This window comes from Sarcophilus harrisii, chromosome 2, assembly GCF_902635505.1.
Source record: "Sarcophilus harrisii chromosome 2, mSarHar1.11, whole genome shotgun sequence".
NCBI lineage: Eukaryota > Metazoa > Chordata > Mammalia > Dasyuromorphia > Dasyuridae > Sarcophilus > Sarcophilus harrisii.
This window is the reverse complement of record NC_045427.1, coordinates 265994246-266103477: the sequence shown is the minus strand read 5'-3', so window position 1 is coordinate 266103477 and position 109232 is coordinate 265994246. Positions and strand designations below refer to the sequence as shown.

General features: G+C 33.1%; 1 protein-coding gene across 5 annotated transcripts; it reads right to left on the bottom strand.

Moving 5' to 3' along the window:
• Window positions 1–7891: 7891 nt before the first annotated feature.
• CTDSPL2 (CTD small phosphatase like 2) lies at window positions 7892–109005 on the bottom strand. 5 transcript variants are annotated; one of them, XM_031952214.1, is made up of 14 exons: window positions 108827–108949; window positions 64518–64637; window positions 60461–60670; window positions 46540–46678; window positions 42974–43123; window positions 36569–36784; window positions 31308–31386; window positions 31026–31137; window positions 28690–28776; window positions 18472–18534; window positions 18289–18368; window positions 13659–13785; window positions 12142–12237; window positions 7892–11410 (listed from the first exon to the last, which is right to left on the bottom strand). In XM_031952214.1, the coding sequence occupies exons 3-14, from the start codon at window positions 60644–60646 to the stop codon at window positions 11345–11347; spliced, it is 1401 nt and encodes a 466-aa protein (XP_031808074.1). In that variant the 5' UTR covers window positions 60647–60670; window positions 64518–64637; window positions 108827–108949; the 3' UTR covers window positions 7892–11344. The 5 variants fall into 5 exon arrangements, with proteins under 5 accessions (XP_031808074.1, XP_031808078.1, XP_031808076.1 ...); XM_031952218.1 differs by having other exon boundaries at window positions 42974–43120; XM_031952216.1 differs by lacking the exon at window positions 108827–108949 and adding an exon at window positions 108623–108810.
• Between the last annotated feature and the right edge of the window lie 227 nt (window positions 109006–109232).

The following is a 109232-nucleotide window of genomic DNA, read 5'->3' as shown; positions in this document are numbered from 1 at the left end:
CACTCTTAATTCATCCTCCATTCAGACTCCAAAGTAATGTTTTCTAAAATGCAGATGTAATACACTCCAGTGGCTTTCTACTATGACCAGGAAGAAATGCAAACTGCTCTGACATTTAAAACCTTTCATAACCTAGCTCCTTCCTACCTCCCAGTCTTCTCATGCCTTATTTCTCACTATGTACTCTTTGGTTCAGTGATACTGACCCTTCTTCTTACGGATATTCCGTGAACCAGATATTCCACCTCTCAGTATTTCCTCTGTTTCCCACAATTAGAATGCTCTTCTCCTGTTCTCAAGTAATGGCCTGCCTAGTTTCCTTTAAGTCCCAACCTTTTATAAGAAGCCTTCCCTCTGTTAAGCATTTCCTCTTTGTTTATATAGTTTGTTTTTTTATATTTGTTTGCCCACAATGCCTGATAAATAGTAGGTGCTTTAACAAAGTTTTATTATTTAACTTATTCAGTACCATACCAATCTACAAAAGACCAGAGAACCAGAAAAAAAATAATAAAATGCATTTGTAGGAACAAAGTCAAGAATTTCAAAGGAATAGAAATGTGGGTCTAACAGGACCAGATCTTGAACTATTCCACAAAACAGTAATTCATCAAAATCATTTGGTGCAGGTTAAAGAAAATAGGAAAGATTACATACTGAAACCAACAGACATAGCATAGTGTCTGATAAATCAAAAGATTGCAATTCTTGGAGGAAAAGACAATTTTACAGGAATTGCTAAGAAAACTGTTAAGTGGCCTGTAGAAATTAGGTACTGATCACCATTTCACACTATATACCAATGTTAATACCCCATACCATGATCGGTCTGACCATGTCACTTGTTGAATAGGTTCAATAAACATTCCAGTGACTCCTTATCACTTCCAGGATCAAATATAAAAATAAACATAAGAAAATATCACTTGTTTGATGCTCCTATCCCATAACTCCCTTTCTCATCTCTATCCCTCCATCTTTCCAATTTTCTGCAATTTTGTGCCTTGGCCATCTTGCTATTTGTCACAAAATAATCCACCTTCCAACTCTGCATCTTCACTGGTTATCCCTCAAGCCCCTATATATTTTTCTTTCTCATTCCTACCACTTCTATTCCTTCAAATCCTATCCACTACCTTACCTTCTTTTAGATTTTTCCTGATCTCTTTTAATGCTAGTACCTACCTTCTGTTGATTCTCTCCAACTTATCCTGTGTATATCTTGGTTTTGTACTTTTCAGCTTCAATTAAAATGAATGTGAGATCAACTTATACAGGGATGGTGGTGATTATGCATTTCATATGCTTAGCAATGTGCCTGGCACTTAGTAATAGGTTCTTAATAAATGCTTGTTGACTTTATGAAAAGCAAATTAAGAAACTCATACCATCAGATTGGCAGAAATTAAAAAAAAAAAGGAAATGTTGAGCTGTAAGAGGCATATTAATACACTGTTGCTACAGCTATGAATTTATCCAGCCATTCTGAAAAGCGATTTGAAATCATGACTAAAAAATCATACATACCCATTCTGACACAGAGGTAACACATCTAGGTTTACACCTCAAAGAAATCAAAGAAAAGGACCTCTATGTACAAAAAATACTTATATAAATTCTTTGTTATGGCAAAGTACTAGAAACTAAGGTGGTATTCTTCACTTGAGGAATGGCTAAAACAATTATGGTACATATAATATAATGAATTATTGCGCTAAAGACAAAAAAGATGGTTTTGGAGAAACCTTGGAATGGTGTTAAAAACTGATCTGGGTTGAGCAGGGCCAAAAGAATTTATATAACCACTATAAAGACAAAACAACTTTAATGATCAGTTTCAGTTAACCGGTGATGACAGGTTGATTGACTTAAAATGAAATTTTTTAGATATAATCAATGTGGGAACTTATTATGCTTGCTCAGTTGCGAATTTCTGACAAAAAGGCTTTTATTTTTCTCTTAATTTTAAGAAGGGGCAGAATGGTAAGGGAGAGAAGTAGGAGACAGAACTGCCATTAAAAAAAAATCAACAATTAAATCACTTTACTGAGTTCCTGGCATGTTCTCTATAACATATAACATAGGACCCAATCCTTTTTTTGCTAGCTCTGGTTCTAAGATATTTCCAAACTCCAGAGCTCCCTTTTTGTGGTATCTTCAGCTCCTTTCCAATTTGTTTTTCATACATATCTTCCTGTTCATCAGGACTCCACTGCACTGTCTTTTCCCTGCTGCATACTTTTCCCTTATTTCCTGAAATTTTGTGATTACCTTATTTCTTCCACATCACAGAAGTGACTTTGGATTCTTGAAAGCTATGCCAGCAGAATACAAGCTCTTGAAAGATAGGCCAAAGAAGGAAGGCTCACGTACTGACCAGTGACTTGACTCTTGCTCAAAAAATCCCAGGTAACATGGGGAAGTTCACCATCTTGGATACAGAACGATGAATTTTTTTTAGCTATAACTCTTAAAAGCTTCTTACTTACCCTAGAGAATCAACTAAAAAACTATTCAAGTAATCCACAACTTTAACAAAGTTGCAGGATACAAAATAAATCCACATAAATCATCAGCATTGTTATACATCACTAACAAAATCCAGCAGCAAGAGATAAAGAAAAATTCCATTTAAAATAAGTTGATAAGTATAAAATATTTGGGAATCTATCTGCCAAGGGAGGGTCAGGAACTATATGAGCAAAATTACAAAAAGCTTTCTACACAAATAAAGTCAGATCTAAACAACTGGAGAAATATCAAGTGCTCTTGGATAGATCTGGCAAATATAATAAAGGTGACAATACTACCTAAACTAATCTATTTATTTAGTGCTATACCAATCACACTTCCAAAAAAACTATTTTACTGACCTAGAAAAAATAACAAAATTCATCAGGAAGAACAAAAAGTCAATAATTTCAAGGGAATTAATGAAAAAAGCAAATGAAGGTGGCCTAGCTGTACCTGATCTAAAAGTATATTATAAAGCAGCAGTCATTTGGTACTGGCTAAGAAATAGAACAGTTGATCAGTGGAATAGGTTATAGATTCACAGAATAAAATAGCCAATGATTATAACAATCTAGAATAGCCAATGATTATAACAATCTAGACCCCAGCTTTTGGGATAAGAATTCACTATTTGACAAAAACTGCTGGGAAAATTGGAAACTAATATAGTAGTAACTAGTCATAGACCCACATTTAACACCATACACCAAGATAAAGTCGAAATGGGTTCATGATCTAGACATAAAGAATGATAATATTATAAACAAATTAGAACAATATAGGATAGTTTACCTCTCAGACCTGTGGAGGAAGGAATTTGCGATCAAAGAAGAACTAGAGATCATTATTGATCATAAAATAGATAATTTTGCTATTAAAAAGTTTTTGTACAAAACTAATGCAGACAAGATTAGAAAGGAAGCAATAAACTGGGAAAACATTTTTACATCCAAAGGATCTGATAAAGGCCTTTTTTCTAAAATACATAGAGAACTGACTCAAATTTGTAATAGTTCAAGCCATTCTCCAATTGATAAATGTTTGATCAAAGGAAATGAATAATTTTCAGATGAAGAAATTGAAATTATTTGTAGTCACGTGAAAAGGTGCTCCAAATCATTACTGATCAGAAAAATGCAAATTAAGATAATTCTGAGATACCACTACATACTTCTCAGATTGGCTAAGATGACAGGAAAAGATAATGATGAATGTTGGAGGGGATGTGTGAAAACTGGGACACTGATATATTGTTGGTGGAACTGTGAATGGATCCATCCATTCTGGAGAACAATTTGGAACTATGCTCAAAAAGTTATCAAACTGCAGTAACTTTTTGACCAAGCAGTGCTACTGGGCTTATATCCCAAAGAGATCTTAAAGAAGGGAAAGGAAATCTGTATGTGCCAGAATGTTTGTGGCAGCCCTGTTTGTAGTGGCAAGGAATGGGAAACTGAATGAATGCCCATCAATTGAAGAATGGCCGAGTAAGTTATGGTATATAAATGTTATGGAATATTATTATTCTACAAGGAAGGATCAGTAGGATGATTTCAGAGAGGCCTGGAGAGACTTATATGAACTGATGCTAAATGAAATGAGAACCAGGAGATCATTATACATGGCAACAAGAAGACTATCCGATGATCAATTCTGATGGACATGGCTCTCTTCAACAACCAGAGCATTCAAACTAGTTCCAATTGTTTAGTGATGAAGAGAGCCATCTACACCCAGAGAGAGGACTGTGGGAATTGAGTGTGGACTGCACAACACAGCATTCTCACTGTTATTTGCTTGCATTGTTTTCTTTCTCAGTTTTTTCCTTTTTGATCTGATTTTTCTTGTGTAGCAAGATGTGTATAAATATGTATACATGTTGGATTTAACATATATTTTAATATATTTAACATTTATTGGACTACCTGCCCAACTAGGGGAAGGAGGGGAAAATTTGGAACAAATGGTTTTGCAAGGGTCAATGCTGAAAAATTATCCATGCGTATGTTTCGTAAAGTTTTAATAAAAAATAAAAGATTATTATTTATTATCACAAAAGATCATGATATATGTCAGTTGAAGAAATAACCTCTTTTGATGAAATCATAGACCCTTTAAGTACTGTCCTAGGCAATTCCAATGTACTTGTGATGAAAAGAACCATCTCATCTAGAGAGATTATGGAGACTGAGAATGGATCAATCATAGCATGGTATTTTCACTTTGTTGTTTTTCTCATTTTCCTCTTTTGATCTGATTTTTCTTGTGCAGCATAACAAATGTGAAAACATATTTAGAAGAATTGCACTTGTTTAACCTATACTGGATTGCTTGATGCCTAGGGGAGAGGATCAGGGAATAGGGAGAAAAATTTGGAATGCAAGGTTTTGCAAGGGTGAATGCTGAAAACGGTTTGCATCATGTCTGTTGGAAAATAAAAAGCTTTTAAGTACTGTTCTAAATAACCGGCATCTCTTTATGTACATATTTATAATGTATTTATAATACACATCTTACATTTTGTGGTACATGACAGCATAGACATTTCATTTATGGTTGATGGAATGTTGGATTATTTATAGAAAACACTGGGAATCAAATTCTTAGGGTCATAATATCACTTCTATTAATTGCTGTCTAGTTTAGAATGGTTGTGTCTTGATCAGAAATCCAACTGCCATTATTTCACATTCATGGTCTCAGTGCTGTAGATACCATATTCCTTTCAACAATGCAGGCCACAACCTATTTGTGACTTGTGTCAACATCCTGTGTAATTTGTTTAAATTGTCCCATAAAACAACTTTCCTCTATCTTTGACACTGTACAGGTATTGATGGAGCATTGAGGTCATCCATCCATCTGAGTAACTCATAAAATAATTTTTATGGATTAAGATCAGCTTTATGTAAAATCTATCATGGCTAAATGATAAGCCTTTTCTTGCTTCATGGGGAAAAATGGCTAAATCATCTAACTATGTTAAATATAAACTGATACAAGAAGTAATTTTGCTACTATTTATCTCCACAGAGAAAAGCAAGTTATTTCAACTTTAGTACACTAACAGTCCCATGAAATAACTCAAATTTATTCTCATTTTATGACAGCATGAGCTAGCTCCTCAGATTTAGTCTATAAAGCTATATCCCAATTTATTTTTGTACTAAATGTATGTCAGTTTCTTATAAACCATTAAAAAAATTCCAAGCTATTTCTGAATTTCCTTTTGCAAATGGGCCAGAATTCAGGGTTTTACTGTTATAGATTCCATCTAAAAAGTAAAATCTTTGATGAGAAAGTAGTTTTAATGTCCCTTTTCTCAAAGTACTAACCAACCTATCTTTTATTACTTCTACTCAAAGTAGCCATTTCAATTATTTAATATTTATATACCTTCATAGGTTTATAAATGCTTGGGATAAGTTAATGTAAATATTCCCCAAAATATCCTTTCTAAGTAGATTGAAAGTTTTATTTTACAGCTAAATAGAGGCATTGAAATAAGTTGCTAAGATGTAACATCTTTAGCAAAAAATACAGACCAACTATATCTAGTATAGTACCTTCAATCTCAAGATTCACAAATGCTTCTGTAGTTCCATAATGTAATGCTTTCTTTTGCCTATCAGTCATCAAAGAACTCAAAATGTTTACATAAAAATCTTATTTATCTGAACACATCATTAGTGTGAAGCAGTGACTTGAGGCCTTTGTTAATAGAACAACCAATAAACAGCATGCTGTTTGCACAATGCAGAGTGTTGGTTCTGGATTCAGAGGACTTAGTGTTCAAATCCTACTGTTAACACAACTGCTGATGTGACTTTGGGAAGATCATTTAATTTCCTTGGGCCTGAATTTCTTCATCTGCAAAACAAGAGGGTCAGAGAAGTAGAAGATTGTACTAAATGACTTCTAAGGTAGCTTTTTGATTCTAGACCTAGGACAACAAATAAATTACCATTATCTCTTACACATTAAACAGAAATCTTAAAGTACTAATATTTCTATGATTTTGCAATGAGTGATTTGAAAATCAACAGTTGATGCGCTGGTTAGTTTTACTGAACTGTTCTCCCAACCCCCTTTTATTATTCTGTCAGAAGGGATGGTCCAATAGGTATGAGGAACAAGGATATATCCAGGTGTTATAAAAACGAAAAACTCTTAACATTTTTTAAAAAGAATCTGCCTTTTCAAATAATACTGTCTTGCAAGTCAATAAAGATTTGTGTGCGCCCATGCGCATGGCATGTCTCTTCAATCAAGCAAACATTTAAATTTTCAGAGTAAATAATAAATGAAGACATAATCTAGAGCAGAAGTTCGTAAATTATGGTACATGAGTCAAATCCAGCCTTTCATCTGCTTTTTATATAGCCCAGATTTGGCCGTTGAGCTGTGGCTGACACTCCCAATTAGAACCTGGTGTCTCAAATATAACTGAAGCAGAAAGCTGAAGTTGCTATGATTCAAGTTCACTTTTTAAAAACAAAGAGGCAGCAAAACAAAATGATATAGATCACTTTAGACAATTGAAAAGATAAAGTAATTTCATTGGTGTATGTTACCACCTTTCCACATTTCAAGTGGAAACTTGAAACTTTATTCCCAAAGACGTGTCTGCCTTTAGACTACTACTTAGACAATTTCTAGAACTAGGCCTAAAATCAGAGCCTTCCCAGTTATCTATCTGAGCTTTCAATTGGCTTAGACTTTAAGAACTTAGGGTTGCCTCCCCCAACCCCAGAAAACGAGGCACTGGGTTAGATTTCAAGAGAATAGTCACAGTTTATAAAAATACACTCATGAGTTTCAATCTATTGCATGAAATGAAGTAGCAAATAAATTTATGCACTTGACTTTTGTAGTTATTGAGATTAGCTCATATTTTGAACATATTTCTATTAGTTTTCAAATAACAGAATAATTGTGAAAATTAATGACATTTAAGGACACATTTAAAAAAATATTTCACTAGAATGCCTTCCCACACACTTTTTGTCATTCTCTCCTATTTGAATCAAAGTCACTGAGTACTAAGTAAACATTGATTACATTTGGATGGTACTGAGTTCTTCATGGAATTTCCACTTCCATAACTTCTATAGCTGTTGGTTCTTAAGCAGCAGGTGGTCAATGGAGCTAGATCAATAACTGAACACTAAAGAAGAGTGAGCTGAAATGACACTGGGGAATTATAAAGTTAGATTTAATGACTTGAAGTTTCTTCCAAGCAAAGGTCCATCTGGGGAAGGAAACTTTGTGACATCAATATTCTTCTGGTGATGCAAGTCATGAAATACCACAGACCAATTCCAAGAAATTTGTGTTGAGGGTCATCCAAAGAATAATGGAGAAGTAGAGAAGTGCATGGTGTAGTAGTAGGTTGCAATTTATTACCACTGAAGAACTGCGCAGGAAGAGCAGTGTGAAGAATGTCTTCAGACAGATTTATTATCAAAATGGAAGGTGAAGTAACTGAGTACCAAGAGCAAAGGATAAGTGATGGAAAGCCCATGAAGTTCCACATGTAGTTCTCCACAAAACACCAGAGATCCAGAAGGTTCCTCCTATTGTTCTTTATATTCTCTTTGAATCTACTTAGATGAGATATGGTTCTTATTAGGAATTCTCTGCTTACTGGAAAGTGTTTCATTATTCCAACAAATCTTAGGTCACAGATTGGTATTTGCTGAATAGCTTGAATATAAAAATCATTGAACTTGATAGATACATGTGTACAAAAAAGTCTTATTTGAAAAAAATCTCTAGATTTTAAACATAATGGTTTTCAGCACTCTATAGGAACTGATATAAGTTTTGAAGAATAAAACAATTATCAAATCAGAAATAGAAGGAACATAAAAGGAATACATATGTAATCTGTCAATAACAAATTAATCTTCCTGTGAAAGTTGGCACTATATGATAAATTCTCAAATTTAGGAAAAGATTTACCATTTCACTAAATAAAACATATTCCAGATAATAAAATATCTGGTAGTTGAGATTTGTCATCACTTAAAATATCTTCTAGGTTTATGCAAATTACATGCACAAAAATTAAAAATGCAACTTTGGAGAAAAAACATTTTCTAATAAAATTACAAAATTTAAAAAGAATGTACCGAAAGTCTTTAAGTACATGAAAAAATGTGTTAATACATATTTTAGAACATTACATTGCTAGGCATTAATGAAATATCTTTTCCTGAATTTACAGTAGCTCAGGATATAAAATCTCAGATATTCTGCTAGTGTAAGACAAATTTAAATCTATAAAACATCTCCTTTGGCTTTGTTAAAAATCAACTAGTTATTGCTTTTTGAAAATGCTACAAAGCAAAAACAAAGGGAAATTATATTAAACAGGCCATAGAATTTTTCAAAGGCCCTTAAAATTTCCCTTGAGTCATTTATTCATGGTAACTCACTGTGCTTGATTTATTGGTTAATAATTTTTAAAGTATTTCCTACTGTATTACTAGACAACATATAGTTTTACCATGAATAGAGGGTGGTTAAAAATTCCTATTTTAAGTGCTCAATGTTCACAAGGTTTAAGTTATTTTTTTCCCTTTTGTTATTGGAAAGCCCTTACAGAAATCCTTCATTTAAAAATTACAAACGTTTCAGCAACGACATCAATGTATGCTAGTCAGTTTGAAGTTTTTTTTTTTTTTTTCCAACAGGGCTTTCTTTGATTGTGCTGCTTAAAAATAAAAAGAACAGGGAATAATATCACCAGGTTCACAATCTTGCAAGAGCATATATAAAGGTAATGTTATGTACATTTTATTTCAATAAAGACAGAAGACAAACAGCGTAAAGATGCCCAGATGCCCTAAGATAAATACATTTCAAAGATTCTCATTAAAATGAATCTGTAGTATCTTTTCCTGCAAGCAAAATACCTTTCTTTAAATACAAAAAAAATCAGTATTCTGAATTGCAAATGCTTTTGCTTTTTTTGCAGAAAATCTGCCATGATTTTTTTTAATGAATAAAGATTTTCCACAAAACAGGCTTTTTCTACATGCTAAATTTTTAAACAGTTCAGTGACACAATGTGCTAACTACATACACAACAGATAATATAGTAAGAAAACACTCAACCTGATGAAAAGTTAAAATCTTCATTAATACACTGAAAATTGACATAACTCATGCCTTTAAAATCAAAAAATACAAAAATTAAATGTTTTCCTAAAAAGATTTCCTTATTTTAAGGACTCATTTGAAAATGAAGCTGCATGTAATTTGTACAATAAAGTTGTACAAGTAAACAGGTAATATACATAAAAAATTAATTGACATACTTCTCAATTATCAGTTGTCCACCTTTAATTTCCAATACTGTACTTTCTTAACAAGCATACAAAATATCAAACTTCTCTTTAGAAAAAGTGCCGTTCTTTGACATCCTTTACACAAAAACAGTCTGAGCCCATGGCATGTTAATGCAGTCGAGAGGCCAAGCATACTAACTTTTACAAATTCTACCTTCCATAAAAAGCCTCCTGAAAAGGAGATTACACACCATTATAAAAATATCAACCTCTTATGGTAGCTGCATTAGAGAACCAAGGCCTGAAGACTCTTTCCATATAACATAGAAAACCACTATGATAGCATATGCACAGCACTGGCAGCATGGGGGTGGCTCTGCACCAAAGGAGTGTGCAGAGCTCCTGTGAGGTACCGAGACTGTTACACAGGGTTTGAACTGATTGTTACCAATAGTATAACAGAGGTACTACCAGTCCATGCAAAACAACTGAAAATACTGAGCAACTGTGCAGAATACTTCATTCCTGGAGAAAACCAAAGGCAGCAGTAACCAAATTGCATCAAGCCCAATAGTTGACCAAACATATTCTCCTCAAAGATTTGTGTGCACAGCATAGTTTGAGGTATGACTTATCCTAAGTCACATTATGTGCCACTGCAAGGTATTTTCATCTGGAATACATGCCATCACAATGGTTTAAATCTTTTGAATATTAGTCATTCATATATTCTTATCTACCAGTCTCTTGATTTTTGAAAAGATTTCAACTACAGTAGAATATTACAGAAACAAAATATAAATGCAGGTATTTCTAAATGAAACTTACATGGACTAAAACTAGAGAATATTTTTAAACAAATATACAGTATGCAGGCAGACAAAGCAGGAAAACGGCCATTCAATTGTATAATAAAAAACTAAAATTTGGCTATTTCCAGAAAACTATGAAGCGCCTCAACTAAAAGGAATGCATAATGAAATTCTATTCTAATACAGGTCAAAAATGTAAAAAGGTTATAAACCTTAACAGGAAAAATAAAACAACTTTTACTGGCCATTCCTGTTGAAATGAGAATCTTAAAGTAACAGAAAAGTGGCTACAAACCCACTTAGAGCACCAAACAGAGAGAAAATAAAAGTCCATTTTCATCTCTGTTATTATCATAAAATCCTGTGTTTCTACAGGTCAAACTGCTGGTGGCAGAAACAGAATTCTTTATAAACTGCAGATGTCCTGGACATAAAAAAAATTTCACTGGAGTTGCACTAGTTCTAAAGACTTTTCTGTTCTAGCCTACCTACTGTATGTATTCAATCTGAGATAGATATATATATAGATATATATGTATATATATGTATATATATATAAAGTCTCTTTCTGTAACCCTTGATTATTGTTGGGCACCAAAGATAAGAAAAGCAAGACGGGGTACAAAAATGCAAAATTTCAACAGTAATGGCAATGTTTTTGTTTTAGTCCATAAGGGTCCTGCATTTTCTCCCCCTTCAGTGATTTGAAAAAAATCTTCTTGTTTAATCTGGGGGTAGCAAGTCATGCAAGCGAAATCTGTCTCTGATGTGAGGTCGAACATCCTCATTCTGCAAAAGAAAACGGAGTGTGTTTAGAAGTCAGAGAGCTAAACAAAACTTTGAAGGTAAAGTTTTCACAACTTCTATTTTATTATGTAAAATGAAAATGACAAATGGCCTTCCCTCATCTAATCATTTGTGCTTTAATATTTATAAGCAGCACTGTTAGTTTTCCAATTATAAATGCCAAAGGTGCCTGAGAAATATAGAAGTCGGGGGAATTCTATTTTTCATTAAAGTTAAGTTTTCAAATGAATAACTCTGTAAAATGGCAGAAGAAACCTCAGTTTCAGAAATGTATTTCTGAATTATGTAAAGCAACAATATGATTTTTGGTTTCTATGCAAATAACTAAATTGCACACATTTTTTCCCTCATGTATTTGAGCATGTTTTGCAATAAAAAATATTCCATACTCTTTTAAAACTAAATTTTCTATTGAATGCAGAAACTATACAATAATATTTAATATGACAAATCAATCTACAATTTAATTTATCTTGAAGATAAATAAGCACAATTTTCTTATTTACAAGCTTTGAAAACAGCAATAAGGATAAAGATTTTCCGCTAGCCACCATACAGTAAAATGATGTTTTTCCTAATATAGAAATGGCCAGTTTAATAAAAAAGTTGAGTAGTAACTTTAAAAAGTACTTATTTGTTAACAAAGCCTTGTTCTAGTAATATTCAAATACTAGATAAAGAAGAAAAAATGATGTATGATAGGATATACTTACCAGTTCTACAAGTTTTTCCAGAAAAGGAATCAATTTTAAGAGTTCATTGTCATTTTTATCCATGAACCAGCTCTCTATAGGGATTCCATTAGAAAGCTAAAATGATAAATACAGTTCTATTATGTTCTATTAATATATTACTTTACTTGGAAAAAAGCTCAAAGCAAACTAAATTTTTAAAGAACTATTCATAGATTCACAGGAACCGTTTAAATGGAAAGAAAACATGAATTATATGTTATTTGACATTGCTAAATGCCCCACATGATTAAATATTTATGCCTAATTTACTTTTAGTACATCTTCTACTCTGTGTATTTTATGACTCAAACAAATGTGGTTCATCAAATCTGTTAAATTATTTATAATGTAATAATGATAAATAATAAGATCATAGCTACAGAGATTGAAGAATCGATGGAGGTTTTCTAATCCAATTCACTTATGTAACAGGTGAACAAAAAGCCCTAGGAATCCTAGAATGTGATTGATCAATCACAAAAGCATGATCTAAATCCAGGTCCTACTCCAAACCCAGTTGCTGCTTCTACTGTATCATGCTACCTTTTGAATTTCCCCCCAAATAAAAATGTACTCATTAAACAAATATTTATATGCATGTGTTATAGGAAATTTATTATTCTAGATCTTAGAATATGAAGAAAAACTAACCATTTGATAAGTATTAAATCTCTGAGCTACTGAGAATCCAAAGATTATCCAAAAGGCACTTCACATAAGATACATAAAAAATAATGAAGAATCAGTGATTTTCATATTAATTAAATTGAGTCTAATAAATATTTCAGTGCTAGTTGAAAGAAGCTAAGAAAATATAAAGGGCATCATAATTTAAAAAGCATGTAAATTGTTAGCCATCTAGGCTCTTCAAGTCATGTAATTGTGAACTATGTGAAAAATGAATGTTAAAAACATTGGGTTAGGAGTTGGGGAAATTTTATATATATAATATTTAAGAGTCAAAATAAATTTATAATTTTAACAATGAATAAAGGCATACATATGAATGGCATAGGTATTTACGAATTACAAAGAAGGAAGTTTCAAAATATTCATTTTAAGGGATTTATCTCTATTAAAATAGCTATGCTTCCAGGTAATATTAACAAAATTAAAACAGTTGTTTAGGAAAATGATTCCAAATGTCAAAATAAATAGTCCAGATAATGTTAATGTTTTCATCTTTTTTTAAAGTTGATCAAGTCAGCCAAAATAATTAGCTATTACATAATTACATAATTAATTCCTTCATCTTCAAATCCTTGGGTCTTTATGAAAACTAATTTTCTATATTCTCAATATCAACTTAGCTCTTTTAAATTTACATTACAACCCTTCTAAATTGAACTAAAGTGACAATTTCCAAGTCAAAAAACTCATAAAATTTATGTTTTCTTGCACAACTGTCTTCTACTCTAGATAAATATTTCCCAATTTGTCAAGTATCCTTCCAAAGAGATTTTCCCCAATCTCAGTCTAGCAAATTTTAGACCTACCTGGTAGGCAAAGGCTTGTGGTGAATTGTCAATTATGATAGTTTTTGAAAGATCTCTTCCAAGGATGTTTAAGTCTTTTATGTAGTTTCCTTGTACACATACACAATGTTCACGGAAAAGTCGGTGCCTAGGTAGGAAAAAATATAGATATGTCAGAGAATCTAAAAAAGAATACAGACTGAAACACATACATTTAAAAACCTTAATTCTTCTATCCCATCTTAGGAAATAACGAAATATAAATAAGGGCTTTTTCCTGTGGGCCATCTTTTTTAGCATCAAAATGCTAAGCAATTGGTTAAACCTTATATCTAAATATTACCATGCTTTTGTCCCAAACTGCTTTAAAGTTTAAATTAAAAAAAGGGATTAAAAAAACTTGGTAAATTGTTTTTGTAATTTATTTACCCAGGAAAGCTCAGCTCAGATGCAGCATCTGGTTGTCAGCGAGGTCCTGCTTTTTAATCAATTTTCCAGTTGGGATGACTGAGGCACAAGGAGGTCAAGTGACTTGCCCAAGGTCCCACAGTAAGTCAGTGGTTAGCCCCGCATTGGAACCCAGAATCCTCCTGGCTCCCAGTCCTTTGATCTAACCAGTAGGACACACTCCCTATCCCTGTACATGCCAGAATAGAAAATATAAGAAGGAATGTTTCTGTGTTGGCATTTAAAAAAAGGTTTTGTTCTGTTTTTTAAAAGTTTCTCTTACAATTTAAGAAAAAGCGTTGAGGCCAAAACATTCCATGATTTCAACTTTTCTGCCCAATTCCCCTACTTCCTTTATTTGAGTGTGAGTGTGGGATTATTTGAAAAACAGGGATAGAACAAAAGATGACTTTTGATCAAAGTATTAAAATTCAACTCTTTTTTAAACTAATATGCTAGATACTAATTAACAATGAAAATACCCTGTAAGCATAATAAAGGATTACAAATATACCAGGATTTTGGTATTACTATGTGTTTTTTTCTTATGTCATTTCTCTCTAATTCTCAAAGTTTTGCTTTTTTTTTTTTTGACATAAGATATTTTTATGACATTTCTGTCAAATTTTTAAACCTTTTTAGTCTTCCATTCTATGCCTTAAGAGATGCTATTTGGCTTCCTTGTGTCTTAATCCCATCAAAGAATTTTTCAAGAGGAGCCAGGACCTATTTCTAGTTTGAAACTCACAACTTGAGAAAAGGGACATTTTCTATATCCCACATCTCTTCTGTTTTATAGAGAAAATGCTAATCACAATAGACTGATGGTCAAAACCAATCCCTTTGCTTATAGATGTCTCTCCTGAGCATGCTCCAAAAGTTCTCCTAACACTTAGTATTTTTTTTTGCCTTATTAATTCAAAAGCCTACCGAGGATATTTTCCCCAACTTGAACAGATAATATTCACTGTTATTACACAGTCAGTTTTTAACAGCACGACAAGCAAAAGGCAAAAACAAAATTCAAATCTTAATCTTTTAGATAAACAGAGATAGAACTGATACCATTAAGAATATTTTTTCTTTCCTTAGTTGAGATACAGACAGAAACAGGGAAATAGGAAAAGATTAAAAGGTAATAGAGAAACTAGAAATACAAACATCCAAGATTGATCTTTAACAAATCTGTTAAATACTATGCTTTGTGTGACTTCTGGTGTTCCTGAAGAAATATGAGTGAAAATCCTCCTTTTGCAGAATCAAAAAAGTAAGCCAATTTCTAAGGTTTTCACAAGTATTTTTCTTTATATGATATAACTAGTATTTTCTTTATATTTGCAATACAATAGCTATATATGGGCAAAGTCAATTTTAAAGCTGGTCAAATTGTAATACAATTTGTGAAATAAATGTTAAATGTAATAACAATTATATACATATACATATCAATAAGGCATTGATTAAGTATTTTACAAGATTTCTGCAGAGATAGTAAGAATATCTAATATTGTATATATTAAATCATTGTAATGTTTAGTCTTCAGAAGATTTAAATATAATTCTGTTTCAAAAGAAGTTAGACAAGATGATCATAGGATCTTTCCTTGTACACAAAGTCTCTGATTTAATTTCCACAAATATATAATTTACAGATATTAGGAGGCACATAGTATATTAATGTAAATGTTATTATACTTCCCTTTTCTAATAGAAGCAAATTCCCTCAAACAAGACAGAAGACAGTATGTGCAAGTGAATATTTATATGCAAGGTACTGTAAAATATGCTCCCCCCCAGTGGATTTGAGTAACAAGTATTATTCTGAATCATTTTACTGGAAATTTAATTTAAAAAAAAAAAACCATTTCCTATTTCTAAACAAGTATATCTTTTTTAATTAAGTTTCATAAATATTGCATTAAAAAAAATAAACTGAAAGTTTGTGGCAAGCATTGAACAAGTTTATCAGCACCATTTTTCTAATAGCACATGCTCATATATATTGTTTCTCTATGTCACATTTTGGTAATTCTTGCTAAATATTTCAAATTTTTTCATTATTAAATAGTCACCTGTGACTAATGACCTTTGATGTTATTATTATACTTGTTTAGGTCAATTAATTAGTCTAAAATGGCTTGTAAGTGTTCAAATGAAAGGAAGAGTCAATCTATGAGGCAAACTTCATTGCTATCTTATTTTAAGAATTTGCCAAAGCCATCCCAATCTTCTGCAACCACCACTCTGATCAGTCAGCAGCCATCAAGCACTGAGCTTGCTGAAAGCTCAGATGATAGTTAACATTTTTAGCAACAAAGTATTTTTTAATTAAGATATGTGTGTACACACACACACACACACACACACACACACACACACACACACTCTTTCTCCCTTCCCCCAAGATCTAATACTAAAGCACACATAAAAGACTATAGTATAGGATAAACATAACTTTCACATGCACTGGGAAACCAAAAAAAAAAAAAAAAAAAGAATTCATGTGACTCGCTTTATTGTAATATTCCCTTTATGACAGTAGTCTGACACAGAAGCTACATACAATATCTCTGGAGTATGCCTGTATACATTTTCAATTAGAGGCTATAAAGGATTCTAGGAGTTTGTCTTGTCACTGACAAAAAATTGACTATCCTCAATAACAATTACTAATTGTAACCAGTCTGTCACTGAAATAAAATAATTTTCCCTACAAAATCTTCCAGAACAAAATTGAATAACTTTAAGCCGATCAATGTAAACAGCAAAATGAATGTGTTAAGAAGAATTTTAATGAAGGTTATAATTTAGGTTACTAATTTAATGGCTAGATATAAGTTACCTACACAAATCAGATCTAAGTTAATGAAAGAATAATGGCTCATGCTTTAAGTAAATTCAGTGTCAATTACTTCAGCTTGATTCATGATATATAATATACTTGCACACTAAGATTATTACTTTCAACAAAAAGCAAAATATTATTAAACTTATTGAAGTTTATTTTTGTGAAGAATAAATGCCAAAGGGGCAAGTTACAAACTATCTTTGCTCCTGTAACTTCAGGTTAAGGAGGTACAATGAAGTTTACTTGTTTCTAAAACAAGTCAAACTACATATATAGGTTCTAAAATCACAGTCATAGGTTTGGAACCAGTACTAGTACTGGTTAGTACTACCCCTTTTATCACAGAGGAGGAAACTGAGATCTATGGAGGTTAAATGACTTATACAAAGTTACAAAAGGAGTTTCAGAAACAGGATTTGAATCTCAGAGTCAATGTTCTTCCCTCTGTCACACTGCCTCCATATATAAAGATGAGCAAAACTAATTCTTTTAGTTAATTTCCAAAGGAAAAAAACAACACAACATAGTCTCCTCAGAAAAACAAAATCCACAGATTTTTAAGTGGGAAACATCTGAAAACTTGGGCAATATCAGAAAGCAGCTGCTTGCACAAAGGCTAAAGCTAAATACCCAAATCTATAAGTAACTTATTTTAATGCCTTTTGAATTCTATCTATTTAAAAGTATAGAATATGCCATAATTAACTTTGAAACTCTTTCTAAATTGTGCCAATACTCGCACCTAACCAGGAATACTTCATACTTGATGGTTCAGGACAGAAGACAAAGGCCTAAGCAGAGTGATTTGTTTGTGATAGAAACTTTGACTGATAAAAACATTTTATGCTGCATTAAGCATTCAGTATAAATAAAATTATTACTGAATCAAACCAAATTCACTTGCTATTTCTTATTAAAGGATAAACTTATTTCTGAAGAAGCAAAAAGATTAATTTGATCTTTTCTGCCAAAGAAAACTTAATTTTACTCTTAGTGTAAAAGATGACAACATGCATTCAATAGCTCAGGGACATGTAGTGAAAACATCATGCACACAAATGAAAATTCTCTCTCCTCCCCAGCTCCCTTCTCCCAAAGAAATGGAATATACAGATGTCACAGTAAATATATACATTTTGTAGCCTGAAAAGAAAGTCTGTCTGGGGTTATTACATTATCAGAATTGCTTAAAGACTTTGAGGAATTAAGTAAATTATTTTCATTCATTCCACAAATACAAATCTATAAACATAGCTGTCTTACAAAGTGGCCATTAAAAATGAAATAGAATCAGACTTTTAAGTAATTTCATAGATCAGTGTGACAGACATTTCCACTATTTTTAATCAAATTTACCTGACCAGCTGCTTTTTAGGGTCTAGTATGTTCAGTAACTTGTCTGCATACACCTTCTTAGAAGCAGTAAAAAGAATGATCTACAAATTCAGGGGAAAAGAAGTAATCATTATACATGATCTAAATATGGGTATTATACTGAATAAAATAAAACAAAAACGTAATCAATTTAAGCATTTTTACCTCATAAATTTGAGACATACGTTCCAGGAATTCCCTGAAGAACGGTCTTAATCGCACATAAACCTAGAGTAACACAAAGAAGGGCTTAAGTAGATGATTACATAAGGCATGAGAGCAGCTCAATAACAAGATTCAAGCAGTTAATGATGTCATAACCAAAATAAACACCCATAAAATAAAAGTTGGAAAGTAACTATATCAAAAATATATATCAAATAAGCGAAGTTACTTTTGAAAGAGTAACAATAGCTATATTTTTACTAACATTTTACTCAATAGTTGAATAGTTAAAACAGTAGCACACACTATAAAGAATTAGAAAATAATTTAATGAAACATTTTAACTAAAAATGGAAGTTTTCCCTCAGATTTTGATCCACCAATTAGCTCCATCTTCCAATCAGGTAGTTTCCATCCAACTATAAGAGAGTCTTTGTGTAGATCTCTAGCTGACCTGTCTCAATGACCATCCTCAATAAATATTTGGTATTTCTTTTTGACAATTACTTAAGAATATTTTACGTTACTGGCTATGTTGAATTACAGGGGATATCTATATTGGTGTATTTAACCAAAAATATTTCAGAAACTTTAATGTTATCTTTCCAATATATAATTCAGAAGTGGTATCTACATTAACATAGTTAGATTATTTTAGGCCCAGAAAAGCAAGTTAGTTACATATACCACAGTACTTATAACCCCATTACTCTTAATATTAAAAAAGGCTATGGGGTACCTTACACAACTTTTCTTTCCTCTTTGCCCACACTAAAAATAGCTTAATATGAATACAAACATCCAAGAGCCATGGAAATTCAACAAGCTTCTCCCTTCCCTGAAATATTTCTTTCTAATGTGGCTTTATGAGGGGCTATCATATAATTTTCCCTAAAATTAGTCCATTCATTGATAATTCTTACAGGCATTATAATTTCTGTGAATCTCCTTCAACAATAGAGAATATAATCCCTTTGAATGATGATTTGGGGGAGTTCTTGTGATCAAAATAATTCATCACTCTATATCCAATCTGGCAATGTGTCTTGAATTTATTGAGTTCATTCTATCACCTATACTTTATACTCCACTGGCATAGTATTTGAACATCTAGGATCATCTCATGACATAGGCAGGATGCAGAGGTTTCTTTGCTAGTGCTGTAAAAAAGGGAACCTATCTATGAAAAGATCCTAAAAGTCAGTTATTAGTAACAATAACCCCTACCCCCAACCCCAAAAACCCAAAAAACTTTACTTAGCATTTACTGTGTTAAATAAGAAAAAGTGATAACTGCAAAGTCAATAAAAAGTAGAAATGCTGAATACAGCATAAATTTCTGTGTCAGATTTTTTATATGTAATAAATTCTTTCACAGGTGAAAGAAATCCTACACCCTTGACCTCAAAAACGGATTATTTTAAATGGAAAGGATCTTTCAATGTTTACAAACTTTGTGTCTTATTACTTTGGCACTTGCAAGGTGACTACAACTATCTTATAGGGTAGGTGGGTCAATAAATAGTTGTTGAATCAACAAATGAAATGGTACCCTAAAAGCTGAGATGACTTCTTAGGACAACTGACTATTTGTACTTTGTAGTTATGCAAAAATGTTTTATCTAGGAACTTTTATGATACCTCATCTAGATTTTATCTCCTTTTCCAACTACTTTTCATCTTCCCTTCAGTCATCTGTCTTAACCACAAAAGTCCTAATATTTAATCACTAGTTTTACATTTGTGGCCTCATTTTCTCTCTCTCATTATCTAAAATAACAGGAAAAGTTGGCTAAAGCTTTCAAGGTAAACACATTTAATCCTATTCTACATCTACTTCCCTCACTATTCTTATCTGTACAAATAGCTAACATTACCACCACCACCCCCCGCCCCACAAAAAAAACCAAAACAAACAAACAAACAAAAAACCTGGAGAGCAGGGTTAGAGTATTTTACATCAACCTTTATACCTCTCCCTCTACTCCCATACCTTAGGCTTAGATATCTACTGTGTAGTCCAAGGACATATTCATCTTAGTTATGTCACATCCCATTCTTTATTTGCCTCTCAACAAATCAGACTGTTTGCTGATAATGCCTTATCACCATTAACTAAAACATCCTGCTCCATTCCCTCAGACCTTAATTGTACAAGGATAGACATAACTGAAGAAATATATTATCTATTTTCAGTCTAAATAATCACCTAGGAAAAAAAGTGCCACTCAAAATGTAGAAAATTGAAATGGTCTCAACTAGAATTTTAGCAAATTCAAATCACTGTTCAATCTGTTCTAAGAAATACACCTCTCCTCTTCTAGTCAATTCAAGTCAACCAGCATTTATTTAATGTTTACTATGGACCAATCATTATGCCAACTCTCTAGTATAGTATGTTCTCTATTCAAGATCAATAATACTAGAGTACACTTTAGTAACAAGAAGATGGTTAAAATAATTTGTTTTTGTTTTCCCCCCTTATATTACAGATTGTACTAACAAAATAATCTCAGGATGAACCAAGAATCTTCTTACTAGTAATAGATCTCTGGTAACACACTGACCACATAGCCAATAATTTCAACTTGCATTCTCAATTACATTCACTCTGACAGTAACATAACAATGTCCTACAAAACCTCTCTGCTGTTACTTGCATTTGGTTAAAAACAAAAAAACCAAAAAACCTTTTCAGCTTTACATTTGAATCAATATATTTTTTCAAATTTTTATGTGTCTGTGCTATGCTGGCAATGGATGAACTGCCTGAAGGGTGATAAGACAGAAATGCTCTTATTTATACTTTTTACATAGTACAGCATTCATTAAACTTAGAAATTATTGAACAAAATTTTGTGCAAAAAATTCTCAAAAGGAATATAAATATCTATTTCACAGATGGATCATTCAATTCTACAGTATCAACTGAGCTTTTTTTTTTTTTTAACCTTAGATATGATTACTTATCATAGCTTCACTATAGTTACTATACGTCCTTAATAGAGGAATCTATGAATAATGTTCAGATAATAAATCAACAAAACTTTATTTCAAGTGCCTACTATTCCAGGCATTGTTCCAGATGCTACAAAAATTAAAACAAACTCAGTCCCTGTTCTTGAGGAGTTGACATGTGATCCATGTAATAGTGACTTTTCAAATTTTTAAAAAATAAAGCCATTTTTTGCAATCTCTGTTAGGAAAGCCGTACAAATGTCTATTGTATATTCTCTTTGACTATTAGAATATAGCAGGATCAACTTTAAATTCGACACACTTTTCAAAATTGTAGATTGTATTTCTTAATTTAGGGATTTTGCATATTACTGAAGGTGGGAAAGAGGTGGAGAAGAGGAAAGGTTGTTAAAGTGTTTCTTATGAAAAAAGGTGGAGTGTTGGCTGGGTTGCGAGTTTAGATGCTTCAAAACTTTAGATCAGGTTAGATGGCAACATGATTTTGTAGAGGATATAGGTTTGAAATAGATGAACAGGAAGTGAGGGGATATAAAAGAAGAATTAAGGGGGGAAAAAGTTGGATTGTTGAATGAGATCATAGAAGATCTTTAAACACAGAAGGATAGAACAGAAATCAGGAAGAGCATGGGAAGAAATAGAGGCTTCAAATAGCAGACTTTGTTTAAAGCATGCACAGATATACCTGGAGACAACAACAGAAAGATACAGAGATAAGGTAAGTATTATTGGTCATCAATGAATAAGAATTAATTAAGGAAGGAATTTGGAAGGAGAGGCATACCTGGATTTGTGAGACAATGTTTGAGACTGTAACCATTTATTAAACTCTAATTCTCATAGGTTAATCACAAAAAGAGAAACAATTCTGTTGTACATATATTAAATGGTCCATGACCTCTAAATGCTTCATACCCCTAGAGTACTAACCTCTATTTGTTTTCTCTCACTTACTTTAACCCTGAGCTTCAGCTGACTGGCTTCTTGTTATTTTCTGACACTCTTTTTCACTCATCAGTTCATATTCTATCCAACCACTTCTAATTTACATCTCTTTGAAACGATGTTATCCTTTCCCAAAAGAAGCTGAGGTCATGTCTCAGGATGGGAATTTAATTACAGTCTTAGCCCACCAATTCCCATAGAAACTACTGCCTTCAAAATACTTTTATTCCCTCCCCAATAAAAGTCAACACATATGGGAAAATGTCACATTTTATTAACAGCTAATACTATTAAGAAACAGTTATTGTACATTTTTTCTCCCAAAAGACATTTTCATTAAATAAGATTTGATTATTAAAAGGACAGGAGTTTCTGAAGGCTCCTGTTAGGATACTTCTGGTTCAATGTCATTTGTTCTGTTTATATCAGTAAAAGAATATTAGTAATAAGGTGTCAACTGAGATATGGATGTAAAAGTTTTGTAGAATTGATTGCTATAATAGTAGTCATTAAACTTGGTTTTAATAGATTTTAAAAAGAATAGGTTGATGTCTGTCCTGTTTACTTTAAACTCAAATTCATTAGTCTACCTGACAATGATTGGATTTCAAACAATATGGTTGCCAATGTCTGCTAAAGAATTAGCCTTCTGTCACAGAGAAACTGTCACAGAAAATATTTCAAACAGAGCTAGCAAGTCTAGCTGACATGCCTAAAAAACTTTAAATGAAAGAAAATAAATAATTCCAATAATTTTTCTACAAAGTTTAACTATAAGTTCTTTGAGATTCAACAAGGTTCAGGGTTTATTAGAAATAAAAACTAGCAAATATTGGCGAGATGAGAGAGAAGGGAACGGGAAGAAGTGACTTTAACAAGAGAAGAGCATAAACAATCTCTAGGTAAATATATACATGGGTTGAGTAAAATAAGCAGGATATTGAAATACTGGAGATATTAATAATTAATATGACTGATCCAATGTTGTCAATTACATAAGCCCTGGTATGAAATAGTCACCTCAGGCAATTAAAAATTAACTCAGATGGACAGATGGGATGCAAAAGAGATCCTATAGAGCTGAAGTAAACAGCCCTAATCACAATAAACAAACAAATAAATAAATAAAAATAAAAAATAAAACTACTACACTAATGAGCAGGTTCTCTAAGAAGCTTAAGGTGATTTTTTTTTTTTAAGTAGGTATAATTTTTTTGGAGCTCAGTAATGTTGGCTAAATGACAGTGCTGTAAAGGTCTGACACCAACCCAAACCACTGCCCTAGAAAACTATTCAGAGGTTTTAATACATTAGTTAGTCTGGAGTGGAGGAACTATCAATATGAGAGAATGACAACAGAAGATCAATCTAGAGTGTATAAATATGCCAGAAGAATAAATGTCAAAACCCAGATAACTGTAAATGAAAATCTTTTCTGCTTATGAAGGTTAAAATGAAATTTATGTTATGAACCTAAATAATTTAGAATTTTGAAAAATAGATTTTAATGAAATTAAGAAAACATTTTTGATAGTATATAGTTAATCACTAAGTTCCAAATATGCAAAACATTAAACTAATTTAATAGTAAAAAAGTCTCATACAAGGTGCTACTACCATAGGTGTCACTAAGTTTAAAAGACAGTTTCTTTCAAAAATAATAATCTTCTACAAAAACATTTTTTAAAGGGAAAAAGCCTAACATTTACAAATACTTTTATCTTTGAGTAGACTGGATATAATTTTGATTTTAAAAAGATGAGCAATGGCTTGATTTGTTTTACTCATGCAACCAAATAATTATTAAAGTTAAAAAACATAGATGAAACAAAAAATTTCAACATCAATAGTTATTAGTAAATATAGGGAAAACTTGTTTTCCCTGAAATTTAGCTATGATTAACTACAGAAAGTTTGTTCCCTTGAAGTGTTCATTTCTTCCTTACTTCCATTTTTCACTGTTTAAATGTCATTTCTGTGACCTGAATATTTGTTTACAAAATTAATTTAAGTTAATAATCCAATATTAGACATTTATATTTCAATTAAAATCTGCAAGCCTTCAACAAAATGCCATTTGGTCAAATTTCACTTTATCATTAATCACAGAATGAAACAGAGGCAAAAAAATCCTTGTAGACTTCTTATAAATCCTCAATCTATAGTATCTTTGGACTATAGTGCATTCTCTTTAAGCAAAAATAAAATAAAACAACCAACCCTAATAGGAGTGACTACAGAGAAGAAACAAAGGCCAATCACTCTTATCTGCTATGCTGTTATCAAAATTATTCCAAATTGTAAGATGCTTATGCTCAAGAGGCAATCACTACATCGAGCAAAGAACAAGAATTTGACTCTGCTGAGTGTGGCTCCCAGTCCCTCCCTTCAGCCCAACTTTAACCCCAAAGTAACTTCTTCTAACAAAATAGATGAATTCAAGAATAAAAGCTTCCTCTTAGCAAGTAGCTCCCTATTGGATCCTATCTGTCCTTGAATGTGCTTACCACAATCTGATTTCTGGACAGCTGACCCAAAGTTTGTTGGTTTTACTGTTCTTCAGAAAGCCATTGGCTAAAGTCTCATTGGAGAACAGAGCCCAAAATTTCTGATGCCCCTGCCACACTTTACAGAATGAGAAGTTGGACAACAACACAGTTAGCTTTGGTTGCACTGTGGTAGAACATATGAGGCATCTTCTTTTTTTCTTCAATCAGCCACATGATTGGACTAAATAGCTGTAATACATCTTCAAAAACAGAGCTCCAGTTCTTGATGGAGAGAGAGGAAGGTCATTGAGGAGGTGGTTCAGCTCAAAAGCTGATTGAAAAATCTGTCTTTATATTCAATCAATCCTGCTTGTGGATAGAAGTCATCTTCTGGATGGAAGAGGGAGTGAGATGACCTAGAGTCTTGAATTGGTGGATCTGCAGGAACAGAAACTAAATACAGTGGAGACCTCTTAACTGAGTAACACCACGAGATGGATTTCCTGATAATGTGCCAATCTAAGTTAATATAAATATGTGCTTTGGAATTGAACATGCATTTCTATTTTCCAGATACTGAATGCATTTATATAATTATGAATAAGCACATTTTTCAATTACTAACTAGGTAGTCTGCTTTTTGAAAAAACAATAAATCCTAAATTTAAGAAAAAAACATGAAGACCCACCCAAACAAAACCCTGTATTACTTTTTTCCTTGGTGTGCTCCACACCCTGACTTTAAAAGGAGAAATACAGGTTTAATTCTGAATGGTTTTTATTCCATATATGTTAATAATAATTCTTCAATTTGATTGACTTAAAGCTGAGCTGGTCCACAGTACTGTCTGTGGCACATGTGTGGTATTTATATTTGAAAAGGACCATAAAGGTCTCTTCCTCTCTGGAAGGAGAATTAAGGACTCTTTAAAGTTAAAGATCTTAGTTGGGCTCTTAATTGCTACTAAACATTACCCTACTAATCAGTTCCAGTTTAAAAAAGAAAAAAAAAAAACAAACAAACAAAAAAAAGAAACAACCTGAAATATATTCTTACTAATCTACCACAAAAGAACAGAACATAGGGCAGAGTAACTTTTAGATGTTAATAGCCATTTTAGATTTTCCTAAGAGTAAAGGGCTGCAAGACTAGTTCTGAAAAGACTAATGAAGTCCACTAGCATGATGGCTATGGAACTATTCCTGTCTCTACTTCTGAATAAAAGCTTTGATGAAAACGTGTATTTTACTTCCTTTTGTTTTAAAGGTGTGTAAACTTATTTTTTTAAATAACATTTTTTAATAATCCCTTTTGGAGAAGAAAAGAAGGAAAGAAAGTGTATGGATAAAGTTAAATACAAGGCAATATATAGAGTTTGGATATAATAAACTTAGAACAAGAATAAAAGGAAACTAATTTCAAATAGCAATCTACAATATTAATACAGCTTTAAAAATCTAAATCAGATGAAGAATTTAGTTGTATTTCAGTACTTTTTAATTTCAAACAAACTTCTGATTTATATGCAAAGGCATATCCCTCCAACATAAAACTTTTAACAAATTTCCATGTTGCTTATTTCTAATGGGCTATGTATTATAGTTGTTAAATATTTAAGTTATATCTTACCTAATAATGTGGTTTCTCCAAATTCTCCTAGATCATCTCACACCCTTGTGTATATTTTCTTCTTTGCCAGCAGATGGAGACAACACCACTGAAAGTTTAAAAGACATCATTCCCTGTTTAAAGGGAGCTTGCTGGTCTGAAAACTGTGGGGAACCCTAGCCCAAAGATTTCTCCAAACTGGTAACTAAAAAACTAGGTGTTTCAAAAGCAGACAGCTTGACTACATCAAAACTATAAAAACCAAGAGAAAGTACAGAATGGTCACTATGAATATCCTGAAAATATTTCCAAAGGGAACTCTACACATGAAGTAGTAACTAAAATAGTTACCATTCAAAGGCTGGCAACCTCTCTAACTTTTTAAAGAATCAAGTCTCCAACTCACAGCTCCTACTTCAGGACAGAATATTTATTTTTTCAAATTTGAAAGCTCCTTACTTAGTACACACTCAATTCGAAGGAAAATCTCTTTAAGAATGTCTAAAAAACCAAATATCCTTAGGGTTACATTGAGATGGGAAAGCAATCTTCAGATTTTTTTTTTTGCAGTCATTACTTTTATGCACTTTCAGAATCACATCCAAAATATGACACAACATCCATATTCACATGGAATAATCTGAACTTTATAAACAAGGTGGAGGAGGAGGGGGGAAAAGACAGTTAAAGCAGAAATGGTAAGAGAGAAAAGAGACTTCAATTCAGATGTATGAAATATAGAAAAGAAATTGGGGGAGGGGGAGGGAGTCAAACTCCTCTACTTTCCACATTCACTATTTCACCACTAAAAAAACACACACACACACATCAAAAATTACAATATTCTAGAAGGTCAAGATATAATGCAAAGCAACATTAACTCAAGTTTTTCAAATCAGGACCTTATTTTACTACAAATCTAATAAAAACCATAGTCAATCACAAAGAGAGAAAAATTAAGCCACTCCTATGACATTCATCTCAACATTTCTTTTCTGGAAACATACTAACCAAAACCAATACCAACTGTTTCAAAATTAGCTTATCTATTTGTAACTTTAAACAAAGTTTCATTTTGCCAGACCTAAGGAACATCAGTTTAAAAAACAAACAAACTCTCAAAGGATCTCAGATAGTTCTCTTTAATTCAGCTTTTACCTCTTTCCCATTTCCAAAAACAGTAGTGGGCAATTCAAATTAAAAAAAGTTGCCATAGTACCTAGGAGTTAATCTAATATCAAGTTCAATAAAGTAGCACTTCAAGCAATTGATAAAATAGATCTTGTGATCACTCCATGCTGTAAAGGTTTAGCAATTTCTGGACCAACTTCTATTTAATGCAACCAATGAAGGATCCACTTGTGACTGAGTAAACAATTAATCAATTTCTGATCGTGTATTATGTGTAAATAGCAATAGCTTCCCCCCCCCCCCCCAACTCCCCTCAGATTAGGTAGCCTTTCTCCTGCTGTTAAGCATTACACCTGAGGTATTTTTTCCCCTTCCTAAGACCATTAATTAGTGCATACTCAGGGAAGGTTAATCTATTCTTAATATTATCACCTTATAGTCCTTCATAGTTTTCAAAATGTATATAAATTTAATTTGAACTCCCAAACCAAATGCAATTTCCCCCCCCACACCATCAATGATCTCTATCAGTAATACAGATGAGGAATATGTATCTATTTACAAAGCCTTAAACAAATCACTGACTACAAAACATACAATACCATAATTAAAATAGCTATTTTAGATAACCACAGATTCTAAAACTATATCACAGCAGTTTAAAAATACTGACCAACAAAAAATTAGTTTTTTTTATATTTAGGGGGATTAACAAAACAAAACAAAAAAACCCAGGTATGTTAACCTGGTGATTTTCTCTCAGGGGATCTATAATTTCAGTTGCTCCTGCCTCCACCTGCTGGCAAACAAGATTATAAAACTGAGCATAGGACACTGGTAAAAAAAGAATGTTAGCATTTTTCTCAACAAATTAATGGTTTTATATTACTATTTAGCAGTATTATTTTATTAGTAAAGTCTTGTAAAATTCTTATGAAATCCAAGTTATACACGCAGTTGTATACAGACCAATATGTATTTCTCTTAGTAAGAATTATAATAAAACATCTCTTAGTTCAATATATTGTCTAAAAGGTCAAAAATAAAATAATAATTTAGAAATATTACCTGATAAATAACATCTTGGAAAAGGACTGGAAAAGTGAGTGCAGCATCTTCTAGTTCATTTAGACTACAGTGCACTAGTGTTTCATCCTAAAAAACAAACACATACATTAAACGAATCAAGAAAGGCCTCAAATTTTTTTAAATGTATTTTTTCATTATCACCAAAAATTAGCATTTATTAAAGTCCTCATAAATATGTAGAATTATTTAATTTATAATTCTTGGTTGCAGAGTTTAAAAAGTATTACTATTTACTAATGTAGTAATTTATGCCTAACATCTCTAAATCTTGCTGTTATAAGATCACTATTGCAAAAGTTTTGCAGAAGTGGAAATCTTTTTCAAATAAGCAAGAACATGTGTGTATTTATATGTGTGTTTAGAAAGTACATATGTACTTTATATATGTGTACTTTACCTTAGTAAACTGCAAACCACAAATATATTCTAGATGTAGGATAAAGAGGAGGAAAGAGCAATGGACTAAAAGTCAGGTGACCTAATTTTTAGTGGTGGCTCTGCCACTAAGTAATTTAACTGTGGAATCACTTTTTGGGTTGCAGTTTTCTCAGAAGGGAAGGAGAAAAGTACAAGGCACTGAACTAAATGTTTCAAAAATATCTTCTAATTCTAAAAAAATATATATATTCTATGGCCATGGAAATTTAATAGTCAAAGTATACTCATAATCTTGACTCTTAATTCCTTTCTGCTCATTGAAAGGAAAAAGGGAAGGTTAAGACCATTAATTTTAAGACACAAAAACGTTCTTCTTTTTCTTAAATGTTCTTCTTTTCAATTCTGAAAGATGAAAATAAGGATCCCCAACCCCCACTCCTAAGTTGCCATACAGCTTTTCCACCCTCTTTTAAATAGAGATAATCATCATAGAAAAAATCCTTTAATAACCTAAAGAATTCCAACACTAATGTTCATCTTTTGACTACATGCAAGATTAGCTGATATATCCTTGTTAATTTAAGACAAATGTTGGGGGAATTTGCTCAGGCTATTAACCTTTCCTATCCCTATAACCTAATCATGACCCAATTTTGTTGCTTCTTCATCCACAACATATTTGAGTTACATCCATTCTGTTCTATCACCTTCTGAATAATTAGTAAATTACCAAGCATAAATATCTTAACAAAATATTTCAAAATACTGTAACAGTCAACTTTGCTTTTATGACCAAATAAGTTCTTACCATAAAATCACCTATAGCTTCTATCTCCCAAGAAGTCTTGTACTATTCATGTCATTTAAAATTTCTCCACACATTCTCAGTCTTATCATTCCTACATTTCTCATCATTCTAGTGAATTAATTATTGGTATATTGTAAAATTTTTCAAGATATTGTACTTCTTCACTCCATTCCTTTAACACAACTGCCTACAACAAATTCTTTTTCACATTCAATAGCTAGCTTCAAAATCTTAATCCACTTGTATGCCTTTAACAAGCCACTTTTGCTTGAGATATGGCAGAAGAAAATAAGATAAAACTATTTGGGCAAATTCTGAAATCTAGACTATTCTCACTTAAAAAAAAAAATGTGTATCCCCTATATATAAAGTTTGTAGAAGGGCTAAGTCATGTCTTTTGAATAATTCTGGGCATCAGACATGCTGTGATTTATTTAAGAGACAAATAAATGAAAACCTTTCTAATATACTGTATTTTGTTTGTTTTCCATATAGAAAAGATGGAAAATGACTGCAATGACTTCATGAAAATAAGATTTGATCAATAATAATAGTTTATTGGGGCTATATTGGTTGTGAACTTTTAAAAACTATCTTCTTATAAAAAAATTAAAATTTTTATTCATACCAAGAGAACATATGAAATATCAGAACATATGAACTGTCAGGGCAATGGGATCATGTTCTGGGCCTCTATTATTAAACTCTTGGTAATACAAATTTCTTGGCATTCAACACTACTTAAAAATAAGTATAGTGAGATGGGTGTAACCTTACATATTGAGTTTTACTAAGATAGGTTCTATATGATTCTTGCAAGGAAAAATGATCTCTAAAAAGAAGAAAATCCATCATCTAAAAATTGTGGTTAAATGAAAAGAACAAAGTTAAAATTTGGATGGAAGGAAAAAAACTGAGTTCTAGGGATAGGATTACTGAGACAAGAGAAGAATTAAGTTTCTGAATGTTAAAAAGCTAAGACCCCTGTATTATGGCATATTTAGATAAAAAAATTCAGTACACTAGTAACATATTTTATATAGATAGCTCTCTTATTTTGGGAAGTATTTTCATTTTAAGGAATATCAAATGAATGACCCTTTCCCTCTTCCAGAAATTATATACTCACCAAGTCTAAGACTAGGGAAAATTCTGGTGTACTTCTTGTTTTCAAAGGAAGAGCTGGCTTCCTATTTAGTTGTTCTTCTGTTAATGGGGGAACATGCTTGATAAAATAATAGCTATCAGAAAAAAAAATTGTAAGAATTATATCAACATTATTTGTACCCATTTTTAAATTTTTAAATAGGTAACTAAAATTTACACTTAAGAAAGAATGTAATTTGAAAGATAATTGATTTAGCAGATACAGTAGGAGCTTTCATGCTTCAGTAAAATCACTTATACTTACGGGTCAAATACTTCCCAATCTTCTTCATAGGTTGCTTCTGCATGGGCTGAGGAATAACCACTATCTGGAGACACAGGTGCTAAAATTCAGTAAAGTAAAAAAAGAAAACCTTTTATACAATGTTTAAAAACTTTAATAAAAGCAAACTTTATTTATTTATTTATTACTACTTTGGAACTTCTATATATGAAGTCCTGAAGCATTTTTCATTTTTAGGAGCTTAACTTTTAAGTACAAGAAACTATTTGTAAACATTTTACAACAAATCAAATAGTATATTCTTATTTCAGATACCATGGTATGATGAGAACAGTATTTAAAAACTAATCTGGCAGTAGTTCTTAGGATAGACTAGAGATCAAGTAGAGACTGGGATCAAAGAGGCCTCCTGAGAGACTGTTCAAATCTGAAGTGATGACAGCCTAGATATAGATAGTAAAAATAGGAAAGGACAATTATAGGCCTTTCAAAGGACTAATTAGTTTGTTTTTTCCCCCCTGCTTCCTTTTTCTCCATGAGGGGCAAGATAGGCATAAAAATGAATATAATTTTGGATAAATTGATAGTTCATTATATTAAATTTAAACTCAGGAGTATAAATAGAAACTATTCTATACTAGTTACATATTGCCTTACTTAACCATGTAAATAAGTCTTTTAATTCAGTTGTGAGGAAAAAAAATCATTAAGTATCAAGTTAGTTTTGTACTTGCATTAAGTCCAAAATCAAATAATCTCAAGCCCAGAAAACTACATTAGTAAGAAAATGTCACCTGGCAGTTTTGTAAACAAGACTGAATGCTTTTGAGGTTTTATATAAGTCACTGGAATCACGGGGCCATCTTACTACATATTAGGTCTTAAGTCTGACTACTTCAGTAATAACTATTCACACTTTTAAGGTATAAAGTTATCTTCACCCAAGGGATACCATTTTCGAAAGCAAATTTCTAGCTGGGACCCAGCTTATTTTCCCCTTTCCTCCCTAATCTTGAACAAACTTCGATAAAAGTGCTGCAGGTTATCACCTAAAACTTTGGGTTTGAGTTACATTTATTTTGTGTACTGTTTCCCTCCTTCCTACAGCTAGATAGGCAAAGTTCTTCAGCTTAATTCTGGATTTCCTGAACTCTTTTATCTAAAATCTTACTGTTTTAGATACAAATTTCTTTTTCTTGATATGTACTCCTAATTTACTTCAATCCCTTATCTCTCCTATGTCCCAATTGTCTATTTTTTGTCCCATCCCTTGACTGGAAACTTGCATTCTATTCCACTATAAGCACTTCATCTTATATTATTACCTCCTGTTTTATTGTTTATTTTTTTTCTTTTAAACTTACTCCTATTTTGAAATACAGCTTTTCTTACACCAAATTCCTTATGACTTTCCACACTGGTCACTGCTTTTCTCAATTCACTTCCAAGTCTAAGAAGTATCTGCATAATTTCCTTACTTTTCACTGCCACACTTCAAAAGCCTTGTTCTACCACTATCATTTGACTACTTTTCTTTTACCTGATAATACTTTCTACTGATCCTTATCACCATCAAATCTACTGACTTCTAGGGCATTCATCTTCATTAATGACTTGAGAACCTGGATAACCACCTTCTGTCATCATTCTTGACAATTAATGTTCATGCTGGTGACCACTGTGATTCCTTGGACTCTTTTTAATCTAAAGATGATGCGCCCATCTTTACTCAATTGCTGTCACCACCAGAGGATCGGTCACATGAGACACCTTATCATCACTTGAAATTACTCAATGTCTAGCTTGTTCAATTCATATTCTTCAAGATCACAACTTCCTGTTGTTCTACATCTCTCAAAATTTGAATCTCCACTCTCAACATGACCTCCAGTCTCCCAGGTTTTTTCTTCTAACTTCTTGCCCTTTCTTTATTGTTCCACTGTAGTAAAACTAGTCAGTTTTCATTGATTACACCCCTTTCCTCTGATCTTCTGATGTTCTTGTCTTGTTAATTCCTTCAACCATCTAGTTCTCCAACAGTCTTTATTCCCAAGCAGAGCAGACCATAACAATTTGTATTAATTGAGTTATTTCCTTTCTTGTGGTTGCAGAGAACACCATTCTCCTTGTTAGAGCTAATCACTGTAACATGCTCTTGATTTCCAGTTCCAATTGCCTCTGGCACTCTATTTCATCAGTTATGCTCTTTGTGGCATCTTCAAATCTCTCTCTCTCTCTTTTTTTGTTGGTTATTTTCATTAGCTTAGAGATAGATATACTAAAGCCAAGCAAGCACTTCCCTGATCTTGCTATCTACTTCAAGTTAATGTCCTCTTTTTGTCCATCTCCATTTTTATGGTTAAATTTCTAGATGGTGTAGTCAACATCTGGTATCTTATATTCTTAGTACTATTTAATCCTCACCCTCTACGAACTGGTTTTCAGTAGTACCATTCTATTTAAAGTGCTTCCACTCAGTCAATAAATGCAGACTCTAATGGCCTTTTCTCATTAAATGCAACTACTAATGAGTTTCTTCTCATTCTGTATTTAGCACTTTAAAAATGCTGATTTGTTTCCTTCTGAATAGTGTCTTCTTTTGGTATTTTTTTTGGATATGGTTCTTTCCTAATTCTCTTGCTAAATCTCTCACTTCCTATCTCATTTGCTTTCACGGATTCTCTGAAACTAGTTCACAAATATGAACATTCCTTAAGTCTCTGTGCTGTTTTTTTCTTTCCAAATACTCTTCTTTGGCTTCAGTTACCGTATTTATAAGGTTGACTTGTAAATCTTTATCTCCAACTAACCTTGAATCCTATGATTCAACTAGAAGAGATTCCTTCTAACCCTAGTGCTGTGATATTTTCTTCTTAAAGTCTTTATTTCTTCCTAGATTATATACATTTATGCTGATTGCATTACCACTCTCCTAGGCTTACAACTTTCAAGACATCCTTGGCATTTTCCAACATTAAATCAATGACCATACCTTGTCAGTTTTACCAATGCATCATTCTTTGTGCTTGGATCCCTCTCCTTACCACTCCTGCCATTACCACTGCTTTTCTTATACTTTATCAATGCAAATTAACTCCTACTGAATATCTGCCTCTAGTCACCCTTTCTCCATATCACTCTTCACACCACCATCAAACCAATTTCCTCTAATGCCCAAATCTGATCACATCACTTGCCCTGTTTAAAAAACAACAATAACAACAACTTTCAGTAGTTCTTCAATGTCTATAAATTAACTTATAGACTAATTAATTTGTATGAGGTTCAAAATCCTCCATGTTCTGGACCTAGTGGATTTTTCTAGCCTTATTTGTACTATTCCCCTTTGTGAACTCTTAAGTTCCAGCCAAACCAGGCTATACCATGTTCCCCAGTTTATTCCAATCTTTTTCTATGCTTTTGTATTCTCTTCATTGGAGAAAATTTAGTTTAATTTCTTCATTTGGAACCTGAGGATTACAGAGGTTAAATGACTATGGTAACACAGTTAATATAATGCACACTCAAAACTTGAACTCTTCTGATGATTTTAAAATCCCATACCTTTTCTATTTTATTTCACTGCCTACTCTTAAATATTTTCCAAAATGAAGTTCATATACAGTCTCATTTCTCTATTAAAGGACTATTGCTTTTCACTTGTATTCCCAGTGTCTACCTTAGTAATGCCTTGAACTAAAAACCAAGAAAAGGAAATGAGGGAAGGACAAATAATTAAATGTCTACACTAACAATGAAGTGGAGCTTGTAGTTACTTCTACAATGATCCTAACTAAGAGTAGGAATACTTTTTATAGGCCTAGTTGAAGAGTTGGGCATGTCCTGATTCCAGTTATGCCACTCCTGAACTGCATTCTTTCCCTACCAGGACCCTTGGCAATCTCCCAAATTCTGTGGTAAACACTTTTTTTCCTTCTATTTTTGAAGCATGTCTGTTCAAACTCCTGTAGCCATACAATATATACTCCTTAATGTCTCCATGCTTCTAAAGCTGCAGGAACCTAACAGAACAGTCAAGGTCCTAGCAAGATTTAGTCTGAGGAAGGCAGTCCTTCCACTCTTTATTAGGAAGCTTTATTTAGCAATTTAAAGTACATTTGAAAATGTGTGTACTCTAATAGGCTTAGCTTGGTACTGAAGTTCATATATGCCAAGTAACTTTAAGAAGTGTTCACACAAGTATACAAAAATATATCTAGAGGCTCAGAAGTATCAAAACAATACTCATAAAAATATAACATTGATTATGAAAATATTTAATCATTAAGGTTGATGTTTATCACCAATTTTTAGCCAAATATTATTTTTCAGTTGATAAAAAGTAGTTTTCTATCTTAGTTAAAATATGACTTCTAAGGTGACAACTTAAAATCTTCCTCTTGAAAAAGTATATGCAACATCCAGCCATTCTGAAGAGCGATTTGGAACTATGCTCAAAAAAACTGTGCATACCCTTTGACCCAGCAGCGTTACTACTGGGCTTATATCCCAAAGAGATCTTACAGAAGGGAAAGGGACCTGTATGTGCAAAAATGTTTGTGGCAGCCTTCTTTGTAGTGACCAGAAACTGGAAACTGAGTAGAAGCCCATCAATTGGAGAATGGCTGAATAAACTGTGGTATATGAATGTTATGGAATATTATTGTTCTGTAAGAAATAACCAACAGGATGATTTCAGAAAGGCCTGGAGAGACTTACATGAACTGATGCTGAGTGAAATGAGCAGGACCAGGAGATCATTATATACTTCAATAACAATACTATATGATGATCAATTCTGATGGACGTGGCCCTCTACAACAATGTGATGAACCAAATCAGTTCCAATAGAGCAGTTATGAATTGAACCAGCTACATCCAGTGAAAGAATTCTGGGAAATGAGTATGAACCACTACATAGAATTCCTAATCCCTCTATTTTTGTCTGCCTGCATTTTTGATTTCCTTCACAGGCTAATTGTACGCTATTTCAAAGTCCGATTCTTTTTGTACAGCAAAATAACTGTGTGGACATGTATACATATATTTTATTTAACATATACAACATGTATTGGTCAACCTGCCATCTGGGGGAGGGAGTGGGGGGAAAGGGGGGAAAAATTGGAACAAATGGTTTTGCAATTGTCAATGCTAAAAAATTATCCATGCATATATCTTGTAAATAAAAAGCTATAAAAAAAAAAGTATATACATTTTCTTGTTTACTTTAAAGTATCATTTGTTCTCTTAGAATTTGTAGTTATTTAAAGGATGGTTTTTACCTGTAAGAGGTGGTATATCACGATTAGTTGCTTCTTCCACTTCTTCTAAACCATTATTTATTGTAGGTCTGACTTGGACTGCTTGATTTGAATAAGCTGTTCCATTTGTTGATGTTGTTGTACTGGTAGTGATTTCATCCACCTGTTCCATATCAAGTTGTTTTACTATTTCTTCAGCTTCCACAGCTTGTCCGGGGGAATCTGATCCTGATGTTCCTGAAATTATGATTCATTAAACTAAAAATCATTATTTTAAAAATTAAATTATCCAAAAAGATTATAATCTACTTTCTGGGGAGAGAAAAGAGATGAGGGAAAACACACTGAAATATTGTAAAATCTCGTTTCTGGTAATAAGTTTGATAAACAAATTCTTTCTTCAAAGAAAGTTCAATATTTCAACTCAACGATAGAGCAATTTTAAAATACCTGTCAAAAAAAATCTCTAAGCACTTAAAAAAATATTTTATTAGTCTTAAAAAAATATTTATATATAGTTATTTCCTAATAAATACTGCCCCTTCTCTGAATACGAATACCCTTGTAATAAAGAAAAATATTAAAACTGGTCAACTGTTCTGAGACCAATAATGGTCACTGTAATTAGTCAAAGTTTACCTACATTTTACTATTTCATATATATTATAATAGTCACTATATATACTTAGAGGTACCCAGCTACCTAGAAGAAACTTAAATACAACAGAAATAAAACCAAAATAATTTATATTGACTTAGTAAAGCAAACATAATATTTTAGTCAGCTCAGTAAGTTAATTAGTTTGGCAAAATGATTTCCTCTTTTGAAAGTTAGCCACATTCTTTAATCATTTATCTGAGAACAAGGATTTATATTTGTGAATTTTTATCATTCCTTATATAATTTAGATTCTGTTATCTATCCCATTAAACTTATTTTGCCAAACTGTTTTTCCTTCTAATTTTATTATACAGAAATTTTAAATTTTAATATAAATAAAATAAAAAATATAATAAAACATAAAATAAAATGTAATATGATAAAATAATACTTCTACCTTGTCTCTAAAAGGTTATTCTATTTAATAAGTTATCTCCCCTACATAACTGAGATATTATTTTACTTTCTTCCATTATTTTAAAGTATATTTGTATTGATAGTTTTTGTTTTTATATCACCTACATTTCCCAATATTCTCTTCTCAGTCTCTTCACAGGAAACTATTCCATAAAATAAAAGACTATTAAAAAAGAGGTGGGGGAAAAGGCCAGAAAAACCAATTAAAATGATCAAAAAAGGCTGGTATGTATGCAATATTCTATACACACAGTCTTCTATGTTTGCAAAGAAGTGGACAGTGGGGTAGGACACTGATATGGGTCTTATGACTGGATCAGACTTGATCATGGCATTCAATGTTAATTATATTTACAGATGTTCATTCCACCCACATTATCAAATTGTGTACACTGTTTTTCTGGTTCTGCTTTATATCATTTTGCATAAGTTCACAGAAGTTGTTTCATGCTTCTTTGTATCATATTCATAGTATCTTGCACAGCAAAGTAACATTTTATTACATTAAAATAACACAATTTAGTTAGCCATTCCTTGGTCAATGGGGATGTAGACTGTTTCCCAATACCAAAATGACTTTCTGTTCCTCACTCCCAATACTCTCTTCCTATTTCTGTGACTGCTGTACTGGCTTATCTCTCATGCCTGGAATTCACTACCTCCTTATCCATGCCCCACAGAGTCCCTTTCTATTACAGTATAGCTAAGGCACTATCTTCTGCACGAAATTTACTCTGATGCCCCCTTCTCAAACTTACTTTGTATTTGCACCAACTTGGTGTATCTCTATTAATCTTATTTTTATAACATATTTTTATATGTACTTTTATGTTAGTTGACACTAAGGACTAAAACTTTTCTCAAGTTTTTGTACTTTATCCATAGAACTAAATGTAGTATCTAAATACAGCAGGTAATTAATAAAAACTTCTTTGATCAAAATGATTTATCATTTTAAAAATGGTGTAACAAATTATTTTATGAATATAAAAGCTTTCTTTCTTTCAACGATCTCTCTAAAGTATACAGAGCAGTGTAATCTTTGGGTCAAAAGAATGGATGAGTAAGTCATTTATTTGCGTAACTCCAAACTTTTCTAGAATAGTTTTCTATATCATCTGACAGAATTCCCTTTGTAAGAAATGTTTCTAAATTTCTAAAGAAAAGTTTCCTACACAACTGTTAACCATATTCTCTACATATTTGCTAAATAATGAATCCCTTTTCAGATTCTTATCTTTCAAAGACTTCAAAAAAACCCCTCTAATCTTTTTAAATGTATTTGATTAATATCTGATATTCCTCTTCTATTTCACTGATATGACTTTTTTAAAACTAAGAATTAGATAATTTTGTTGTGTAATATATTTTAAAATCAGGATTCTGATTTATATATATTTTTAAAAAACTGGATATTTGTAAAAAAATTATAGTAGGGCAAGACAAACCCAGGAACTAAAGGGACATAATCAAACAAATAAAGTCAATATTTAAATAAATGGAAAAAAATTAATTGTTTAGAGATGGAAAAATATAATAAAAATGATAATTCCTACCCAAATTAACCTATTTATTCAATACCAATACAATTAAATCCCCAAAAAAGTATTTCACTGACCTAGAAAAAAAAATAACAATTTATTTGGAAGAACAAAAGCTCTAGAATATAAAATTAATTAATGAAAAATATAAAAAGGAAGAAGGTTTAAGCAGCACTAGATTTTTAAACTATGTTAAAAGGCAGGGATTATCAAAACTATCTAGTATGGGCTGAGAAAGATGAATTACTGGAATAGAACAATAGATAGAATGCACAATAGCAAATGATTACAATAACCTTAGGTTTGATAAATGTAAAGATTTAAGCTTTGGGGACAAGAATTCACTATTTGATAAAAAACTGTTGGGTTAACTGGAAGGCAATCTGGCAGAAATTGGTGATTTATGACATTTACCAAGAAATGGTCAAAATGGATACATGACCCAGATAGTTATTGGAAATTAGAAAACTATACGAACATGGAACACATTACCTATCAGACTTATGGACTGGAGAATTTGTGAATAAATAAGAGATAAAGCACTTGTGAGAAGAAAGTGTATATAACACCAACTCCATACTTTTCCATTCTCCCCCCCCCCCCCCCCCCCCCCCCCCCCCCCCCACTATGAGCCAGAACTTGAAACAAGGTGATAACTCAAGGGGAGATGTTAGAATCCTAGAGTTAACTCAATGGAATTGATACAATGCTTATTGGTTCACACCTTAGAGGGAATCATTACAAAGTGCTAAGTCAGTTGCCTAATTTAGCATGGTACTTAGCAAATCCTCTAGCTCACTAATGTATTTAAGTACTCATTGGAGTTCACACTTTTGGAAGATTCACAAGTCAGTATTCAGTATAAAATTCACAAATCAGAAACCCATAATCCCACTCTTGGAGGAGGAGTCAACCTTTTACACCAAGCATAAAAATAACTTCAGTGAGTCAGTCAGAGTCAGTTCGGAACATTGCCAGGAGTCGGAGAGGAGCACTCTGGGAGGAAGCCTACAAACCCACTCTTGGAGGTGGAGTCAGATTCATTCCATCTTCCACCTTTGTGCTGGCTGGAGGCTGAAGAAAGCAGAGGCAAAAGCAAAGGACAAAGCTGCAAGAGCTCTTAGAACCAAGGAGAGAGAGAGAGGCCTCTAAGAAAGCTAACCGGGCTTAGAAAGAGATAAGAAATAAACGTTTGGCTTTTATCAGCTGGCTGTATTTGAGGTGATTATTACTCTGAACCAAAACTAAGGCTGCCTGCAGAAAACCTCCCCAAGAAACCTGCTCTCAGAGAGAACGATCATATTATATATAAAAGAAGAGAAAACCACACCCCTGATATACCTTTAAAGCCTCAGTTCAAATCTCACATGTGTAGAAGGCCTTCCCTCCTCAAATTATTATTCATCTACTAGATATATGTTCTTTATATATAGTTATTTATATGCTATATTCCACTTTAGAATGTAAGGTCTGTGAGGGGCTACAATAATGTTTTAGTCTTTATTTCCTTAATGTTTATCATAGTGACATTACAAATAAAGATTATGAAATCCTAGATAAGTAACAAATTTCAGTGAATCAGAATTTATTTTCAAAAATTCTTCAAACTGAAAGATATTCAGGATTAAAAGAAAAATTTTGAAGTTAATAGCTGGTTAAGGAGATAATGGTACACAGATTAAATGAGAAAAAAAAATAAAGCAACAAAATTTAATGTTGACAGGTTTGTGGAGAAACAGCAATAGTCATTTATTGCTGGTAGAATTGCAATCTTTTTAACAAATAAAAATTATAATTAATTATGTATCTTAACCCAATAATTTCATTGATGTTTAGGCTGTAAGGAATCCTTTGTGGGATACAAAGGACTGAATTATTTCCACTACAGAGAATCCACTGGTTTTCTACTTGTGTAGTCAATGAGAATACTTTTCATGCAACAAAATGGTAATTAGGAATGTTGGCTGTATTGAAATATAGAAAACAAAATATGTGTCTCGGCAAAACTGTGTATTATATAACTTTATTCTCCTTAGAAGCTATGAAAATGTCCTTCTAATAATTTGTCATTTGAATATTTTTAGCAATTTTTACTACCATGTCCTACCTTCTAGTTGTCTCATAGTTACTAAACTTCTTGCTATGTCCTTTATGATGCCCAACATAATGGTATTCAATTAAAATGTATCCCATGGAAAAATTTTTTACAGCTACCATTTCTGATAAAGGTCTCATTTCTATATACAGAAATCTGACTCAAATTTATAAGAATACAAGTCATTCCTCAATTAATAGTCAAAGGATACGAACAGATAACTGACAGATGAAGAAATTAAAGCCATTTCTAATGATATGAAAAAAATGCTCTAAATCACTATTGATTAGAGAAATGCAAATTAAGACAACTCTGAAGTACCACCATACAACTCTCAAATTAGCTAAAATGATAGGAAATGAAGATGACAAATGTTGAATATGGGAAAACTGGGACAGTAATGCATTGTTGGTAGTTAAGCAATGATCCAACCATTCTGGAGAGCAATTTAGAACTATGCCCAAAGAGCTATAAAACTGTGCATAACCTTTGATCCAGCAGTGTGTGTCTATAGAATCTGTATCCCAAAGAGATCACAAAAGAGGGAAAAGGATTTATCTGTGGAAAAATGTTTGTAGCAGTCCTTTGTGTAGTGGCAAGGGGAACTGGAAACTGAGTGGATGCCCATCAGTTGGGGAAATGGATGAATAAATTATGGTATATGAAAGTTATAGAACATTATTGTTCTATAAGAAAAGATATTCAATAAGAAAGATGAACATGGATGATTTCAGAAAAACCTGGAAAGACCTATGTGAACTGATGCCGACTGAAATGAGGAGAACATTGTACATAGTAAAAATAAGATTATGTGATAATCAACTGTGGTAGAATTGGCTCTTCTTAACAACAAGGTAATTCAACACAATTCTAATAGACTTGGGATGGAAAATGCCAAAGAAAGAACAATGGAGACTGAATGTGGATTGTATTTTCACCTTTTTGTTTATGTATTTCTTTTTTGGGCTTTTTTTGGGTCATTTGATCTGATTTTCCTTGTATTACATAACAAATATAAAAATATGTTGAAAAGGATTGCCCATTTTTGACCTATCCCAGATTGTTTGCTGTTTTGGGGAGCAGAGACATAAGGGATGGAGAAAAATTCGGAAATTCTACAAAAACTGTTTTACAAATTATTACAAAACGTTTACAAAAGTTAATCAAATATATGTTGAAAACTATCTTTACATGTATTTGGAAAAATAAAATACTATTAAAGAAGAAAAAAAGAGTTATCCCATGAATGCACTGGGATCAAATACAGTTATTTATGTAGATAACAAAGTCAATGAAACTAATGTACTCTTACCAGATGTTATCTTAGCAACATGGAAAATACCAACAAGACTGTGACTAAGCATGATTGTCTGTTGTGTGCAACTTTAATCCATGTCCTCTAATAAATTCATTTCAAGAAGTTAAGCTAATATGCTAAAGGACTTGCTCGTTTTCTCCTGATTTTGTGAAGCTACCAGGCAGAGTAGTATGATTGTCAGTCATGCTTTTCCCTCAACATAAGACCAGCCCACCTTTTATTTCTATCATAAAATACTTTGATAACATCTTTTATTGCTGTTCCTATTTAATTTAAGCCATAAGATATGCAATTAAAAAAAAGTCAAACACATATTTAAAAGTAGAAAACTAGAAAAAACATCTGAAAATATATACTTACTTAATCCAAATAATCTTAAATATTTGATACTTACCATTTTTATTTGCTGGTGAGAAAAAGTTGAAGACAGGAGAAAAAATGGTCCCCAACAATGTAGTCCTTGGAGGACTCCCAGGGGCAGGATTATCTTCTAGTTTTCCATTTTGTTTAACGTGTTGATTTGTCATTTCATAATTACCAGCTTCTGAGGAAAAAGAAAAAAATGAAATATGCTGAAAATAAAAATACTGCTTTATACAAAAGTAACTTAAAATTATTCTTCTCTGAAATAATACAGGTAACATTTTAAATAAGGGGTTCTGTGTAAAATAGGTCATTTAAAGTATTTCAGAGCAGCTGCATAAAAAATATTGGGACAAAATCTTAACGTGATTAACAAGGAGAAATTTTTTTGTTTCAATTTATTTTTTTTGAAGTGAGAGTACATCTATATTTAAAATTCTTAAAGCAATAAAGATTTACCAAGCATACAACGTATAAAAATATTCAGCTTCTTAAGTTTCTCTGGATTCCTTCAGAACCAAATTCGATCTAAGCAAAAAGCCTTTCCTGGTTTTCTAGCTACTAATGTCTTTCCTTTTCAAATCACCTTATACCTTGCATGTACTTAGTTATTTACAAGTTGTTTCCCTAATTACAGAAGGCAGGAACTGTGTCTCCCCCCTCCCCCCATCCCCAGAATTTAGCCAGTTCTTGGAACATATTAAGAGCTTAATAAATGTTTGCTGATTATTAACAATTTTAACAAGCAAACAAAACCAAAAACACAATCCAAATAATGAAACAGATTTTTCCATAACATAGAAAGAATAAACCTGATGACCCAAGACTTAGTACGACTAGCCATTCATATACATTTAAGGATTCTATTTCCTAAACATTCCCTGCAGTAATTATTATAAAGAAGAAATAAAGATTTAGCAGGATTTATGGGATTAAATGGACTGGACCATTAAGTTAAAAATGAGGTAAATTGGCAAGAGGCTTAAGACATTTCAGGCCACAAACAAATCTGTGATAGAAAGTCATGAATAAAATGTTTTATTCTAACCATAGATAATGCCAACTTAAATAAATGCTTAAGCCAATAACTAAATTAAATTAGCATAAGTGTACAGATTTAAGTTGGAAAACAAGAATAAAGTAAAATCAAGTTAAAGTAGATTTTTTTTTAAAAGTCATCATTAGTGTCTGCTCCTGTGAAACAGATCTATATTCTTACTTCCTACTTAACTTCACCACCTTAGCTCTTTAAAGATTTCCCCCCCACTTTTCCTTTGCCTATGTTTTTTTCCTTCTTTCCTTTCCTGTCTGTTTTTCCTTTTCCCTTCTCCTTTGATTCCCCACCAGCATGAGAGGTACAAACCTTCATTTATGAACTTTTAAGATACTATGAAAATGTTGCTATGATTGCTGTATTTTTTAAAGCAAACTCTGGGGGCAAATAATTTATATCTCTAAGACAATAGGAGGGGATCACTATGGTCATGTGTTTTGTACTGAATATCATCATCTCCTTCTGTTATACAAATAATTTCATTCTTGATCAAGGACTACAGATATAAATATACATATACCAGTGAACAAATCTTAACCTCTACAAAGGTTTATGGATAATTTTTGGAATCCCCATTCAACAAAAGTCATCATAATTTTGAATAAATGATCTATTTGTCTAAACAATCAAAAAAGAAGCTGCAGTAAATATGATTGACCAACAGCTTTTAAATAGCACCCTATAGGTATCTAGGACCCTTTCTGGAAGTCAAAATTATTTTTTATAATAATGCAAAGATATTTTAATTTCCAATACAGCACATAATTATAAATGCACACAAAAATTCTTATGAGGGAATGTGTAGGAGAGTCCTCTAATAATTTTTAAGAGTGTAGAGTCCTAAGACAAAAAAGTCTGGGAACTGCTAAGACAATGTATAGAGTTAGAAAACAAACCCTAATAAGCTGTGGTTTCCTGCCTACCCCAATAAAGACCAATCAGTGAGTGAATGAAAAACAAACAAAAACCAATAAAAAGCCTAAATAAACATACTTCTCAAATTCAAAATAGCAAATCTATGGAGATAACTAGTAACAACTGACACTCACAGTGCTTTTAAAAGTCTGCATAGTATTTGTAAGTAATCTCAACAGGTGAGAGAGTAGGGGAAGCTAAATGAATTGCCCATGGCCACAGCTTAAATTTCTAATACAAATCCAGTATTCTCTCCTCTACTCCATACTGTCTCTCAGATTATGAAAGATACCTGAAATCTGAAATTAATGAAAACAAACTGGAAGTAGAAAGCACTCAATACTTTTTACAAAACTATGTCTCTCTTCTATATCTTCATTAATGTTATACTGAATGATGCCTTAAACCATGTAGGAGTCCTCAAACTACGGCCCTCGAGCAAGATGAGGCAGCTGAGGACGATTATCCCCCTTAGCCAGGGCTATGAAGTTTCTTAATTTAAAGGCCCACAAAACAAAGTTGTTGTTTTACTATAGTCTGGCCTTCCAACAGTCTGAGGGACAGTGAACTGGCCCCCTATTTAAAAAGTTTGAGGACTCCTGCCTTAAAGGATATACCAAAAATGACCTGGGGGGAATCTTTTTAATAAAACAGGAGAGGGAAAGTAGTTGCACCGTTTCCTTACATTTCTTTCAATACTAAACTTTTGTGATCCTGGCAATAAATTAAAAAAAAATTTTAATATTTGATTTAAGCAGTACTGTTTCAGTAAATTAAAACTTTGTTAGTTTAAAATGTTGGTCTGAATGCATTTTTAAGCCAACTAAAAGAGGTCATAATTAGTTTTTCTAACACTATTTAATTAATTTCAACAAGCATTTAATTAAGTACCTCTTATGTGACAAGCATTAAGGAAACAGTCAAAAATGTAAATAGTCCTTATATCTCAAAGAGGTAACAGTGTATTGGGGGAAAATTAAAGAATTCTAAGAATGTTAGCATGTTAGAGCTGGAAAATATTTTTTTAAAAAACAACTAAATTAGATGTCAATATTTCTCTGTCATTCTCTGTCTGTTTCATTCTATGAAACAAAACAATAAATTCTTAAATGATTTCTCATGTCCCCTTAAAAAAAAGTCAATGATTTCTTCATCCTGACAAATGCAGGGTAGCCTGGAAGCTACTACTCTTATTTGAGACTCACAGAAATTGTGGAGATTCATAGACTAGTAGAGGGATCTTAGAAATAATCTAATCCAAACTTCTCATTTAAGAATGGTACTACATTCTTTCATGTTCACATCTTAGATAAACACTGATATACTGAAGCAATGCATGAATTTTAAAAGGAGCAATTTAGCATCTATATGCAATGAATTAAAACTGGTATACAATGTAGATATACGTTCATGTAGGGTTTCATATTTTTTTCCTTCAAAACAAATGCTCAAAAAAAACAGGGAGAGCTTTCTATAATTCATTATAAGATCCGAATCTCAAACTAGAAAATCATTCATGCTTCCTTTTTTTTGTATAAAAAGATCAAATATTTTAGACAAAGGAATAGAATTTCTTCAATGTGGTAGGTCTTTCCACCCATAAATTAAATATACAAATATAAACAAACCTCCATTTACTTGACTTTTCCGTCTTACTCGAGATATCTGTTTATTGGGTTTTTCTCCTGCCCGAGGTGTTGATGTGATCAAGTTGTTATCTATATCACGTTCTATTCTACTCCTTTTTGAAGGATTTTCTCTCTCTTCCTTAAAAGGTAAAAGGAAAAAAAAATAACTTACATTAATTAGGAAGCTAAATTAAAGTGTGCATGAAACTATAATTCCTTTTCTGGTTTTAATTTACAAAAAAATTAACAATAACAGGCAAAGGTAGAATTTTCTTAATTCCATGTATAAGACAAATGCAAAAAGTAATGAATTGATGAGCCTTTATTAAAATTATTATTAAAGCTATAATTACTATTATTAATAAAGTTCACATCACCATTACCTCTTACTTAATGACATTCACATAGTTACCTCAACAACAATATGACTCTAATGAATGCCTCAGTCTGGCACGGCAGAAACACTTGGTTTTCCAAGACATAGTAAAGGGTCATTTCTGACAGGTTCGACAATATTAAATGTGTTTTCTGTTCTTTTTAACAACGTATTTTCACTAATTCTTTATGGTTTCAAAAGAACTAAACTGGATGGTTATATAAAGGGCTGGGAAAAGCACCTGAGGGTCCTGAGTGAGTTACAAGAATTACAGTACTAATGAAGAAATAAGAAATAGAAACAATGGAAAGGATGTCATGAGAAACATATAGTGGGTTGGAAAATAAAAGAAGTCTACCATAAAAGAAGGTAGACAGCCCTTGGCACCACAATGATAGTTTACATGCTCTACTGGGTAGCCATGCAGTGCTATGAAATCTAATTGAAAGCTCCAATCATGTCATATAGAACCACTGTGGAGAATTTATTGGAGAATATGGACGAGGGATATGATAAAACAGAAGATGTTGAATGACTGCTATCAGCACCACTGGAAATAATGCCTACATTGATATGATCATGGATCTGTTTAAGTGTAGAGTACAAAAAAAAAAAAAAAAAAAAAAAAATAATAATAATCCTGCACATCTTTAGTCTAGCTAAGTAGAAAGGCACTTGTAATCAGATGATGCCTCTGGATGAGATTTTGTTCATAACAATTCATAAAACAAAAGTTTAAAAGTGATGCTTAAGACTGTATGGCTACCTTTTGCTTTTGTAGTGACAAGGAAAGAGTAGCACAAAAAGGAAAAGAGGGTCTTCAAGATCTCACAATTCAATACCATCTTTAAACTTACTAAACAATCTGCTGGTACTTGAAATGAGATCTTTGTTCAAAGAGCAATGTGTTAATACATATTACCAAAGAATTTGGATCATACCAATATTGACATCTTCATTATAAAAAATCCCCAAGATATATTAAGAAGTTGCCATTAAAAGGTAGGTTGGCTCACAGGTTCTTCCAGAAAAGACAAATATGCAGGAAAAAGCATATATTTTCCAAGACATAAAAAAATCAAATATGTGTAAAATGTATCAGTGTGCACAAAAACAACAACAAATATACCATGGAACATTTGACTGTCTTACTAAAAACAAATAAACAAACAAGTGGATAAATCACCATAAATGCAACTCTGGTTTATGTGCCAACCTATTCTACAAAGGAGAAAAGAGAAATCTACAAAGAATTCCATTAAGATTTTACAAATTAAATCAATAATATGTTAATACTTAATGACTTTAATGTAAAGGTAGAAAATATAGAAAAATATGGCTCAGGGTCAAGAAACAAAAGATGACAAAGATTATATACTAAATACAAACATCATACCTTATAAATTTTAAATAATATCTTTAAGATGATTGGAAAGTATCAGAGAGGATGAAATCCCAAAAATACTAAGATAATAGAAATCTATTATCTTTTAATAGACATTAAATAAACTGACTATTGATGTAGAAGCAATTTTGGAATGAATTGTTAAAAATAATATTTAGCATTCATATAGTGCCCTAACATTTATAAAGTACTTAAGATATCATCTCACTTGAGCTTCACAAAAACCGAGATAGGAGCTATTATCATCTCAATTTTAAAAAACATGGTGAAGAATCAGGGCCAATCAAATCATAGGAAACAAATGATTTTTAGCAAAGAACACAGTATATATTATTATTTTTTAATTCTAAGATTCACTGCATATAGCAATAATTATTTTTATCACAAACGCTACAAAACAAAAACTGTAATGATCCATGTGGCAATGGAAAGACCTGTGAAAGACATAAACAGTCTTAGCACATCACCAATGATATCTTACACACAAGAATTATCATTAAAAATATCCAGAAATATATGGTTGAATATGTATACTTGGATCAAGTTGTTATCAGGCTAAGGGATGAGAGTGAGTACAGAACTGATACCTATGTAATATTAGAAGACCTAGAGAAAACTCTTTTAGAACACTAAATTTTTTTGGAAAGACATAAAAAGGAATTGCACTGAATGAGAAAACATGGATGAGTTTCCATTTGCAGCTCAGGATACCTCTCCTATGAACCCAGAGAAGGATGTGTGTGTGTGTGTGTGTGTTTTCACGTGTGCCCGCACACGTAAGTACCCAGGGTCACACAGCTAGTATTAAGTGTCTGAGGCTGAATTTGAACTCAAGTCTTCCTGATAAGATTAAAAAAATATGAATGTATAGTGGACTCGACTCTCAATTGTACTCAGCAGCATTGAGTAAAAGCAACAGAGTAAGACATATATGTGAATGGTCTAAAGTTGAGGTAAGACAAGCCAGTAATAGAAAGGGGAAAGGATAGTATATAGTTAAAGTTGTCAACTACAGATTCATTAGGAAATAAAGTTACAGCAAAGATGACAATATTATATTATAGAAGAAAGGCTAGAAATGAAATGATATAAAGGAGGAGCAAATAACAAAGAAGACAGAGTAATAGTAACAGCCAATGAAAAGTCTGGGAATACTGGTGATAAATATATATATATATATATACACACACATACATATACTGTATTCTGAATTCAAATGGTCTACTGGCTATTTGAAGAGACAAAGGAACATGAAAAAAGCTATTTCTGAGAAGGTAGAAAGGGATACAGTATGAAGAGAAGTTTCTACGAGAGCAGAAGAGCAATCGATCAATAAGCATTATTATTAAGTTTGTATCATGTGTCAGATACTGTAGTAGATACTGGGGATATAAAAACAATGAAAACAGTCTCTACCTGCAGTAACTTGACCTTCTAATCAGGGAAAGAGAAAATAAACATAAAAATATATATAGAATAACTGCAATGAGAATTAATATAAATACATTCAAAGTAGTTAAACCCAACATAGTTTGGGAGGGAAATTACTATTAGTAATTGGGGAAATTAGAAAGGGTTTCATGCACAAGTTGAAGAGATGTAGAATGAAAGGGAGTTTGATAACAATAGGACTAAGGTTCTAGAGGATTCACAAAATGTAAAGGCAGAGGAAGACAAGGTATGGTTGTATATAGAATAGGCAAGACAGTCCAGGAAAGGTAGTAGGAAAAAAAAAAATTATCTTCATATATGGGGGCTCAGTCATAGAGCTTTAACAAGTTTGAAACCTCATCCAAAGAAGGAATCTTAAGAGAAAAGAGCATAGGAGAGAAAGGGATGTACAGGAGGATAGGTGGAGGAGAAAGATGAATTGCCCAATATCCCATGAGTAATGAAAAACAGAATAACAGATTCAAACCCAAATCATCTCCTGTCTCAATTCTGTTGTGGTGGTATTTTTTTCTCCCTAGTCATGTCTGATTCTTTGTGACCTATTTGAGGTATTTCTTAGCAAAGGAGTGGTTTGCCTTTTTTTTCTTCACTCCAGCTCCTTTTACAGATGAGGAAACCAAGGCAAAATTAAGTAAAAGTGCCCATGGTCACAGCTAATAAGGGACTGAAATTAAATCTCAACCAAGAAAAATGAATCTTCCTGATTTCAAGCTCACCACTCTATGCACTATGGTACCATCAAGCTGCTCTAATTCTAATTAATTGTATAACTATGCTTAACTGCATTAATCCTTCTAAACCTCAATATACTTAGCTGTCAAAGAGGGATAATAATACCTGTACTATCTACCTCTCAAAGCTGTTGGAATAAAGCTACTTTATGGATTTCAAAGTGCAATTAAAATGTGAGCTATTATTATTTAGCAGCAAAGGAAAATTAACAGTTATTTTGTTCCTTTAATTAATGAACAGTTATTTGCTTGTCACCAAAACCCACGAACTCCCAAACATCCCCAGCATGAAAGATTAGGAAGGACGCTATAGTAGGCCTAAGAATAATGACTTCTCTCTTATTTCCCAAATTTATAAAAATCAGTTCAAAACAATTCTTTTCCCAACCTCATTGTACTGCCTTGGATAAATTATTTAACTTTGGGTGAGCTTCACTTTCTCTTATCTCTAAAGAAAATGTAGAATAGATGCTCTTTATGTAGCTCTTTACTTCTGATGGGCCATGACTTTTCCAAAAAACGTCTTTTGTCTTTTAGTTCTCTTAGAGAAAAAAAAAAAGCTACTCCTATAATATGAACAGTAAGACATTTAATGATTCTCCATAGGTTTAATGACCTAATCAGATATGATGCAGCTGCATGAAAATGAACCCCACAGAAGATACATTATTGATATTTTATTTGACAGAGAATCTCTGCAAATTATGCAAATAACATTAATTGAAATTTATTGTTTACTCAAAATCTCAATGACTAAGCAATACACTAATGAAATCAAAGATGAAAAGACAAAGACAAACTTTAAAACATTTTTGGTGATGGTAATATCCATGAAATTAGATAATGATAAAATAGATATTTACATTTTTTTGGTAAAGATTAGAAGAATACAAACAGTTTAACATTTTCTGCTAATATTGTTGGTGGAGTTGTGAACGAATCCAACCATTCTGGAGAATAGTTTGGAACTATGCTCAAAAAGTTATCAAACTGTGCATACCCTTTGATCCAGCAGTGTTACTACTGGGCTTATATCCCAAAGAGATTATAAAGAAGGGAAAGGGACCTGTAGGTGCACGAATGTTTGTGGCAGCCCTTTTTGTAGTGGCTAGAAACTGGAAACTGAATGGATGTCCATCAGTTGGAGAATGGCTGAATAAATTGTGGTATATGAATATTATGGAATATTACTGTTCTGTGAGAAATGACCAACAGGATGATTTCAGAAAGGCCTGGAGAGACTTACACGAACCGATGCTGAGTGAAATGAGCAGGACCAGGAGATCATTATATACTTCAACAACAATACTATATGATGACCAGTTCTGATGGAGCAGGCCATCCTCAGCAACGAGATCAACCAAATCATTTCCAATGGAGCAGTAATGAACTGAACCAGCTATGCCCAGAGAAAGAACTCTGGGAGATTACTAAAAACCATTACATTGAATTCCCAATCCCTGTATTTATGCCCACATGCATTTTTGATTTCCTTCACAAGCTAATTGTACAATATTTCAGAGTCTGATTATTTTTGTACAGCAAAATAATGTTTTGGTCATGTATACTTATTGTGTATCTAATTTATATTTTAATGTACTTAACATCTACTGGTCATCCTGCCATCTGGGGGAGGGGGTGGGGGGTAAGAGTTGAAAAATTGGAATAAGAGGTTTGGCAATTGTTAATGCTGTAAAGTTACCCATGCATATATCCTGTAAATAAAAGGCTATTAAAAAAGAACATTTTCTGCTAATGATCAAAGAATAAGTATTTTCAATTATCAATATCAAGTACAAAACAAGTACCAATTGTTAAGAAAAAAGCACCTATATAACATATTCTTACAAGAACTAGTTGTGTATGGAGATATGGGCACCTTGTGGTTTTTAATTAAGTTTTAAGTATTTTTTTATAACCTAACAGAAGTATAATAGTTGAAACACTTAGAAGTTCATGAGAATCAAAATCTAAGAAAACAGTTAGCAATAAAACCCATGGTCCCAGAAAGTCAAATACACATACACAAATCATGACTAATAAGCAAGATGAACTAGAGATCCTATATTGAAAGAAGACGAGTTTGATTTGATGAGTAAAACATGGATTTGGTGAAGTAAGGCTTATAATCCACAAACATATGGAATGGAAAGTTGATCTATTAAAAGAAGGAATGAATAGCACTGAATATTTAAAAATATTTTAAGTGAAGAAATTCTTAGATAAGCAGTTATTTACCTACTATTTTGCTAGGCAATGTCATAAGCACTAAGGATAAAAGAAAATAGGAAAAGGAAAAAAAAGATATCCTGCTTTCAAGGAACTTACAATACAGAGAACCATGGTAGGAGATTTGAAGTAAAAATCAAAGGAGGTAGAAATAGAAATAATTATGTTAAAAGAATATGCCTTAGACAACTAGTAGCAACTAGAATAGGCATGATATAGAAGTGAAGTACAGGAGTTCAATTATCCAGACATCAGTCAGATCTGCTTCTCTCTCTTTCTCTGTAATTTCCTGGCTTGTCAAAATGATAATTTTCCTTCTTTGAAAAATAGACAACATATTTTCTCTACTACAAATCTCATTCTAGAAACAGGTAAGAATTAGGTGCTGAGATAGAAACAATGGGAAGCTGTGAAAGAAGTAACCACTTTTATCTTAGAAACTGTTATAGAGTAAAGCAGATATAATCTGGCATGACCCTAGATTGGGGAGAAGAGATTTCCAAGAGTATAGGGAAAGGAAAAGTAAGAGTATATATACTAAAAATCTTCAAGGGAATTCAGAAAAGATGGCAAGGCTCAAGAATGAAACTGGGAGCACATAAAGAACAGCAGTTCCAACGAAGAGGAAAAGGACAGTTGACTAAAAATAGACCTCCACTCCGTACCTATAATCTAGTCATGCATGTCTAAGAAGAGAGGAAAGGGGGAGGGGTGGGATGGATAAAGGGAACTCATCAACCAACTTAGATTTTAAGTACACATGAAATAGAAATTGGAGCCAAGGGCAGATAATAGTATAAAATATAAAAGTGTGGCACAGTCCTTTAAGAATAGTATCAGGAAATGCACCAATCTAGAAGGGACAAGGTAATACATTGGATCAAAGTTGGGATTTCTAGAACACTGTGTTCAATCAGTATAGGAATATTAAAGTTCTACATTTGTATTCAAAAATCAACTTTATAAATATAAAATGGAAAATGGCTAGGTTCTGAAAAGGAGCTGAATATTTTAGTGGACTGTAAGCCCAATAATTAATTAACAAAATATTTAATTAATTCAATATTAATGTATATGTGATATGGAAGAAAAGGAATCTTATCTTAGGGTTACATGAATGAATATAAATATTCAAAATGCTTAGTTCTTGGCACAACGTTATTTATATGAAGGACAATGATAGCTAGGAGGAAAATCTCTAAACTCATGGTATATGAAAACTAGTAAAAAAATAAAAAATCCCGAAAAACAACAACAACAAAAACAGGTCTATTTAGCCTGGAAAAGAAAAGACTTGGGAAGGGACATGATAGCCTTCTTCAATTATTTGAAGAGCTGCCACATGGAATTGAAGTTTTCCCAACTGGTACCAGGGTATAGAACTTGGCACTATGGGAAGCAGCAAAATTAAATTTAGGTGTGAAATATTCAAAGCAGTGGAACAGATTATATCAGTAGAGGGTTTTCCCATATAGTCTTCCAAGATGAATGACAATTTGTTGGATATATTGTAAAAATATCCCTTTTCTGTTATAGATTGAACAATATTGTCTCTGAAATTTCATTCAACTCTGAAACTTTGTGATTTTGCATAATACCAAAAGAATGATTTTGTAATTACAAATGCTGGGGAAAAAAAAACTAATCAAGCTATCTTTTCAACTTTCAGTGATGCTTTATTCAGAAAACATAAGTCTTAGGATTGTAATATCAGAAAATTTGACAATCCAAAACTGTAGAAGCATAATAACATTTTAAAGTTGAATTTTTATTCAGGGAAAAAGGCAGAGTCTAATACCTAGTGTGTAATAGATACATATTAAATGCACTTTAATGTGAATGAAATAAAATAGATTACAACGAATTAGAAGCAATTTAAAAGGGAATTTCAAACAGACTTTCTGGTAACATCACACTAAAAGAATTCAAATTGATAAAGTTAGAATTCAACACTGAGTGAAAAACACATTTTCTTTACATTCTTCCAAATCTCAGCAACTCATCCTTCATAAATAGGTCAATCTGTACAAATCTACTACCTTAAAAAAACAAACCAACCAACCCCAAAACAATGAATAGTAGAAAACACCTAGGAAATACCAAGGAAATGATGCCATCTACAGGTTTTTAAAAAGGTCAGGTTTTAAATTATGGGCACTACAATTTTGTATTAATATATTCATATATGCCAAGAACATGTATGTGTACACACACACACACACACACACATATGTAGTTACACAAAGAAACACTGAGAAAATGGGGGGGAAAGAGAAGTGAAGTATAGGGGGAAAGGAAAGGTCTATTACACAATATCTAGGCTGCGAAAGAATATTAGGGATTTTGAGGTAAAAGTGATAAGCAATTTCAGACAATGGCGTATCATTTGTACAAAGGTTTGGAATATAGAATATATTGTGTATGAGGGAACAATTGGCAGAGCAATTCATCTTTGAAGAATTAAGACTGATTCTTTAGTAGAAACCTCCATTAGTTTTAATGAACAAATTAGGACATACTGGTCTCTTAATCCTTTTCTGGATATTATGTACTCTAAGTTAGTGAACACCTTAAAATGTGATATATTTTTGAAAGAAACACATTATCTTATATGTGGCCTGAATAATGAGCCCTAACCTAAGTTCCAAAGTTTTTTCCCCTCATTAACTACTATTAAAATTAAAATGCAGTTTTCCTTTATCTTGTATTCTGGTTAACTTTTTTTCATCAGAAATCTCCATTAAATTTCATTTATCTACTTAGAAACCTCCTGATACTGAATCAACTATACAGATAACACTTAAATCTATGACAGCTGGAAGAGATTGCCAGCCAAGGGAGAAAATTCCCAGAGAGAAGAAAGGGCCTAGTATATAATCCTGGGAGCCTAGTATTACATTTAATATATATGAGAAATTAAAGGAGATCAGATAAAGGATGTCCACTGATCTAGTAAGGGAAACTGAGGAGAAGTCAGAGAACTAGGAGAAGAATCAAGAAAGCAAAAAGAGTCATTTCTATACTTTCAAAACAATGTCATCATTTTTACTTTTACAAATATTATTAAATTATTACCCAACACTTCTGTAACACACTTTCAAAGACCTTATAGAGGATACTATTCTTGCTCAGTATATAAAAGCTACTAAATATTATTTTCAAGGCCTTAAAAAGTTCAAGTACACTATCTTCTACATAAAACCCAACTTCTTTCAACCACTTATGTTCTCCCTCCAAAACTACTTTTTATTTACTTTGTATTTTTCTCTTTATCATATACACATATAAAATATAACACACACACACACACACACACACACACACACACACACACGGCCTTCCCTATTATAGTAATTCCTTGTTCTGTATTTGTATCCCAATATCTAGGAACAGTGCCTGAGTGCCTGGTATATTGCTCAACAAATCTTTGTTGATTGTTTGATATGTAAAATGATTGCAAATTTTCAAAATGAATCACTAATTTTTAAAAATACCTTACATGTGATTCATCATAAAAATAACAGTAAAATTATTCAATGTTAAAGTTGCTGGGCTACAAAACTATTTTTCAAGACTTCTGCCAAAGTCGGAATAAGAATGACTTTTAATAATAATGATAAAAAAACTAAATGAAAAAGGTTCTAGAATGGCATTCTAAAAATATGAGAAACAGCAACCATAAACTGAAAATAAAACTATTCCTCTATCACCCATCAAGAAGCAAGAGAAAAGATACAATTAGAACAGGAAAAGAAAATGTCAAAGAAACACATAGAAATTTTGATAATGTAGCCATAGAGTCTTAGAGCTAACTTGTCAAGACATGACCCATTTGACATGGCTGCCCTGCCAGGGTAGACACACCTGAGAAGACTATGCATAGCCTATGCTTCAACTTCTTCCATACCAATCAAGATCTAGGGAATTCCTAGCATGTTTAGTTTTACCTCAAAACAAAAATGGTATAGACTCTCATATTCCAAAGTAACTCAAAAGTTTCTCCATTTCCCCAATGCTTGGTCTTATCCTCAATCAAAGGGTAGAACAAAGATTACAGAAATTCCTTGCAGCTGAGTAACACACTTGTGGCACCAAAAGTTGAGGTTCAACCTGGCTGTAATCCAACTCCTGCCTAACAACAGATAATCAAGAAGCCTGAAAATGGTGCTACTGGGAGATGGCTACTTTGGTCCTTCCCTGCTCCCATTCTCCAGGAAACTTCTCTGTGTTTACCTCCAACATCCAAAGGAACTTTCTACCTTTCTTCCACCAATCATAAAACAGTCCTTCACCTCTGAGATAAAACAAAAGCAACCTGACATACCAATGCCAGCACACACCTAAGAGACTATGATTATTCCAACTCCTGAACAAAAACAAAAAAGAAATTAAAATTCGGTGACTCTAAGAACTTCGGCAATTTAAGAAACTTAAAGGATAACCTATTCTCCTCAAATACAAGCTGAAACATCAATGGGGGAGGGAGAGGAAGAATTTAAATTTAAAATTAATAAAAAGAAATATGCACGGGGAAAGGAAGTACACATACATAAAAATCCTGTGAATAGATTTTAAAAGGGAACACAATTTGGGCTCATTGAGATATTAACATGTTTTCCTTTTTTGATCAGAATTACTAGAAATCAAGTCAGGAGGATATCACAGATAAATGGTATCTTCATTTTACCACTGCATCTAACAGTCTTCAATGTTATCTTTTTTGGACAATATCGAGAAATACCACTGGATGACAGTATAGGTAGACGAGAGATTTTTAGATTAATAATAGTATCCAAAGATCATTTAAGATCAATGTCAACCTGAAGAGAGATTTCTGTTTCATAACTCTCTCCTTGGTCCTATTAAATGATTCTTGTCATTAAAACATAAAAACACAAAATGAAATCTAAATTTACAGATGATGCAATTTAATAGGCTCAACAATGGACTAACAGCCAATAAGATGAAATTTAATAGGGATAAATGTTTGATCAAAAAAATTACCGCAAGTGTGTGACTAAAAAAATTACACTGGAGGAAAATTCCATTTTAATATTGATTTAATAACAATTAATGAGAAATGGTATTGAAATTTTGTTGAACTAATTTGGTTCATCACATTGTTGAAGAGGGCTATGTCCATCAGAGATCATCATATAGTATTGTTGTTGAAATATACAATGATCTCCTGGTCCTGCTCATTTCACTTAGCATCAGTTCATGTAAGTCTCTCCATGCTTTTCTGAAATCCTCCTGCTGGTCATTTCTTTTTTTCTTAATTTAATAGCCTTTTATTGTATGGGTATGGGTAACTTTACCCATATGTATGGGTATGTATATGTATGGGTAACTTTACAGCATTGACAATTGCCAAACCTCTTGTTCCAATTTCTCCCCTCCTTCCCCTCACCCCCTCCCCCAGATGGCAGGATGACCAGTAGATGCTAAATATATTAAAATATAAATTAGATACACAATAAGTATACATGACCAAACCGTTATTTTGGTGCAAAAAGAATCAGACTCTGAAATATTGTACAATGAGCCTGTGAAGGAAATCAAAAATGCAGGTGGGCAAAAATATAGGGATTGGGAATTCAATGTAATGGTTTTTAGTCATCTCCCAGAATTCTTTCGCTGGGCGTAGCTGGTTCAGTTCATTACTGCTCCATTGGAACTGATTTGGTTCATCTCATTGCTGGGGATGGCCAGGGCCATCAGAATTGGTCATCATATAGTATTGTTGTTGAAGTATATAATGATCTCTTGGCCCTGCTCATTTCATTCAACATCAGTTCGTGTAAGTCTCTCCAGGCCTTTCTGAAATCATCTTGTTGGTCATTTCTTACCAAACAATAATATTTCATAACATTCATATACCACATATTCAGCCATTCTCCAATTGATGGGCATCCACTCAGTTTCCAGAATCAACAAAATTTCAAAGTCATTTTCCATCTAATTCTTAAAGAATTGAATGATAAGAATTCCACCAAGTCTCAAATCACTTAAGACAGAAACTACAACCAGATCTCAGTTGGTTAGAATGGGTTGGGGAGAAGATTAATAGACTTCAAGTCAAGAGCTTCTGGGACAAAGGAGGAAGAAAAAGGTCAATAATGGTTGTTTAAGAGGATGCCTAAAAACAGCACATGCAGATCTCACCATTATTACTAGTCAAAAAGTGGGAATGCCTGGAACCTTCCTCATTTCCATACCAAGAAAGTTGTCCTCTCAATAGTGGACTTTTTATTTCAGATGGGTAATTAATCCTAGAGCTCTCTTCACTAAAGATATTTGACTAAGAGCCAAATAAATGTCTAACTTAATAGTAAGTGGGTAAGTTTTCAACAGGCAAATACAAATAATTAAGAGGATTAGTTGCAAAAGAATATAGCTTACAAAGGTAAGTAAAAGAAAAAGTATATCTTACAACTTTAGATTATTCCATCATCATGTTATATATCTGAAAGAGCTGAAATGTTTAACTTAAAAGAGAAAAACCAAGGGAGAATATAACAGCTGCACTTAAAAAAATGAATTGCGGGGCAGTTAGGTGGTGCAATGGATAGAGCACCATCCCTGAAGTCAGAAGGACCTGAGTTCAAATCTGATCTCAGACAGTTATTGCTTTCTAGCTTTTTGACTTTGGGCAAGTCACTTAATCCCAATTGTCTCAGGGAAAAAAACTGCTGTTCTGTAAAATCTTACAATCTTAAATTTCACTAAGTCCAGAAGGCAGAACACCAGAAGACAGTTTTAAGAAATCAGCTTTTGAATCTGGGTAAAGAAAAGCTTCTTAAAACTCACAGATATTCCAGGCTGTTTAATAGAATACTATTTTTGATATAACTGACATTGGCATAGACTGGAAATGTAATGTATATTGGAGGAGGGAATTCCTTTATTAGGTGGAAAATTGAGCGTAACATCCCTTCCAATTCTAAGATTGCACAAGAATACTATAATAATGGACAAGAAGTTATAATAATGGTTATCAATTCCTGTTCGACTTAAGATTATTTTAATAGTTTTTTCTTATCCCTTATTGCTTGAAGAGATCTACTGGTGCCAAATAAATTATACAGAGGGCTCAATATTACAAAAAGTTCTTAAAAAGCACATTTCCAAGTACAAAAATCATGAAACACTGGTACGAGAGTCAAAAGACCCCTCCTAATGTCCAATTCAACCACTAAATAATTGAGTAATCCTGAGCAAATCACTAAACCTCTGTTGGCCTAAGTTTCCTGTTTGTAAAATGAAAGCATTAGATTTCATGCTCTCTTTGTCTCCCTCAGATTCTTCAGTTTATGTATTTGTACATATGCATGCATAAACACATACATGCAATACATGTATGCATCTTCTTACAACAAAATCTGCTTCCACAAATAATTCAGTTCTCTTCTTCATGTTTTATTTCCCCATAAAATAGCTTCTCAGTATAACAGAAAAAACACAATGCACCTGAAATATTTACTTAAAAGACTACTTCACTCAAATGCCTATTAAGTGTTTAAAACTTTGACAGTCATTAAAATAAAATTCCATGACTATGAAGCAAAAATCAAAATTCTTTAATTTGTACTATAAGGAGAACTGATCAGTAATATCATTAACTGTATTCAATACTTTTGTCTAAAGCTATACAAATAGTGTTACCCTGCTCTTATTTTCTGCATTTTTAAACCAAATACCATTTTAAGTTAAGACTTGTAATCATACCTTGGGTGTGCTTCCTTTAATGAATTTTTTAATTGATGATAATAAGCCAGTTTCATTCTTCTGTGTTTTTTCTACTCCTGCAGGTAAACTATCTTCAATTTCTGAATGTTTCCTCTTTGCCTTGACTGTACGTTGTGTATGAATTTGATTTGATTGCTGAGAAGCTTTCCGAGTTCTCAGCCTCATCTTTTATGGGTGCCACATGTAAAACTATAGAGGGGAAAAAAGAGAAAAAGTACACGTTATTAAAATTAAGAACAACCTACTTAAAATTCACAGTACTTAAATGGCATTATGTCTGATTTAGATAAAATTTTGATGCCAAAGAATAACACTGCAATGAAAATCTCTAAATAACATATTTCCTGATCTCTATCACTTATTTCAAACAATAGAGAAGCAGCAAAGAAAATAAATAAATAAATAAATAAAATTATGACCACTCCTTGTGGTTCAGTGTAAAGGTCATTTGGCTTTTTGAATGTTATTGACTATGCTTAAGTCAGGCAACACTACCTCTTAAATGGCATACTGCTAATATTGGAAACATATCAAAACAAAAAATAGAACACTATTAAGTAAAGGATTTTTTTTTGAAAATATATTACTATTAAGGAAGGATGTACTTAAATAGACCATCAGCTTTCCAAAGAATCACAAATTTGCTCTTCTGGCTATATTCTAGAGCCAAATCAACTATGCCTTAAGCACTAAAAATAATTTACAGAACAGAGGTTGTAGGTCTTTTTTGTTATGGATCTCTGGCAATCTGGTGAAAACAATGGACCCCTTCTCAGAATAATGCTTTTAAATGCATAGGATTTACAAAGGTAATGAATTATACTGAAACAATTAGCAAAGTAGTTTTTTTTAAAAGTTCACAGATCATAGGTTAAGAACCTCTAAGCTAGAAACCACTAGGAAAAAAAATGAGCTAAAAACTTTTGCATATCTTTTATGAGGGTAGTTTTTAGAAAGGAGAAGCACATAATAGTTAAGCAGACCAGATAAAATGCCTCATAGGACAAATGTGCATTAATAGCCCATTAGCACACCAGGCCAAGGACTATGTAGCCACAGAATTAGAAATCTAGAACTGGAAGACACTTCAGAAACTCCTCATTTTCATAGATGAGGAAACTGACTCCCTACTTATTGACTACAGGACTCTAGAGCCAATGCTTATTTGACTATACCACACTATGTGAATGCCTTTCTCCAACTCCTTGGCTTGCAGCCTCTAAGGTTGCTTATTATTATGACGATGACTTTTAAAGATAAAACACAAAATACAAAGCTCTGACTTCCACTTCTCCGATCTGCCTTCAGAAACACTCATACAGGTCTTTAGGACTACTGAAGTAAATAGGGAATGGGAAGTTTGACTATTCTTAACTAAGTTCCAAAGGGGGATTTAAGGTGCTCTGTTAACCTCTAAACTAGAAAGAATTTAAAAAGTGTTTTGAAACACAAATATCAAAACAAATTGTGAGGTGAGGTTTTAGTTCCCTTTCAGTTATTTATCTACAAAGAGAAGTCAAAAATGTGTGTCACTCTTATCAGAGTGACAAAGGCCCTGATCATAACAAGTATTCAGAAGGAGTAGAACTGACAACAGGAGAAAATAATTATCAATAAGGGGGCAATTCCTTCGTCTGGCACATCTTTATTAGAGCGTATAGCCAAAAACAACCCTTAGTATTTCCTTATGAGGATAATATAAGGTACTCAGGGAAAGATCTGGGTACCCTGCAAGAATATCACCCTAACAAGACTTTAGCTGAGGACAGGAACAAGGTCCCAAGGATAACAGCAGGAGCTATCCCATCATTTTCTTTTTTAGAATTCTTATATGAAAGAAAGGCAAGCCAAATACCATTTTAAGAAAAGCTCTTGAGAGACTCCCTTGAGAAAATTCTTCATGCTGTAACTGATAACAATGGGAAAAACTCTTGTCAGGGTTACTAAAGTTTGCCTGATAGAGAATACATAATATTACCTTTTCCTTTAACAAAAAAGCTTTTTATCTGATACAATATGGCCAATGACTTCACACAAGTAAGGAATTGATACTAGCCCACAAGATTCTGAAGGGCTAAAAGAGTTTCCACAGGTTTAAAGGGTGGAGATTAGAGCCAAAAAAAAAAAAAAAAAAAAAAGAATATAAGCCCTTAGTGCCAGGAGCATCTGTGCCAACATGGGGTTACACATATTTACAGATTTTGCAGTATAGGGTAAGGAACAATGGATTGGGAATCAAGAACCTTGGCTTAAAATATTTAAGTTCTACTTCTTTTATTAATTATCAGCACTGTCACTTGCCTCAGTTTCCTCACCTGTAAAATGGTGAAAACTATTACTTCTGAGGTAAGCGGAACAAGAAAACAAGAAAGGATGGACTAATATGCTAAAAAGAGCTTTGAAAAGTGCAAAGCCTATGCAAGTAATTAGCACTTCATATTCGGGAAGATTTCAGAGAAAGGGGTAGATCATTGAGAGAGTTCCAAAATAATACACATTTGTACAATGCCAACTCTTCTTAATATGTCTGAGCTCCTGGAGTGAAAAAATCTTAACAAGACTTGGGATTTCAATAAAACAACCAGGAGGTCAGAAAAGTTATAGTTCTGTTAAACAAAATATAACTGCAGAAAATTAAAGGTTTCCATGCATATATTTTCACTTCAACTATAACTCTTATGCACTCCCCCCCGACCTCCTCCCAGGACATCCAAAGATCCTTTCTAGATTACTATTCTTCTCTTTTCTGGATCCCAGCTCAGTCCCAAATAATCTGATTATATAACCATGTTATAGCCTCTCCACACACAAAAGTCATTTTTTCTTTTCATTTGGTTACTATCAGCTCCAAAAGGATTTGTTATTTCAAATCTCTTAATTTTTTATTTTTAAACACTGCATTCTGGTAAATTCTTTATTCAAGAGCTGGGCTTATATGGACAAAACCTTTAAGATAGGGTAGGGTATACTTTTTTGTGTGACCATGGTAAGTTTTTTCTGATTCCCATGCCTCCTACATCTCTAGTTTTTATGACATCATTATTTAATATTTTTTTTGTTAGATAAATACAGTTTTTATTCTCTACTAAAAAAACCCAGACTCTAATACCCCCATGGCATGGAGGTGACATGGTTTTCTTATTTAAAAGATTTTCTTACAATAATGCTTATAAAAGAGAATTTGTATAACAAGGAATTTCATAGCCTTTTGGGAAAACTTATATTGGGTTACATATCAGCCATGCACAATAAGGATCAAATTTTTTGAGCTCCTACTAAACAGCAATAAGTCAATGTTCACTTAACTGTCAAAGAGATGCCTAATTTTAGTTATCAAATATTCTATTTGTATCCACAGAAATAACTAGAAATGATGACCAAACTCTTTTTTGGGTAACATTTTTATAATTCTTTAAGTGGTTGGAATAGATTTAATTTTTCATTTAATGTATTTTTCCAACTACAGGACACACTCCTAAAATGGCCTATATCTTATTAAAAAAATTAAATGTTTAGTTATATAGTATAAAACAAAACTAATCTTAGGCCATGGTTAGATTTTTATAAAAGCTAGATTTGAGGAAAAAGGATAACTTATGTTCATATTAACAAAGTAACTACAGTAATTTAAGTTTTTTATTAATTCTGGTTAAAAACAATTTAGAATTATGATTGTTTTATTGTTGTTGAAGGGTGGGGCATAGACCTGTGATTTCATTGTGAGGAAACTCCTTCCAACAAAGATCTGCCAATGCTCTACAATTTATAATCTTAAGAGATCTGCCTGGAGCACTGATTGTTAAATGACTTGGCCCGTCAGAGAGACCTTATGTGTCAGAAGCAAAGACTTTAATCCAGATTTTCCCAACTTCAAGACTAGCTTTCTATCTACTACACCAGGTTGCCTCTTATAAGGTCTGATTATTGAAGAAAAATATCCTAACAATCAACGTTGTTTTAGATAAATGTGTTTTGGGTGGCTATTATCCACCTAATACATGTGACAAAAATATTCCCCCAAATATCCATGATTAACCTGTTGAATTGGAGATGGTTCACCTCCCAATGACTTCACATGTATCTGCTTCAATCAGCTTTGGTAAATAAAATAACCAAGTCATCCCGCTCAGATTTCTGATGCAGCTGCAAGAGTAATCTGAAAAAATAGCAAAATAAGTCACTGCTTTAAAATATACAGTGTTTACCTCCTAAAATAAAATCCTAAATCTATCAATTGTTTACAGAATACATATTAAAATTACATGAAAAAAGATTCTATTTTCCAATAAAAAAGTTGATAAATTGAATCTGCCCTTATGATTTTATGTCAACATAATTTAAATAAAATCCATGCTGGGTAGCCCATACTTGAACTTTTAGAATAAACAAAACAGCCAAAATATAAACTATAAAGAATATGTACAAGTGTACACAATCTATACATGTGAAAATACTATAAGTAATCCCCACTCTTTCATCTACATAAGTTCTAGAACTTAAAAGGCTTATTTTTACTTCATGTCTTCAACCAATTATTCCATGGTTTCTATAGCAGTGACAGGATATCTTATTTTAAAATTTAATATATGTTTCCAAATAATCAACATTAAACACTGCCGAAAGAAACAGTTTGACTATCTCTTCCTATCCTACAAACCTCAAGGGTGTGTCTTACTATATTAGATTGCCCTTAAGCATTTGGGGATAGCAAAAAAAATGATGACAAGGAAGGTTTAGATTCAAGAAACTCTATGGCTCTCCAAGTCCTTACATTTTGAAGCCTCCAAATTTTTAGTTTATTTTTAAATAACAGGAACATTCAAATAACAATTTATGATTAATCCAATACTATTATAATTTATAAAAGAATGTATGGAATTGGGAATGAAGTTATAAGGACAAGATGATTATTTTGAAAAATCTACAAAGAAAGTTTAACTGGAGGCAAGAGGACTGTAGAGGTCATTATATTTGTTTTCAAATATTTAAAGGGCTTTCATATAAGAAATGGATGAGATTTGTTCTTGCCTTGGGAAACTAAAAATTTCCTAAACATGATAAAAAGTTATTAAAAGAAGAATGGACTGCCCTAGTAGGACAATATGTTCTTTATCAACAAACATTAAATGGAAGTCCTTGTCAGGGAACCTATGACAGTTGGACCAGATGACCTGAAATCTTTTCTACCTCTGTTGCAAACAATTCTCCAGATTCTCTTTGCTTTTTCTTTAAAGAAACTACTGAAAATTTGACAAAATAAATCCTGTTCTAAAATGGACTAAAGTTAAACTTCTGTATTGCTTTGCTCTCAAGAGGAAGCACATATTGTCACTAGCTAGTGTTCAAACTCACAAAAAATCAGAGATAGAAATTAAATTGTGAAGCACTAAACCTTATCAAAATCTTATCAAATTGGCCAAAATAAAGAAAAGCAGTAAGTTTCAGGGTTGAGAAAAAATAGGTATATTCAGCCATTGTTAATGGAATCTCAAACTAAAAGAATTTTTTTAGTAAGCAATCTAATAGTAACAAATTAAAAAAAAAATCCTTTGACCTACTAATCATATAATTATGCTACATACAAGTATCAGTAAAAACAAGAAAAGAGCTCTCTTTAAAGATTTTCACAGCGACATAATGTTTAATAACAAAAAAGTAGAATTAATCTAAATGTCTAAAAGTAAAAAAATGATTTTTAAAAAACTGCATTAATAAAATGGAATACAATAATACAACTAAATATGACGGGAAAATTGTATTTTTATGCATAATGCAAAGTGAGAAAAAGAACCAAATGAACAATACACATGAACATGAAAAAGAAGTCAAGGAAAAGTAAATTGATAAAGATGCTGGAGACTGAAGGAAGTGCTATGACGTTTTGTGCACTGAAATTAATTTAAATGCAAATAACTTCAAAATAGGTTTCATTTATTGATGCTTAATATTTGCTCTAAAATGTAATAGCTAAGCTAGTATGTATATATGTATGTGTGTATAAAATGGCTTCAATTGCATTTAGAGAGACAACAATGGAAACTGAATGTGGATCAAAACATAGCATTTTCATCTCTTTGGTTTTTTCACCCCTTTTGGTATAATTTCTCTTGCACAACATGACAAATCCTCTCAGAAGCCTCCATTCCCCTAGCCTACTATTTATCATTTGTTGGTATCCTCTTATCCTTCAATTTCCCTTGTACTACACACTTGCAGACATATATCACTTCAGGAGAAAGCAAGATCCTTGAGAGCAAGAAATCATCCCAATGGGTCTATATATCAATGCCAAGCACATTGTTTTATACACAATGGACATATCTCTGTTCATTAAACTGAATCCTTTGGAATTTAAACAGTAATTACCATAAGATAATATGCAAAAATAATACTAAATTTTATTGGCCCTCGTACATAGTTGTGGGTCAAATTTATGACAAAGTGAGATCTGTGATTCTCATGTTTTGTATAACATTATGTATGGTAAATAAGGAACCTTTGTAGTGTGTCATGCATTTATGCTCACATTACAAAATTTGAAGTAGTTTTAGTATTTTTATTAATTTTAGATACATACAGTTTTTATTTTCCACTAAACTCCTAAACACATAATGACATAAAAGTAACCTTGGGATCTCAAAGATCATGCTAACAGAATACAAACTTTTGTAGTATTACTCCAGCCAAAAAGAAGTATGGGCTCAATAATGGACCAACCTTGCAAACTACAGATTAGCTTATTATATTATTAGGTCTGAGATGAAGTGATGAATTATTTCAGCCAGGGCAACTCATAAAGGCTATCTTATGATACAAAAAAATTAATTTTCTATATTATTTGAAGAATAACCTTCATTTTGTGATTAAATTACTGTTTTCATATCACTGCTTTTTGTGACATTACTAACATCCATATCCATTCTTTATATGATATCAATTTCTTGGTCAGGAACCACACAATCATAACAGTTATTATAGGAAAATATCTGCTATAAAACATGGTTTATTGCAACATAATGCCACAAACAGTATGAAGTGCCTACATATGGATGACTTTTTTTTAGGGTACCAGATTTATACAAGTATGATCTAGACTGGTATTAGTTTGCATTCACTTAGCACATATCAACTGTTAGTCCAAAATGGTATTGGATATCAGGAAGGAACTAGGCTAAGAATATCACTCGACATATGTATTTGACAAAGCAGAAAATGCATGGATAAATGAGTTAGTTATATCCTTCAAAATTCACATAGTCATTCAATTAAAGTACATTTGGGGGCAAAGATTTAAAAGCCCTAAAAGGAAGAACAGAGACAAGGTCCAAGTAATTAGACTTAGTTGGATGCAATGGGCAAAAAATTCATTATGTCTGTACAACATAGAACAAAGTGCAGTTTAAAGCCATTTGAAGATATAAGGAGGAATAAAATGAGGCCACAGTTTAGCTATGGCATGGAGAACAAACTGAAGAGAAAAGGGATAAGGAAGTGTGAAGTCTTTAAAAGATAAAATTATTTACCCCTCACTCAAAGTTTTGAAGTCAATACCTGGCTTACCACTTGTTAAAGTTGGACTAGGGCATCTTAAAGTTCATTCTATTAAGTCAAGCATTTATTAAATACTGTATTAAGTGTACAAAAAGAAGCAAAAGACAGTCCCTGTTCTCCAAAAACACACAATCCAATGGGAAAGACAACAAGAAAACAAAAATGCACTAATATGCTATATAGGAGACAAATAAAGAGGGAAGGCTCTGGAATTAAAAGTGATTAGAAAGGGATCTGAAAAATAAAAGAAAAAAAAGAAGAGAGAAGAGGGAGCTTACAACCAAAAACCTCATTTTTTTTTTCTGTAAAAAAAAAAGTTCTCTATTAGGACAGTGGGAGTATGAGAATGGAGGAGGGGAATAAGCTGCTATGGAGAATGGCACAGAGTGCTAAGGAAGATAAAGACTGCTAAGCATCAGTGAGGGCCCAGTTGAAGTTGTAGGACAAGAACTGTACTGAATCCAGAATAGTTTTGTGATTTTTCTCACCTTCATTCAGAAGCATGTGTTTTGGAAAAGCAAAGTTGGTGGGGGTGGGAGGGACCCAAGGCTGAAGTTTGGTTAGCATAATTGGTAATATAAGAGTGAGGGATCTGAGAAATGACAATGTAGAAGTGAACTGGCTTGCCATGAAGTCAGGAAGAGAAAAGGATAGGTATGGCTAATGCATGGGTAGAACTGAGGGATCATGGGACTGGAGGTCATAGTGTAGACAAAGAATAAGATTTGGTGAAGGAAAGGAAAAATGTTTTTTCCTACCAACATGACTCATAAATAAATGTGTATTTTTAAAAAAATTAATGTACATGGATAACCAGAAAAAAGAAAGGAATAAAAAGAGGGGAAAGATATTAAATATATATGCAAAACTTACTTTCATATCAACCATGATGCAAAACAAATAAATAAAAAATAGCAAGAAATATGGAGAAAATGAAAAAAGCATAATTCAATCTATACTCAAGAGTTTATCAGTTCTCTTTTTGGAAGAAGAACTTTTCATCAAGGGACCTTTAGAATTGTCTTGGATCATCATATTAATTAAACGTTTTTCACAACTGGTCATCTCAAGTGGGGTTGGTTTTTTGGCAAGTGACTAATATGAAAATTTTTCCATGACTTCAGATGTATAATAAGCATGTTGCCTGCTTTCTCAATGGGTGGGAAGGAGCAAGAGGGAAAGAATTTGAAACTCAAAATAAAAAAAATGAATTTTAAGAAAAAAAATGATGAGAAAATCAAGACAAAACAGAAAAGAAAACTTAGAAGAGTGGTCAATATGACAAAATGTGAAGTGGAAGACTGGATATTTTAAGAAGTATTGAGAAACAAATTGGGCATTGTAATCTCGATTATCAATTACTTAATCTTACATTTTCCAGCTCAAAGTAGTTTTTGTTCCAGGTTTTATAGCCTGAGCTAATGGACAAAATAAAATCAATATTATTTCTTTTGCTTCAAAGAAATAAGTGAATGGCTTCTTACAGGCTCTTAAATATTTAAATTGTATGGCAACAGACCCAGGTTTTGCTTTACCCTAGAAGTTTTTAAAAGTCAATCATAAAATGTTTAACAAGAGCTTTTTTATAACCAAGAGAGCACCATGCTAGGTAAAGATGATCCCCCAAACAAAGACTGAAGACACCAAGTATAAATTCCAGGGATTCATCCTTTCCACCAAAAAAAAAAGCTTAATTCTTCATTAACCTAGATTCGTGCAAATTCAATTCAACCTACACATTATTTGTCTAATATATGACAAACATTGTATTAAGCACTGGGGAAACAAATACAAAAAAGAAAAATCTTCAAAGAGCTTGTAATAACATGGGGACAACATATAAAAAAAAAAGATTAAAAAAGACAGGGAGGAGGAAAGAGATAAGAAGAGCAGAGTAGAAGGATCAAAGATATCCAAAATTAGTGCAATATGAGTCAAAGAAGACAATATGAGTTCTCTTAGACGGAAAATGAGATATATGAGGAACTATCACACCTGCCCTCTCTTCTTAAATGAAGTTTGAGAGTTCATGGTTCCACCCTCCAATCTTGTCTGTATATTGTTTTCAGATTACCTCTCCCATTACATTATGAGCCCCTTGAAAGCAGAGATTGTCTTTTTGCCTTTTTTTGTGTCCACAGCAACCAATTAGAAAGAAAGTTCAAATTCTTAAGGAGTCACAGTTGGAATTATACAAGATTTGGCAACTATCATAAAGAAGAGAGTTTGGAATATGACATTCTAAAAGGCAAAAGACAGTGTCACACAACCAAGAACAATTTGTAAAAAACTGTGACCTTCAATGAAACAGAATGCTTAGATTTCCTAATAGACCAAGTTAAGTATTAAGAAATATTGAAACGGTAATCAAGAAAAATTAAAAAATCAAAATCAAAAATATATTTGTGCAATTGGAAAGCACTACATGGATCTACTCAGCACAGTGATACCCTGTCTTGCTCCACAGTGGTCAGCTATGATCCTCAATACACAGCAACCATGTCAAAGAAACCTGCAGTTGACACTGATCTTGAAAGCAGTTATTCCTGTGTGGGCATTTTTCAACATGGAAAAGCTAAGTTCATTGCTAGTGAAATAGGACCACCACAAGCTACAATGCTTTCACCAACAGAATACCTCTGGATAAATGTTACAGGGAAAAAAAAAAAAATCAACATAAATCTTTTATGCCAAATTTATGACCTTATGATGCAGTTATACTCTCAGACCTTATTAGCCTTTGACAGTGGTTAAGAACGTATGAAGGTCTAAGGTGGAGTACAAAGGAGAGACCCAAAATTTCTATTCAGAAAAAGAAGCTTCTGTGGATTTGACCAAGATGAAAGAAATTGCTGAAGTCTACCTTAGGAAGACCCTACACTTTAATGATTTCTAATATCAAATCACCAAAAATACTAGAATCATAGCTGGTCTCAATCTGCTCCAAATCATCAATGAATCAGCTATTGCTAATGCAGCTAATATTGCTGCTACTGCTTATGATTTGGACAAAAAAATGGTGTTAAGAGAAATGTGTAGATCTTTGATCTTAGAGGGGGGTAATTTCAATATCTTCATTCTCACCACTGAGAATATCATCTCTGAAATTAAGCCCACAGCTGAGGACACCCACTTAAATTGAAAAGGATTTTGATAATCATTTCAAGTAAAATCACAAGACAAAGGGTTGTCCATTACCTACTCAATGCTTGCAAAGTTCACACTCTCTTCCAGTACCCATGCCAGTATTGAGATTGAATCCCTTTATGAAGGTATCAACTTCTGTGCCCATTTTGAAGAGCTGAATGATGATCTCTTCCATGGCACACTGGATCTTATAGAAAAAAGGTCCTAAGATATGTCAAGCTAGATAAATCAAGATTCATTATCTTGGTGAATGATTCTACTTGGATCACCCTAATTCAGAAGTTTCTGAGCACTTCTTCAATCGCAAAGAACTATAGTAAGAATATCAATCCTGATGGGGTTGTTGCCAATGATGCAGATGTCTAGGCTGCCATCTTTTCTGAAAATAAATCTGAGAATATGCAGTATATGCTCCTCTAAGACATCACTCTTGGAACTGAAACTGCTGGTGAAGCTGACATTTCTAATCAAATGCTCAGTACCACTCTCGCCAAGCAAGAGACTTTAACCCCCTACTCAAGACACTAGTCTGGTGTGGATATTTAGGTTTATGAAGGTGAGAGAACACTGACAAAGGATAACAACCTGCTTGGAAAGTATGAGGTTGGAGGAATTTCCCTGCCTTCAGAGGATTCAACTAACATTTGACAATGATTCAAATGACTTCTTCAATGTTTCTGCTGTGCATGAGAGCATAGTAAGGAGAATAAAATCACCATCACAAATGACAAAGGTTGTCTGAGCAAAGAACACATTAAGCGTATGGTCCAGAAGGCTGAGGGATACAAGGTTGAAAATAAGAAACAAAGAGACAGTCTTGTCTTCCAAGAATTCTCTTAACTCTTAGACTTTCAACATGAAGACTATCATAGAGGATGAGAAATCCAAAGCAAAATTGGTGAAAGCAAACAAAAGGAACTTAACAAATGTACTAAAATAATTCACTGGCTGGATAAAAGAATCAGACTGCTGAGAAGGAAGAATTTGAGCACCAGCAAAAAAAACTGGAATAGGTCTGCAACCCCTATCATCACAAAGCTGTAGTAGAGTGCAAGGGGGTATGCCAGAGATATTTCCAAGGGTTAGATCAGTCCTTCTTCCGGACCCATCAATGAAGATGTCAACTAAATGCCCAAGAAAAAAGAGCATTCCTTTACAGGAACAGAAAGGAATTTACCTCAATGATGCAGGGCATGACTACAAAAACCAGTCATAAAAACCTCACAAACTCATATCCTTTATTGACATGATTAAAATTATATTCTGTAAAGGTTACTGAAGAAACTATTTTAAAAAAAATTAGTGAGTCAAAGAACAAATTATAGAAACAATAATTTCATCAAAGAAAGTAACAATGAGACAACATAGCAACATTTGTAGATTGTGGTCAAATAGTTCTCAGGGGAGAATTTATAAACTCTTTTATCAATAAGAGAGTAAGAAAAGGTCAATGAATTAAGTATATATTTAAAGATATATAAAAATAGACATATACTTAAGATTAAAATTCTGAAAATCAAACAAGTTAATAAAATTGAAAATTAAAAACAAAAACACATCTACCATTTAATGAAAATCCTGGTACTTGTAAACATCCCCAGGACATTTCCCTTTCTTCCTCAATGAGTTCAGTACATGATTCACAAATTTTTCCCTCCTCTCCAATTCTTGCCCACATATTCGGAGACTCTGACATATATTAATAACTCTTTCTCATATACCCTAAACTCCCAGAGTTCCTCAACTTACTCATTTTCCATGACTTACTCTTCCAACTCACCTCATACAAAAAGATAGTCATTCTTCTGATCCTAGTATCATCTTCATGTTCATGAACTTTCAAAATCCTTTACCTGATCATAACACACTTGATTTCGTCTACTTCTGCTTTCATTCTTTTTTTGTCTTCTACACCATGAGCTCCATTCCCTTGACCCTTCAATTCTCTTCCAGGCAGGTCACAATACCATGTACTAGCCACCCTCTTTTCCTAATCTAATCTTCAACCCTTTGTGAATCAGTTTAATTCCACACTGACCTTTCCCTCTGTAGAGTCCCTTCTCCCTCTTATATCACTAGTTGTGCCCTGCCAAAACTCAGCCATTCATCACTCCCACCATCTGTTGCTTTTACTCCTAACAAGTACTGCTGATTGAAGGCCACAAAAATAAATAAATAAATAAATAAATCACATAACTGACCTGACTAGGTACACTACAAATCTGTAATATAACCTCAAATGGGCCTTCACTGCTGCTATGCAAATCTTTATATAACTTTCTAATTAATTCACAATCCCACTAACCACAGAGCCATCCTAATCCAGAGAGTAGTATAGAGTCTGAATATAGATAAAAGCATAATATTTTCACCTTTTTGGTTGTTGTGGTGTTTGCTTGGCTTTTTTTTTTTCTTTCTTGTATTTTTCCCCTTTTGATCTTTTTTTTTCCCTACAGTAAGATAAATGTAGAAATATGTTTAAAAGAATTGCACATGTTTATTCTATATTGGATTATTGCTGTCTAAAGTTAGTGAGAGGGATGGAAAGGAGGAGAAAAATTTGGAATATAAGATTTTACAAGGATAAATGTGGAAAGCTATCTTTGCATGTATTTTGAAAAAGATAAAGCTGTTATTGTCATTAATAATAATAAATATAAACTAATATGGAAACATTTAAGAACTCTGATCAATGAAACAATTATCCATCATTCCAAAGCACTATGCACTTCCTAAAGGAGAAGTGGGGCCCAAGATACAGGATGAGACATGCATTAATATGACTAGTATGGTTATTTATTTTGTTTGACTGCATATATTTGCCAGGAAAGTTCTGTTCCGTTTTGTTTTCTCTCTGCAATCAAGAGAATGAGGGAGTTGTAAAAGGCAAAGAAAGGAAATGCTTGCTAAGAGAAAAAAGTTCACAAGAAAGATTACAATTGAATTTGAGTGTTGGTGGTAGAAAGTGAGACACACACAGTGCATATAATGCAAATAAGTTTTTAAACACAAGATACAAAATAGCAGAGATGAGAGGAAGTGATCACATGGGGACTTCAGAAAATCAGGATTACTTTAATGGAAGAGGCAGCAACTGAGCTGGTCCTTGGAGATGAGAGGTTGTCAATACAAAAAATATTTGGAGAACAGGGAATTTCTTTTAGAAATAGGGAATGAAATAAGCAAAACCAAAGGAGAGGCAGCAATTAACTGAGGAAACAGTGAGTTTAGTCCAACAAGAGAATGCCTGAAAAGAAATAATAGCTAATTAAAGACGAGAGATAGGGTGGGCCCAGATTCAAAGCACAATTGTAATTGCCAAGCAAAGGAAGTATCTATATTATAAATCATGGAAGCCTCTCAGAATTCTAAGCAAGGAGGTACTGTATGTAACAAGATCTATGTGTAAGAAAAGTTATTTTAAAAGTGGGGTAAAGGATGAAGTTGAGAGTTGAAGAAACTAGAAAGCCCAATTGTGAGGCTACTACAGTATTATAGGTGGAATCTCCAAATAGGCAAGTGATCAAGAAAAGATTCATCTGGTCAAAAGACATGAGAAATAAGTTTAGGCTACTTCTTTTGAAAACTGTTCGACATCACATATAAGACTGCTATATACTACTAAAAACGAGAGAAATGCAAATAAAACTCTAAGGTTTTAGTTAACAGAATAACAAACTAGAAAAAATGGTAAAAGAGAGAAATAATCACTCCTGTAGAAGCTCCAGAAATTTCTCCAATACAAACTGTAAATTAGTCCAACCATATTAAAAAGTGATTTTGAATTGATGTTAAAAAGTGACTATAATATCCCTATCTTCTGAACCAGAGATCTTATTGCACAGCTCAAAGACTAAAATTAATATTCCACACATACCAAAATATTAAATATGGCATTTTTTTATGGCAGCCAATAAGTAGAAACAAAGTACATGTCACTGACTGTAAAAAAAATTACACTGTGGTACATGAATATAATGAAATATTATTGCAGTGTAAAAAGCAACAAAGAGGAAACATTCAGAGACATGAAGTGATGCCAAAATAAAGGAAGCAAAATAGTAAAATAATATGTAAAATGACAACACAAGCAGAAAAAAAGAATAAAACAATTATTGTGTAATTACAAAGGTTGATTCCAAAAAAGAACTACAAAAAAATGCAATTCCCTCTATATATATTGAAGAAGTTGGGAATGATGAGTATATGGATATGGATGCAAATAGATACTGTCAGGAACGTGTTACTTGGTTTTTATGTATTTTTTCTTTCTTCCTTTTAAAGCTTTATTTTAAAAGAAAGTTCAAGATGTAAAAAAGGGATGAAGGTCATATATAGTAATAGTGATATAAAACCAAAAAATAGCCATAAAAATTTTAGAAATATGACCCTGGGGAAGCACTAGGTGGTACAGTGAATAGAGCACTAGCCCTTAAGTCAGGAGGACCTGAGTTCAAATCTGTTCTCAGACATTTAACAAGTTCTAGTTGTGTGACCCTGGGCAAGTCACTTAACTCCAATTGCCTCAAAAAAACAAACAAACAAACAAACAAAAAACACCCGGAAAAATATGACTCTGGACAGGTCACTTAATCCCAATCGCCTCAGCAAACAAACAAATAAATAAAAAAGATTGCCCCAGTACAAAGAAAGGCCTGAACCAAGTTGATTGCTCTATAATTAAGAAGATATGATGGAAGGTGGAACACTAAGTGGAGAGAAAGGGATGGATTTAAAGCTTCTGAAAGAGAAAGAACTCACAGGATTGGGCAATGGGAAATGAATGACATTTATTCAATAAAAGCATTGCCATCTGTCCTGACAATAAATTATGAAGATCTATGGATCTTACCATCAGGCCTGCAGCTGAATCCTTTATATGCATATGTCAGCTCCTACAATAGAATGTAAGCTTCTTAAGAGCCAAGACTAATCTCAATTTTATTACTGTATCCTTCCTGTTTAGTACTGTGCTTGACACACAATAAGCACTTCACTCTTTCATATGATTCAGTTAAATAACATTAAAATGTTATTTACTTATCAATAATACTAAGTTTGGGGATGGTTTCTATTAATAGTCCTTTTCATTCTCAACTCCTTTCTCATTCCTTCCTTTGAAAAATCTTCTGAATTTTTAAAATAATTAGTAATTATCATCTCTTCTATAAAGACTTGTGTTTCCATAAATTTTAATTTATTCATACTAATACAGATTTTTGTTCTTTCCTAGTTTTTGGATTTATGAGAAATTAAAGTATTAAATAATGAAAAAAACTGAAAGTCTGATTTTTTTAATATTCCAATACAAATTTCATTCGAGATTTCAAAATTTCCCCAAAGTATAAAAGTAACACTTCAAAACCTCATGAATGGTATATCTCAAATGATATCAACCACTTTGTCTTTAACAACTAAGAGTCATCATTATGAATGCCAATTATTACACTTTATTAAAATACTATCCTTTGGGTTGGGATTTGTAGGACTATCTTTATATACTAAATAGGCTCAGATTGTTTTTATTTTATGAATCATTGCATCTACTTTTACTATTTTTTCCTGTCTCTAGCTATCAACTCTTTGTTTTTGCTGTTGTCACTGTACCTACCACTAGCAATCTTTCCTCATAATTTTCTAAGTTGTTAGTTTTAATCTCTTGTAAACAAAAACACCAAATAACCAAATTATTCCTATACTTAGATCCCAAGAACTTTAATATGTATAAGCACTTAAACATATATATTGACTTCTCAAAGGCGTTTTATTTTTAAAGTTTAAAAATAATTTTTTTTTTGGCCTTTGTTCCACATGGCAGAAGCTGATCATTATATGATCTCCAGATGAAATATATATATATTTATATTTTATTATAGCTTTTTTATTTACAAGTTATATGCATGGGTAATTTTACAGCATTGACAATTGCCAAACCTTTTGTTTCAATTTTTCCCCTCCTTCCCCTCACCCCCTCTCCCAGATGGCAGGTTGACATGTTAAATATGTTAAAGTATAAATTAAATACAATATTATTATACATGTCCAAACAGTTATTGTGCTGTACAAATAGAATCGGGTTTTGAAATAGTGTATAATTAGCCTGTGAAGGAAATCAAAAATTCAGGTGGACAAAAATAGAGGGATTGGGAATTCTATTCATAGTCATCTCCCAGAGTTCTTTCATTGGGTGTAGCTGGTTCAATTCATTACGGCTCTATTGGAACTGATTTGGTTCATCTCATTGTTGAAGATGGCCATGTCCATCAGAATTGATCAGATGAAATATTTTTAAAAACATAGAGAGTAGCAACGTTTATTTTTGTCGTATTTCTTTACTCAAAGTTTTTTTGAGGATATCAAAGATATCTTTGTCCTTGTTCACTGTTTCCTTGTACAAGATAAAAGAGGGAGAGTAATGACCACTCAATGATTTATGTGGTGTGAAATAAAATGGACTGTGAATTATTCTTTTATTTCATAACTATGGAACTGGGAAAGCAACAACTTCGAAGAGCCTCATTTTCTCTCATTTGTAAAATGGGAATAACACTATATTATAGTATAGCTTTAAGGAAAGAATATCAATAGATTATTTTATATGTTTTCCTTTTTACACATTAAGTCCTACTCCAGTATCTCATAGTTAAATAACCATGAGTTTAAAAAGTAATGACAGCAAATCATAAGCTCTGGTAAGGTTCTACTAAACAAACAATTTTAGTATTTTCACAAGAAGAATCTATTGTTTAAGGTGCAACTCATTAATTACAGAGAAGCTCATTATCAGTACTCTGGCTATTTTTGTGAGGAATTCTTTAGCCATGCTGATCTATGAAAGGAAGAATCACTTTTAGAGCTTTTATAAATCCTACCATAACTGTAAATATTCTAAATATAACATTCTTTCTAATAATTACTGGAAAGAAAGACTATCAGTATCAATATCAACTTTCATAAGAAAAAACAAATTGAAATTTAAGCTAAAGAAAGTTGTCACAATTTCTCCTTAAGAAGCAAGTAAAAAAAAAATTAGTTTCTCAAAACACTTTTGAAGAGGAACAAGGTGAAAGAATAAACAAGGGAGATCTATAGTTAATAATTATGAAAATAATTTTGTAATCAGTAGCCATCTATTTAAAGTCATCAGCAGCATTATTTGTAATGGGGACAAACTAGAACCATTCCCAGTAAGATCAGGGATAACACAAAGCTGCCTATTGACACCATTACTATTCAATATTGTATTAGAAAATGTTAGCTTTGGCAATAAGAGAAGAAAAAGAGATTAAAGGAATTAAGAGTAGGTCTTGAGGAAACCAAATTATCACTCTTTGCAGATGATATGATGGTATACTTAGAGAATCCTAGAAAATCAACTAAAAAACTACTAGAAACAATTCACAACTTTAGCAAAGTTGCAGGATACAAAATAAATCTACATAAATCATCAGCATTTTTATATATTACCAACAAAGTGCAGCACCAAGAGATACAAAAAGAAATTCCATTCAAAGTAACAGTTGATAGTATAAAATATTTAGGAATCTATTTGCCAAGGAAAAGTCAGGAATTATATGAGCAAAACTACAAAACACTCTCCATACAAATAAAGTCGGATTTAATCAGAGGGCTCATGGGTAGGCCAAGTGAATATAATAACAATGACAATATTACCTAAATTAATCTATTTATTTAGTACCATACCAATCAAACTTCCAAAAAATTATTTTACAGCTCTAGAAAAAATAGTAATAAAGTTCATCTGGAAAAACAAAAGATCAAGAATTTCAAGGGAATTAATGAAAAAAAAATGCTAATGAAGGTGGCCTACCTGTGCTAGACCTAAAACCATATCATAAAGCAGAGGTCATCAAAACCATTTGGTAGTGGCTAAGAAATAAAATAATCAATCAGTAGAATAGGTTAGGATCAATAGGACAAAATAGGCATTAATTATAGCAATCTAGTGTTTGACAAAGACCCCAGATTTTGAGATAAGAACTCCTTATTTGGCAAAAACTTCTGGGAAAATTGGGAACTAGTATGGAAGAAATTAGGGCTTGACCCACACCTAACACCACATACCAAGATAAATGGGTTCATGATTTAGACATAAAGAATGGTATTATAAGCAAATTAGAGGAACATAAGATAATTTGCCTCTCAAATCTGTGGAGAAATAATGAATTTGGGTCCAAAACAGAACTGAAACTCATAATTGAATACCAGATAAGTAATTTTGATTATATTAAGTTAAAAAGCTTTTGTACAAACAAAACTAATACAGACAAGATTAGAAGGGAAACAATAAAATGGGAAATCATTTTTACACTTAAGGGTTCTGATAAAGGCCTCATTTCTAAAATATATAAAGAATTAACTCAAATTTATAAGAATTCAAGACATTCTCTAACTGATAAATGGTCAAAGGATATGAACAATTTTCAGATGAAGAAATTAGAATTATTTCTAATCATATGAGGTGTTCTAAATCATTATTGATCAGAGAAATGGAAATTAAGACAACTCTAAGATAGCACTACAAACCTCTCAGATTGGCTAAAATAACAGAAAAAGACAAGGACAAATGTTGGAGGGGATGTGGGAAAACTGGGACATTGATACATTGTTGGTGAAACTGGGAACGCTTCCAGCCATTCTGGAGAGCAATTTGGAACTATGTACAAAAAGTTATCAAATTGTGCATACTCTTTGACCAAGCAGTGTTTCTAATGGGCTTATATTCCAAAGAAATCTTAAAGGAGGGAAAGGGGCCCACGTGTGCAAAAATATTTGTTTCAGCCCTTTTTGTAATGACAAGAAAGTGGACATTGAATGGATGCCCATCAGTTGGAGAATGGTTGAATAAATTACAATATATGAATATTATGGAATATTACTGTTCTATAAGAAATGATCAGGAGGATGATTTTAGAAGGCCTGGAGACTTACATGAACTGATGCTAGGTGAAATGAGCAGAACCAGGAAACCATCATACGTGGCAACAACAATATTATACGATGATCAATTCTGATGAACGTGACTCTTTCCAACAATAAGATTACTGATGCCAATTCCAATGATCTTGTGATGAAGAGAGCCCAGAGAGAGGACTATAGGAACTAAATGTGGATCACAACACATAACATTCTCACTCTTTTTGTTGTTGTTCGCTTGCATTTTGTTTTCTTACTCATTTTACTGTCTTTTTTTGATCTGATTTTTTTTTTTTTTTTTTTTTTGTGCAGCAAGAGAATTGTATAAATATGTTTATACATATTGGATTGCTTGCCATTTAGGAGAGGGGATGGGGGGAAGGAGAAAATCTGAAACACAAACCAATAATGTGTCAAATTATCCATGCATATGTTTTGAAAATAAAAAGCTTTATTTAAAAAAAGCAACTAAAAAGGGGGGGAAAAATCAGGAAAAAAACAAAAAAAGAAATTTGAAGCAAGTTTCTCTGATGGTCTCATTTCTCAAACACATAGTGAACTGAGTCAAATTTATCTTTAAAAAAAAAATCCCCTAATAATAAATGATTAGAAGATATGATCTATGACAAAGATTTATAAAAATCATGCATATTTTTTGACCTAAAAGTACAACTACTAGGTATGAGTCTCAAAAGAGAATTTTTTTTTTAAAAAACAAAAAGAACTAAAAATATTTATAGCAGCTCTTTTCTCTGGGCAAAGGATTAGAAATTGAGGGGATGCCTCATTCCATTAGGGAATGGCTAAATAAATTATGCCATCTGATTATGAAGGAATATTATTGTTCTATAAGAGATGAACAGGATATCAGAAAACCCTAGAAAATCTTCCATAAACTCAAGCAAAATGAAATGTACTATAAACATAGTAATAGTAAAGTTGTTAAAAAAAAAAAATAGTAAAGTTGTGGAATGATCAGCTGAATGATAGTATTTGCTATTCTCAGCAATGCAATGACCCAAGACTACTCTGAAAGCATGCCATCCTTACACAAAGAAGTGATTGTGTTTGAATACAAACTAAAGTACAATTTTTTTTTTGAAAGTGAAACAAATATTTTAATTTTCACTCATAGAAAATAAATTCTTTCGCTGGAGATGGGTAACAGTTTTCATCATGAGTTCTTTGGAATTGTATTGATAAGAGCAGCCAAGTCTTCAGAATTGGTCATCATTACAATATTGCTATTACTATGCACAATGATATCCTGGTTTTTCTCACTTCACTTAGCATCAGTTCATACAAATATTGCCATGATAAAGTATAATTTTTTAAAAAAAAATTTTCTTGAGGTTTTTTTTTAGGGGTGGGGGGGGGGAATCTATGTTTTCTTTTGTAACATGATTTTATGGAAATGCTTTGCACAACTTCACATGGGCCTTCTCAATGGGAGGGTGAGGAGGAAGGGAGAGAATCTTGAACTCAAAATTTTAACCAGATACTGTGAATACAAAAAGAGAAATGAGATGGTTCTTGTACTCAAAGAACTTATGTGGGGTGACAACAAGGAGGAAGAGGAATAAAATCAATAGAGGCAAGTAAATACAGTATCACAGTTATCAGGTTATATGCAAACTAATGTTTAATTAATTAGGATACAGCTTTAAAAAAAATTTACACCAAATTCTAAGAATGAAGGTGCGAAGGCACTGAAAACTGCAACTACATCAACTTGACCTCTTCAAATGAGCTACTAATATGGAAATTTTGAAATGAAAATACTGAAAAATAAAAAAAGGAACAGATGTTGACTTTACCATTTCTTGCAAAAATTTAACAAAACCAAAATTAGAAAGTCAATAAACTACTTTAGCTAATAAACTACTGATCTCTTTGGAAAACAGGGTCAGTTCCTGTGATGGCTGCCTATTTTAAAATCAGCCGGAATCAGGAATTCAGGTTAAGGGAAAATCCTTGATCTTTATTCTTTGCTGAGGTGAAGGGGGAATGGCAATAAGAAGTGAGAGCAGTTGCAACAGGAACAAGGCCAGCAGTGCCTCTGACTCTCTCACTCCACCCACCAAATGATCTCTATGTCATTTCCTATACAATACATCAAAACTTGCATAGAGAGTGGGCGGGACCATTCTTTCTCCAAGCATATGTTAATAGAGTATTGTCCAATTGCTATTTAACCTCACCTACTTGGGACCTCAGTGCAAGGACTCAAGAGCTTCAGCCCATTACAAGTTCCATTTTAGAATACAAATTCATTTGTTCAAAACAAAACAATGGATAAAGATGGCAGATTACAAATTCTATTTTAATGGAGTGATGATATATCATCTTTGGTGATAGGTACTTCCTTTAATAATGTAGAATGTAACACATACTTGCCTGTCTTGTATTTTTCTTGTCCATTTCCTACAATAAATCAAGAGGAAAACTCAATAGGCTGGAAGGCCTTCATTTTGTTTTCTTGATATATATATATATTTTTTATACCACCAGAGCACACAAACTATTCAGTACTTACCTTTCCCTCTCAATATCTAATTAGTCCTTCCCTTCTCCCTACTTCCTAATCATACACCTCTCTGACAACTGTTACATGATTCTCATGTGCAAGTCTTCATCTGAAATGTGTTGCAATCTGCTTAAGCCCATTCTATATATCCCTATTGCCCCTGTAATGAATAATTTCAATTATTCATAAATAATGATATGCTACAACTCATTTTTATTTTTAAAATGGGGCTTCATTAATTGAAGAAGGCTAAATACACTGTATTTATAATATAAATATAATATGGAGAACAGTGAGAAGTATAGAAGACATAAGAACTGTTATAAATTAAAGTAAGCAGAATCCGAAAAACAACATACACAAAAAAAATACTAAAAAACCCTGAAATTGAACATATTGATTGTAAGTTTGTCTCTGAAGATAGGAGAAAATGCATTTTCTATTCTTCTTTGCAGAGGTGAGAATAGTGCATAAACTGCCAGAAATGGTTGATACGTTGATTTATTTTTGTAAGTCTCATTTGTATTCACTGTTATGAGATGTAAAGATATTATGAGATGTTATCTTTGTGTAAGAGAAGGAAAGGAATGGATTTATAAAAGAATTTATAAATGAAGGTGATGTAGAAAGAAAATAGGGACGTGTGTGTGTTAAGGTACTTTAAAGTGTCTTTCTCCTTGAAATAAGGACGTGTGTGTGTTAAGGTACTTTAAAGTGTCTTTTAAAGTACCTTAACACACACACGTCCTTATTTCAAGGAGAAGTTTAAAATTATTGAAAACACTATTAATTTCCCAAAATCAATACAATCTTATCTCCTGTTCAACTTTTAGTTGTGCTTTATTGTTCACTTACTGGTCTAAAATTTACATAATACTGTTTTTTGCTTTTCTTTGTATCCTAGCAATTAGCAATGTGCTCAGTGCAAAGCAGGCACATAATAAATGCTTGCTGACTTGACTGAATGGATTAGTCCTTGGCAATTTCTATTCAATTGCATATCATAGTCTTGATAAAACACCTAACCTTTTGGCTGTATGAATACTTAAACTAAACCCCTTTGAGTAATTATGGAACTCATTTAGGAGGCCCTAAAATATTCAGACAACTTTGATGCAATGGATAGACCTGGAACTAGGAAGACCTAAGTTTAAACTCAGTCTCAACAGTTACTAAAAATACAACCTTTGAGCAAGATTTAACCTTTGAATGCCTCAGTTTCCTCATTTGTAAAATGCTTTACAAACATTAAAACACAAACAATTATATGATGCAATCAAAAGTATCATGTGCAAGTGGAAGGATCTAAAATCAATCAACCAACAAGAATTTATAAAGTGTCTAAGTACTGAGCTGAGCATTGTGCTACGAGCACAAAAATATAAACTTCCCACTTGGAAAAAAGCTTATACACATATACAACTTATCCATTAGCTATACACACACACACACACATACACACACACACACACACTAATACTATACATACATATAGAACATTATCTTATTCATATTACATATCCTCTTTGTAAGATTATTCTAACACGTTCCCTTCTCTCCTCTACTCTGCCACTATTCTTTCTGGAATAAGCCTGTATCATCTCTTACCTACATCATTGCGATAGTTTTCTTGGCAGATCAGTCCTACCTCAAGTTTTTTCCCACTCCAATCCAATCTACTTTCTGAAAAGGGCAAATCTAACCATGTCACTCAATTGCACCTCTATAATGATTACATGCAAAAGTCTCTGACATTCAAAGCTCTTCATAACCAATGCCCTCCCCATACTTTTTAGCTTTCTTACATCTTATTCTCTACCACATATCCTTTGATCCAGTGATAATGGCCTCCTTGCTATTCTGCAATCTAGATAACCTTTCTTGTGAATGAATCCATGTTATTACCTCTGGATATTGCTCCTACATAGAATGCTCTCTCTCCTCATCTCATCTTCCCGAATCCCCTGGCTTTCTTCACATCAAAACTAAAATTTCATCTCCTATAGGAAGTCTTTCACAACTCCTCTCCATTCTAGTGCCTTCCCTCTCTTAATTATTGCCTATTTATCCTGCATACAGCTTGTTTGTACATATTTATCTTCTTGTTTTCCCATTACATTGTGTGCTCATTGAGGACAGGCACTAACCTTTTCTCCTCCTATAATATCCTCAAGGTTAGTATAGTGCCTGAAACATAATAGGTGCTTAATAAAGGCTTACTAATTGATATATTTAGCATATATTAAGCACTTAGTAAATGTCTAATCATTAACTGACCTCATCCAAAAGTCAACATTGAAGACTTTAAGGAAAGACAGGCAGAGTAACGCATTGCTGGTAGAGCCAATTACACAAATAAAGCAACTAAAATATTCATGTCCTTTAAACCAGAGATTTCACTTATTGGCATACACTCAAAGTAGTACAATTACAAAAAGATTCCATAAATACCAAAATATTTTTAATAACACTTCAAGTAGTAGCAAAGAACCAGAAATAAGGTGGAATCCATTAATGAAGAAATGATTAAACAAGTTATGATACATGAATATAATTGAATGTTATTGTGATAGAACAATAAATAACTATAAAGAAGTATGGAAAGACATTATGAATTCATGCAGAATAAAGTAAGCAGAATCAGAAAAGCAACATGCCTGTGCATGTTTGTGCATGTGATTAGTTATGTAAATGGAAAAACTACAATAAGAAAACATAAAGGAATGCTATTAAAATATGAACTTAGTCAAAAAGAGGGAGAACTGTGGGACCATGGGTGTAGCAAACTATCTAACTGATACTGTTAGATAAATTTCTTTATTTCCCTTTTTTTTTTGTAGTATTATGTAAGATGGCTCTCTAGGAAGAAGGGAAATGTGATATAAAAATATTTTTATTAATAAAATTTTGCTAAAAAGTTATTTTTTAAAAGTTGTTTTCAGTCATGTCTAACTCTTCGTGACCCCATTTAGAATTGCAGTTATTTTATACTAATTACGAAGAAACATTTTGAAACCGCAAAACCTATATTTAGGAGATTCAACATTATCCAGTAGATTAATCTTATTTTTAAAAACAACAGACATTAAACAGAGCAACTATGTGACACAGTAGATAGTGAGTGGGATTTGGAGTCAGGAAGATTCAACTTCTTGAATTCAAATTTGAATCTTGAAATCAAATCAGATACTTAGGTGCTATGTGATCCTTGGAAACTCACCTAACCCTTTCTGCCTCAGTTTCTTCTCTAAAATAAGCTGGAAAAGTAAATAGCAAACCACTCTAGTATCTTTGACAAGAAAATTCCAAATAGGCTCACAAAGAGTTGGACAAGACTGAACAATGACATCAAATAACTGTCACTTCAATATTCTAAAAGTAATCCTACTCTTTCTTCTACAAATACAAAAATAATACTTTTTCATTTGCATGGTGTTATCAATAACTACCCTCATCAAACTTCTGAAAAAGAGGCTGATGGGGAATTCTGATAGCTGTTAAAAACTACAAGATAGGTAAGGCTTGCAACTCCCAAGATTCACCTTTACCCAGAATTTTATCATGAAATTAACTTTTTCAATGATGTAATAATCGCTCCAAAGGATACAAAGCAATCACTTGGGGAATGTTAAAATCTCACACTATTGTTTACTTGAATTTTAACCTTCCTTGTATGTTGCTAGATTTGTAAAAAGAGAAAATGTGGACCTGGAACCAAAATCATAATGGAGAGTCATAGTATTTATCCTCCTCTCACAAAACAGCTATTCCAAACAGATAAGGAAAATTCACCAGACCAAATCTTGATGGACCAGAAAATGATATAGTAAGACATTTGTCCAACCTAGGTCAGCATAGGGAAACAGAAGAGAGGAAACCTTGTTTCTGGTTCTTTGCAATTAAAGAATTGCTACAAATATTTTAATGTTTGTGGGATCTTTGGGTTATTGCCCTACTTCGAATATATGCCAAACAGTGAAATTTCTGGCTTAAAGAGCATGGGCATTTTTAGTCACTTTATTAGTATGATTCCAAATGTCTTCCAGAATGGTGAGTGAACCAATTCATAGCTTCACCACCAATGCATTACTCTGCTGTCTTACCATAATCCCTTAAACAATAACTTTTGCCAGTGTGAAAGCCGCTTGAAGATTAACCTCTGCCTCTCCAGGCTATGAAGATTCTTTGTACTAGGGTACTTTACCATTAGCATCTGATTTTACTCCTTAATAAACTTTTCTACTTTCAACTCAGTTTAGACTCCTTTACATTTTGAGAGGTAGGCTTCACCTGATTGATACTTTCTAGGTGTAAAGTCAGTTAACTGCCAAGCATTTATTGCTTACTACAGGCTACATGTATAAATTTATTAAACATCTATTATATGCCAAACTCTGCAAAGTTTTGGACAAATAAAAGTAGGGAAAAGAAAATTAGTATGCTGTCAGACCAGATTACCCTAAAAGCACTCAACAGCTGAGGTGAGAGGCTATGAACCTACAGAGAAGAAATCCCAGACACAAGAAAATGACAAATGTCAACTGGCAGCTTTACTACACACTAACAAGTTCCAAGTCACAAATCCAGGGAGGACTGAGAGGGGCCGTGTGCACAGCACATTGAGAAAGGAGGAAGTTCACAAGCAAATAGCAGAGATAGGACTCACACCCCAGGAGCAGAGGGAGAAATTCAATTACAGTATACAACCTAATATGCAAGAGAATAACTGGGCAGAAATCCCAAATTAAAGGAGAGTCAAGAGTCTACAAATCTGTCACTGAATCAACATAACTTCCCAACTAGCTAATGGGACTAATGAGTCCAACAGCAATATAATGTTGCTCAGACCCAAAACTAGGTGAGGAATTTTGAAGAGCTTAAATCGGAGAGAAAGCAATCAGATATTCCCCTGGATCAGAACACTGACTGAGTGGGGGGAAAGAGGGAGGGTGTACTGAATGTTTGCAGGTCCTCAATCTGTTCATGAGATTCTGAAATAACACAATACTCAATACCCTAAGAGAGCAGCAACAGGACAAGTAACAGACCCACTTTTCCGAATTGCAGCAGAGCTCAGCCTTAATATCAAGTCCAAAGTCAGGAAAAAAAAAAAAAAAAAAAGACTGGAGGTGATAAGATTAGATTCAGGGAACCAAAATGTTGAGTAGAGTTCCCGATGATCAGTGGCAGGTTCAGGGAACCAAATGAAGAAGTTTGGCTCCCCTAAATACCCTTGGGATTTGGCACAAGGTAGGGAGTTGTGGGAATCTCCTTCTGGTGGCACAGAGGTCCTTCTAAAAGGAATGTACAAATCCGAAAAGTTAGACTGATAAAAAGAAGTTTATTATTGGCAATGGGAAGTCAGCCTTTGCTATGCATGAACAGAAAGACTGAATTCCGTAGTGGCAAGGTCTGACAGAAGTAAAGTTTCTAATACAGAAATCCCGACAGAGAAGTAGGTGAGGATAAAGAGAGGGTAATGCCTAAGAGAATATCATTTCGGTGGGCAGAGGTTTGCTGCTATGCCAGAAAGAGAGAATGATTCCTTAGCATGGCTTATTAAGTCCTCTGCATTGACCCAAGTTGGCTCTTTTTATCTACAAGCTAGGGGCAGTTCTTGATGGGGCTGGATACAGCCCCCTTGAGTTGAATTGAATAGAATTGAATGGGTCTCTTTTCAATTCAATAGGGTTGGAATTCTCCAGCTCCAGACTCAATCAGCCCCACCTAAATAACAGAATGAAGCTGTTTATCTTGTTTCCCTCAGATGGGGTCTTTACAAAGGCAAGATTCAACGAGATTTTCTCCTTAAAGGAATTTTCAGAGAGTTTCGGGGCTCCCTCGTCAGAAAAATGAGCAAAGAATTCCAGCATAAAGATATAGTAGTAGCAAAATAATGTTTTGGTCATGTATACTTATTGTGTATCTAAGTTATATTTTAATATATTTAACATCTACTGGTCATCCTGCCATCTAGGGGAGGGGGTGGGGGGGGGTAAGAGGTGAAAAATTGGAACAAGAGGTTTGGCAATGGTTAATGCTGTAAAGTTACCCATGTATATCCTGTAAATAAAAGGCTATTAAATTAAAAAAAAAAAAAAAAAAAGATATAGTAGTACAAAATACAAACCTAGAAGACAATGACTCCAAAACATCAACAAAGTCTCAAATAAAAATACTTTAGCACAACTAGAATTACTAGATTTTAAACGAGTTAAAACAAACTGCCTAAGAATTATAATGGCTCAAATAGAAGTCAAAGACTCCTTAAGATAACAAGAAATATTAAAACAAAGTCAAAAGGAAAAAAAAAAAACAGAATATAAGTATCTCACAGCAAAAACAATGACCTAGAAAAAAATTTTTTTAAATCACTGGACAATTTGAATACCATGACCTAGAGCCTAGAATACCAAGAGCCTAGACATATTTCTTTAATTTTTATTTCTTATAAAATTATTTTTTATTACAGTGTTTTACTTTCAAAACATATGCATAAATAATTGTCAACTTTGATGCTTACAAAACCTTGTGTTCCAAATTTTCCCTTTCTTCCCACCACCCCCCTTCCCTAAATGGCAAGTAATCCAATATAGGTTAAACATGTTAAAATATACGTTAAATCCAATATAGTTAACATATGTATACAATTATTTTGCCACACAAGAAAAATCAGATCAAAAAGGAAAAAAAAAATGAGAAAGAAAACAAAATGCAAGCGAACAGCAACAAAAAGAGTGAAAATGTTATGTTGTGATCCATACTCAATTCCTACAGTTCTCTCTCTGGGTGTAGATGGCTTTCTTCATCACAAAATCGTTGGAATTGGTCTTAATCATCTCTTGTTGGAAAGATAAGACATAATATTTCAAGAAAAGTTAAAACACTCTAGGATCTCTTAGAACTAGAGGCCAAAGTGGAAAGTGAATTCCCAAAATGAAAAGTCTCAAGGACTTCATAGCCAAAATCCAGAGTAGGGCCAAAAATATATACATATATTCATAAATATAAATAAATATATACATATATCTCATAAGCAAATAGAAAAAAAATTTAAGAAGCCAGGATCACACATAATTTTGCAGATACCTTTATGAAAAAGGACAGAATTTGGAATACAATATTCCAGAAAGCAAAGGATACATACAAAGTCTAGAATAACTTACCAAACAAACTGAGTATAAACTCAGGGAGACTGGGGGGAAGAGACCTCAGATGAAAAAGAAGTATTCCAAGCATTCCTAATGAAAAGATCAAAGCTAGAGAGAAACTTTTAAATTCAAACAAAGAAGAAAAACCATAAAAAAAACAAACATGTAAACTAAAAAGGTAAAGAAGAACAATAACAGGGGGCTAAACAAGGATGAACTGTTTACATACAAATACGGGGAGATGACCATATGTCCTGTCTGATGATCTTAAGAATGAAAAAAAAAAAAAAAAAAAAAAAAAAAAAAAAAAAGAAAAGAAAAAAAAGGTGTTGGAATCTTTACTAAAGTGTTAAGACATTTCTTTACAAAGTGTTAAGACATTGGAGTTAATTTAATCTTAGAATTATTTTGGGCCAGAACTTGAAACTAGGTACTAAGTGGAATTGATTGAACAATGCTTGTAGAGAGCATCATAAGTACTTAATGGAGTTCACAGTTTGATGAGAGATTCAGGGTCTAGAAAGAGATCTGAATTCACACCTTCCTTAGGACCAGAGAGCACTCTGGGAGATAACCCAGAATCCCTCTCTCTCTAGAAGGTGGAGTTAACCTTTGGGAGATCACATAAATGAAGGAAGGTCTTAGAGCTAGAAGGAATTTTCTCCAGAACATCAACAGGGCTCTGAGACAGAACACTCTGGAAGAAAAGACTACTCGCCACAGAGATTGAGAAGCCACGAGTTGGAGCTGGCTGGAGGCTGAAGAAAACAGAGGCAGGAGCCAAGGACAAAGCTGCAAGATCTCTTGGAGCCAGGCAGAGAGATAGGCCTCAACTAACCGGATGAATTTGTAAGGAGAAATAAACGTTTGCATTTTACCAGCTGGCTGAGATTTCGAAATAATTATTTATTTCAACTAAGACTAAGGCTGGCCCCCAAGAAAAACCACCAACAAAAAGGGAAGAGGCATATACTGGGAAGGAAGGGAAAGAAAAGTTAGGGATAATTATCCCATATAATCATGACACAAAGTAAACATCTATATAAACAAGAAAGAATGGGAGAGTGCGGATGACAATTCCACTTTCATCTTAACTAGTCAAAGAAGGGTGTATTTGCCCATGTAGCCTTAAATAACTGGAATTATGAGCTCATTTTAAACTTGTACCAATATAATAAAAATGGCAATAATACTAATTTATGTATTTAGTGCCAAACTATCAAAGTAAAACAAAGGGTTACTTTAGGAAATTAGATAAATTTAACCAGAGAAATACATGGTCAAGGAACTGAAGGGAGACAATGAAAGAAAATAAGAAGGATGGACACTGGAGAAACATTAGAATGAAAATTATACTACAAAGCAAGAATCATTAGAAAAATTAAAAGTTTTCCAGATTAAGTTCACAAGACTCAAAAGCAATCAAATTTGATAAAGCCAAAGATGATCACTCTAATAAACAATTACTGTTGGAAAAAGTAGAAAGCAATCTTGAAAAAAAAAAAATTAGATTTGGACCAACACCTCACACTGTCTAGTAAAGTTTCAAAGAAATATATGATGTAGATATTAAAGGTTAGATTTGGACCAACACCTCACACTGTCTAGTACAATAAAGTTTCAAAGAAATATATGATGTAGATATTAAAGGTTGTAATATAACAAAAAAAATTAGAGAAGGAGAGAAGGAGATAACCTTTCATAACTATAGTTAGAAGAATTCTTGAACAAAGGACAAGGGGCACAGAAGATAAAATAGACAACTTTGACAGCAAAAAATGGTTTAAGTTTCTGTACAAATATAGACAATGCAATTGGATTTAGTTATTCTTGACCTTTTGTTGTTCCAGGTAGGTATTTTTTAAACTATGAAATAGTTAAACTTGAAAAACAGCAAATTTCTCTCAGAAAGGTCTCATATCCTAACTCCATGAGAAATTAATACAAATATACAAGAAAAATGCTATCATTCTTCTAAATAGTCAAAGGATAAAAAAGAAAATTTTCAAATGAACATGACACTAAAAGGAAAATGATAACTGTTGAAGGAGCTGTGGAAGGACAAAATAATTTACTATTGAGTGGATCTGTATTCCAATCATTCTAGAAAGGAATTTGGAACTACTCATAAGAAGTCACCAAATTGTGCAAATATTTAGATCCAGGAATATCACTATTAAATGAGAGGAAAAGAAAAGAAAAAGGGAAATGATATATCGGTACAAAAATATTAATAATAGCTATTTTTCCTCTATCAAGGAGAGGTGGTTTTAACTAGAAAGGGAAAGGAAAAATGCAAGAAAGGGAAGAGTATCAATAGTGATATCAATGAAGCATTTAAAGAAAATGTGTAGAAAAGATTACAAGATTCAGAGAACAATCAAGACAAGTTTTATAACTGTTCAAGTGACTGCTAAAAAAAAAAAATAAATAAATAGCTACAACAAACAAACACATAACTTCTACATGAAGAAGAGTCCCTTCCTCCCTACCCAGGCAACATGGAGGCATGATCTGATTTCATTCTGTCTTCAACATACTACTTCATCCATGATTCCCACTCACTAATTTCTAATCTCTCCTTGTCTTTGCCTATTGGCTATTTCCCTGCTGAATATAAACATGTTTCCCTAATTCTCAAAAAAACTTTCCCTTGAACTGCCTTCCTCCCTCTAAAATTAATATCTCTTCTTTCTCTCTTCTCATTTTTTGGCTTCTGGCCTCATCATTGAAACAACACTTTTCTTTCCAACATTAATGATGATTTTTAGCTAAATCCAAAGGTCTTTTTCTCAAGCTTCATCCTTCTTAACTTCTCTATAGTCTTTGACATTGTCAATCACTCTCTTCCTCCAATTCTTACTTAGTTTTCATGACACAGCTCTTTCCGGATTCTAATTTTACCTATCTGACTACTACTTCTCAGCCTTCATTGCAAGATTTGGTGGTCATCCAGATTATCCCTACTAATTGTAAGGGTAACTCAAGGGTCTGTTCTCTTCTCCTTCTACACTGTTTTGCTTTGTGATCTTTCACCAGCTCCTATGGATTCAATTTTCACCTCTACTTGGATAATACTCTTTATCTAGCCATAAACTCTCTCCAATTCGCCTAGATCCAAGTGCCTATAGGTATCTTGAATTGGATATCCAATAGACATCTTAATTCATGTCCACAACTGGACTTTTATCTTCCCCCCTAACTCCTCCAAAGTTCCTTATGAAACATATCAACAGTATCCTCCCATTCCTCCAGACTCAAAATCTAGGTGTTATCTTTGACTCCTTTCTCTCTCACCCCCATATCCAATCTGTTGCCAAAACCTGCTGATATTATTTTTGTAACATCCCCTAAATAAACTCCCCCTTCACTAATGGTACAACTACCCTGCCCTAGTGCCTCAAATCTTCTTGCCTGAACTGCTGCAATAATCTGCTAGTTGGCCTGCCTGCCCCAATTCTATCCCCACTACAATTTATCTTCCATTCAACTACCAAAGTGACTTGGTAGTCACATGTAGGGACTTAACCCTGCCCTCAAACCACCTCTCAACAAACTCTAGTGGCTCCATTACCTCCAGGATGAAATGTATCACTTCCACTTGCTGGTTTCCTTCTCCTTCAAAATTCACTCCAAATTCTATCTTTTACAAGAAACTTTTCCCTCTGATTATTTAATTGTCCTCTTATCATTACCTTCCCGAGATTACATTTACCCTGTAGATAGATACCTTATAAATAGTTGTTTTCATACAGACTTCCTCATTAGACCATGAGCTCGAGAGCTAAGACTATTTTGTCTTTTTTTGTTTCTCCAGTCTTAGCACATAGAAGGTACTTAATAAAAATGGTTGTTGAATGATTGACAAACCAAATGTAATGAGATCCAGTTTCCTATTCATTCCTTTCCCCCCATTCTTTGGAATGGGTTTGTTGATGTCTTATTACTGTAGAGGATTCCATCATTCTTCCTCTCACCTATGTTGGCAACCTCAGTCATCTTCAATTACTCATTCCACATGTTATCTCTATCCCCCTGACATTATCTCTCACATATCTTTCATCTTCTCTTTACTCAACTCACATAATCACTACCACCATTCAGGATTTCATCATCTATCACCTGGACTACCCCAATAGCTTTCTATTTGGTTTTCCTGCCTCAAGTTTCTCCTCTCTCCAATCCATCTTCCACAGAGCTTCCAAAGAAATTTTACTCAAGCATAAGCCTTACCATATCACTCCTCTACTCCAGTGGCTCAAACACAATCAGATATAACCCTATTTGGCATTTAAAGTTCTTTACAACCTGGTCCCTGCATTCCTTTTTAGTCTTCTTGTATATCATGTCCCTCTATTCACACTGTGTTTCAAACAACCATTCTCATTTGATTTTTCTCATGCACAACACTCCATCTTCAGTGGAGTGCTAAGGTATCGTGGGCAAGGGCCAAACCTAAAGGAGATTCAAAGGCTTAAAAATGTAATGAATTTATGAGACATAAAATCTAATTAAAATCCAACTTTAGGATACAAAGATTAAAAAGCATTCAGTTTAAAAAAGAAAACATTTATTTTTTTTTAAAAACCCTCCCCTTCAACAATCAGGAACTGATCAGGAAACTCAAGGAGAAAAAAAACCTGATGGCAACTAATAAAGACTGCCTTTTATAATTCCACAGCCAGATGCATCAAATATTAGGGAGAGCTCAGCTCTAAGGGACTGAAGAGATTAAGTGCTTTTTTAGGTCTTCTGCTGATCCTGCCCAATACCTAGGATATGTAATGCTATTCTATTCCTCCTTATCTTTGCTTCTTAAGAATCCTTAGCTTCTCTAAAAAAATTCACATCAAGGGCCACATTCTACATAAAGCCTTCCCCAATCACTTCAGCAACAAGAGCTCTCTCTCTCCTAAAACTAAATTGTGTTTATTTTGTATATATTCTGCACATACACACGAGCACAGGATTTCTTTCCCTTTACAATATAAAATACTTGAAGGGACCATTTCAATTTTCTCTTTGCATCCCCATAATTAGCACAATGCCTAGCACATGGTAATAAAAGACTTTAATATTCCTTTCCTGGAGCTACATTAAACCAACAGAACATAAAGGAAAATATAGAGCTGGACAAATCATTAGAAAAACTAAATTTGACTAAACAATGGCCACTTCATAATAGAAATATTAAAGAATATGTAGCCTTCTTAGTATATATCCCTTTATAAAACAAAACCTTTATAAAAACATATCAAGTTCTAGGTATAAAAGAAACATGCAAAAAAGTGGAAGAAATAAACATCCTTTACAAATCATAAAGCAACAAAAATAGTAATAGTTATCAACAAAACATGAAAACCTATATGAAGCCTGAGTAATAGCATCCTGAATGAAAGAAAAAAACCACATGATCAATAATGATGTCAAGCTTATCACAATAATGAAATAACACAAATTTAGACAAAACAATCGTCAGGGAAAAAAAAATTAAATTTATGTTAAAAAGAGGGAACAAAAGGATCCATGCAATTTATAAGTATATGACATAAAATTAAAAACTAGCAACTCTAAAACAAGTGCAGAAGAGATGAAATCTTGAAAATGAAAAGAGAAATGAAAAATCACCTGTGCAAAGGAGCTTCTCTTTTTCTGACAAGGTTTACATTTTCTTTTACCTTCTACCAACCACATTTAAATAAATATTTAATGTAAGCCTTTTTTGGGGGGAATCTGGGATTGAGGGCTTAGTACACTAACCCTGTGATTTCATCTTTATGGATATTCCTGGTCTTGAAGTTCTGTTCAAAGATAAAAATATTCTTAAGAAACTACTTGGACCCACTAGTGGTTTCCAAAGTAGAGATCATGCACCCTAACTCATACCTGCATCCATGAGTGCAGCATGACAAGAGAAAAATAATCTAAGGGTAGGTAAATGGGTTACATCCTAACTTCACACTAAGAAATTCAGCTGGAGATCTCATCCCTTTCTCTCCCCCCACTGTAGAGCCCACAATCCCAGAGCCAGGCTTATATAGCCCCACCCCATGCTTTTCCTTTCAGGTGAGCCAAGATGTAACAGACAACGCGTGGATGGGTTGTGATTAATATTGCAGATCACATTACATTATCTTCTGCTCTCCAAATCCACTGTCTTTCCAACTCCTCTAAGTCTTTCAGGTGTACCACTATCTTTCCTATCTCCCAGATTCTAAATATCATCATCCTTGACTCATCCACTCAACTGAAACTGCTTCCTTTAAAGTTACCAATAATCTTTTTTTATTGATACCTTTTATTTTCATCTCCTAAATGTTTCCCTGCCCTTTCCAATTCAGAGAGCCATGGCATACAATAGAGAATATATTGAAAGGGGGGAGATGGGGAGGGAAGAGAGTCAGGAAAAGTGATTAACATACTGAAAAAATCTGAAGATACAAGCAATGTTTCACACTTGTAGACCACCTTCCACTTTTGCAAAGACGTGAGAGATGACTTCTCACAACTTTTCTTTGGAGTCATGTTTGTTCTTTGTAATTTTACAACATGCAGTTTTAATTCTGAAGTGGTTTTTCCTTTGATTGGCAATGTTTTAGTCACTGAACATCATTTTCTTGGCTCAGCTTAACTTGACTGCAACCAGTGAGTTTAAGTCTTTCCATGCTTCTCTGTAGTCATCATATTCTATTATATTCATTTATCACAATTCATTTTGCAGTCTCCTAGTTGAGCATCTATGTGATTTTCAATTCATTACTACAAAAAAAGGCTGCTTTAAAAATTGTTATATGTGAAGGCTTTCTTCTTAAATATGAGTCAGAGTACATACATTTTAGTCACTTTATAGCCATAATTCTGAACTTCCTCCCCAAAATAACTTAGATGTAAATCAGAAAAAATTTAAAGGCCTGTTATCAGTCTTACTTCTCTGTAACATTTGTCACTTTTGATCACTCTCTTTTCCAGTACTCTGACCCTACCCCTGAGCAAGCCTTTTACTATCACCACACTCTTTTCTGGATGCTAAATCCTGGTAAATATGTCACTTATAAAAACTCATATTTCCATATTTTAAAAACTTGGAAACAATCATAACCTATTAAAAATTCTTCCAAATAATATAAATTCTTCCATTGCAATGAGTTTTGAATCACTTAACTTCTCTATAGGTGAGGAATGGGCAAAAAGGAAAAAAAGAATTTGGAACTGGAAATAAAACTGAATTTTATTTTTAATAGCATCATATTTTTCCAAATATATGCAAAGACAGTTTTCAACATTAATCTTTGCAAAACCTTGTGTTCCAAATTTTTCTCCCTTCCCTTCACCCAAACAGCAAGCAATGAGATATAGGTTAAACATGTGCAAGTCTTCTAAATTTCCATATTCATCATTGTGCGCGCACGCGTGCACACACAATCAGATCAAAAGGGGGAAAAAAGCAAACAAAAAGGTGAAAATACTATGCTTTGATCCACATTCAGTCTTCATGTCTCCCTCTGGCTGTGGATGGCACTTTCCATTACAAGTATATTGGAATTGCCTTGAATCACCTCATTAAAAAGTGTCAAGTTCATCACAAAAACTGCATTTTAAAAAATGCAAAATGAAAAATGAAGAGGTCAGTTGAGTAAAAAAGATTCAATATGGTAGACATAACCTATGATATGACAAAGTTCTCCAATTGGAACCCTCTCTATTGACTATATATTTACTACTTATTCCTGAAAACTGGTAAATCAAGCATCTACTATTAACATCTTCAAGAAATCAATTAAATTAACAAAAACTGCTCTTAAAAATCAAAGGAATTATAAAGAATGTGCTACAATTCGAAATTTAAACAAACTTTCAATGGCCTTATCCAAATGCATTTAAATTTATTTAAATTTAGAATCCCATATTATTTTTGTCCTCATTTTTGAGCATGAGACTCCATGGCACTTTTCAATACTGACATTTTCGGTAAACTTAGTTTAAAAAAAAAAAAAAGTTTTCCATATATTAGCTTACTTGCCATCTAGAGAAAGGGGTGGAGGGAAGGGAGTAAAAAATTTGTAACACAAGGTTTTGCAGAGTGAATATTGAAAATTGTCCATGCATATGTTTTGAAAATAAAAAGTTTTAATAAAAAAAACCCCAGACACACAGACACAGACAGACACACCCCACACCCCCCCAAGTTTTCCTGATCAACTTAAAGCTCTGGAACAATATTCAGCTGAGTATATTATGAAAAGCTCTTTGTAAAAATAATTATTGATTTTTTATTATTGCAGTTGTTAATCTGCCCAACTTTGGGAAACTGAATTCCAGCTTAATATTTTCGCAAAAACTTTTAAAACATTTTATCTAGTTTATTCCCTTTCTTGGACAAAATAGAATCTGCAAATGTCCCAAGGAAAACTCTTATACATTCACACTAAACTATATAATTATTTGGTAAATGCTCAACCATTTAAAGAGAAATAAGTAGTTGCACTTATTTTCTCTTTTCTGGAAAATTTAAATAATTGTCAATTCCAATACCACAGGTAAATAAAATTTTAATTCAGCACATTTTTATTAAAGACCTCTAACATATGAGATACTATATGGTGTGTCAAGAAAAACAATGCCTGGTCTCAAAGAAGCTTACACTCTAATGGGGGAAAAAGTATCCTAGACATGGGGAAGCTGTAGAGGAATGATGAGAGATATAATAGAAAATTAGAAAGGAGAATGGCTAACAGTTAAGTGTGACTGAAGATAACTATGCCTAAAAAGGAGAATGAACTAAAGCTTATAAAGTAAAATCCAGTAGGGCCTGCAAAAGTCCTTTTAAAGGCCAGTTTAATGAATTTCTATTTTATTCTGTGGGTTAGTCATAATGAACCACTGAAGGTAAGTTAGCAAGGGCATTAGAGACTAGCACATTAGCAAAATTATTTTGACAACTATGTAAAAGATAAAAGAGAGCCGAGGGAAAGGCTGTTACAACACAGAGAGCCAGAGTCAGGTTTCCAAATTTAAGTTACTTTTCCCCAAAACAGCAGAGCTCAGAGGAGTCTTACAAAAATATACATTATTTCTGAATTGGAAAAGACCTTAGAAATCATCTAGTCCAAATGATACTGAAACAGGAATCCCATTTACAATATGTGGCTTAGGCTTGCTTAACTCTTAAAGTCCCTCCAATGATGGGGAATTCTCATTTACTTCTCAAACAGGCCATTCCATTTTTAAATAGTTCCAACTGTTAAGAAGTTTTTCTTTTTATCAAACTTCAATATCTCCAACTTCCTATTACTCCTAGTTTTATCTTGTAAAGCCAAACAAAACAGGTCCAAAGCCTCTTCTATAAAGTGGTCCTTCAAATACTTACCGAGATAGGTCATCCTTTGTATAGTCCTTTATTTGGGCTAATTTCAATCATTTCTTCAATTATCCCCAGTAGCCTATATTTTATCTCTGCATGAATTTATCAATGTCTTCCTTAAAATATAATGCTTAGTATTGAAAATAATACTCTAGATAGCATCTGACCAAAGCAGAGTACTTCTAATGTATGTAGATTGAACTGAAATGTTTACTGAATTCTTGGATAAATAGGAAGAGGGCTAAGCACTGCAAATTGGGTACTCATTGTTACTTTATTCTACTAACATAGATCCCTAAACTGACTGATGAAAAAAAAATGGAAAATTTGGCAAAGTAAGCCATAACTATAACAAAATACTATAAGATTTCTTTAAACTTTTAAGTTTTCTTTTCTCATTCAGCAATCCTATATCCAGATTGTGAATGAAATGAAGAACAATGGCTGCAGTTTGTCTTATATAAACACATACTATGATTACAGTTAAGAAACAACCATAAACTACATATATTTTGCTATATACAATAATCCGGATGCTGCATCAAAAAATAAGAGCAAAAAAATAAAAATTAAAAAACAAATCACCTTCAATCACAGAAACCTGTGTTTAGAACTAGCAGGCCATCCAACCACCTTATATTACAGAGGAAACTAAAAACCAGAGATGCCAAGTGATTTGCCCATCATCTTAAAGGTATTAAAGTGAATAGGAATTCAAACCAAAATCCTTAGACTCCAAAACCAGCATCTTTGACACTGCACCATGTTGTCCCTCAAAGATGGCTCAGGAACAACCTAGTGTGCTCCTTACTTTCTTGATAGTGCAATAGTACTTTAAGATTATCACACATAAGAAAGTAGATACAAGATAAAAATCAAGATAGCTATAGAAGGAAAACAAGGTAGACCAATTCATGATATGCCTCCATCAACAAGCAAACTGCTTTAAAAACATCAATGAAAAGATTGATCATGTTCACAATTAAGTCATTTATTGAGTATCTTACTTGGGGAGAAACAAGGTATTGTGAAGGACTTACAAAAAAAAGTATGACATTCTGTCAAATAGAAATTTAAAATATAATTTGTAAGTAAAAGGAGATAATTACTTTAAATGGTTGACAATTTCTAAAGCAGAACTGGCATTTATTTCATAGAACTGCCTTAAAAAAATTTTTTTTCTACACTGAACAATCCATACTAAGCCCAAGCAGCTCTAGTTGTTGTCTATACCATAGGCTACTACTTTGACCTACCCACTACTTCTCTCAGTCAAATGAAGAGGGAAGAGGCTTCTTTCATCCTCCTTTATAACTTAAAAATCATGTAAGGTAGAAACAGGCTGTATTATGTAATGTACTAGTCATCAATTCCATTAGCAGGCTATCTATCTTCTTCTAAATAATTATTATATAATAATCCTTAATTATTTTGAAATGTTTTTCTACATGGTAAACAATAGCAAGAAGAAACATTTGCAAAATACCATGGTATAGCATTTTAGGGTTAAAAACTAAATATAATCAGAAACACTTGTCAAGAATTGTTTGCTTTGAAATTAAAAAAAAAAAAAAAAAGCAAATAACTTCACATTTTATAGAAATGTCTGAATCTTTCCTTTCTGCTGTGCCTTAGGTTTTCCGTCTCTAATTTGGAGAGCACTGGAATAGATTGTCTTACAAGTTTCTTTCCAGATTTAAAATATGATTTTTCCTTAAATGAGATATTTTTATTTACTCACAATTTGTATGAGTTCAACTCAGCTCATAATGTGTTGGCTGCTGGCTTACTCATGACCAAAGAGCTTTTTGAAAACAATAATAAAAAATCTGGCATTAATCAATGTTACCTATATGATAAAAATGCCCTAGCTAGTACATTTAGTCACAGTAATTTACCCTGTCACCAGGAGATCATTATATACTTCAACAACAATACTATATGATGACCAGTTCTGATGGACCTGGCCATCCTCAGCAATGAGATCAACCAAATCATTTCCAATGGAGCAGTAATGAACTGAACCAGCTACGCCCAGAGAAAGAACTCTGGGAGATGACTAAAAACCATTACATTGAATTCCCAATCCCCATATTTATGGCCACCTGCATTTTTGATTTCCTTTACAAGCTAACTACAATATTTCAGAGTCTGATTCTTTTTGTACAGCAAAATAACGGTTTGGTCATGTATACTTATTGTGTATCTAATTTATATTTAAATATATTTAACATCTACTGGTCATCCTGCCATCTGGGAGAGGGGGTGGGAGGGTAAGAGGTGAAAAATTGGAATAAGAGGTTTGGCAATTGTTAATGCTGTAAAGTTACCCATACATATAACCTATAAATAAAAGGCTATAAAATTAAATTAAATTAAATTAAAAAAAAAAAAGTAATTTACCCTGTCGTAGTACCATGTCCTTCCTCTCCAGTATGTTACTAACAACAAACAATTTATGAAATCTTTTCAACTGGATATTCCATGCATCTCAAATACAACCCATTCTCTCCAATCACAGACAACCCAACCCACCTTCTGAATTTCCTTTTTTTGTCCAGGATACTCTCATCTTTCCAGTTGCCAAAATTCCCAATCTTGAAGTCATTCTCACTTTTTCACTCATCATACCCCTCCACATGAAACCACTAGCCAAGTCTTGTTAAATCCACAACAACTCTTGCATCAACATCCAACTACTACCCTACTTTGAGCCCTGCATTGCCTCTCATTCAGGCTACTGCAATAATCTTCTAATTGTACTTTGAACCTAATCTTTCCTTCTCTAAACCATTCTCCACATAGTTACTAAAATGGTATTCTTAAAACATTGCATCTTTGTGACTTCCATATTCAAGATGATTCAATGATTTCCTGTCACCTCAAAGGTCAAATACAAATTCTTTTGTTAAGTGAAACCCTTTACCATCTAGTTCCAGACTTATTATACATTACTCATTCTGTGGTCCAGCCAAACTGGCTTGTTTGCTGTCCCCTCTTCCCTAACATTCCATTTTATATTCTATGATTTTACATAGATTTTGAATGTACTACCTTCTCACTTATCTGCCTCTTAGAACCCATCATTTCAAAGTTCAGCTCAAGCATCACCTCCTACATGAAGCCTTTCCTGATCTCCCACCTTAATATTTTCCATCACCATCTTAAATTTTATTACATATTTATTTATAAATATAAGTGTTGTCTCTCTGATAGACTGTGTGCATCTTAAAAACTTCCCAATCCCTAGCATAATACTGGCACATAGGAAGTGCTAAGTAAATATTTCTGAATTGACAGAAAAGCAGCAGAATCTTACTGAAAGCATCAAGGTAACAAAAATTCTTATTCCAAGAAGTGTTAATTTTCTAGCTGCAAGAGATAAGTTGCATATAGTTTTACTATCACATAAAACTTCAAAATAAATAACTATTAATAATTTGGTGCTTTTGCAATCATAATTCCTAAACACACTTGCTAAATGACAAGTTATGTAAAAAACGGCCTAAGTACAAGAAAATATATGCCAATTCAAAGGACATTATTTCAGCAAGAATAAACTTAAAAGAACTAGTAGTAACTAGAGCACTTAAAAAAAAAAACAACTTATGTAAAAATTTTTTTTAACACCATGCCACCTGTTTTCACAAACTAATAATAGGCTTCCTATTCAAGATAACAACTCCAAGTAAAGATTTTTGAACATATATTTGAAAATTTAGAGCCATTGCCAATATATAAATTAACAAGAGTGAAGGTGAACTTAATTTCAAAAATTTTCACAAAAACAAGTGTTTTCCTAAGCAAGTAGTTTTCAGCTAATCTTACCAAGAGGGAAAATGTGACTACTGGTTCAATAACCTTACAAATTCATAGACAATTTTCAACTTCAATCAATTGACAAACATTTATTAAGTACTTACTATATACAATGCACCATGCTAAGGATCCATTATATACAGGTGCAAACATCATTTCAGAGCATTAAGATGCCCTAAAAATTATAATTTTCTATAAAAAATGTGTATTTAATAATGATAGAATGCTATTAAAGATCACTGGAGGGGAACCAGGTTCAAATCCCCCATCAGCCTTTTGTGTCTTTGAGCAAGCCACTTCTCCAGGTCAGATTCCAACTTTGAAAAGGAGAGAACTTGACTGATGACTTCTTAGGTCTAAAGTTTTGATCTTATGATTATAATAGCAAGCTATGAAAGGAAGGAAAACAAGCAACAGACATTGACCAATAATGAATAGTTCCTGATAAAAAATTCTTAAAGTTATTCTAAAGTTTTAGGTCCTTATCTAAGTTAACAAAATGGTTGAAATAATTTTCTACTATTCAGTTTCATATCAAATAGTAAAGACCAGACATATACACACATGTATTCTCATGTCTCACATTACTAGCAAAGCAAAGAATCAACCCTGCTGCTATATAAAACTGTCGGAGATAGAATAAATAATGAAAAAACTGAGTGGAAATAAGATTTAAGTAACTGACATACATAGCTACTTAGGCATCATATTCATAATTCAGAGACAGATGTAACTTTTTATTTAGAAGCTTACATAGTACATATCTGTTATATATCAGATTCATTCTGCAGTTAGCTTAGAAAATTGAATGAAGATTTTATTTCATTTAACAAAGGTTATGAGGTTCTTGGGAAATGAATACTTTCCAATTCGTTAGGATAATCATGGATTTGTAAAAAGGGCAAGTTAGCAACTATTGCCAAAAACTGATGTTTTACTTAATTAACCCAAGCTTATATAGTTTGATGAATATTTTTTTTTCGCCAAGGAGCAGCAAAATTTTTTTCAAAATATAAATATTTTGCAAAAAAGATATATGACAATTTACCTCTCTTCTTTGCAGAGGTAGAAGACAACATACTACACCAGACTTGATTCATCTGGTAGGTAGTTTTACATAAGTTTCACCCTCTTTGCTTTTATTAAAAAGGACTGGGAGAGGTGAGGCATATAGGAAAATGATTAAAAGATCAGGTGATAATTGAATTTTTTTTGCCTAAGGCAATTAGGATTAAGTGACTTGCTCTAGGGTCACACAGCTAGGAAATGTTAAGTGTCTTGAGATCAAATTTGAACTCAGAAACTCTTGGGGCTGGAGCTCTATCCATTGTGCCACCTAGCTGCCCTGTGATAATTGATTTTAAAAACTTAATTATTTGAAAAATGATTTAAAAAAAAATTCTTATTTACATCCTAAAATGCTTTACAAGAATAAATTGATTTAACTAGATCAACAAAAATAAATTTAAAATCCTGATTTCTTTAACAGCCTTAACCTTTTTGACTGTAGGGGGGAGAGGAGGGTGCAAGTGTGGGAAAGCAGTCCTGTTTTGTTCTTGGACTATTTAGAGTAAGTTAGTTCAAAAAGATAAAAAAAATCATTTCTATATCCATAGAATCTATTAGTGGATATGCACTTTAATAATTTCTAATAAATCAAAAATGTTCAAAAGTAACCTCTGGTAATTCAGTGTGTTTTAAGTTCACTTAAAACCTCAGCAGCTAACATTTTTTAAATGGTCCACTAAACATGCATCCCTGAAGTTTATCATAATTGATATTATGGAGAAATGATAAAAATTTCCTCTAAGGATTAATGGCTTATATACATATATATATACACTTCCATTTCCTTCATCCAAGTCCTAAGGTGAGTGAAGTCATAATTATTGTCATCAAAATAAAAACTCTAATTTAAACTTTTATTTTCTGAATTTTGGATAACCAGAGAATATACCTCATATTTACAACTTAATGAATTAAGGACACTGTTGTTTCATTTAATTTTTTTTTCATACAAACACAAACATATCTCCTGCTTAGTTTTCTATGAAACTAAAAGAAAACTATGAAAATGCAGTGATTCATACCTAGAGAAACGCCGTGGGATAGTCAAGCTGTGGGACTATATCACCTTTAATACTCCTAGGCAACACTACTATATAACACTATAAATTGCAAAACAGATGTTGCATTGAAGTTTTCTCACTGGGATTTCCCTATACCACTGAGAACAGGTACAGATTGAAAAAAATCTTATCAGGTTCTTATGGATTAAATGGTTTATGTCTACATATCAAAAGTCTATATAATCTGAAAGATGCCTAGTGTATATAGTCTACGGCCCAAAGAGATGTAAAATTAAAGATTAGGTTGTGATTACTATCTTGAATATTAAAATAACCAGTTTCTATTCCTATTCCACAATTCAAATATTAACATATTAATGTTCAAAGTCTCCTTAATATAGGATCTTTAATATAATAATTTAAAGTAACTTTAAAAAATGAAAACAAATTTGCCTTTGTTTTGTATTAATAATATGGGTGTGTATAAGATGATCAAGAAGATGGGAAAATACAAAGGATCCTTTTCAGCTTAGTGTATAATTTTTGGCTACCAAAAAAAAAAAATATATATATATACACACGTAATAAAAAGCTTTAAGGCCAAGTAGCCATACTAAGTCAAATGGCTTATTTTTAGAAGAACTTTTATCGTAGTTTTTAAACCAAGTTAGCTGTCATCCAGCTATCTTGAGCCATCCCACTGAAGTAAAACTTTATAGCCCTTTCCCTACTTTTAAAAACTTACCCTTTTCTCTTCAGTCCAAGTGCCTTAGAGCCCCTGTTATTTAAGCTATCAATTAATTTAACAACTTGTGTTCAAATGTGTGCCAATAAGGCACAAGGGGACTACCTGGAGACTATGCTTTAGTACAGTTGTGACCAATAAATTAAAAAACAAACACCTTTACATCTACTCTAGGGCTTGGTGCTCCTAAAATTGTACTTCATTCCTGGTTACTCACTTTGCCTACTTGTTTGGCACTGACTATATTTAATCTAAACCATCCAACCATATATCCATTGTTACTGATACCTGTTTTTTCCCTATAGACTTTCTTATGGTAAATGTTAAGCAAAGGACAAACTAGAGCTGCTTTTGCACTTCCTATTATCTTCTCATCCTCAAATTACAAAGCATGTAGTAGACAACTCAGCAGAAAACTGGCAAGCCCTATTTTCTACTTTCCTAGAAAATTTGTGTAGACCACTTTTTGGTGAAAAACTTTTTAAACCTATAGTAAAGTGTACTTTCAAATTTCTCAACTCGTGACAAGAAGGGTAAACCATGGTTAAAAAAAATCCTAATCTTAACTAGATAGTTTTTTCTCAAAGGACCATAAATCACTTTAATTATCTCAAAAATATTTTTCATAATTTCATTCATTACACATGAGACAAATTTCCCTAATTTAATAACTAAGCTAGTCTTTTTTTGAACAGATACAGGTTTTTTTGTTTTTTAAATATTTCATCAATCTCTTTGGCACTGCTCTGGAGGAGGAAGTCATGAACATGAAATCAGAAATTTGACAATTCTAATGTCTTCAGCTGTGTTACAGATTGGCTAGATGACCTTGGGAAAGTGACAACCAATCGAAAGTTCAATTTCTTCACTTACTGAATGAAGATACCCTAATCTGAAATTAAATGCCCAAGAGTTTTGGAAGAAAAGTCCCTACAAAGAACAGAATTGTCAAAGTACAGCAAAAAACAAATCAAGCCCTTTGCATTTCTGTGTAGTCCAATAGAAACCAAATAATGTATCCTTCGAAATAATACTGAAAGAAGATTCCCATGTGAAGAATTTAATACCTCAATGACTATGAAATTCTCAAGAGCATCATTCTACAAGTTCATTCAGCTACATGTAAAATGAAATTAAGTATATGAATGCTTTGAAAACTACCTAATGGGATCACCCAAGTACAAAAGTAAAGTAAATGGAATACTATCTCCACACTAGGATAATATAACTCACTTTAAAAATTAATTTAAACTTTTTTTTAAATAAACATTTTAACAAGTGGCATAAATACTTCCACTACTTAAAACCATACTAGTTATGAATAAACACAAGAATCTCAATGTTTGGAAAGGGGGAAATTGAGGTTCACTTTATTTCTAAATGATTCTAACACAACATACACCTAAAGTTCTGACAATGACTCACCATGTAACCTTGGGCAAACTTTAACTATGAAATAATAGGGATAATGATTTTCCACTTCCGATCTCTTAATAACATTCCTGTAAATGTGAGGTTTCATAGATGGACCAGATAACATTTATGTTTTCCTTTATGAGAGCTGACTGTAATCTGACAAATAAAAAACTCGAATCTTGTCACTAATTTCAATGGCTGTAATAAAAACAAAAACAAACCAAACCCAACACATGCACAGAAATCACACATCTTGATTTTTAAACTGCTACAAAAGGATAAAAGTAGAAACTATGACTAAGACACAAACCACTCAGTAATACCAGTTATAAAATTCTTTGTAACTTGTCTTTATGAATTAAGTTCATATACTCCCTGCTGCAATATTTAGGAACATGTCAAATAAAGGCAGTTTAATTTGCTATTTGTAGTAATAATAGTACAACTACAAACCAGTTTTTAAATTTGGCAAGGCTTTTTTTGGGGAAAGAGGGAACTGGAGAAGAAGAAAATAAGCAAGAGTGAGTGAAAAGACACGAGAGAATAACATTATATAACTTACAGGTAAATTGAAAACTATACCAATAAACCTATCATTATTCAGAGTACTAATTTGTACATGCAAGGATGGGCAGAATTTGTGGGGTGGGGACCCAGAAAGTATCTGCCTTGGGGGTGACTAATTATGCTTCACAACTATTAAGTACACTTCCTTTGAAAACATCCCGGCAGTTTTTACGAAGGTTTTTAACAGTAAGGGTTTTCCTAGTCACTTCATCTACATTTATATGTTCCTAGAACTGAGAGAGGTCTTATTTAGGAATGTTTGTCTGTTTATGGGCTCAGAGATGAACCCTAACCCTGATATTTAATGCCGAAAAGCAGGCAAATGTCACCAAGCATGAAACCACAGTGTCAGTCTAAAAAACTACCTTCCTATCCTCACTTCTTAGCATACTGGCCAATGGCTATTTGGTCTCTTGGAGGACGGGAACGGAAAAAAAGACAACCTGAGGATGATGGGTTCAGTAGGTAAAAGGACTTGGAAAAACGATTGGTCCAACCCACCTCTGACCCCCTGGGGTTATGTTTATAAAAATTGAGATGCCGCTGAGAGCAACGCCCCCTAAAGCAAGATCCACAAGAGGAATGGATACACGCACGCACACGCGCGCACACACATTTTTCTCTCTCCTATATGTACCTACACACACACATCCTCACACTTACAACACTTGGGTCGAGCACAGCAGAAAAATTGTTTATATTTACCCTCACTTCCCTAAGGCCTAGAGCAGCCACCAAGGCTGGGGCTACAAGAGGTGAAGGGGCCCGCATATTACACATTTCTCCCCGTCAAACAACAACACAGGCCGCAGCCCGGGGGACTGCAGCTGGCGGGAATCAAGCTTTCCTACCCGATGCCCGGGGGAAAAGTCCAGAAGCAAGCGGCTCCACACACCGGAGGCACGAGGCACTAAAGCGCCTGCCTACGGAGGCTCCGGAGCCGCAGCAGGACCCGGGTGAGAGGGGGAGGAGACCCCGGCAGGAAGGGCCCGGGAAGAGGCGGAGGGCAGAGGTTGGGGGCGGCGGCGGCAGCCGTTCCCGGGGAGGGGGATTACCTGACTGTGACGGTAGAAAAGTGTCCTCGGACTCCGGCGGTGGTCCCGGCTGCGCACCGTGTGATGTGTCTCCCTCTTCCCCCGCAACAGCAGCAGTAGCAGCAGCAGCAACAGCAGCTCCCTCAGCCAGTCGCCATTTCCCGCCTACCGACCTGCTGCACCGCACGGACAGAGACCCGGATGGAGAGCGGCCTCTCCGCGCAGGCGCCTTGGCTCCCTCCTCCCCCTCCCGCCACAATTCCGCGAGGTGGGGGGAAGGGTTGGGAGAGGCCGTAGCAGCTGAGGAGACTCCGGTTTCCGTGACGGGAATCAGGAGCTACTGCCTCTTGAAGGAACCGGCCTAAGTTTCGGACAGCGGTTGGCCGAAGGGCCCTAGGACCAGAGGGAGCGGCAGGAGTACAGGACC

Excerpts from the sequence above, each read along its gene's own strand:
- CTDSPL2 (XM_031952217.1), bottom strand. The coding sequence starts at position 60,646 with ATGAGGCTGAGAACTCGGAAAGCTTCTCAGCAATCAAATCAAATTCAT. Across the intron at positions 28,777-31,025 it reads TTTCCCTAGTCTTAGACTTG|GATGAAACACTAGTGCACTG; the intron begins GTGAGTATATAA and ends TTTGTTTTTTAG. Across the intron at positions 13,786-18,288 it reads CCTAAAAAGCAGCTGGTCAG|GCACCGACTTTTCCGTGAAC; the intron begins GTAAATTTGATT and ends TTTCCTACCTAG.